Source organism: Microcaecilia unicolor, chromosome 1 (genome assembly GCF_901765095.1).
Source record: "Microcaecilia unicolor chromosome 1, aMicUni1.1, whole genome shotgun sequence".
Lineage (NCBI taxonomy): Eukaryota > Metazoa > Chordata > Amphibia > Gymnophiona > Siphonopidae > Microcaecilia > Microcaecilia unicolor.
Window position 1 is genome coordinate 731,355,570 of NC_044031.1, and position 123,864 is coordinate 731,479,433.

The 123,864-nt window shown below is 45.3% G+C and overlaps 1 protein-coding gene across 1 annotated transcript; it reads left to right on the plus strand.

Annotated features, from left to right (window-relative positions):
• The first annotated feature begins 11,439 nt into the window (after nucleotides 1–11,439).
• PDIA3 (protein disulfide isomerase family A member 3) lies at nucleotides 11,440–117,111 on the plus strand. Its single transcript, XM_030189641.1, has 13 exons — nucleotides 11,440–11,736; nucleotides 30,778–30,856; nucleotides 36,331–36,448; nucleotides 47,137–47,244; nucleotides 60,464–60,593; nucleotides 65,858–65,974; nucleotides 72,894–73,019; nucleotides 82,317–82,499; nucleotides 88,843–88,951; nucleotides 89,757–89,885; nucleotides 107,713–107,792; nucleotides 108,223–108,280; nucleotides 116,626–117,111. The coding sequence occupies exons 1-13, from the start codon at nucleotides 11,585–11,587 to the stop codon at nucleotides 116,734–116,736; spliced, it is 1,500 nt and encodes a 499-aa protein (XP_030045501.1). The 5' UTR covers nucleotides 11,440–11,584; the 3' UTR covers nucleotides 116,737–117,111.
• Nucleotides 117,112–123,864: the final 6,753 nt, after the last annotated feature.

The window sequence follows — 123,864 nt, forward strand, 5'->3', positions numbered from 1 at the left end:
TAAGTTTGTACCTGAGGCAATGGAGGGTTAAGTGACTTGCCCAAGATCACAAGGAACAACAGTGGGATTTGAACTGGCCACCTCTGGATTGCAAGACTGGTGCTCTAACCACTAGGCCACTCCTCCACTGAGCAGCATTCCATGTAGAATAACCAATAATAGCAACATTCCATGTAGAATGTCAAATAGTAGCATCAGAATCTCAATAGTAGCAACATTCCATGTAGAATCTCAACTGTTTATTTAGATTTTGCTCACATCTTTTTCAGTAGTAGCTCAAGGTGAGTTACATTCAGGTACTCTGGATATCTCTCTGTCCCCAGGAGGGCTCACAATCTAAGTTTGTACCTGAGGCAATGGAGGGTTAAGTGACTTGCCCAAGATCACAAGGAGCAGCAGTGGGATTTGAACCGGCCACCTCTGGATTGCAAGACTGGTGCTCTAACCACTAGGCCACTCCCAAAGGAGAGAAGGGGAGCTGACAACAACAACAACAACAACAACAACAACAACAACAACAACAACAACAACAACAACAACAACAACAACAACAACAACAACAACAACAACAACAACAACAACATTCAGCAGTTCCCTCAGTTCCATGTGAATTTTTAGGTGCATTTTGCTAAAGCAATAGGGCTAGGCTCTCCCCGGTAGTCATTATCCCTCTAATTCTATAAACTTGCATGCACACTTTGATGCTAATTGCACAAAGCTGCACATGCAAATTATAGAATAGTGCCAGTTACACACAGTGGCAATTAGCAGTTAATTAACAACTGATAATTGGCACTAATTTGCAGTTACATGTGTAACTGCCTTTGATAGCTATTGTACAAATTGAATGCACAAAATGCATAGCTCGCAACTGCAAGGGGGTGCAGACTTGGGAGGGGCATGGGCAGGTCAGAGGCATCTCCAATACTTACACACATATGTTGTAGAATACTAGCCATTACATGCCTGACAGCGGTTAGACACAAGCATTTACACGAGGAATTGAACTAGCCTAGTGCTTGAGCCTAACTTATGCTAGTATTCTAGCATAACATAATTACCAATATAGAATCCTTGCTTAGCGCACATCATCCTGGCACCTAACTCTAAGTGACCTGTAGAGAATTATCCCCTATTCTCCAGTTTCTGTATATGGCGCCAAATTGTGTACACAACTTAATTGATTAACAAGCTAATTAGCTCTGATAATTGGTACTCAACAACCAATTAGCAGCACTAATTGGCTTTAATTAGAATTTAAGTGCACTATCTAGGTGTGTCCTATAACGTGGTGCATATAAATTCTAATTTATTTATTTATTTATTGCATTTGTATCCCACATTTTCCCACCTCTTTGCAGGCTCAATGTGGCTTGCAATACATCATGGATAGTGGAAATAGAATAGAAAAATAGGCATTTAGTGTTACAGAAAATTCACACAAAAAGGAGGCAGGGCCATGGGCGGGTCCTCGGTGTTTAAAAAAAACTATGTGCAATATTATAGAATACGCCCAATCTGCACTTAACTTAGGTGCAGGTATTTAGGCCTGCTTTTAGGTGGCCTAAATGGGTGTGCCTAAATTTTAGGCATAAGAACAGCATGTGAGCATATTCTATAAACTACACCAAACTTTAGGTGTAGTTTATAGCAGTGGCGTCGCGAAGGCAGCTGACACCCGGGGCGGGTCGCCGCTGCGCACCCCCCCCCCGGGTGCAGCGCGACGCACCCTCCCCCCTCCGTAGCGCAACACCCCCCCCCCCCCGCCCCGCCCGCGAGAACAAACCTGGAAGGCGGTGAGGGGCGGGTGGGAGGGCCAATCCGCCGAGAGCACGCCGCTGGGGGGGTGTCGGCGCCTCGCTGGTTCCTTGCTCTCTCTGCCCCAGAACAGGAAGTAACCTGTTCTGGGGCAGAGAGAGCAAGGAACCAGCGAGGCGCCGACACCCCCCCCCCCCAGCGGCGTGCACCCGGGGCAGACCGCCCCACCGCCCCCACCCTTCCTACGCCACTGGTTTATAGAATCGCACTAACCACATGGTTTTATGGCACCTTTTTTTTAGGCACCATATATAGAATTTCCCCTTATGTGTCCATCTGGCCATATGCCTAGGTTGTATGTGCTTGTTCAAATTAACTTAAACATAGAGATAAGGAAGGAGGAGAGCAGAACAGAAAGTAGTATGATTGCAGTAGTGGCAGTCTGACCTCATATTGTCAGTGGCATTTGACCTTATTGACCATAACCTCCTGATAGAAAGGTTCTCAAGCAATGCATCGGGATACTTCCAGTCCTATCATACCTTTCACATTTCATCAGGGGTTGAATCATCTGCCCCAATTACCTTAACTGGGTGTAACCCAGGGGTCCCTCATTTCTCCCACAGCATCCATAATCTAGGGGGTATGGTGTCAATGTATATGTGAACACTAATGACATACAGCTGGTCTATCTGCATGACTCCCAAGAAGCAAGAATGCTGCAGAATCTTTGTCATTGTCTGGAGACAACTGTCTCCCAGCTTCTGACACACAAGCTTAAACTCAACCCACAAAAAACAAAGGTCACCTGGCTTTCCCAATAAGAACACACCCTCTTTGTTTATTCTTCTAACAGCTGGGACCAATACTTCAGTGAAAGATTCTATCATTACCCTAGATCTTATTCTTAACCATCAGCTCACCTTTAATTCTCCGGTTTCTTCTTTCACTAAGAAATTATCCAGTCCATAAATTTAACACTGTTCACTCCTTGATTCATGCCTTTGTCTTAGATTGGATTATTATAACACTTTCTAGGCTGGCTAGGGCTGTGCAGCCCCCCCTCCAAAAAAAAATTAATTTTGCTTAGTTTCCCTTGTTAAGGGAGTTTTTGTGACTGGATACACTTAGTCTGTCCTGCAAGAGCTCAGTTTAGACGTGTATGAGGGTCCACCAAAGCAGCCCACAATTTAATAGCTCTTACTTCTATGCGTAACCTGTCAACCAAGTCCCTGTGCAGCAGGATAATCCCTATGAGAAGTGTTGCCAACCTCTATCCCCTGTGTACTGTTACCCACTGGAAGGCTATGCAAGCCTTAATCAAGGGACACTGAACCCAACAATGGAGGAGAGGGACCCCTGCCTAGATGCTCAAAAATATTACTGTTCCATGCACCAGGGAGAGTATAAGATCCCTGGGCTTAAGCTTCCATCACAATAAACTCTGATGAACCATATGAAAAGCATCTGCAGTTTCACCAGCTCTCATATCATCTTGATACTGCCCAATTCCCTGCATGGATGTTCAGCGTCTCTTCTGTATCTTGAATCTGTAGGAACAGCACCCGTGGGAACCCCCTACCAGCCAGCCACACCTAGCCAGAGCATGTAGGCTGCAGCTTGGAACTTCAGAGTCAAAACCCCTCAAAGCTCAGGTCTTTGGACTGATCCCTTAGAGCCAACACCAACCACAGGACTCAACCAAGAGCTGCAAACTGTGGACTGCACCCTTGGGAGTTAGGCCTCTCAAAGAATCTGCTAGAGGCAGAGAAACACTGCAAGTTCCAGAGCTGCATCACACCATATACAGATTATGTTGGTACTAGCCGTTAAGGCTGTAAAAACGGGCGAGATTTCCAGCTACCCTCCTCGCCGCCGCTCCCTCCCCCCTTCCGAGCTGGGCCCCCTGCACTGACTTGACAGCGGCACCACCTCTCGCCTCCGTGTGAAAGCGCTGCAGACAGCAGCAGATCGGTCTGCTGCTGCCTGCAGCGCTTCCGCATGGAGGTGAGAGGTGCTGTCAAGTCAGTGCAGGGGGCCCGATGTGGAGGAGGGCGGGAGCGGCGGCGGGGATGGGGGGAGGGTGGAGGTTGGTGCGCGCGATGTTCGCTTCCAGGCGGCAGCGTCCGACAGTGCCTCCGACTCCGTTTCCCTCTCTGTTCCGCCCTCTGACGTCATCACGTCTTGACGCGAGGGCGGGACAGAGAGGGAAGTCTCTACTGCGCATTTGCAGACAAGTCGGTCACTTGCCGTTTATATGTTTGATTCTCTGCCTCCATCTGCTGATTGGGGGAGGGCACCACTCATCTGGGCTGGCCTAGGAAGATAAGGAAGTCTTGCTTGACATTAAGAATGACAGATGTTGCAATGTACTCTTAACATCTATCTATATCTATAATCTTCTATCTATTCTATATATATAAAAGGCAAGACCAACGTTCTGAAGCCTCCAGCTGGAAGTGTGAAGCGCCAGAGATATCCGGTTTCCCCATGAGTGAAGGAAAACAGCACAGCACGAAATCCCTCTCTCTGTAACAGTGAAGGACTCAGAGGGGGAGGGGAGAGAGATGCCCTCACTCTCTCTGTAACACAGAACAGCAGGAAACTTAACACTGAAGGACTGGACTCCAAGGGGGGAGGGGGAGGGAGAGAGGGCAGAGGGCAGGGACACACACTCCCACATGCACACTCTGAAGAAAACCTTGCTAGCCCCCGTTTCATTTGCATCAGAAACGGGGCTTTTTTACTAGTCACTTAATAAAAGATTGCTTTTCAAAAATTCAAAAGCAAACTCTGCAGGGATATTTTCATAGCATAGCATCTTGTAAGTATAATACATTCAAATAACTATATTTTCCAGATGCAGAAAGCATTGGTCCTTATCTTTACAACATGCCCAGAGCTGTAATGAACTCCCTTTGTGCACAATTTGCCTCCACTTCTCAAACAATGATGAAAGCCAGAGGAAGATATATGCCAGTGGGATATACAGAGGCATTTCAGTGCAGCCCTCTGGACATATTGTGAAGCTAAATGTAGTAAGTGGTCTGTGGTGGGGCCGAGTTTGTTGCTTGGCTTTTTATCTAGTTTCAATTACATGAATTTAGTTGGTCCTAGGTCCACATTTTAGAGGCAGGTGTTTGTAAAAAAAAAGGATATTTTATCTAAGGGGTAAATGTGCAACAAACATAGTAAAATAGTAGATGACGGCAGAAAAAGACCTGCACGGTCCATCCAGTCTGCCCAACAAGACAAACCCACATGTGCTACTTTTGTGTATACCCTACCTTGATCTGTACCTGTCCTCCTCAGGGCACAGACCATACAAGTCTGCCCAGCACTATCCCCGCCTCCCAACCACCAGCCCCGCCTCCCACCATCGGCTCTGGCACATGTTATGTTATTCATTTATTATATTCTACAAATACCATCTGCTGGTTCACTGCAGATAACAAAAAAAAAAAAAAAACTAAAATAAAGCCAGGAAACTGCAGTACAATAACATCCCAATAACATGATAAAATACTTAAAGCCATATGATTCACAACCTAATTATTTGAAGCAAAATACTTACCAAAAAGGAAGGTTTTGAAAGTTTTACGAAATAAATGATTAAGAATGCGAATGTCTAAAGAATTCCATATCAATACCACTTGATACTGAATGGAAGAATCGAAGATGTTTTGATTTTATCCGATTCGTGGAAGGAAAACGTAACAAACTGACTACAGGTTCTACCTACAACACTCTGCAAAGAATATATAGAGTGCTTGGTTTAGAGGAATGTTTGAGTGTAAAAATGGTGTGGATGTGTGTGTGTGAAAGAAGAATGAATACGATGGGAAAGCATCCTCCAGTGTAGCTTTGTGTGCAAGAGAGACACAGATACATAAAGCTACAAAATACTTGTGAGGCAGATGCTGAAATGATTTACTGCTCAGGTTTTGTCCTTGATGGTGTCCTTGAGTATGAAGAGAGTAGATGCTGATTATTTTGCAGGCTGATACAGGAATCTACCTCTGTACGGTCATTTGAATGCAAAATCATGCTCCTTGAAGGGCCAATGAAAGCTTGGAGACACTGAGTCTATTTCCACTGACATCACCTTATGGGTGAGACCAAAAGTCAAGCATCTAATTGCACAATACTTCCCGTAAGCCTTAGTCAGGCCTTTACTGAATAATACTATGTAATAGTGACATTCAGGACAATTGCTTTTTCTACATCTGGAAAATATATTCAAGTCAGAACGTATTATTATGCATTCAATATTAATATATTGAAAAAATGTCTTACTTCAAGAGGCACCTATAGTTGATGATACTGTTCTTAACTCAGTTCTGCCAAGTCCAACAGAAAGAGCATCAGCGTTAGGACATTTCTTGCAGAGATTAGGAAATGGGGCTAGTGGTGACAATTTGCTTACCAGCAGAATTGGTTATTCATGTTAATTTAAAAAAAATGAATGGAGGGGGGTGGGGAAGGGGCTGCACAGCTGAAGATTCACCTAGGGTGCAGGTGCCCTTGGGTCACACATCTCATGTCTACGTTCTATGTAAAATGGGGCTCCACACATGGTCCCCAAATAAAGTGTTACATTTGTGATAGTGTTATGCAGCGAACTAGGAAAACTGAGTCCTCTTGGGTAAAAAAAAAATAGGTAAGGTCTTCCAGATCTCATGATTTCCACCTTAAATAAGATATGCTGGATCAGCTAGTTTTTGCTTTGTGCAGACTAATTTTTTTACATTATCATAATTTTAAACATCTTTTAGACTGCACTAAATCTGTACACTGGTGGAACTTTTGACATATTTCCTCCATCTAACTGCCACTTCTGTCCCTCCTCCTTTTGCAGACACTACAACTTCTTACAGGAGTGGGGGAAAAAAATCATCCAACAGCTCTGATGGGAAACTGGAGGATCTGGCAGACCTGTATGTAGCCAGCCTCTCACTAAGGGATGAGGGTAGCCTCAAACCTCCTTGGCCTCAGAGCAGAGGTTATACAAAGAAGTAATTTCTAGTAGTGCCTGTTGCTTTAAATAGTGAGAAGTTAGTCAACCAGTGTACTACTACTACTACTACTATGTAACAAAGGATTCTGGCAGATGAGGAGAAACTGGAGATAAAAGGCAAAAAGAACACTACAGGATATTTTAAGTAAGATATCTTTATTAACTGATTCTCTAAAATATATATTTACAATCTCTCAAAATCAAACAAAGACAACACAGGTGCTAGAGGCTGTTAGTGCCATATTAGCACCTGTGTTTGCCATCGCCCCATGATCAGAGCCCCTGAGCGTGTGAAACAACACGCTCGCAGGCTCTGAGTGCAACTAGCATGCAAAATAGGGCTCTAAGCGCAAACAGCATGCAAATGCATGCTAGATGTATTCCTCCCCAATGATCAGCAAGCAGTGTGCCAAACACTGGCGAGCTGTCCACGGCAAACCCTATTCCAGCTAGGAGCTGGTGTTAGGGTTTGCAGACCATTGGGGAAGAATGGTGAGCCCTGTCCAGTATGCATTTGCATGCTAGCAGCACCCCCCCCCCCCCCCCCCGCAGGAGCAGCAACCCTGACCCAACCCCTCCCCCAGCGACACAGGGGCTGAAGGGCCATTTTCAAAGCGGCACCAATGGAAGAGGAGGGAAGCCACCTCCCTCCTCAAAGGTAGGGGGTGGGGAAGAGGGCTACTAGACCACCAGGTCGGAGGGGGGGTTGACTCGCAGCCCACTGGGACACCAGGGCTCTATTTGAGGGGATGCTAAGGGGGGTTGGAGACCCACCGAATCTCCAGCCCCCCCCCCCCCTGAACTTGTCCGGGAGGGGGGGGGGAGGTCAGGGGGACTGGAGGTCTGCAGGATCTCCAGCCCCCATGTCACTTGGCTCGGGGTGGGGTACTTGGCCTGTCAAACAAGTGCAGGAGGATTATGCCTGAGCGCATGGCACAATCCTCCCGCACCTTACCCTATGATCAGATATAATAGCACACATAAATTTGCATGCTATTATCTCTGATCAAAGGGGCGGTAAAGCCCCGTGCTGTTGCAGCGCTATTTTCAGAGTGCTGTTTGGAACAGCGCAGGGCTTTCGATCATCTGCCCATAAGTTCCCAGCATTCTGGATTCTCTTCTAGTAATGGTCCCTAAGTGGACACCTTCTTCCTCTCTCTCTCCAAAGCTGTAACTTCTTTAGGATGCTGTAGCTTCACCTTCAGATATTTAGGAGTACCTAGTTTAGCCACCATTAATGTATTTGTTCTCTGGACAGTAAAACAGCCAATTTTTTCTCAGCTCAATTGGCAAGAGGTATAGCCCCTAGGGGAGATATGGCTAAAGGGACTTGTATTCTCCTCCCCAAGACAGCAATAAATATCAAAATATTCAAAAGCAAACTGAGAAGTGAGGGTTGCATTTCAGAGACCGGTCCCTTTCTACTATCTACTATAACACTGAATCCTCATAGGTGTAAAGCAGGGATACTCGCCTCCACCTACCCTCCTCTCCTCCTTCCTGTACACATTGATTTGATTTGATTACTTTATTTTTGTCTATTAGATTGTAAGCTTTTGAGCAGGGACTGTCTTTCTTCTATGTTTGTGCAGCGCTGCATACGCCTTGTAGCGCTATAAAAATGCTAAATAGTAGTAGTAGTAGGATACACAGGTACTATGTTAGTAACACTCTTACAACCTTGACTCTATTCTCCTTTTTCTTTTCCCACTTGGCTCCTCTGTTGTTGGGTTTCTCCCATCACAGACCTTCCTTGATCGGTTTTCTCCTTCTCTTTTTGTCTCAGCTAGTTGCTAGGTCAAGCCTAGCTGGCTTGTAGATAAACTGCTTTCTTTGCTGAAGTAGCCGAGTGGGTCATATTACATGCAGGGCCCAAGCTCTACTGGGTTCCGGTAGTAGACAGCCTGACAGGCAAGTCTTCCCTTCATGAAAAGCTGAGTTTTAGGAGCACGGACTTCAGAATATTCCTCTTTGTGGATATATAGGTCACACTTCTGAGGCTCATGCTATATGTGTATTACTGCAAATTTATAGAGGCTTTTTTTTTTTTTTTAATCCCATCCTTTATAGGCCTCACTGCTACATGCTTCCAGAATGAATACAAATTGCTGATGCTGTGTTGGACACAATATTGGCAGGAGGCCCATGCATACAACTCATTTAAGGTGGAATAACTTGGATCCTTTTACCTAGCCCAGGCCCATGAAGAAAAAAAAAAGGGGGGGGGAGGGAGGGAGGGAGGGAGGCTAGCCAGGACAGACATTTAGGAGAAGACCAATTCAATGAAAAAGGAAAAAGTTGGATCTTTGCCTAATAGTGTTGGTTTGATACTTAATAAATGCATAGATGGGGTGGGGGAATACACCATCACCTAATTAATAAAGGTGTCTATAAGAAAAATCATCCCCAGAGCGGACTTTAGTTCTTTCTGGAGTATGGATTTTTTTTATTCCACAGGTGAGATAAGCAGCATTAAGCATCCCCCACCCAAACCCCTTTAAAGTTTCCTATCAAACATATAAACGGCGAGTGACCGAACTCACTCGCAAATGCGCAGTAAAGACCCTCTCTGTCCCGCCCCCGCGTCAATACTTGATGATGGGGGGCGGGACAGAGAGGGTCTCTACTGCGCAAGGGGAGGGATGCAACCGCCGTCGCTACAGCTTCCCCCCCCCACCCCAAGGTCGCCGCCACCACTCCCCCCACCCGGAGTCGCCACAGCGGTGACCTCGGAGGGGCAGCAGCGAGTAAAGGCTATGCCTACTTTACCTCTCCTTCCCCACTTTTCCCTGCAGCTACAAGTACAGATACTGTGAAACCTATACATATACTTTTTGCCAATGAGTGTAGGGCAATTTTCAGCCCTTAGAATTCTTCTAGATAACTACCTAGTTACAATGGCAAACTCATTTGAAGACTACCCTTATACTGTCTCCTTTGATAGGCAAAGCAAAGTAGATAAGTTGTGTTGCTTTTTTAATTTGCAAAAGCAATACAATACCTTAAAAGTTTGATCTAGATTTATACTGCAAACAGATCTCTCCCATCCTGGCACCCAGTGAGTTTTCCTTTATTTAATTTCCCCTCCAAAATGAAGTTAGATGTATGGGGAATTTTGTTTTCATGACTGTGTGTGTACATTAGTATCATCGTACACCATTTTGGACTGTCACCATTAGCCATGAAGATGGTTTGATTAAATAAATCAAGTAGCCCTGTCATCCTGACCAAGGACCTTAAGTTATTTTGCATTTAGGTGCACCTATAGCTGAGGAAACAACCTACTGCACTCACCATCACCTCCTACAAAGGGTTTCATCTCTGGAGCCCAATTACAATTAGGCAAAACTAGGCAGCACTGCAACTGGCTAGGGTAGCAAAGAGCAGCTGCAGTTAACAAGAGATCCCAACAGCTACACAAGTTCAAAGAATCATAAGCTTTCAAGCAACAAGGGTAGGAAATTCTTACACACAAAACAAAGTTTAGTATTTAAAAGCACGATGTCATAGGGGAATTAGGGAACCTGGAAGTTAAATGAAAAGGAAAGAAAACATAGGTTAAGTCAAAGATAGTTGCACTCCCAACCGTTATGGGAAGTGGGCTATATATATATATATATATATATATATATATATATATATATATATCAGGAGTATGCTCTAGTCTCATTTTTCTTAATTTTATAAGATTTGCTCTTTGCTTCGGGGTTCAATACCCTTGTGTAAGGGGGGGGGGGGCAGCTTGACTGTTTTGCTGAAACTGGAGTCAGTTTATACTAGAGTTAGATTTTGCTGTAAAGGACAATCTATTGTGCTTAGCTAAAAGAAGCTGTAACACTTGCACCTCGGCAGTATTGCTGTAGACTGCCTTCGAGTGCATACCAACCTACAGGACCTGAAATTTTCTTCTACTATAGTTATGTCAAAGTTTGAACCATTGCTACCCTCATACTTTAAAGTACCACCTATACGCCTGGATATCTCGCATTACACTACTTTTTAGCCTAGGAGGTCGAAGGTTAATTTACAACAGGTTTTTCTACGACATTGCAATCATATCTTAAACCTACCCACCAAGATTTACTATTCTCTGCTATAGACACACCCCCAGAAACGTGAACACCATTTTGCAAGATCTCCAACCCAAGCCCCGAAGGGTGAAAGCCCAACCGAAAATCGACCTCCCCCCCCCCCCCCATACAAAACTATTTTCTTAAAAAAATAATATGCGATTACAAATATAAACCCGTGTAAGCTCCTCAGAAATATACAAGACTGCTTCTGCTTTTGACCCTTTTTTACTTCTAAGACTTCACTAAACCTCAGCTCCCAACCCCCTAGCGAACACAATATATTAAAGAATAAAAACAGCAGCTACCATAAAGGCACAAAAGCTTGTACTACGATTCGTATAACCCCCGCCCCGCCGCCGAAAGGAAAACTATATCCAGCTCTTCTAAGTCCCATGCCGCCAGCGGAGTTGGGCAACCTATTTGGTTTTCCCTCGATTCCGATTGGCTGAGCAACTTTGCCTTCCACCCAACCTCCTTAAAGGAACGATTGCTCTGTCGCCCACACATTGGTTATTACGTTTTCGCTACGCCCCTATTTGTCCGTCCTGGCCAATGACTACCTGCCACACTGTGGCTCCGGATCTCTGCATAGATACTTCCGGCGTGGCGGAAGAAGCAACCCTATCCTTCCGCAGTGCATCTCGAACACAGCCCCCACTACTAAGTTACCACACGCGGCTCCAGCTACTCTCAGTTGTCCATTTGGTCGCGCGCTCTCACGCACCAGTCGCCCATCATGGCCTACCAGACTCTGCTGCTCTGCGGTTTGTTCCTACTGGCTGCTGGCTCGGCCTTCGCCTCTTCAGATGTTGTAGACTTAACGGACGACAACTTCGAGAGCATTACTAAGCAACACAGTCTCCTTCTGGTAGAATTTTTCGCGCCTTGGTGAGTGTGGGTGGGGGCTTGAGAGCTTGGATGCCGGTTGTTTCTGCCGCCGAATGGGAGGCCGTGGACTCCTATTATCATGGGGTTTGCTGGCTTTTCTTGGGGGTGGGGGGGGGGTTGGCTTCCTTGGCTTCTGCTGACTGTCTTGTCGGCCCTATGGAGGGGGAGTATTCTGAGCACTGAGACTCTAAAGGGAGGGATGGTCCTTGGCCTTTTTTGACTGGCTACGGCTTAGGCTCCACAGTAAAATGTGGAATTTGTTGCCGGAGAATGTGGTGAAGGCGGTTAGCTTAGCAGAGTTTAAAAAGGGGTTGGACGGTTTCCTAAAGGACAAGTCCATAAACCGCTACTAAATGGACTTGGGAAAAATCCACAATTCCGGGAATAACATGGATAGAATGTTTGTACGTTTGGGAGGCTTTCCAGGTGCCCTTGGCCTGGATTGGTCGCTGTCGTGGACAGGATGCTGGGCTCGATGGACCCTTGGTCTTTTCCCCAGTGTGGCATTACTTATGTACTTATGTTAGTCGGGTTCAGGTAAAACATGGATCCTGTGGATTCCGCGGATCCAAACTGTATGGTTTTAAATACCGGGAGATGTTTTTGTTGTGCCGGCAGCTCTTGCGACCAGGGTTTTGGTTTCGCTTGGCGGCTGCTGCAAACTTAAGGGGGAGGATTTGTGCGCACAGATGATAGCGTTTTAATTTCGGTTCTTTGTTCTGCTGCCTTCCTGAAGATTGGAGTTATTAGGATTGATTCCCCATGCCTTCAAAGAGGAGAACCTTGGTAAAACTTGCCCGGCGCAAGATGTAGTTGGGGGGGTGGGGGGGGGGGCGGGGGGAGGAGGATCAGAGATGCTCGGGTATTGAATGAGTAGATCTTTAGTTGGTTTTTAAGTTCAACTCTTCCTAAGTTATTTATTACTGGGCCGTGTGTAATTTCTGAACGGGTAAAAAAGTATATTTGTGGCTCACACAAAAACTCGCTATATTATCAAGCTACTCTTAAATCTTCTTTAGAAAACGAGATGTTCGGTTTCGAGACTTTATACGGCTTTTTGACACACATTTTGTGTCATCCTTGTAGTCAATAAAATAAAACAGAGAAAAGAAAATAAGATACCTTTTTTGTTGGACTAATTTAATACATTTTTTGATTAGCTTTCGAAGGTAGTAGCCATTCTTCGTCAGAACAGAAATCATCCTTAGAATTGGAAAATGGATAATTCTGTGTGGTGCAAGTCAGCGCAGTATGAATCGAGGCATTTTGGCATAATAGTAACACTTAAAGGCTAGTGAAAGTCTCAACTGTTGTTGGGAATTGGGGTGTATATCGGGAGTATGCTCTAGTCTCATTTTTCTTTTATATCGTATTCCCTTTGCGTTCAGGGATTTTCCTTGACCTCTTTCCTTATTGGGAAATTAATGGACGTGTATTTTGAAAGGGTTTTTTTTACCCGTTGCAACTATGCTTAGTTAAGCAAAAATAAAATTAAGCAATAGACACTAAAGCTTAACAGCTTTGAGCTACAATTACAAGCTAAAAACGCATGCGTTATCTCTAGTATTTTTATATAACATCGTCTTCCTAAAGACTTGAAAACAAGCTTGAAGTCGGGGTTATGTGAGATCCATATATCATTTAGTGAAGCAAAGGATGCTTCCGTTTGGCTGGGATTTGTAGTTCTAACTATCACCTTCTATCCTAACTCTGCAGTGTGGATATCTCATGCGCTACTGCTCCCATTGTACCTTGTGCTACAGTGGTCTCTTTAAAGAAGCCTTGGGTGGATCCTTGCTGTGGTGTCTGCTTCCAGTTGGTTGTAGATGTTTTGTGTCGCCCTCTTATTGGTTGTTGGGATGGGGGGTGCACTTAAGCAGTTTTTCTGTATCACTTGCTGTTATGCATCTACCAGTTTCTAGGTGGGTTTTTTGGCAGGTGTATTCATCTTTTACTTAGTGTTCTTTCTATGTGTAAAAAAAAGTATGACTAAAATGGGATTCCCAATGGAACTGAGTTTCTGTAACAAATTAAAATTACAGAAGCAGAAATAGCCCCTTTTAGTCAGTTTTCACTTAAACTGAGCACATATGATCCATGCTTTAGATTTGATTACAGTGCTGTAACTAGTGTCACCTTTCTAAGGTTCTGTCAATCTTCTTTCCTGTGGGGATGAACTATACCCTTTTGATGTATTTGAAAACATTTGAGAGGTGGCTTTTTGCTAACAAATTCTGTTTCAGTATGAAATAAGATTAAGATTACTTTTCTGGTTTGATCTTTATCAATGAAAAGGGGGCAGACCAGTGTGGTTCCAAAACAGGTGGTTTATTGAAGAAAAACAGTGACTCGACGCAGTCCTGCGTTTCAGCACCACATGTGCCTGCTTCAGGATTCAAATTATTTCAGCCACAGATGACAAAATGCAAATACGAGAGCAAAAACCTCCAAAGATACGCTTCCCTGCTTTGGCATTTCGGATGCTGTGTCAAGCATTGACATGCTTTTCTGCTTTGGCACTTCATTGGTCAGCACTTCGCATGCTGTATCTTTTTGCTCTTATGTTTGCATTTTGTCATCTGTGGCTGAAATAATTTGACTCCTGAAGCAGGCGCATGTGGTGCCGAAATGCAGGACAGTATCAAGTCATTTTATTGTTTTGCTTGGAACCACAGTGGTCTGCCCCTTTTTTTCTCATTTCCGTTGCTGTGCTGTGGACCATTGTTAGGCAGACACTTACGTTCTTTGGGTTCGATGTTCATCTTGTTTTTCTGATTGATAGATGAGGCTATAGGAAGAATAATTGTTGGAAATCTGGCTTTTACTGTAGATATTCAAATGTTGATAACTGGGACATGGTTTTCAGTCTTTAATTTCTCACCTAGACCATTGCAGTGGTGAGAATTAGGTGGGACTAATCATTGTGCCTACTAAACCCCCTTGCACTAGCTACTGATGTCATGATCATAAAATTAATTCATTATATTAGTGCACAGTTTTGTGTAATGAAGCCCTGTTGTCAGTCACGTATTGAAAAAGCTATCAACCATCAAGAGTTTTTAAGGTCCTGGATTTTAAGGTTTATATCTTGCTGGTAAGTCAAAGCAAGACAATGTTTTTTTTCCAGATGCTTCTTTGATACTGTGGAATAATTTACCTACTGAATTGCACATGCTGACTAATACTTCCTTTAGAAAAAAGCTTAAGCTTTTTTTAGCAGACATTTGTCACATGTTGGTTCATATGCTTAACTTAGTGTGCCCTTGATCTATGTGATATTTTTACATTTATATTTCCATTTTAGTTGTGATTTTATTTTTTGTTGTACTTCATAATTATACTAAAAGCATATGTTGTAACCTGCATTGATTTTCAGAAACTGCACGTAATATTTGAATCCATAGCATATTGGTTTGTTATAATGTGATATTTTGTTTAATACAAGTTATGGTACAGGAAGGTGTTCAGGTACACTGGGTATTACTGAGGGCTTACAGTTTAAGTTTGTATCTAAGACAGTGGCGGGTTAGGTGAATTGCCCAAGGTCACAAGGAGCAGCAGCAAGGTTTAAACTGACTTAACCTGGTCGCCAGCCCAGTGCTCCAACCACCAGGCTATTCCTCCACGTCTCCAAGGATCAGGGCCTCACAACTTAAACTCCATTCTTCCTCTTCCCCATTGAGTTCTAGGTACAGGTGTATACCTTTTCCCTGTGCCTTGGGTAAATATATATTTCTTGTGGTTCACAATTGGTGTGTTCCACGTATTCTGACTAACCTGAAAAACACACTGCTGTTTTACCCTCGGATTTCATTTCTCACCATGAAAGGCGAAAGTCACCCCAGTGTACACTTCCTGTGGTTTGATAAGGAAAATGACTGATGCTGTTCTCTTCATGCTAAAAATAGAGGAACAGCAGCCCAGGGTAGAATACTGGGTATTCTTGATCCTTTATCCCCCCACCCCAGGAGCTGACTGCATTCATTCATAGAATTCTGAAAGATGTACAGATCAATATGGGAATTCCTCTTTTCCCCTGTGTACTTATTGACTAAGAAAACAGTCTTCTGTGTTTAGAGGCTCGTGGGTTCAAGTAGCAATTCCTATGCCTGTGTCTGATAGCTGGGGCTCTTGGCTCTCCTAAGAGCAGATTCAAGTTGCCCCCCCCCCCCCCAACACCCCCAGAGAAGTATGCTAGGACTTAGGATTCTCTTGGGAGGAAGGATTTTCAGAATGCTATGTTCTGGATAAGGACTAGTGTAGGTAAAACATTCAATATAAGATTAAGTTTGTAGATTCCCTCAGGATAAATAGGCTCAACTCCAACCACTGGTGTACAAGGGGAGAGTGTGGTAAGCACATGCTCATGCTGTCCTTTAATTTCAAAATGGTATAAGTTGGAATGTTGGTAGCCAAAAAAGTTTTTCTGGATTTTTTTTTTTCATTCTGAAACGAATGTCAAGAAGGTGCACTTGTCCTAATAGTGCGCTCGTGCGCAAACCATTGTGCATCCCTAGTATCAAAGGCCTGTGTGCTGTGGAATGAGCAGCTCTCATTTGACACTTCATGTGTTTTGATCATTTTAGTGCTTTAGTCTGCAATACTTGACAGCCACATTGACTGGATAATGTAGAGGTGTCAAACTACAGTCCTGGAGGGCAACAAACCCATCTGTGTTTTCAGGATATCCTTAATATACATGAAGCAATTTGCATGCAGTGTATGAAAATCTCTTGAATGTTTAAGGATGTCCTGAAAACGTGACTGGTTTGTGACCCACTAGTCTGCAGAGATGTATGACTGCTTCGGGAAACTTTTGCTGACATGCTCTGTTGTGGAAAGTCTCTTTGGAGAAAACGGAAAGACATTTCTCTCAAGGAGCATCAGATCCCTCTCAAGTCTACCTCAGACCTAGCCTCTTCCAGGTTATTCAAAGGGAGGAGTAAAGGTGTAGGTATTCCTTCACATTCTCTGGCAGGGTTCTCTAGCTGTTATCTCAGAGCCCAACTTCCTCAGCCAAAGCTCAATATGGGGTTTTGACTGCTTCTAAGAAGACACAAGGATTCTAGAATTAGTAGTAGGAAGGCTTAAGATTTTATGTAAACTGTAGGCCACTTGTGTCCATAAGAATAGCCATATTGGGTCAGACCATGGTCTACCAAACCTAGATCTTATAACAGTGACCAGTGTCACAAGTACCTGGCAGAAACTCAGCAACATTCCATGTTATCAATCCAGGGGCACACAGTGGCTTCCCTCATATCCATCTCAATAACACTATGTACTTTTCATCCAGCTACTTGGCCAAACCTTTTTTTTTAAACTCGGATATTGTACCTGCTGTTACCACATACTTTGGCAGTGAGTTCCAGAGCTTAACTATTGTTTGAGTGAAAAATGATTTCCTTTTATTTGTTTTAAAAGTATTTCCATGGAATTTCATTTGTGTCCCCTGGTCTTTGTACTTTTTGAATGAGTGAAAAATCTGTTCTACACCACTCAGGATTTTGTAGACCTCAATCATATCCCTCTCAGCCATCTCTTTCCAAGCTGAAGAGTACATTTTTAGCCGTTCCTCATGTGGGTGGAGTTCTAGCCCCTTTTATTGTTTTGGTTGCTTTCCTTTGAACCTTTTCTAATTCTGTTTTTTTTTTTTTTTTTTGAGCTATGGCGACCAAAATTGAATGTAATACTTAGGTGAGGTTGCACCATGGAGGCATTGTAATAATCTTGGTCTTAGTTTTACATCCCTTTCCTAATCATTTCTAGCATTTTGTCTTTATTTTTTGGCTGCCCCGACACACTGGGTAGAAGATTTCAGCATATGGTCTACAACAACCCTAGCATCAGGTAACTGATTTGGATTATTCTTCCCAATGTGCTTTACTTTGCATTTGTCCACATTAAATTTCATCTGCAATTTGGATGCCCAGTCTTCCAGCTTACTGTGGTCTTCCTGTAATTTTTCACAATCCGCATGTGCTTTGACAACTTCGAATAGTTTTCTCATCTGCAAATTTAATCACCTCGCTCATTGTGATTTCCAACTCATTTATAAATGTTAAATAGCACCGGTCCCAGTACAGATCCTCGTGGCACTCCACTATTTAACCTCATCCAATGAGAAAAATGACCATTTAATCCTACCCTCTATCTTCTGTCCTATTACCAATTCTTTATCCACAGAAGGACATTGCCTCCTATCCCATGACTTTAATTTTCTCATGGATACAGACTATTTGATATTCCACTGTTTGCTGAGAATGTTACATCAAACTCAGCACCAGGAGATACAAAGAAATTCTTCCCTCTTAGAGACCAATGTGATAGAACCAGGTCCAAGGGAAAGAGGGCAGGAATCTTAATCCCAAGTATTTCCTGGTCACACAAAAATTCCTACCTATCCTATACCTAAGGGCCTTGAACAAATTATTAGGGAATAGTTCAAGGTGCCCAGGGAAAACATCTTGATTTCCCTACTTTTGAATGGGAGACTGTGGTGTTACGGTCTTTGGACATAAAGCATACACATTTCTCCATGGTTCTAGGAGGTTGTATTAAGTCGGAGAGCAGCATAAGTGGCATGTTAAGGTTGTTGGGCCATATAAACTTGATATTGCATGGAACTCCTTTTGGTATCGGAATGATGGGTCCATTGGACTTTATTGGTGGTCTCTAATGTAAGAGATCAATTTCTCAAAATTGGGACTTCTTAGCTACAGTCTGCCTTGAAAAAGGGAAAAAATACATGAATGACACTGCCAATAGACAAGCAGGCCCAAAAATTGGTTTTGGTGGCATTGAGCCTTTTCTAGAACTTGGCTTTTAAGGTAATCTGGAAATCAAATACATTGACCCTAGGCCAGGAGTTCTTAATATTTGGTTCCTGCACCTATGAAACCCTTGTTGCCCCTTCCTAAACCACATGTCCGTTTGTGACAACTGACAGCTACATGTACGCTGATAACGTTCTTTTGCTCTTTCTTTTCAACCAGGAGTGGCCTAGTGGTTAGGGTGGTGGACTTTGGTACTAAAGAACTGAGTTCGATTCCCACTTCAGGCACAGGCAGCTCCTTGTGACTCTGGGCAAGTCACTTAACCCTCCATTGCCCCATGTAAGCCGCATTGAGCCTGCCATGAGTGGGAAAGCGCGGGGTACAAAAGTAACAAAAAAAAAAATCTTGTCTTTCTGCATTTTCTCATTGGCTTTCAGATAATTGGCTTGTTCTCAACAAGTCCAACACTGTCATCTGTTGGATTTGTGGCCCCCTTTCTCAGCCTTCATTGGCTCCCTCATTGTTTGATTCTCCTGTACCTACTGTTAACTTCTTGGTGGTGGTATAGATTCTTCCCTCTTTTGCCCCCCAGATTTCTGCATACTTGTGTTTTGCTCTCTCTGTTGCCTCCAGTCCATTGCAAAATGCTTAACTTTCCTGCTCTGCAGAGATTTAATTCATTTCGTCATCTCCCAATTTGATTTATTCTAGTGTAATTTATTCAGGGTTGCCTGTTTCTCAGGTTCGCAGATCATAAACCCAGCAGAGTGCTGTGGCCCACTTCCTCTGCAAGGCCTGAAGAATGGACTGCTTCTCTTTTAGCCTCTCTTCAATGGCTTCCTGTTTATGCATTACCCATAAGACACTCCATTCTGGCTTCCCACTCTACCTTTCATCAAATTATTCCCTACACTCCTGCCAGTACCCTCCATTCCCTCAGTTCCAATCACTTAGTCCTACCTTTACCCAACTGGCTCACTATGAATCCGTCTGCCATTCTGTTTTTTTTTTTTGTTTTTGTTTTTTACCTAGCCCCAAAACTTTGGAATGCCCCCCCCCCCCCCAAGCTTGAAGTTCTGAACTCTCCTTTTTACCCTTGCCTTTGGTTTCAACCCTCAGGCAACTTAGTGCTGGGTTCTGGATCTCCTCTGCAGAGGCAGAGATATCTGTAGTCTCGTGTTATTCGTTGCTCCTGATAGAATGAGTCTTTCCTATCTGAATTTTGGAGTTCTATTCCTGTTATTTATAAATTTATTTTATTGTACATTGCTGTGACCTTTTTCTAGAAGCGATGGTATATTAAATCTCTCAAACATATGTTAAAATTACAGTAGTACAGCTGTATCTAAGTGACATTTTGGTAGTTTAGCACTACTGAAATTGTATATTAAGTTACCTGGACAAATTTCCTTGAGAAACTGTTTTAGTAACTGCCTTCATGCTGTCGAGAGAGTTTTTTTTAATTGCCTTATATTTCAAGACTGTTCTTCACACCCTGTTTGATCTCTTCCTGTCCTAGGTGAATGGATGGAGGTGTATTTTAAACATCAGATTCTGGAGGACAGATTGGCCAAACCTGTCATGAGAATCTCTTTCAGATATGTTTTGATTGTATGTACTGATGTCATACCCCAGCTCTGCAAATCTCCTCTGTAAGGTCTGGCCCCAAATAGGGCTATGGGTACTACTGTTGCTCAAGATGTTGAACTTTTACTGTTTGGAATTAGGCCTCCTTGGACATAAGTGAAGGAGATGCAGTCTGATAGCAAACATCTTTCACTTAAAAAGAAAAGCAAAAAGCAAAAAAAAAAAAAAACTACCTAGTGGAGTCTCCAACAGCTTTACAATCTGCTACAAGGCAGGTTCAGGCAGCCAAGGTTACTATCGAGAAAAAGTGAATTAGTAGAAGCCAGTGTTTGCAAAAAGAAAATGAATTCTTCACAACATCCAATTTAATTCTAGTCTTAACAACATGTAAGAACATAAGTGTTGCCATGCTGGGACAGACTGAAGGTCTGTCAAACCGAGCATCCTGTTTCTAACAGTGGTCAATCCAGGTTACAAGTGCCTGGCAAGATCCCAAAACAGTACAATACATTTTATGCTACTTATCCTAGAAATAAGCAGTGGAGTTTCCCTCAGTCCATCTTAACAATGGCCTATGGACTTTTTCTTTTAGGAAGCAATCCAAACCTTTAAACCCTGCTAAGCTAACTGCTTTTACTACATTCTCTGGCAACGAATTCCAGGTGCTGCTCTCGAGGATACATCTGGTGGGGCCAGGTTCCCCCCCACACACACTTCCTTTTAGACACCTTCAGTCATGATTCTTCTGTGTAAACCCCCCCCCACCCCCCCAACTCCAACGCTCTTGTCAGCAGGATTTCGTTCGCACCAGTGGTGGGGGTGAGTGTATGGGGAAAGGGTCTTATGGCGGCCCCCTCTGAGACAGTGAAGCGCTGCTTTCGTTGTGGGAGCTGGAGAGCAGCGTTGGGGGTTTATCTTGCCCTCATGGTTCCCTTGATGGGAAACATCCGGCCGATGTTGGGAGCAGCTCGGGGCTTGTGGGGCCTCAGGCTCCTCAAGCAATGCTGCTGTGATTTTTGGGGGAGGAGGTTTTTGGTGCCATTTCTTACAGGTCAGCTTTGGGGCTTTGTCGGCTGCCACTTCTCCCAGCTCTTTGGCACGTGCGTGGGCGGACACTGTCTTTTTGGCTAGGCAGGGTTCGGGAGAGTGCAGGGGAGCGCTGGCAACCAGGGCTTCGGCATGCCTTGCTTTGTGCCTTGTTCTTCCTGGGCAGTCCTCTCCCAGCGCCATTTTGGGTTCCTCTTCTCGTGCTGCGGTTGCAGCTGCAGGCCTTCCTGCAGTTTCAGCGCCTGACTGCTGTGGAGACAGAGGTTCTGCAGGCAGGGGAAAGGGATTTTGGAGCTGCTGAAGACCTTTTCCCTTGAATTTGTGCTTCTGATGCACAAAGCCTTACTCCTTAAGCGCTCGGGGGAGGGGTCCGCTAAGGTGGCTCTCGAGGCCCCCTCGAGGGAGGTGACCACTGCCCCCTCCCCTTACTGCCTAAGCGGCTACATCTGGAGCTACGGGACCTAGAAGAAGTTTCGGTGACCTCAGAGGCAGATGGTCAGTTGTTTTCTGTTTCTCAGTTGACCAGGTCTGATACGCTACAGGAGGGCGAGCTAACTCCAGAGAGTGGAGATGATCCTATGGCGGCAGGGCTTTTTCACCAGGAGGAGCTTCTGGCCCTTATTGTGCAGGCTTTGGAGATTTTGAATGTCTCTCCTCCGGACATCAGTCCCTTGGCCATGGTGGCTCCATCCATAATGTCGGGGACCCAGTGACCCCCCCCAAGAACCTTCTATATCCATGAGGCAATGAATGTCCTTATCGCTGCGCAATGGGACACACCGGAGGCAGGTTTGTGGGTGACGAAAGGGAAATTGGAGACTTTGCATCTTCCCACAGTGGATTCCTCAATTTCGGCAGTTACTAAGAAAACCATTTTGCCCATGGAGGGCGGTATAGCCCTCAAAGATCCTTGGGACAGGAAGTTGGAGTCTTCCCTAAAGATCTATCTATATATCTACTTATTTCTATAGCGCTACAAGGCATACGCAGTGCTGTACACCATACACAGAAGACAGTCCCTGCTCAAAGAGCTTACAATCTAGATGTCCTTTTGAGGTGGCCGCGTTGTCTTCAGGTGTCAGTTTGTGGTTCGTATGCGGCCAGAGCGTGTCTTGTGTGCGTGCAGAAGACTGCTCCCACAGAAGAACTGGTTGAGGCCTTGCCATCTCTCTAGGCAGGTCTTACTTGGCGGATCTCCTCTATGACCTGCTTCGAGCCTCAGCAAAGGAAGTCTCCTTTGCGGTCTCGGCACGCCATTGGTTATGGCTGCAGTCTTGGTCAGCTGATATGGCTTCGAAGTCAGTTTCAGAGATGGGTTTCTGTTTGGTGAAGAGTTGGACAAGATTGTCAATGACCTGTGGGACTCCAAGGGCTGTCGTTTGCCCGAAGATAAGCTGAAGTCCGGCCCTTGGGCGGGAGCTTCGCACTCCCGTTTTAGAGAGGCTCGCTGTTACCGGCAGGTCCGGTCCCTTTGGGAAACCGCATTTTTCCCAGAAGCAACAGCCATTTCGTGGGGACTGTCTCGTAGGCGGTGCTTCCTCGAGAGCAGCACCTGGAGCCCGTGTGCAATGATGGGCCCCCAGTCCATCTCCCTTCTGTGATAGGACGGCTATCCTTTTTTCTGGGAGAATGGACCAGGGTAACTTCAGACAAATGGGTGCTGGAAGTGGTCCGAGACGGATACAAGTTGGAATTTTTTCAACCGCTGGCAGTTTTTCGTGGAGTCTCCTTGCAAAGCACCGCACAAAGTAGCAACGGTCAAAGAGACTCCAAGTGTTGGTCAATCTTGGGGCGGTTGTTCCCATTTCAGTAGAGGAACGGTTTTTGGGTTGTTACTCCATTTACTTCGTGGTGCCCAAAAAAGGCGGGTCCTATCATCCTGTTCTCGATCTAAAGGGTGTAAACAGGACCCTGCGGATGTCACTTTCGCATGGAAACGCTCTGTTCAGTTATGGTCACGGTTCAGCCGGGGGAATTCTTGACCTCCCTAGATCTCAAGGAGGCTTACTTGCACGTTCCCATTTGGCTCCCTCATCACCAGTTTCTAACCCAGATGTTGGTTGTTTTCTGCGGGGAGTGAATCATCTGCGACTGCTGCTCAGGCCGGTCTTGTCCTCTTGGAACCTGAATTTGGTGCTGTGAGACTTTCGGCGTCCTCCCTTTGAGCCTTTGTCTCAATAATCGTTACAGGATCTCACGTTGAAGACCGTGTTCTTAGTAGCTGTAGCTTCAGTGCAGAGGGTCTCTGAGTTGCAGGCCCTGTCCTATAGGGATCCCTTCCTTCATTTTACTGAGGCGAGTGTTTCTCTGCGAACGGTGACTTCGTTCTTACCCAACATTGTGTCTCGCTTTCATGTGAATCAACAGATCCATCTTCTAGCCTTTCGTAGGGAAGATTATCCCACGAACTTCTGGGCTCTGGGGTGCTTGGATGTGAGTCGTGTCCTCATCCAATACTTGGAGGTGACAAATGATTTTGGCAGCTCTGATCATCTGTTTCTGTTCGCGGGGCGTAAGAAGGGTCAACCTGCTTCTAAGGCCACGGTGGCCCGTTGGTTGTGGGAAGCTATTGCTTCAGCTTACATCTCTGGGGAAAACCGCTTTACCTGTTGAGGGAGGTGCGGCACTCAGGGATCCGCAGGAGAAGAAGCTTGAGGCGTCGGTCAAGGCTTCGTTTGAAGTGGCTGCCTTGACTTCATCTCAAGGCGAAAGTGGTCAGGGACACTCTAAAAAGACTGATAGACCTTCAGGTGATTTGTCCAGTCACTCAGTCAGAAATCGAACCAGGTTGGTATTCAATTTATTTTGTCGTCCCAAAGAAAGAGTTCTTTCAGACCGATTCTAGATCTCAAAGCGGTCAGTCGAGCTCTCAAGACCGCTCCCTGACCACTTTCGCCTTGAGAGTGTTCTTTTTTTTTTTTTCTCGTAGAGTTTGCTAAGGATCGGATAGTGTTGCGCCCAGTTTATTCCTTTCTGCCTAAAGTGTTACCTAGGTTTAATTTGTCTCAGTTGGTGTTGCCCATTCTGAGTTCTTTCTCTGGGTCATTTGAAGTGGCTCGATGTCAGGAGGGTCCTGAAACACTATGTGAAGATTACGGAGGAATTCTGTCAGATCGTCTTTCTGCTAATTGGAGGGACTTGTAAAGGGCTTGCGGCTTCTAAGGCCATAATTTCTAGGTAGCTTAAAGAAATGATTGCTTCCACTTACCACTTACCTACTTTCCAGGAAGCAAATTTCTCGAGGAGTCAAGACGCATTCTACTAGAGATCAGGTGGTGTCGTGGGTGGAACGGTCTGGTGCCTCCTTTTTAATTTGTAGAGTGGAGACTTGGTCGTCGTCGCATTTCTTTTCCAAGCATTACAGAGTGGATGTGCAGAGTCGAGATATGGTTTTGGTGCGAGCATGCTTACGACTGGCCTGTTAGGATCCCTCACTTGAGTTTACTGCTTTGTTACTTCCCATCAGTCACATTCTGGGCCGGACTAGAGAGATGCTAAGGAAGGAGAAATTAGTTCTTACCTGCTAATTTGCTTTCCTTTAGTCCCTTTGGACCAGCTCAGATCCCCCCCCCCCCCCCCCCCCTTGTGCTATTTGACAGAAGTTTTTTTCCCCTTTTTTATGAGCTTCATTGTTTGCTGTTGCTTTGTTCTTGCAAAAAAAACAAATGAAAACAATTAAAAGCACACTGTGTTCTCCAAGTATGCTTGCCTTTCTTCAAGGGCATGTCAGACAAGCACTACTTCATAGTTAGTATGGTGCCTGTGGCTGCTCAGGCTTCAAAGATGCAGATTTTTTTTTTCCTTTTGCTGGTCTTTTCTGCTTTATGACAATACTGGATCTGGGGCTAGCTGGTCAGGGCTCTTATTGGCAGTCTCCACCTGCTGGAAGGCTTCACTGTCCTCAAAAACTGCTTGAATACCTGCTGCACCTCTCTGAGTCTTGATTGAAAACCAACTCTGTAAGGGTTCATCTTGGTACAATTAGTGCTTATCACCATGTGGGAGGTAAGCCTATCTCTGTACAGTCCCTAGTTGTTTGCTTCTTGTGTGGTTATTGCCAGAGCCCCCTGTCAAACCTCCAACTGTCATTGAATCTCAACATTGTCCTCACCTTTTGAGACGCACGATTCCTGTCATCTGAAGTATTTGACCTGGAAAATTATTTTTCTGGTGGTGGTCAGTGAGCTTCATGCCTTAGTAGCTGACCCACTTTACACTAAGTTTCACCACAGTACAGTAGTTCTCCGTACACATCCTAAATTGAATCTTGTCTTAAGCATCTGGCCTGTTTCTCCAATATAGCATCCTTCGTTACATTTTTTACACTGAATGATATATACCACATTGGAAGATGAGCAAGTGAATGATCCCTTTATGTTGAATATCTTTCCTTTATGGATGACTGTGGGGTCCTGTGAAATATTTTGGCATAGTTTGCAACTGGATAAATTTACAGGGAAGTGTAAGACAAGATTCAATTTACATAGACATCACATGAACAATACTGGTGCCAATAGGGCTCCCACGCCTGTTGGTCAGCATTTTACAGGACCAGGACACTGTACCAGTGACTTCACAGTGAGAATCCTGAAAGATAACTAAAACCATACAAGAACGCAAGACTTTTGAAGTCAGAATGTTTGAATATTTTAACACCCAACAGAAAGGACTTAACAAGGATCTGGGGTTCCTAGCCCATTATAAACCATAAAGCTGTGTGTCTCTGTTGATCACCCCACCCCTCACCTATCCACACCCATCCTGTTAGAATATCAATGATATGCTTTGATGTCCCCATGCATACCTCCTACCCACCCCCATCCTCCCACCCTGTCAGTCTGTCATAGTAATGCTTGAATGTTTTCACTTATATACACTGTCAGCTAGCACATTTGCTTATTTCTGATCTGAGGAAGAAGGGCAACCTTCGAAAGCTAATCAAGAAATGTATTAAGTTATGTCCAATAAAAAAGGTATCATCTTATTTTCTTTTCCATGTTTTATTTTGTTTGATTTCTATTGATAACCTTAAGAGTGGACTAACACGGCTACAACACTACTCTTCTTGGGCTGAAACTGGAGCACTCTCTCTTCAAGAGATTTGTAGTGCAGCAACATGGGCTTCTAAGCTCTCTTTTGCCCAACATTACAGGCTGGATGTGGCTGCCAGGAGGGACGCACATTTTGGAGCGCAAGTGCTGGCGCGTGGTGTGGCTTGTTCCCACCCTATCTAGGGATTGCTTTGATACATCCCATCTGTAACGGCTGCATCTGCTTGATGACAAGGAAGGGAAAATTAGGTTCTTACCGTGATAATTTTCTTTCCTTTAGTCATAGCAGATGCAGCCATGATCCCTCCCTGTCTGATGCTATCTGCTGTAAATCTATTTCAGGTTCTGTTCGTGTTTCCTGGAGATTCCGTCCTTGAGAGAAAGTCGGAAAACAGGATTCTTGTTCAATTAAAGGAGGATGACTTAATTCCCTCCAGTTTCATGTTTTGGAGGATGAGTTTATTCCCTCCAGTTATGTCTCAGTGGAGAATGAGTTTATGCCCTCCGGCAGTGGCGTAGCTACGTGGGGCCTGAGGGGCCCTGGGTCCCCGTAGATTTCAGTCGGGACCCCCCTCCCGGTGAACCTGCCCCCGCCTACCTTCGGTTTTGCTGGCGGGGGAGCCCAATCCCCGCCAGCCGACGTCCTCTCCGACCGTTCTGCTGCTCAGAAAAGTCTTCTTCCTTCAACATTTACATGCTTGCTGACTGACATCGTGCAGGACGTCAGCATGCAACTTGTTTTAATTCCCCCCCCTTATAGACCTCTTTCTGACTCCGTCACACGGGGGACTAAAGGTACTTAGTTCATATATCAGGTTCTGTATAGTTTCTCTAACCTCCATTGTCACCCAATCATAAGGGGGTCTGTTCTGGGGTGGCATTAGGAGCCGTAATTGAAAACTAATTCCCATAACTACAGCTTTCTGTTTTTCTGGGTCTAGATATACTCTGGGCCATTTATGTTCCCACATAAATCTTATTAAACATCTGTCTAAGTTTCTGCAAAGACTGAGTGTCACTTGTATATGATCTACCTTGTAGGCTAAATGTAAGGTAAAGAGAAGATAGAATCAATAAAAATAAAGACAGAGATAGGTTTAGATAGATAGATACATTTTATTTCTTACCCAAACACAGGTCTTCAAGTTGATACAAATACAGACATCAGATTCTGGTTTCATCCGCACAGGGCTTCGCCGTCTGACAGAAGCTTTGGAGAGGACTCTCAAACTAAGCCAAAATCTGCCATCTTTTATACTCTATCCTCTCCATAGAAGTGAATGGTGAGAAACCTTGCTCCTAATCTTTCTCACTTTCTGAGATCATACTTTCCCATGCGATCTGCTATCTGATGTGCCCACCTCCTTCCGTTCTCAGCTACTGCTAATTATCAACATGTTTTGGGAAGCGTTGAGATAACAGTTTCACATCTTCCGGCTGCAATACTTTTCATACTTTTCTCATGAACTCTGTATTACCTCTGTATCATTGTATACCAAAACTAATAAGCTCCATTTTATTCATCTGATCTTTCATTACAGATGCTATATTTGATATAAAAATTGTACCAAGTTTGTATCAGGACTCATTGTTCAGACCTGCTCTTTGCAGATTCTCAAATATTAAATCATTTACTTGTTGTTTGGCCTAATCAGTACTTTTTCAGTTGTTTTCGGTTGCATAGCTTTGGCCATCACTATTCCAGTGGTAGCCTTAAAGCTAGGCCATATATTAACATTCCCCTCTTCACCCTATCCCATAGGGTGACACCAGGGTTAACGTACCTTGGCACCATCCATTCCAGAAGGTATTCTATGAGGCCATCAAATTATCTGAGTCTTAAGATCAACTGGTACAATTTGTTTAGTTTTCGGTTGAGACTTACTCAAACCTGTAGCGAGAAATGTTTTTATGAATGGGACTAATCCATGAGCTCATTTACAAAATCCCATGAAATATAGGTATGCGGGTAATAGCAATTTCAGGTGGATCATACTAATAGGCTGTTTAAGGTTGCAGGTATTCAGAATCCTTAAACAGGTCGGGATTCCTGGACCTTACCAGTACTCATCATTGGCATCCAATCATGAGCACTAATAAGTGGATAGCAAGTATGAGGTTGCCTCATACAGCAAAAATGGTCAATCCTAGGAAAATTTATATTAACCAAGGTTATGCATGGATCTTGACATATGCATAATGACCTGGAAGTATGGGAAGCATTGTATATATCCGTTACCCCTCTTGGAGCTTAGTCAAACCTACAGAAAGACATGCAGCTCAAGTAAGCCTACACCAAAGTTAAACAATTGCATAACAGGTTGATACTAACAGAGTTTACATCTACATTATGATATCTTAGCCAGTATTAGGGTTTGATGTTACCCTTGTATCCGAGCAATATCGACTTCAATTTAAATTACATAAACAGAAATAACGGGGAAACTCGTGGAAAAACAATTAGAACAATTAAAGGAAATAATAGGAAAATAAAAATAAAACCTTTTCAATATCTAGACAGGATTATTGCTAAACTGAAAATAAAACATAATATGAATCTATAATGTCCATAAACAGCAACAGTAGTTCTCAAATTAAGTATCAGTTCAAAAGTTTCTTTCATCGAACATGGTCGAGGCGGTGGAAGCGTTGAAGAATCTGGACGGAGTTCTGGAAGATTCAACAGGGCTGGGTTTTCAGGCTGGCTTGCTGAAGGAAGTTGCCGGTCTTGAGATGGTTAGGCTCGTAACATCTGGTTCTGCGGCTGAGTAAACACCGGAAGGGTTCAATAATGAAAAGCCAATTTACATAAATAGCAATAGTATATATGAAATTATATCTCCTGATTGGTAGGGATTAGAGCTTCAACTGCAACCCTCTTAATACTAGGAATTGGGATTTGCATAATATATCCCCACTTCTGGCTTGCATAACGTGCAAGACAGATTGGTAATCTTTACGAAGACATGATCAAATAACAATGGTTAAGTATGTGGAACAAAAGAGATGATGGTAAATGTTCATTTATTGATGTATGGAGGGCAATGCATCGCAATCTATCGCCAATAGATATGGAATCTTCACCTACGATGACTACCATTCACCAAGGGTTGAGCCCTCAGCTGCAGGAGGCCAGCAGGACTTACGAGTTAGATGATTCAGAAAGAAGGGTAGAGGCCAAAGCTTTGTGTAACTCCAGCAAGTGGACCAATTGATGCATCTGTCGAAACTCACGCTGAATAATGTCTCGTTTCTCACACCAGGTAATGTTGGGGTTTGTGCATCTGTCTTTTAATTTAGCGATTCTTTGCTGCAACATAGCCTTCAGATCAGATACATTATCGGGTAGCTCTTGAAGGAAGAAGACTTTTCTGAGCAGCAGCACGGTTGGAGAGGACGTCAGCTAGCGGAGATTGGGCTCCCCCGCCAGCAAAACCGAAGGTAGGCGGGGGCGGGTTTGCGGCGGGAGGGGGGGTTGGCAGAAACAGGGGCGGCAATGGCGGCGGGGGTAAAATGTGCCCCCTCCCCTCGAGCTCTGGACCCCCCTCCCACGGAAGTCTGGCTACGCCCCTGCCCTCCGGGAGGATGTTTCATTCCCTCCATTCTGAGTTAATGCCCTTTGTTGTAGGGCCATCGTTCGCTGTGAGGAAAGCTAGTTATTCCCATTGCGATTTGCCATACTGCTTTGGAAGCTTCAAATACTGAAGAGAGGCAGTGGAGCAAGCTGGTATGAGGCACTGAAAAAAGTGTGCTCTCTATCTCCCTCTGCTGGTTGATGGACACAACCCATCTGTAATGGCTGCATCTGCTATGACTAAAGGAAAGAAAATTATCCCATCTTGGTAGTTGGATGACATTGCCCAGCTGTGAGAATAGTTGGCCTGCTGTCCTTGGAGAACATCTGCTACAGGTGAATAACTTTACTGCTATCTATAGAGAATTATCTTCATCCTATTATCTTGTCATTCGCTTCTTCAAAAAAGTGCACACCTAATGTCTATGTACCTGTTTCTTTAGAAAAGTGTGTATGCTTTGCAGTGGCTGCATGAGACTAGAGGAGCTGCATAGCAGCATTTTACTTAATTATATAGTGACAGAGGAATAGGAATCAGACTTTCCTCTCTTGCTTTGTGAAATATTTTCACTTTCAGCAGGACAAATGCATTTTTTTGTAATACCAGGACATTAACTGTGCAGTTGGATGCAGTACTTATTTGTTTTAGTATTGGGAGTCTGAGGATCTGACCTGTGGACAGGTCTTAAGGGCTTGTCATTTTGTAACTATCCTTTTGAAAGGGTGGCCGTCTTGTGCATTACTTTTTCACCATATTCTGTTTTTCTGTGATTATGAATCTTTCATTTTTTTTCCAAATCTAAGAAGACTTGTGATGCCTTATGTTTGTCTAACAAACTTTTTACCTAACTGTAATGGTGGTTGCTGTTTACCAGTATATTTTAAAGTAGCTTGTCTAAAATATTTATCTACCTAAAACATAGACGGGTTGATATTGTGTGTGTGTGTGCTCGAATTACAGCCAAATCCCATATAAAAGAAAAATGGTTGTGTTTTTTTTTTCTAGGTGTGGACACTGCAAGCGGCTTGCACCAGAGTATGAATCTGCTGCCACAAGACTGAAAGGAACAGTATCGCTTGCAAAGGTGAGTGTGAGATTTCAGTATAAGAAATATTTCAAACATCTTTATAAAAATTGCATTGTTGCATCTCTTCATTGGTTGTCAATTTGGCTTGTTTGAAAATTGCATTTTTAAGGATCTTTTATTTGAAATTACCAATAATCTTGAAATTTATCATTTGTTTCTTTTTAGTGTAATGGAAATGTTTTGCCTCTAAATTGCTTCTCAGGTTTAACACCGGCAATTTTTGAGTTGAGTGGTTAACTTTTTTTTTTTTTTCCTATTTTAATAAACTGAAAAACAAGACTTCCATTATGTCACCAAAGGATCAGTCCAGACTAATGAGGTGTCTGGACGTGAGACGGGCCCTCATCAAATATCTGGAGGTTACAAATGATTTTCGTTGCTGATTGCTCACTGGTTAAAGGAGGCTATTACTTTGGCTTGCATCTCTTCAGGGAAAGATTCACCTTCTCAGTTACGAGCTCATTCCACTAGACCACAAGCGACTTCTATGGCAGAGTCGAGGTTGGTTTCCTTAGAGGAGATTTGCATGTTGGCAACTTGGTCATCTGTGCATATCTTTTCAAAGCACTATCGAATGGACGTAGCAGCATGGGCTGACGCTGCGTTCGGGGCTTCGGTTCTGGAAACTGGGATATCTGTGTTTCACCCTACTTTTAAGAACTTCTTAGGTACATCCCACCAGTCTCTGGATTGATCTGTGGGATGCTATTGAAAGTAAAATTAGTTCTTACTCGATAATTTTCTTTCCATTAGTCCCGACAGATCAATCCAGAGGCTCGCCCTGGGATTTTCTGCTTGTCTCGTTTGTTTGTTTTTGGGTTTGCTGTTACAGTTTAGTTGTTGTTGGAGCGAATCTCTTGCTGTGAGCTGCACGAGTTCCTCCCGCATTAGCGGTTGCAGGGTATCTTTAATTTTTCTGGAGACAGGAGAATAAGACTTAAGTCCTGGTTTGAAGGTCCACATGGCTTTGATATTGAGGTTTGAGTGGCTACACGTTTCCACATATAGTGAACCTCGGAGGTTCTCTCTATATCCACTTGCTGGCAGAGGGACATAACCCAGCAGTCTCTGGGTTGATCTGTCGGGACTTAATGGAAAGAAAATGATCAGGTAAGAACTAATTTTACCTTTTCCTTAGCGTCCCTCCGGACTGGCCCAGGATTGGACTGATGGGTGGTGTACACCTTCCAGCAGGTGGAGACTGAGAAAAATTCTGACTAGAGAGCCAGTAAGAGCCCTGGCCATGTGACCCTAGCCTCAGTGTTTTCTCAGTCTCCAGCAGGCAGGAGGTGAGCCCATTAGTTAGTCTCTCTCGATCTCTCTCTCTCTCTCTCGACAATAATATTTTTTTGTCTGTGCCTGGCGAATCTGAGGCTTGGCAGTTAGGGATTTCTTTTCCTTTCCAGAATTTCTTCCTCCGTTTCCTCACGTTTTGGCAGCGGCGGTTTGTTTAAAAAAAAAAAAGGTGTGAAGCGTTGTTTCAAGGGCAGAGAGAGCTCCGCTATGGAGGGAAGGCTAAAGTCTGGTTTTGTCAGCGCCGGGATGCAAGTGCTCTCGGTTCGCAGTAGTTTCTACGGAATTAAGACGTTCGGTGCCTCTTCTTCTGTTGGAGTCACCGATTTCCCGGCTTTTTCGTTTGCCCGGTCTGTCACGTCTGCTTCAGTGTCCTCCATTTTTTCTCCTTCGGACCTCCCTCATTCTTTTAATTTTGGCACGGAAGACCGCCATTTTGCCCGCAGCTGCTGCAGCTTCTCCGCGGCATTGCTTCTCTCATACTCCGTTTTCTGGAGTGCAAAAGGGAACGGAGGCAGTGTAGTCTGGAAGACCTCAGGAGGGGGGATTTCCCCCTGAGTTTCTTCCAGCTGTAAAAATGTTGGCGCCATTAGTGTGTGTGGGGGGGGGAGGTCCCCCGATTCGGTAGTTTTAAGTGCGGTCGGGTCAGCCTCTCTGGCAGCGCTGATTTCGGTAAATGCTGCATTCCTGCCTACTTTACCGGCCTCTCTACCGGCTCTGTCTCAGACTCCTGTTTCTTCAGCGGGTGAAAGTGGCTTCCCGCCTGACTTTGTGGTATAAACGTACTAAACTTTTTTTTATTGCACAAAGCTGCTTCAGGAGAGGCTTCAGTGACGAGGTCTCAGGAAGGCCAAGCAGCGGCTGCTAAGTGGCTCAGGCAGTTTTGAGATTTAGAAGAGGATTTTCTTCTGATTTGGACCAGGAAATACCATCCTTGGAGGAGACATCGGTGTTTCCGGAAGGTCATTTTCCTGAGGACCTCGGTCAGCTGGAAGGTGGTGCGGGGCCTTTCTCTGCGGGGTAGGATCCTTCAGTGGTGAGAATTTTTCATAAAGATGATCTGCAGGAGCTTATTTCTCAGGTTTCCACTAACTTGCAATTTGAGGAGCAGGAGACCCCAGTGGCGGAGTCCAGAAAGGTGGATTTACTGGTGAAAAGTATTCATAGGCCAGGTAAGACTTTTCCAGTGCATCAGGATATTAGGGACATCATTCAGGCACAGTGGGAGGTTCTGGATTCTGCCTTTCGTCTTGCTAGATCCATGCTCAGGCTTATCTTGTTCCGGATTCAGACAAGGATCTTTTACGCCCTCCAGTGGTGGATGCCGTAGTGTCCGCAGTCATTAAACGAAATATGGTTCCCTTGGATGGCGGGACGACTTGGAGGGATGTCCAGGATTGCCATATAGAATCCTTGTTAAAGAATAGTTTTGATGTTTCTGCTCTGGCAGTGCAGGCTGCTATCTGTGCTTCTTAGTAGCGAGAGCCTCTTTTCTTTGGTCTGAAAAGGTCTTGGACCGTTCTGATGGTTTTTCAGCGATAGATGCCAAAGTGGTGAAGTTGGAAATTGGTTCGGCCTTTTTGGTGGATGCTCTTTATGGCTTGCTTCATGCCTCTTCTAAGTCTATGGCTCTTTGCGTGGCAGCCGTTGCTCTCTTTGGCTTTGTGGCTGGTCTGCGGATGTGGCCTCTATGTTCAAGCTTAGTAAATTTCCTTTTAAGGGTTCTTTTCTCTTTTGCGATGAGTTGGATAAGCTGCTGCATAGCCTGGGTGAGGTTAAAGTCCCGAGGCTTCCTGAGGATTGTCCCAGGGAGCCAGGATGTGGTGGTTTTTCCGGCCGTGGTAGAGACTGTGATTTTCGATATAGGCAGAGTAGTTCCATTTCAATGATCCAAGTTTTTTTCAGAGGACCTACTCCTTTTGGGGTGGTCGTAGAGGCGGTCGGGAAACGGGAAATTCTTTCTCGTCTTCCTCCCATCCTCAGCAATGAAGGTTTGTGGACCCAGCCTCTGGTTCAGGTAGGAGCTCGGTTGGCACAGTTTTATGGGAGGTGGGCCCAAATTACTTCAGACCAGTGAGTTCTAGAGGTTATTCGCGATGGGGTTCGCCTTAGAGTTTGCTCGTCCTTTGTCAGACGCTTTTGTGGAGTTTCCCTGCCGTTTTCTGCTCAAAGCCAAGGCAGGGCTGTCAGGGACACACTACACAGACTATGGTGACGATGAGGCATATTTTCAAAGCACTTAGCCTTCCAAAGTTCCATAGGTTTCTATGGAACTTTGGAAGGCTAAGTGCTTTGAAAATATGCTTCTTTGTGGTCGATCATTGTGGTGATGCAGACCGGGTAGTTTCTGACGTAGCTCGACCTCACAGAAACCTACTTGCATATCCCTATTTGACCGGCACACCGTTTCTTCTCCAAGGTGACGATCTTGAATATTCTCAAATTTCCCACTCATCCATTACAGTGGACTTAACTGTCCGGTTAAAAACTGCTACTATGAATTTAATTGAGCCATTTTAAATCAGCTGAAATTGGGGCAGATTTGTTACTACAGAAATACTAGGAAGCTTAGATTTTCAATCTGGAATGTGAGTGCATAAAATTAGGATTTTAAATTCTCCCCCTTTTTTCCATTACGAACTCAAGGTGAGTTACAAGTACACAACTTGTCCATGACTAGGTGAACTTGGTCTAAGTTGTATCTTAGACAATGGAGTGTTGGTGTTAATAGGTGGAGAAGGATTTGAACCCTGGCTTCCATGATTTTCAGTAAAAAAATATATGTGGGTTTCAATCAAATCAACCTGGTGTGGGTAAATCAATAATTTCCAACAATTCCACCAGCTTAAATGATATATAACTCAACTACAAAACTTTTTTTATATTTTTAATTTGCAGTGCTCAGTAGTGCTGTAGTGTCCTTTAAACCAACTGTCTGGTTCAGAACTGCAGCCGTCTCACATCATAGCACAAGCCCTCCCTACCTTCCAATTCTCACAGGGTTAAACAATAAACACTCCCTGACAAAAGAACAAAAGATGTAATACTATAAACATTTATCTTGGCTGTTTGTGGGCCAGTGCTCGGGTCTGCAGTGCTTCCAGAGCACCCGTGATTGCTGTTTGATGTGATTAAAACAACCGGCTCTCTGTCTCTATCCCCAACGTGGAGCCACGTTTCACATTTTCAAGCTTTTTCAAGAGGATGTATGTACAATCTGTTGAATAAAATGGGAGAGTTGAATAAAACGGGAGGAGCGTGCAGAGTAATCTCTCCCGTTTTATTCAACAGATTGTACATACATCCCCTTGAAAAAGCTTGAAAATGTGAAACGTGGCTCCACATTGGGGATAGAGACAGAGAGCCGGTTGTTTTAATCACATCAAACACCAATCACGGGTGCTCTGGAAGCACTGCAGACCCGAGCACTGGCCCACAAACAGCCAAGATAAATGTTTATAGTATTACATCTTTTGTTCTTTTGTCAGGGAGTGTTTATTGTTTAACCCTGTGAGAATTGGAAGGTAGGGAGGGCTTGTGCTTTGATGTGAGACGGCTGCAGTTCTGAACCAGAGACAGTTGGTTTAAAGGACACTACAGCACTGCAAATTAAAAATATAAAAAAAGTTTTGTAGTTGTTATATATCATTTAAGCTGGTGGAATTGTTGGGAAATTTCATGATTTTCAGCAGCTGCTTTTTCCACTAGGTTACACTTTCTTTTTGTTTCAAGTATTTGCTAATTCTGTAACTGTTTGACAGAACATTTGAATGCTGTGTACTGAAGCTGTAACTGTGTAGAGATGAAAGATGTCTTGTTATCCTGATCCTTCAAATTTCCAAGAAAGTCACTATTTTTGTGATTCATTTTGAATAGGATGATGGTTCACATTTCTGCCATGCCCTCTGATGAGAGCTAACTTGTCATCTTGGTGTCGGGAATTATTTTGCCTGCCATTAAAATCAAGCCAGTGCTTTAAACACTAAATGTTTACCCGTAACAGAGGCAGTTAACGACCAGACCAGAGGAAATGCTCAACACACTTCTTTTATGCTGCTAGGAAATATAAGAAATATTTTATATTAACACCAGACTATGAAAATGATTCTCTCAAATGGTAAAATTTTGCATTTGATAGCTCCACCTAAGTAAGATTTGAATGAATTTTCACTTCCCAGGTTGACTGTACAGCAAATTCAAACACGTGTAACAAATACGGAGTCAGTGGCTATCCCACTTTGAAAATTTTCCGAGATGGCGAGGAGTCGGGTGCTTATGATGGGCCAAGAACAGCAGGTATGATGATTTGTCATTTAATTAATGGTATAAGGGTGCTAGCTGTTCACCAACTGAGGCTTATTTCATCACAGTAGTACTTTGTGTTCTTGTTAGGAATGTATTTTAACTGCTGCATACTGTGACATTACCAGGCCTCTAAGTTTATTTTTTCCTGCATTTTCATAATTTAGTGCCTTAGTCTGTAGCACTTTACAGACAAATTGACATTCCTGCATTAACCATTCAAACTGCAATCCTGGAGGGCCTGCAAACCAAGCCAGTCTTTCACGATATTAATATGCATGAAATATTTGCATGCAGTTCATGCAAATCTAATGAATATTCTTTAGGGGTATTCTGAAAGTCTGACTAGTTTGTAGCTAACTAAGATTGTAGCTTTATTCCTCAGGGATAGTGAAAGCTTACACTAAAGTTCTTGAATTCTAAGACTGTTTTCACTGCAGTGCTTTGCAGTCCTTCAAATGAGATGATAAAAATGCATTATACTACTACTACTTACTTCTATAGCGCTACTAGATGTACGCAGTGCTGTACACTTGAACATGAAGAGACAGTCCCTGCTCGACAGAGCTTTCAATCTAATTAGGACAGACAGGACAAATAAGAGAGAAGCAAATTACTGAGGTGGGGATGATAAAATAAGGGTACTGAACAAGGGAGTAAGGGTTAGAAGTTAAAAGCAGCATCAAAAAGGTGGGCTTTTAGCCTAGATTTGAAGACGGCCATAGATGAAGCTTGACGGACCGGATCAGGAAGTTTATTCCAGGCATATGGTGCAGCAAGATAAAAGGAACGGAGTCTGGAGTTAGCAGTGGAGGAGAAGGGTGCAGATAAGAGAGATTTACCCAGTGAACGGAGTTCCCGGGCAGGAATGTAGGGAGAGATGAGAGTGGAGAGGTACTGAGGAGCTGCAGAGTGAATGCACTTATAAGTCAATAAGAGGAGTTTGAACAGTATGCGGAAATGGATAGGGAGCCAGTGACGTGACTTGAGGAGAGGGCTAATATGAGCCTAGTGACACTGGCAAAATACAAGTCGTGCGGCAGAATTTTGAACAGATTCGAGGGATGGCTAAATGGGAGACCTGTGATAAGCAAGTTGCAATAGTTTAAGCGAGAGGTGATAAGAGTGTGGATAAGGTTTCTGGTAGTGTGCTTAGAAAGGAAAGGGCAAATTTTGGTGATATTATAGAGAAAGAAACGACAGGTTTTAGCTGTCTGCTGAGTATGTGCAGAGAAGGAGAGGAGTTGAAGATGACCCCAAGGTTACGAGCTGATGAGACAGGGAGGATGATGAGAGTGTTATCCACAGAAATAGAGAATGGGGGAAGAGGAGAGGTTGGTTTAGGGGGAAAGATAAGAAGCTCAGTCTTGGTCATGCTTAGTTTCAGATGGCAGTGAGAAATCCAGGCGGCAATGTCAAACAGGAAGGCTGATACTTGGGCCTGGATTCCTGCTGAGATTTCTGGTGCGGAGAGGTAGATCTGGGAGTCATCAGCGTAAAGATGGTACTGAAAACCATGGGATGAGATCAGAGTACCAAGGGAAGAAGTATAGATAAAAAAAGAAGAGGTCCCAGGACAGATCCCTGAGGATTATAGCATTATACATTAGATACTGAATAAGCACTCACTTCTTATCTTGGTATATTAAAAATCTTCTCTAGTTTTGCTGTCTGTTTTATGTGGCCTGAGGAGCAGTAACTTCTGCATTGTATGGTTCAAGCTTTCAGAGAGCTGAATGGTGTTGGAGAAATAGGAAATGTGCAGTTTTTTTTGTTTTGTTTTTCTGTAGCTGCAGTCAGTTAGGGTACAGACATAGTGAAAGCTAGTGTGGTATATATGAAACAGGGTAAAGGCTAGAGGGTATATGAAACGGAGCCAATTGCCTCTCTCCATAGCGTCCCACAGATCAATCCAGAGATGAGCGACTTATGTCCCTCTACCAGCAGGTGGAGATAACAGCAAACCTCAAAGGTTTGCCATATGGACCTTAGCTTCAGTATTCTCTCTATCTCAGCAGGTGGATGGACATATACTGTGCTGCTCTCTGATTGAGCTAGCTCCTGGCTTGTTCCCTCAGGTTTAGTTGAGCTGGGGGTCTTGGGCTGGAGTCTGCCTTTTTGGGATACACCTGGTGGTACCAGGTCCCTCCGTCCCTCCTTTCCTGCCAGCATGTGCTTCTTATGCTCCTGCTTGAAAAAAGAAAAAAGAAAACACTCTTCAGACAGGCCGTTTGTTAATCTGCCACTCAGATGCTGAGAAGTCCACAGAGAGTATTTAGTCTTTTATTTGTGCCGGTATTCCGTTCTCCTTCAGTCACAGTTCGAAGGGGGAGCACGGGCTTGGCGGGTGTTTGTTCGCCGGCAGCTGCCATTTTGTGGATTCCCTTTGGTGGTGGCAACAGGCACGAGAGAGTTTTTTTTTTTTTTTTTTTTTTGACAGGGCGCCTTTCTCTTCCCAGTTTGCCGACGCTCCTCTCCAGCTCGTATCCTTTGCAGGGGCTTTTTTTTTTTGGGGGGGGGGGGGGGGGCGTTTTTTCGCAGGCAGCCTCCATTTGGAAGAGTCACTTCGGCGGTGCCGGTAGGCAGGAGAGCTTTCCTCTTGTTTTCCGGTTTGTCCAACGCTGCGCTTCGGCTTTTGCAGGGGCACTGTTGTGGCGCCAGTTTCCTGGGCTGTGGCGGTTTGCTTCCTCGGTCCTCCTTGAATTTTTGGGGAGGTTCAAGCTAACCCGCTTCGTGCACGGTTTAATTTTCTAGCGCCGCTGCCCAGTTAGAGGAGCCGTTGGTTCGGACGGTCTTTTTTTTTTTTCCTCTGGCCCAGTGCCTCCTTATTTTCTTCAGTGCAGCACGCGTCCTCGGCTGAGCGGTTTTCGCAGTCGTTTCTTCTAGCGCTGTAGTTTCCTCGGCTTCCTTGTTTGTTCTGCCTCTTGGCCTGAGTATACTCAGTTCCGCTTTCCTTTGCGCTGCTATTGTACGCGGAGCTGTACACTCTTATTTGCAGGTACTTTCTCTGGTGCTTGAGGGCTTAATTTCTAAGTTTTGTTTTCTAAGGCAGTGGAGGATTGTGTGACGGGATCATGGGAACCTGCAATGGGAGTCGGATCAGTGTCTGCTGCACTGACCTCTGGCCTACTCCTCCACTTCTCCTGTGGTGGGTGGCCCTTCGGAATTATTTTTCTAGGGGCCCATGATATCAGAGTTTCTGGGTAAGATGTCAGCAGATAGGACCTATGCTATCCATCAAGTCTGCTATACAGTTCAGCTCCTTGTTTAAGGTGCTGTATTTCCTTGTTTGACTTGCTTTGTCGGGGTGCAGACTGACCTGAGGAAGAAAGTTCTGCTATTCAAAAGCTACTGAAAAACTGTATTATCCTTTTTTGTTGGACTGACAACTTTTTTGTGCACTTTCTATTACTTCATGTATGTAGTTTGTCTTACTATTTCAGCTTTTCACAAGGAGCTATTATATGTTTTCATCTTCTCTACTGCTGTGTGCTTGTGAGAAGTCACTGGAACAGGATTTCCCTTTTCTCCATGGACAAGAGCAATTTGCAGCCACACAGTTGAATTATGTCATAGTGACTGAATCGATCTGGCTAATGTTACAGCTATGAAAGCTCTACAGAACTTTTATACACATGTGTGGGAATTCTTGCCTCAATGTACATATTATAAATACAGTAAACCCCACCCTCCATCACTTTTTCCACGGTATGCGGTAAGACCCTAGCACCAGTTTCACCTGTCAGAATTTCACTTTATTTCAAGATTACCACCTCAACTTAATTAATCTGACTTGGCTTCTTTATTTTCAATGTCATCGAAAAAACAAGGTTTCAAGCGATGTACTTCTTGTTTGTTAAAATGTTGATATACTGCCTTCTTACAGAAGGTTGAGTGGTTTACAATACAAATTTGAATATCAGATACAAAAAATAGAAAATCCATGAAAATAGTATAGTGTAGGGCATCATTCACATACAGTAAAGTTAAAAGTAAAGGGGTAAAAGAGAGGGAAAGGAACAGGGAGGGGAAACCTTTGTGTCGTAATTCACACCGAAGCACTCACATCTGGACATAGAGCAAAACCAAAAGCAGTCTGAAAGAAAGATTTAAGTTTGGTCATAAACTTGGCACAGATCTGGTGGTAAGCTGTTCCATAAGTGTGGTGCTAGGGAAAAGAAAGCAGAGTGATGGGTAGACTTCTAGTGGGCTTGTTTAGGAGAGGGTAATACTAGCCGATTGGTATCCAGGGATCGTAGACAGCGTGAGGAGGTATATAGTACGTCCAGGGAAGCAAGTGGGCTGTTAAAGTGAAGATTGTAAGGAGAAGGACCTTAAATTGAATATGGTAGGGGGGTGGGGAAAGAAGGGGTAATTGGTTCGAAGCAGGGATCTTTAAATAACAAAATGTATTCAGTGTCTTCGCAAGGACCACCTTGACAAAAACTGTCTGGACTATGTAAGCATGCTGCCACGCACCATAAAACAAAATCACAAAATGAGGAATTATTTACATACCTGAGTTCTAATGTCACTGCAGCAGGCAAAAAAGCTGTTTCAAAGACAAAAACACTGCTTCTCAAATGTCAGCAGCTTTTATTCCTGTTCTCTCCATTGCAGACATGCACTGAGATCGGACAATTCAATCTCTTCTTCAATGTTGAAAGTTGCCTTTCATAGTGTACTGCCCAGCTCTGACTGGCATCAAGACGTTATGCCTCCCTACCACCTGAAAAGCCTCTGAACAGCACGTTGGAGCTTTTCTCCCTCGACCCTGACATGTAGGCACCAACACAGTTCCACAGCTCCTTCCAGCCAGCATTGGAGGCACTCGCATAAGCACCACAACCATGCTTCCTTCTGTCGGCACTGATCTTCTACGCAAACAAGTGAGAACCTTCCAGTCTCATTCTACCTCTCCACTGAGCTCTGCAGGAGCCCTAGTTTCTGATACTGATCTTTTACAACTCCAGCACTATCAGGAACAGGTACCACCAACAAAGTCAGCCCTGCACTAGATCCCCTTCTTAAACATCCTCTACCACACAGGAAATGCTCGTGGTGCATGTTGACATCTGAATCTGTGGAGATGGAGCTGCCTTTGGAGTATGACTCCACACCACTGCATTCACACTAGTCCTGATACCTCATCACTACGTGCAGATGCTGATTTGAGCAGAGGAACTCCGGGACTCCCTTCAGACCATCACCTCTGCCTTCAAAAACGTCACAACCTGAGGATTCTTTGTACCCCAAGTTCCTTTTGAAGTTGGTGACACCTCTCAACCTGATCCAGGAATGAAAAAATTTCAAACTCTGCATTACCTCAAAGCACCTAAAGAAATCATCACTCTTCCTTTCCATGAGATTCTTGTGCACCAACACAATCTCGTTTGGAATAATCCTTATACTTCAGACACACCAAGAAAAATCTAGATACAAAGTATAAAGTGGAAAACATGAGATTTGGTAAACCCCAGTTGTCACACCAGTCAATTGTCCGTTCAGATATGAGGAAACATATAAAAGTTCCAGAGATCGTTCAAACCTTCCTGCAATCAAAGATATGAATGTGATGGACCAGATGGGTAAACAAACCTATCAAAATGCCATATTTAAATAGCCAAATTGGGATGCATATGTTCCATTGTATAGAGTACCAATTTACTATTAAGGATAAACTTAATAGAACAATAGATTCTTTGCCTGCTTCCTCAAAGACTACACTCCATTCCCTTATGCAAGACCTTGAGGAGTGTGCAAGAAGCATGATTAGAGCGACACAATTCCTATGATACTTCAGTGCATGGAGTAGCAGTGGACATATTTACATGACTGCTAGTCTGGTTTATTTTATTTTATTTGCTGCATTTATATCCCACATTTCCCCACCTATTTGCAGGCTCAATGTGGCTTACAATATAATAGAACGACAATCATATTGATGGAATAAGAAAATCAGAATATAGATAAAAGGTGCATAGGAATATCATGGTTGAAAGCTTCTGCCCTAAGGGACGACATACACAAATGTTGCCAGTGCATCCTGTACATGGGAGACTCTGACAACAGTGTCAAGGAAATTGATGATGGAGGACAGCACAGCACTGGACATCCTCAAAGATGACAACATTGAAACAACCATGTGGGTCTTATAAGAAAGCATCTTATTACACCTCCAAGAAAAAATGATACCCCTCGAGGGCAGTATCCTTATAATAAACCTTACAAACAATATAAGGGTAATAAGCAAGAGAGGTTGCAACAGCAGAACAGGACATTCCGCGACAAGAAAACAGTCTGCATCATTTCAGCCTGACTATAGAAAAAAATGCAAGTTACAGTATCTGGCTCTGGATCAGCTGATGTTCCAGATTCTTTCAATGGATGGTATTGAGATTGCTTTCAGTGAGAAAATTCGATCATTGAATGTTTTTGATTCATCATTTAATGTTTCATTTTGTTTTATTTCTATTGATTATCATTTAATATGAAATGACAAGTAGCTAAGGTGATTAGTACTGTATTTTTTTTAATTAAGGCTTGTTAGATTGAAGGATTATTTATCCTTTGAAAATTTTCATTGGATTCCAGGCATAGTAATGCCTCACTTTGATTACAGTAATCTGTTCTTAGGTTTGCCAAAATTTGCTTTACAGTCTTTACAGATAGCACAAAATGCCGCAGCCTATGTGCTTTTGGGAATGAATTGTTTTGAACATTATACGTGCTCTTGTTTCTTTACATTGGCTACCCATTAATGTATAGAGTGCAATATAAGATTCTATTGATGCTATTTAAAGTGATAACTAAAAATCTCTACAGTCAGCAAGTTTGCATTTACATCAGCATATTTCTTCTTGTTTCAGCGAGCATTTGATATTTCTTCTTAAAACCAAGTTGCAATACGGTAAAGTTAGATTTTGCTGTTTAAGAAGAAAACATGGTTATGTTGTGTTTTGTGAAATGTGTATTATTAATGTGGATTGTTCCCTGTTCAGGGTTGTAGATGTGTGGGATATAAATCTTAAATAAAAAGTAAATAAAAATCATCTCAGCCAAAGAATACTGATTAGTTTTTGACTGTCCCAAACATTACGGTCAGTTTTTTTTTTTTTTGCACACGTTTGGATAAGAATAACATTGGATTCTTTGCTACTTTCGATGTTCATTAAGGATCTCTCTCTTATCCGTCGCCTGCCATTCAGACATTTAGTATGGCCCATAGTTCCAGATCTAACCAATCAATTGCAAGAAGTAGTAGGTTGATGAAATGTGATAGAACTGTTGCAGCCCTTACATCGGAATATCAGGCTCTTTTCCCAATGTTTTCTCACCAAAAAAAAGGGCGGGGTTTGACAATTTCTCGACTTGCGGCCATTGAACACATCCATTAAAAAGGAGACGTATAGAAAGCAAGACTTCCCATGATCCTGCCACTATTAGACTGACATTTGTTATCTCTGGACTTGAAAGATGCATACTCACACATTCCAGTCCATCCTTCTTTGTCAGTATCTCCATTTTCAATTAGGAGAGCAACGTTACCAGTACAAAGCACACCACACATTGGCCCCAAGAGTTTTCACCAAATGTCATTACAGTAGTGGTTTACCTGCAACGACAAGGTATTGCGGTGTTTCCGTATCTAGATGACTGGTTAATATCAGCATCGACATCAACCAACACCCACCAAGCATTGCTGTACATCTTCTTTCAGAACTGGGATTTTTGATCAATGTAAAGTCTCAGATGATCTCCCCCTGTCCAATAACTCAAATTCATTGGAGTGTTTCTCCAAACTCCTCAGGCATTGCTATGTCCAGAACAGAAATAATTGGGCGCTGGTGCTCCAACTACAATTGGTAACATTCATGACTGCCAGATCTTTGTCTTGTTGGGATACATGGTATTTAATGGCTTCCATGGTGCCATTAGCATGACTCAACATGAGTACTTCAATGGCATCTAAGAGATCGCTGGATTCAGGCCACATAATCGCTGTCAATGAAAGTCAGCTTGGCACAACAAATCAAGGGCTCCCTCGTGGTGGACACATACAACTGATCAGGGAGTATTGTTCCATCCTCTGCCATCAACCATCTATTTGACAACAGATGCATCAAAGCAAGGATGTGGAGCGCATCTCAAAATAGGACTTGTCTCATGGACTCTGGCAGAGCATAAGCACAGTATTAATTTCTTAGAATTGCGAGTGATCAAACTAGCTATCCGTGTTCCAACAGTTTACCAATCATGTAATCCATGTGCTCACGGACATTCAAGTGGCATCAACAAGCAAGGGGGAACAGGATACTGCACTGTATACAGAGAAGTGATAGAGATATGGCAGTCTGTACTAGATATTTATTCCACTCTTATGGCATCATATCTTCAGGAAAGCTGAATACAGTCAGACTTGCTCAGCAGGAAACTGGAACCTCAAAATCACTGTTACTCGTTCACTCTTCGAGATGGGAGGAGCCACTTATTGACCTGTTCACATCCCCACTGAATGCCAAATGTCTAAGATAAAACTGCTCAAAGTATCAGTCTGAAAAGAGAAGCAGAGGATGCCTTCCAGCTGAACTGGACAAATGGTCTCCCCTATGCTTATCCTCCAATCCCACTAACTTCAAAAATACAAAAGGCGAGGTCGAAGGAGCAACTCTCCTCCTACTAGCTCCATATTGGCCCAGACAGACCTGGTTCTTGTTACTCCTGCACATAAATACACAGCCACCAGAACCAGACCTAATTACACAGCATCAAGGATATCTTTTCATCCAAACCTCAGCTCTCTTCACCTCACAGCATGGACAGCATGGTTTCTCTGCCTATGGAATTCACATTAATAGACTTCTCTCAAGAAGTGTTGGATGTTCTTGCATCCAGGAAAGAATCAACCAGGAAGTCCATGGTGCAAAATGATACCGCTTTTCTCAGTGATAAGATCAAAGGCACCTGGAGCTGAACACTTTTCTACTTGGGTTTTGGATTACCTCCTCTATTTGTCTCGGGCTGGCTTATCATATAACTCCAAGGTTATCTTGAAGTGTTGTCCATATTTCATACCTGCTGAACAAGATGAATCTTGTCAAACACCTTGTTAATAAAAGATTTTATGTAGGGTTTGTTACATCTACATCCTCTATTTTGACTACCTTCGTCGGCATGAGAGATAAATTTGGTGTATCAATATAATATCACAAAGAGCTTATTCAGATATCGCTAATAATCAATGTCCACGTCACAGCCAATAAAGATATCCTTACTAATCCTGAAAAATTAATAAATATTAGGAGGAAAAAACCTCAAATTATAAAGGCACACTCCTATTGTTAACACCAACCATCGGGAGGTCCTTTAAATCATCACGGGTAAAAAAAAACCTCCTTATTTTCTGTTATCTTGCAAATACTGTAATATCTTTTTACTCTATTTTAAACCAAAATAACAAAACCCATCTATATATATCTAGTACGGGAAAGTGGCACTTACCTTATTCAATTACAGTCAACTCGACACCTTCCACGGCCTGACTTGGTGCTCAGTGCACTCACCTTCGCACCCTTTGAGCGCCTGGGTCTCACAGAGAAAACGTTCTTGGCATGGCAGACATTTTTAGTCACATTAATGTCAGCAAGATGCATCGATGAAATACAAGCATTTGTTCATTACCCAACATTTTGTGTTGGTTCATTACCCAACATTTACTCAAGTACTTCATGACAAAATTACTATCCTAAATTCTTGCCAAAAGTCTCCTTTTCAGCTTCCTGTCTTTTATCCACTGCCTCATATGGATGACACACAACACAGACTACACACCTTGGACTGTGTGTAAGAGCACTTACCATTTATCTTCACAGAACAGCCTGGGCAGACAGACCATCTCAACTATCTCTATCTGTTTGGATATTTGACCATAACCTGTTAAAAAGGGAACTCTGTCTCACTGGATTGTGGCATGCATTTGTTGCTATCAGCATGTGGCCACTACAGCATTCTTCGTACCGTATGTAACAGTTCATTGCTTTAGTGCCAAGGCGGCAACAAGCGCCCCAATCTACTTCATCTCAAGATATCCGCAGAGTGGCTACTTGGTCAACAGCACATACATTTAACAAACATTACTGTATTGACATTGCATCCTCTGCAGACTCTCTTTGGCAAGTGGCTCTCTCCTTTGGAATATGAGGCATCAACTCTCCTCCTCCTACATCAGGTACCAGACATTCTCGCAAATAATTATTACATATATGCACCATGAGTAATTTGTCTGTTATCTGTGAAACTTGAGTTTTCAATTGTATGGCTGCAAGATTACTCTGTCCAGGGAGAAATAAGTTGTTTACCTGTAAAAGTAGTTCTCTTTGGACAGATCTTGCAGTCACACAAACCCACCCTACCGTTCTGGAGTTGCTGCCAGCTTTCAGACATAAGTGATGGAGGGTGGGGTTTACAGTATTTTTATAGTATGTACAGTAAGGCTGGAATTCCTGCACATGCATATGTTTTCTAGAGCTTTCACAGCTGCGACATTGGCCACATCGATTCAGTCACAGTAATGTAATTGTGTGGTTTAAGATCTGTCCAAGGAGAACTACCATTAAAGGTAAGTAACTTTTTTTATTTTGGCTTTGGTATGTAATTAAATCAACTGATTTCCTTTTCCTAAGATGGTATCGTCAGTCACCTGAAGAAACAAGCAGGCCCTGCTTCAGTGACACTCAGATCTGTTGAAGAGTTTGAGCAGTTCATTGGCGACAAGGATCCTTCAGTTGTAGGTGAGTAGAAATTAAACTGACCATGAATGGAGCCAGATTCTGACTATCAGTTAGTGTTGACATTACAGGCAGTGAAAGTTGTATGGAATTGTCAAGTACTTTCTGATAACTGCTGTAGAGTATTGATCCTTACAAAATACAATAACGTTTGTTTTTGTTAATCTTTTTGACTTGATATAGTGATCAGTTACTCATTGTACTGTGTAAATCCATGGGCATGAGCCATGGAGCAGGGGATGTAATTCTTTATCACTACATTTCATACAATATTCACTCACAAAGAAGATGGGCTAGATACAAACCTACAACTATCGGCTATAATACTAGCCAATAAATATGTATAAACTACATAATCAGCAAAGGATTTCTTATACCATAAATTTAAGTATAGATTAAAAGGGAAGGGGAAAAGCCTCAAAACTTGGGTAGCTCCTATACAAGTTGTTTTTTTTTTTTTTTTTTTTTTTTAATGCTCCTGTGTCTCAATTATTGGCAAAAAACCTTCCCAAAAGTTCTAGTTTTCAAAATTAAGTCAATATTTTCAAAGCAGAGTTGTCCCACATTGCATCCAACCTATGAGATCTGGAGGGTGGTGAGCCATGGGTTTACCCTGGAATTTGTGGAGCCAGTTTCCTACACCTCTGTGTCGTTCCCTGCACCTCTGCTGCCAGAAGGCAGTCAAGGTTATCCTTCAGTACCTATTAAAGTTGAGGACAATGGAGCCAGTCTCCCAGCAGGAAAAAGGCAGAAGATACAACTTTATTTTGTGGTCCTCAAGAAAAGCGGATCCTTCAAACCAGTCCTGAATCTCAAGGGGAGTCACGTTACAACATTTAAATTGATGACACAGCAAAATACAGATATCCAACATTTGAGAGATACAGAAAAAATTAAAGTAAAAATTAGAGGCAATACAAAACCAAGCTGAAAACTTGTCATCAAATTAAGAATAATTATCTCCCCATACCAACAAAAACTCCACCCCGCCTCTTCAAATGTATAAAACTGAGTTGGTGGGTGGGGGAAAGCAGAGAAATGAAAATTAGAACAGGGCCATAGCCCCCAAGAGACCATATTCCTTGTAGTCTCTCGGAGCCTCCAAAAACAAAAGGGGGGGCCCCAACTGAAGTACCCGTAGCTCCCACCCTAGGGCACCCCTTCGCAGCCCACACCCATTAGACTACTTTCACTAATCTATTAGATAACATATTCAGCAAGAAACTATGTCCTAATGATGTCAGTATTTGAAGATGAGTCCCAAATAAGCAAGAATCTCTGCATGCATTTATGAGAAGAGGCAGGGCATGCACCTGATTCCTCCAGCCCCAAAATGGTGGAACATCTACAACAATCCAGGCCTGCAATACACATTTAAGGGCCACCAACCTTGACTTTTGGAATAAAAGGAATGTCCCTTTCCCTCCCAGGGTCCTAGCATCCACAGCCCCCAACTAGTAGGTCTGTGGGGCCAGAGGAGCTGACACATGCAGGTCAGAACCAAGAAAATGACTTAGGTCTCTCCAAAAAGTCTGAACCTTCAGACAGCTCCAGGAAGATGAAAAAATTAATTTTCCTCTAGAATATTTAAGGCACCGTGCAGTAGACAAAAGCCCCGCACGAGAAAGCTGCATCTGGGAAATATAAGCCCTGTGTAGGAATCAAAAATGTTTTTCCTGCAGGACAGTTGTCACCACCATCCTTAGGTTGTTTTTAAGGCTAAGAGCAGATCCAAATTCCACCGGGGGGGGGGGGGGGGTGCTGATGTCCTGTTCCCATCTATCTTGCAACCACCCAAACTCCTTCCCCCTCACTCACTCACTAATCACCCTATGAAGGCCAGCAATGGACAGCTTCTCCTCAAGAGTTAGAGGCAAAGCCCTTAAACCTTCCCCCATTTGTGCTCCCAAAGCTACCCTTGGTAGACTAGAGTAAGGGTTTTAGCTGACAGTAAGCAAAGCAGTCTCCACTCCCTAGAGTCCAAAGCTATAAGGTAGTCCAATGTTTTCAGTGCTTCCTCTGGGGTAAGTACAGGCTCCAAGAGGGTCAAACCCCTAGCTTCCCATCTGGTGAATATTCGATTTTTCTCTCCCGGGCAGAAAAGCAATATTACAATAAATAGGCAATTGATCTGTTACCAACAGCCCCCCCCCCCCCCCCCCCCCCCCAGTGAAGCTAATTCAAAATTTCCAAGCACCCCATAAAGGATGGAAAATTACACTTCCGCCCCCAAGGGCATGGAAGTACCTGGCATGGAACCTGCAGCAGCAAGAGAAAATAAGGCAAAAATAAAGCTCTCATAAAAGATGGGTGTATAATCCTGGCCTCTAGTAAACCAATCAAAGATGATGTAACAAGACAGGCCAGATTGTAAAGCCTCATGTTGGGAAGACCCAGGTGCCCATCAACCAGTGAAATTGGGTTTTAACTTTCTTTCCCACCCAACAGTCTGGAAAACAACCTATTCAAAGGGTACGATCTGCTTTCAGTAATCTCAAAGGGAGATTCCATATCATCAAGCTGATCAATCCGTAGACTGGTGGGTTGTGTCCATCTACCAGCAGGTGGAGATAGAGAGCAAACTTTTGCCTCCCTATATGTGGTCATGTGCTGCCGGAAACTCCCCAGTATGTTCTCTATCTCAGCAGGTGGTGGTCACACACAGCAGCAGCTCTGGCTAGGCCTTCAAGCCTAATTTTTAGGTTTTGTTGAGTGCCTGGGGTTGAGGGCTCTTTTGAGCAAGTGCAAACCTGGTGGTGCCAGGTCCCTCCTTTTCTCCCCCCTCCCGCTGGCTCCGTTTAAAAAAAAAAAAAAAATTTTTAAACGTCCTTAAAGGCGTTTATTTCGACGTTTATTTAAACGTTCATTGCAGCTACTCACTGGGACACCAGTTCGTTACAGCTCGGAGCGGACAGCAGGTAATTTTTACCTTTTTATAGCGGGCAGGGGGTTCCCCGATTCTTCTCCTCGTGGCATATGGCGTCGGAGGGCGAGGGCGCAAAGGGTCGCTCCCCGGATCGCTTGAGCGCTTCTAGAGGGGATGCGGGGGTCTTACAGCCTGATTCGCCCTTGTTGGGTGACAGTTTCGTGACCGATGAATGTCCCAGTCCTTCCTCCGGCATGGCGGTTTTTCCCGCCATAAGCGCCCATCCCCCGCTCCTCGCCTCCGCCATCTTGGCCGGCCACGCGGCTCGGCCGGCTCCTTCGTGGGCCGCCCTTGAGGTTGGAGACATTAATGCCATGAACGCCCTTAATTTGGGCGACGGCACAAAAGCGGCTAAAGTTAAGCGCCGTTCTTCCCGCGCGGCTCCTTCGCGGAGTGTCGCGCCGGACGCCATTTTGGATGCGCAGCATGTCTCTCCCCCGCTCTTGCGAGCGCCGGTTGAGGGTGCGTCTAGGGCTGTTGCCCAGGCTGCGGAAGTGCACAGTCTGGGGGGTTTCTCCCCCGTGTTTGTTTTGCTGCTGCATCAGGCTTTCCTCATGCAAAACGCTGCCCCTGCTCCCTCGTCTGGTAAAGAGGTTGAGGTTCCCAGAGGTAAACGCCCTCGGGTTGATTCCCAGGCCTTGGAGGACTTTGTCTCCTCCGATGTAGATGAGGGCAGCGTGTCTGAGGTCTCCCAACGGTCCTTTGCGGATTCCTTGGAGGAGACGGATCCCCGCTCGGATGGAGCGGATGACCCCTCTGCAGCGGCTGTTTAGCTCAGAGGTTTTGCCCAACCTGTTAGTGCAGGCCATGGGCATTTTGAAGATTTCCTCTCCGGAGGACGTCTCTCCCTCAGCCCCTGTTGGCTCTGCCATTATGCTGGGGACGAAGCGCCCGCCTAGAACCTTCCACATGCATGATGCCATGCACTCTTTAATTTCGGCTCAATGGGATGTCCCGGAAGCGAGCCTTAAAGTGGCTAGGGCTATGTCCCGCCGCTATCCTTTGCCTGAAGGTGAACGTGAGGCCTTTCTGTGGCCTACCGTGGATTCTTTAATCACTGCGGTGACTAAGAAAACGGCGTTACCAGTGGAAGGTGGCATGGCCCTAAAGGACGCCCAAGACAGAGGATTGGAGGCGGCCTTAAGGTCGTCCTTTGAGGCGGCTGCTTTAAGTTTGCAGGCCTCAGTTTGCGGCTCCTATGTGGCCAGGGCGTGCCTGACTATGGTGCAGCGGGCTTCCCCCTCGGATCATTCCTTGAGGGCTGTTTGGCCGGCCCTGGAATCGGGCTTAGCCTATTTGGCAGACTTGCTGTATGATGTCTTGAGAGCCTCAGCTAAAGGCATGGCTCAGACAATCTCTGCGCGGCGGTGGCTTTGGCTGAAACATTGGTCTGCTGACCATGCCTCTAAATCCTGCCTGGCTAGATTGCCTTTTAAAGGCAAGCTGCTCTTTGGGGTCGAGCTGGACAAAATCGTGTCCGATCTCGGCACGTCTAAGGGCAAGAAGTTACCAGAGGTCAGGGCTCGGGCTAGTACTCGCCCTGGTACCTCCAGAGGACGGGCTCAGGAAGCCCGTCGGTACCGCCCGGGCAGGTCTGGCTCCTCTGCCCTCTCTTCCTTTAAGAGGAACTTCTCCCCCAAGCAGCATTCCTTTCGCAGAGACCGCCGTCCCGGAGGTGCTCCCTCCGGTCCTCCCCCAGGGTCTCGTACCCAATGACGGGGCCTTGGTCCACGCCTCAGTGCAGATTGGAGGACGGCTGTCCTCGTTTATGGGCGAGTGGACCACAATAACTTCAGACGCTTGAGTGCTGGAAGTCATCAGAGACGGCTACAAGCTAGAGTTCTGCCGACCCTTAAAAGACGGGTTTGTACTCTCTCCCTGCAAGTCTCCGGTCAAAGCTGTGGCAGTGCAGCAGACCTTGGACAATCTGTTCCGCCTGGGGGCGGTCGTTCCGGTGCCAGAGAATCAGCCTGGCAAGGGACGTTACTCCTTTTTCTTTGTGATTCCAAAGAAAGGAGGTTCTGTACGGCCTATCCTCGACCTCAAGGGGTCCATTGGGCCTTGAAAGTTCGGCACTTTCGCATGGAGACCCTCCGCTCTGTTATAGCGGCAGTGAAGGCAGGAGAGTTCCTGGCATCCTTGGACTTCAAGGACGCGTACTTGCATATTCCCATCTGGCCTCCTCATCAACGCTTTTTGCGTTTTGCAGTACTGGTCGACACTTCCAGTTCAGAGCCCTCCCGTTCGGGTTGGCTACTGCTCCGCGGACCTTCTCCAAAGTAATGGTGGTCATCGCGGCCTTCCTGTGGAAGGAAGGAGTTCAAGTCCATTCTTATCTGGACGACTGGTTGATCCAAGCCCCTCTTATGCAGAGTGCGGCAAAGCTGTGAACCGGGTGGTTGCTCTTTCGAGCTCCCTGAGGTGGATCATCAACTGGGAGAAAAGCCAGCTGCGCCCGACTCAGTCCCTGGAGCATCTGGGAGTTCGATTCGACACCCAAGTGGGCAGAGTGTTCCTGCCAGACAATTGGATTGTCAAGCTTCAGGCTCAGGTGGACTAGTTCCTAGTAGCCTCTCCTATTCGGACTTGGGACTATGTGCAGCTGTTGGGCTCTATGTCGGCCACAATGGATGTAGTGCCCTGGGCCAGGGCTCATATGAGACCACTTCGACAATCTCTGCTGCTGCGCTGGACTCCGATGTCGGAGGATTATGCTGTGCGCCTTCCCTTGGACCCAGCAGTGCGCAAGGCGCTGAGCTGGTGGACGCAGACAGACAAGTTGTCTGCAGGAATGCCTCTGGTGACCCCGGAGTGGATTGTCGTCACGACGGACGCCTCTTTGTCGGGCTGGGGAGCCCTCTTCTTGGGAAGGACAGCGCAGGGGCTCTGGTCTCCTGCAGAGGCAAGTGGTCTATCAACCTCCTGGAACTCAGAGCCATTCGGTTGGCGTTTTTGGAGTTCATCCCGGTACTGGCGTTGAAGCCAGTACGGGTCCTGTTGGACAATGCCACGGCTGTGGTCTGTCAACCGCCAGGGAGGTACCAAGAGCGCCCCTTTAGCCAAGGCAGCCGTGAATCTATGCCAGTGGGCGGTAGCGAGCCTGGAGCAGCTGTCAGCAGCCCACATTGCCGGAGTCATGAATGTCAAGGCGGATTTTCTCAGTCGCCATACCTTGGATCCCGGAGAGTGGCAGTTATCGGCTCAGGCGTTCTTGGATATCACGAAGCGCTGGGGCCAGCCGAGCCTAGATCTATTGGCGTCATCGGCCAGTTGCCAAGTGCCGCGTTTTTTCAGCAGAGGACGGGACCCTCGATCTCTGGGAGTTGATGCTCTCCTCTAACAGTGGCCAACACAAGAGCTTCTCTATGTGTTCCCGCCCTGGCCCATGTTGGGCAGGGTGCTAGACCGATTGGCAAAGCATCCGGGCTGGATAATCCTGGTGGGGCTGCCAGTGGAGCAGGGTCTGTTACATCAGGGTCCCGTGGTGATGGAGGATCCCTCCCCCTTTGGGCTTACGGCCTGGCTATTGAGCGGCAGCGTCTGAGGAAGAAGGACTTCTCAGACAAGGTCATCGCCACTATGCTGAGAGCGAGGAAGCGCTCTACTTTTACTGCTTACGCCAGGGTTTGGCGTACCTTTGCAGCGTGGCGAAGCAGGCTCATTTTCTTCATTCACTGCTCCAATTTCTTCAGTGTTGGCATTCCTGCAAGAAGGTCTGGAGAAAGGCCTGTCGCTCAGTTCCCTTTAAGTCCAGGTAGCGGCCCTGGCTTGCTTCAGGGACCGCCTGAAGGGTGCTTCCCTGGCTTCGTAGCCAGATGTGGTGCGTTTTCTCAAGGGAGTTAAGCACCTGCGCCCTCCTCTGCACTCAATGGTGCCTGCGTGGAATTTTAACCTGGTGCTCAGAGCATTACAGAAGCCGCCTTTTGAACCCTTGTTGAGGGCATCTCTGAAAGACCTGACGTTGAAAGCAGTCTTTTTGGTGGCTATCCTTCAGCCAGAAGAGTTTCCGAGCTCCAGGCACTCTCATGTCGAGAGTCTTTTCTGCAGTTCACTGAGGCAGGAGTGACTATTCGCACAGTGCCTTCCTTCCTGCCCAAGATTGTTTCTCGCTTCCATGTGAATCAGCAGCTCTGTCTCCCTTCCTTTCGTAGGGAGGACTACCCAGAGGAGTACTCTGCTCTTAAATATCTGGATGTGAGACGAGTCATCATCAGATACTTGGAAGTGACCAATGATTTCCGGAAATCGGATCATCTGTTTGTCCTGTTGGCAGGTCCTCGTAAGGGTCTGCAGGCTGCTAAGCCTCCAGTGGCAAGATGGGTCAAGGAAGTCATTGCCGCGGCTTATGTGGCCGCGGGGAAGGTGCCGCCTATCCAGCTGAAGGCTCACTCCACTAGAGCTCAGGCGGCCTCGAGGGCAGAGGCCGGGTCCGTCTCCTTGGAAGAGATATGCAAGGCGGCAACTTGGGCATCGGCCCATACATTCTCCAAGCATTACCGCTTGACTGTGGCGGCACGGGCGGAGGCCTGGTGTGGAGCTTCAGTGTTGAGTTCAGGGATTTCTATGTCCCGCCCTGGGTGAGTACTGCTTCGGTACATCCCACCAGTCTATGGATTGATCAGCTTGATGATATGGAAGGTAAAATTATGTATAATCATACCTGATAATTTTCTTTCCATTAATCATAGCTGATCAATCCATAGCCCCGCCCAGATATCTGTATGGTTTCTATTCTGGTTGCATTTCAGGTTCAAGTTTAGTCTTCAGTTACTTCAGGAAGACTTCGGGTTCAAGTTTTTTCACTTGGATTCTTCAAGAGTTGAGACGAGTTTGTGTTACAGTGAGCTGCTGCATTCCTCTCCCCTCCGTTTTACGGGGCTGGATTGAGACATAAATTCTGCCGGCACTCCCTCCCGCTTCGTGCGGTTGTAGGGCAGTTTTGTACCCCTCCCGCTTCGGCGGTGCTAGGGTCAGTCAGCTCCTCTTGCGGTTGCAGGATAAGCCAGATCCCCCCGCATCGGTGGGTGTGGTGTCCCTCCCCCGCTCCACGGGGATGAGCTGGACGGATTCCCCTCCCCCACTTGTGTGGGGATGAGCTGGGTTAATTCCCTTCCCCCGTTTCGGCGGTGGTGAGCTGGGCAGAGTGTCCCTTTGTGGGTGTAATTCTCTAAGTGCTGAGTCCTGCAGATGGAGCTTTGATATCGACATACTGAGGAGTTTCCGGCAGCACATGACCACATATAGGGAGGCAAAAGTTTGCTCTCTATCTCCACCTGCTGGTAGATGGACACAACCCACCAGTCTATGGATTGATCAGCTATGATTAATGGAAAGAAAATTATCAGGTATGATTATACATAATTTTACCATTTGAAGCAGAGAGCGCCATTTAGGGAACAAACCATCTTAATCAAATTTATCCTGCCCATTGAGGACAAAGGCAGATGATGCCAGACCTCCAACTGGCCCCTTGTCTCCTCCAAAGGTTTAGAGATGCTTATGGAACTAATCCCCAACTGTATGCCAAGAGAGCGAAATGTGACCGTTGCCCACTGAAGAGGAATATTCTTCCCCAAAATCTGTGTCGTCCGAGGGTAGCAGTAATGATTTTTGGAAATTAAGAAGCTTAAAACCAGCAAAATCGCCATATTCAGAAAAACTCACCAGCAAGGCAGTAGAGGAATTATATGGATGTAGTAAATGGACTAACAAGTCATCTCCAAAGGCAGCAACTCTGGGTTAGTGTAGACATCTCAAATCAAAGGATCCAAAGTTGGTATGAATAACGGGGAGAGTGGGCGGGCTACCCCGACAAGTGCCTTAGAAAATAGGGGAAGCCTCTGACGAAAACCCCATTAACCACTACCTTAGCCCTGGGTTCAGTATACAAAATTCTTATAAAACAGATTGTGATCCCCAAATCCATATTTCTACATAACTGAACATAAATTCCCAGTTGATCTTGTCGAAGGCTTTCTCTGCATCGAAACTCACTATTAGAGAAGGTAGAGCCGCCCATTCCTGATGTTGCAGGGAAGCAAGAATTCTGCAGACATTTTTGACAACAGAACACCCCTTAACACACCCCACCTGAAGTTCATGTAAGAGGGTAGGCAAGAGTTACGCCATCCTATTTGCCAGGACCTTGGCCAAGAGCTTTATCTCCGCATTCAAAAGAGAAATCAGTTGATAGGAATCCAGCAGCAATAGGTCTTTCCTTGGCTTCAAAAGGACAATATGTGTGGAGGCAGTGATGTCACGCAGAGAGATGGCAGCTTGAAAATCAGGCTACATCAGGGCAGGAGAATAATAGTCGGTGGGGTCTGAGAGAAGCTCTGCAAAAATGGAAGCGCCGTCGTCCATGCGACGTGAGGAGAACGTGGGCGAGACTGCTTTTGAGGAGACCCCGGAAGAGGTAGCAGAGGCTCCAGCGGCGATGCCAAGTCGTTCGGAGGAATAGCAGGGTTCGGGATGGGGGGGGGGGGGGGGTGGAAAGTCAGCGGCGTCTTTACCTCGGAGGGGAGAGTCGCATGTTCCAGAGAACACTCAGGAGTCAGCTGTGGCAGGAGATATGGTGACTTCGGAGGAGCAGCTCAAAGATCAGGTTGAACGGAGAGTTCTGGAGTCCTGTGTGGATGTGGAGGAGGTTGAGGGCTGATGGGGGAGAGAAGGAGGCAGCAGCAGCTAGAAGTGAGCTTTCTGAGGAGCTTGGAATCAATCAGCAGCGGGGCCCAAAGAAAGGTGTGACCAAGATGGTGGGGGCAGAAGGCCCAAGGAGAGCTGATTTATTGGAGGTGAGAGATCCTGAAAGGGGGGAGTCTGTGAGTAGTGTGGTAAAAGCATGGTTCAAGGATCTGAAGGAGGATTTTGCGGGAGTGCGGAAGGATATTCATATGGCGATGAGAGACATCCATGCAGAATTAAGGGACTTGGGGTCTAGGGTTGAAGAGGTTAAGGAGGAGGAGGAGGTCGAGACCCTCAAGACTGAGGTGTGTTTGCTGAGGCAGGCGCTCACAGATGGGCATGAGGATTTCCAAAGTGTTAAAGAGCAGTTGGAAGACCTGGAAAACAGGTCTCGAAAAAATAATCTGTGCTTCAAGGGAGTCCCAGAGTCTGATCTCTTTAACTGTCCGGCTGTGATTCAGGAGATATGTGAGTTTATTTTATATCCAGAGGGGAGGGGTGAGAGGACTGAATTGAAGATCCAGAGGGGCCACAGAGAGACTTTGTTCCAAGGGACATTGTGGTCTGTTTTGCGGATTTCCCTTTAAAGGAGAAGATTTTGGCTAAAGCGAAACAGCAAGGAGAAATTAAGTGGAAAACTGCAAGATCGGGGTTTATCAAGATTTGACGTGGAGCACTTTGTAGAAATGCAGATCCTTTAGGGAAGTTACTGTGTTTGAGAGCTAAAGGGATATGTTATAGGTGGCTGTTTCCCTGCTATGTGGCTAACGGTGGAAGGCAAGTCACGCAAGATCAATACCCCGGAGGAGGTGTGGTCAGCTCTGAGGTCCTTGGGATGCAAGGGAATTTCCGAATCGAGCGGAGATGGATGAGCGGGTCCCTGAGTCTGTTCTGGTCACGAAATGGCAGAAGGTGGTGGTGAAAGGGAAGACAACAGCGAAATCCACTAGTTGAAGTGCAGAGAAGTGGGGATAAGCTGCATATGTTGCAAATGATGCTGTATATGATGGATATCCAGACAAGAGGACTGGCGTAGTTTTAAGGGGCTGGTTGGGGGGGGAGGGGGGTTCTACGGGAAAAATGTGAAGGAGGATAGGAGTGGGAGGGGTGGCTTTGGAGGGGGAGGAGAGGGGGGATAGAAGGTGGTAGGGGATTGGGTTATAGGTAAGAGGAGTCTGTGGGTCATTTCCTTAGTGATTGGTTTGCGGGTGGGCAAGTCCGGCACTAATGGGGGGAGGGAGGGGGGATGGGGAGGGCAGTGGGATGTTGGGGGCAAGGGAAGAGGGGGCAGGGTGGTTAGGAAGGGAAGGGGGAGGGGAAAGAGGAGAAGGGAACATCTTTGGTAGTAGGTACTTGGAACGTGAATGGACTAAATAATCATGGGAAGCGCAGTAGTTTTTAGGGAACTGGCGAGACTGAATTGGGAGATTACATTTCTGCAAGAAACCCATCTGAGACCAAGAGAGACACACATGTTACATTGTAAGTAGTACCAAGAAGTGGTCGCACATCATGGGGGTGGCGGCGAAGAGGGTGGGGGGGATAGCAATATTAGTTCGACAAAACTGTGGGTTTGTAACTACACAGGTGTTTAAGGATAAAGAAGGGAGGTGTGTGGCCCTTAGAGGTTGGTTAGGGGGTAAGGAACTCAAGTTGATATTTATGCGCCAAATGGGAAACGGAGAATTTTTTCGAAAGTTAGAGGAGTTATTGGGCTTTGTGGGGGGACACAGTGGTGGGGGGGGGGGCTATTTTAATTTGGGCCCAGATGGCAGGATATATCACTGAAAAGATGGAGGTTATCATAGTGGGTATGGGAGAAAAGCCTTGTTGCAATTCATGAAAGGGTTAGAGGTGGTTGGTTGCTGGAGACTGATACATGGAGCTCAGCGAGATTATACCTTTTACTCCCATGCTGCGCAGTCATATTCTAGGCTGGATGGGATATGGATCCACCGCAATGTGTGGCATATGGTGGAGGGGGCGGAAATAGAAACAATTAGAGGCATATTTTCAAAGCACTTAGCCTTCCAAAGTTTCATAGAAACCTATGGAACTTTGGAAGGCTAAGTGCTTTGAAAATATGCCTCTGTGTCTCAGATCATGTGCCAACCTGGGTTAAGTTGCAGGGTCAGGGTTGGGAGGATCGTCGGGGGGGGGGGGGGGGGGGGGGGGGGGGGTTGGAGATTGAATGAGACTCTTTTTGGGAGATAAAGATATTAGAGAGGATATCAGACAGGCTATTCAGGAATTTAGGCACTTTAATGATGATGGAGAGGTGTCAGATGCAACTTTATGGGATGCTTTAAAGGTGGTGGTGTGGGGGTTTTTGATAAAATGGGGTGCCCATCGGAAACGAGAACGGGGGAAGCGTTCTTTGGAAGTGTGGATGCGGTTGCTACATCTGGAACAACTGCATAAGAGGAATCCTGATACACGAGTCTGGAAGGAGTTAAGGGAGGTGAGAGGAGAATTGATGCAGATGGAGGAGGTGGAGTTTATGCGCTGTAAATTAAAGCAACAATTTTTTGAGTTTGCAAATAAATCAAGCAAAATGTTAGCCAGATATCTGAGGGCAAGAAAGGGACGTTCCAACACCCAAAAGATTCAAAGGGGGGGGGGGGGTGGAAGTATACGGATTGGGAAATAGGGGAATGTTTCTTGAAATATTATAGACAATAGGGCTGAGGAGGGTGATAGAGAGGAGGGCTGGACGCAGTATTTGGATAAGATCCCACTGCAGCAGTTGGACGAGGAGGAGATGGCTAGGATTGGGGAGCCTATTAGATTGGGAGAAATATAGGGAGTGATCAAGAGGTTGCCAAATGGGAAAGCCCCTGGTTTGGACGGCTATTCTGGGAAATTTTATAAATATTTGTTTATTGATAGCATTTATATCCCACATTTCCCCACCAATGGGCAGGCTCAATATGGCTTACATCAGTTTAAAAAGGCTTACATCAATCTAGTAACAAACAATCAGATACATTAATGTTATATAGATGAGGTGAGCAATTTAATAGTGAGGGTGGGAAATGGGGTCCGGGAGGGGATTGATTTTCTGATGGTTTCCTTCTTCCCCAGATTATTTGGAGATACTTGTTCTCTACCATGCTTATTTTGCTAATAGAAATACTGGTGGGCTCTGAGCTGCATAGATGTCTATATTACATCACACAGTAATTCAGTCTCGCATCTGCTGGTAGGAAGACACATACCCACTTATTGGGAATGGGAGACTTAAGGAACAAAGATTTAACAGGCAAGGTCTACTACTTTCTCCTTTCACTGTTGTAACTCTTAATTGTAGTGTAAGTAAATGCAAGGCTTATTCTAGGGGAAAGTCATAAAAGTGGTCCTGTTGAAGAGGTCCTCACCACACCATGGAACTCGTGTGAAATGACAGCTAAAAAAATAAACATAAAAATCAAATACTCCCAACAATTCAAGGTTAGCATAACAATCTCCAAACCCACTTTTTTCACACAGCTGATATTAGAAACTTGTATTAAATACTGTATAAATAGAATCTGCAAATCGTCATTTAGTCAGAGGTTTTTAGCATCTTATTAAAAACTTGTTGCATAGAAAATGAGAACTTCTTCCTTGTAGGTTTCTTCCGGGATATGTATGGTCCTGCTCACTCGGAATTCTTGAAAGCAGCCAGCAATCTGAGAGAGAAGTACCGTTTTGCCCACACCAGTGAGGATGCACTATTGCAGAAATATGAATCAGATGGCGAGTAAGTGAACGCGAAGTGCTTGAGACCACTACCATTCTTATTTGAGCAGAATTTTTATTTTATGCAGTGAAGCTAGGTCTTTTTCAAAGAGGAGAGACCACGACAAACATTTTTTCAGAGAGATGGGGGAATTCCAGCACAGGGCTTTCACAGACAATGGCTTTCACTCTTATCACAGTAGGTAAGAACTTGGCATTAATTGAGCCAGCCTACAAAGTAAATAGTTTTGAGTGACTTCTGTTTGAAATTTTTGAGAATTAACCTACTGTTTTAAAATCCTGCATACTTTTTTTGTATTTTCTTTTGTGCAGAATTCCTCCTAACTCTTTTTTTTTTTTTTTTTTTTTTGGCCTCAGGCCTGAGATGCCTTGATACTACCCTAGGTTCCTGTGCCCCCCTCCTTAGCTTTGTCTGCTCCGTATACTTACAATCTGATTTCTCACCCAGTCCCCCACCTCAGCACATTTCAACCCTGAGCTTTGTTTCCCTCTTCTGGGTGGATACCTCCTCAGCTTTTTCTTCCCCCAAGTTCCCATTTTTTTTTCTCTGCTCCCCACTCCAGTTCTCTATCCCTACCTTGCAGCAAGATCTTTCTCATCCTTCACTTGCTTGAGTTCTCATTTTCCTTGCCATATGCTACTTCATTTAATCAGTGTTTGAACTCTCCAAATGTATGATGTCCCTTATGGTTCAAGGGCAGCAGATGATGATCGTGAATCCATGTTCCTCTTAACTGTGATAAGCATTGCGGTGGAGGGAGTAGAACCATGTGAGCTGCTGCTGTTTCCTGCTAGTCACAATGCAGGATTCTGCACAGGAGGGGGGCAGTAGAAGTGACCAGGTTCTGTTTCTCATAATCTTGGCTCTGAAAATAGTGTGTTTTATTCTGCTCTGCTGTTTCATTCTGCTCTGCATATAGTATGCTGTGTTTAATCTGCTCTGCCTGTTGTGATTTGATTGTTGTTTCTAACTGGTTTATTGATATCTGTAAATCTGAAAAGGAGATTTCAAAACTGCTAGCAAGTATTAGAACTTTTTTCCTTTCCTGGAGATTGTTTTAAAACCTAACATATTGCACAGGTTTGAAACTTTAAGCCCCCCCCCCCCCCCCCACCCCAAGACTGACACTTCTTAAATAAATTTCCTAACTATTCTACTTATTACAAATTAACTCCACCCAAATTACAACTGCATTTGGTTGTCTATGTATGGCTGAGGAGTAAAGTTAATCTTGCACAGTATTAACCCCATCATACCTGTTCATTCCCATTCCAACAAACAGGATGACTTTTATTCTCTGTAATAATTGTGGTGTTTCAGTTTCAAGACCAATTATCTGGAGACTTAAGGCTTGTCCTGTCTGTCATCAGCTTGCTAGTTTAAAACAGGAGCTCAGTAAGATAAAACAGGAATTAGATGCACTTAAAGCAGCTTCTAAGACTACACAAAACCATGCAGCACAGAATGAAGCCAAATTCACACTACTACCTCCAAGGATAAAACCACCTAGGAATAGATGGTTCACAGTAGGCTCAGGCAGACTTCGTTATGTGCACCAGAGGCATCCGCCCTCACAAGTGTTGCCCCTACAGAATTCTTTTGCTCCGTTACAGCATGGTGGTGATCCTGAAAATAGAACTGAGGCAGAAGAGAAAGAAATGAAGTTGGAACAAAAGGATATGAAGGTACCCAAAGACAAAAGACAACTCCAAATCACAAATGTTGAAGCACATACCAGGAAATGTACATGGAAAGCGATGGCCCAGGAAATGTACATGGAAAGCGATGGCCACAAATGCTCGCAGTCTAAGCAATAAAGTTCATGACCTTCAAGCCCTGATGTTGGAGGCAGACTTAGACATTGTTGCAATCACGGAGACGTGGCTAAATGGTTCCCATGAATGGGATGCAAACATACCAGGCTATAATCTGTTTAGGAAGGATAGAGAGAGTCGTAAACGTGGAGGAGTAGCTCTATATGTGAGAAATGATATCACGGCGACCGAAATGATAGGGACCTGGGGAAAGGAAGAAGCTATATGAATCACCTTAAAAAGAGAGGATAGAACCTCTATACACGTGGGTGTTGTCTACAGACCTCCGAAACAATTGGAGGAATTAGATAAAGACCTGATCGCAGATGTTCAAAAGTTGGGAAACAAGAGAGAGGTGCTGTTGCTGGGAGATTTTAATCTGCCGGATGTAGGTTGGAAGGTTCCGTCTGCAGAATCAGAAAGAAGTAGAGAGATCGTGGATGCTTTACAAAGCGGTTTGCTCAGACAAATGGTGACTGAACCCACGAGGGAGGGAGCGACACTGGATCTGGTGCTCACAAATGGGGATAGCGTGTCAAATATCCGAGTGGGTGCCCACCTGGGCAGCAGTGACCATCAAACGGTTTGGTTTGATATTACAGCTAAAGTGGAGAGCGGCCACTCAAAGTACTGGATTTCAAGCGTGCTGGCTTTAGTAAAATGGGGGAATACCTGAGGAAGGAGATGATGGGCTGGGAGGAAATACGAGAAGTGGAAGGACAGTGGTCCAGGCTGAAAGAAGCTATAAATAGGGCCACGAACCTTTATGTAAGGAAAGTAAATAAAAGCAAGAGAAAAAGGAAACCGATATGGTTCTCCAAGCAAGTGGCTGAGAAAATAAAGGCTAAAGAGTTAGCGTTCCAGAAATACACAAAAACTCAAGAAAAGGAACACGAGGAGGAATACAGGTTGAAACTGAAAGAAGCCAAGAGACGTCTGGCGAAAACGGAAGAACAAATGGCTACAAAATGTAAGGAGGGGTGACAAACATTTCTTCAGGTATATAAGTGAAACGAGAATGACTAAAAAGGGAATTGAGACTAAAAGATACTGCGAACCGCTATGTGGATAATGATGAAGAAAAAGCAAATTTGCTAAACAGATACTTTTGTTCTGTTTTCACAGAAGAAAATCCTGGAGAAGGACCGCGATGGACTGCAAAAAGTACAAATGAGATTGAAGTGGATAGAGCACCGTTCACGGAGAAGCTAAAGGTGGACAAAGCCATGGGACCGGATGGGATCCACCCCAGGATATTGAGGGAGCTCAGAGAGGTTCTGGTGGGTCCTCTTAAAGATTTTTTTAATATATCCTTGCAGACGGGAGAGGTTCCGAGGGATTGGAGAACGGCGGAGGTGGTCCTTCACAAGAGTGGTGAAAGGGAAGAAGCTGGAAACTACAGGCTGGTAAGCCTCACTTCGATTATTGGAAAAGTAATGGAAGCGATGCTGAAGGAAAGGATAGTGAATTTCCTGGAAGCCAATAAGTTGCAAGATCCGAGACAACATGGTTTTACCAAAGGGAAATCGTGCCAAACGAATCTCATTGAGTTCTTTGGGTGACAGGAGAATTGAATCAGGGACGAGCTATGGACGTAATCTACTTAGATTTCAGCAAAGCTTTTGACACGGTTCCCCACAGGAGGCTCTTAAATAAACTGGATGGGCTGAAGATAGGACCCGAAGTGGTGAACTGGATTAGGAACTGGTTGACAGACAGAAGCCAGAGGGTGGTGGTGAATGGAATTCGCTCGGAGGAGGGAAAGGTGAGTAGTGGTGTGCCTCAAGGATCGGTGCTGGGACCGATTCTGTTCAATATATTTGTGAGTGACATTGCCGAAGGGTTAGAAGGTAAAGTTTGCCTATTTGCGGATGATACTAAGATCTGTAACAGAGTGGACACCCGGGAGGGAGTGGAAAACATGAAAAAGGATCTGAGGAAGCTAGAAGAATGGTCTAAGGTTTGGCAATTAAAATTCAATGCGAAGAAATGCAAAGTGATGCACTTAGGGAATAGAAATCCTCGGGAGACGTATGTGTTAGGCGGGGAGAATCTGATAGGTACGGACGGGGAGAGGGATCTTGGGGTGATAGTATCTGAGGACCTGATCCACCTACCCTCCTCTCTTCCTTCCCGTTCACATTAATTGATTTGATTTGCTTACTTTATTTATTTTTTGTCTATTAGATTGTAAGCTCTTTGAGCAGGGACTGTCTTTCTTCTATGTTTGTACAGCGCTGCGTATGCCTTGTAGCGCTATAGAAATGCTAAATAGTAGTAGTAGTAGTGAAGGCGACGAAACAGTGTGACAAGGCGGTGGCCGTAGCTAGAAGGTTGTTAGGCTGTATAGAGAGAGGTGTGACCAGCAGAAGAAAGGAGGTGTTGATGCCCCTGTATAAGTCGTTGGTGAGGCCCCACCTTGAGTATTGTTCAGTTTTGGAGGCCGTACCTTGCGAAGGATGTAAAAAGAATTGAAGCGGTGCAAAGAAAAGCTACGAGAATGGTAAGGGATTTGTGTTACAAGACGTATGAGCAGAGACTTGCTGACCTGAACATGTATACTCTGGAGGAAAGGAGAAACAGGGGTGATATGATACAGACGTTCAAATATTTGTAAAGTATTAATCCGCAAACAAACCTTTTCCGGAGGTGCGAAGGTGGTAGAACGAGAGGACATGAAATTAGATTGAAGGGGGGCAGACTCAAGAAAAATGTCAGGAAGTATTTTTTCACGGAGAGAGTAGTGGATGCTTGGAATGCCCTCCCGCGGGAGGTGGTGGAAATGAAAACGGTAACAAAATTCAAACACGCATGGGATAAACATAAAGGAATCCTGTTCAGAAGGAATGGATCCTAAGGAGCTTAGCCGAGATTGGGTGCCAGAGCCGGTGGTGGGAGGTGGGGATAGTGCTGGGCAGACTTACATGGTCTGTGCCCTGAAAAGGACAGGCACAAATCAAGGTAAGGTATACGCAAAAAGTAGCACATATGAGTTTATCTTGTAGGGCAGACTGGATGGACCATGCAGGTCTTTTTCTGCCGTCATTTACTATGTATAATCGGAACCTGGTTACTTCTGCTACCACCTCCTGGGTAGAGTCCGGCATCTTGACCAGAAGGCGGCAGCAGCAGCTCCACATGGTTCTACTCCCTCCACCTCAATGCTTCACAGTTAAGAGGAACATGGCTGCACAATCATCTTCTGTTGCCTTTGAACCACTGTAAAACTATGCCATGCTAGCTAAAAATATTGGCAATCATCATTAAGTATCGAAACAATTGTAATGTTTAATACATGATCATGGTAACCTACTCTACAGTTACATACCCTCAACCCAGAAACAGAGGTAAGAGTATGGATACTTTTTACCTCCAGACATCGACTACTTATCTGTGTTGTGGGTTAATGTAAAAATGGGAAGTGTTGATCTCATTTTTGCTTTTCTGCAGAGATATCATTCTGTTCCGTCCTTCACATTTGGCTAACAAATTTGAAGATAGCACTGTCTCATATAATGATGGCAAAATGAGCAATAACAAGATTAAAAACTTCATTCAAGAGAACATGTAAGTATGGTTTCACCAGGCCATCTGTGATATATTTCATTTAATATCATAATTATGAGGAACATACAAATGTAATTCTGGTTATTTGGAGATAAAAATTTTATCCTGCATTCAGACATACAAAATAATGGATACTTATTTCTGGTTTCACCCTGTCTTCAACCAGTCCCCCCCTCCTTCTCCCCCCAATGTGTCCTATCTGGGAGTGCCCAGAACGTGGAAAGTTATCTTTAACCAGGGGTCTCTCTTGTAGTTGTGGTTGCCCTCTGTTGCTCTCTGTGGATGCATCTGTTTCCAAGTTCAACCTTCCTAAGTGTAAATGAGAATATAGCCCCACATTTTGCCTGATAAATTATTCCCTTCATAATGGAATGAATATCACAATTTTTTCCTTGCTTATGCCACAGTGTTATGAGAGACCATTTTCTAAGGTGTTATATGTTAATCTCAAAGAAAACCAAGTTTGGAAGTTGTGGGATTCTGATACTTAGACCTTTTCATGAGCATAGTGTATAAAGAAATCAAACCACTTGCCATATCCCAGAAGAGTCTAATATACTAATAGTTCATGTACAGTCAGTAGGGTACAACCGACTTGTCAGTTCCTTGGGCTTTGATGGTCATAGGTGCAAACAGTAAAAGCACTGAAAGGTAAACTGCAGTGGAATTAGTTGCAAAGGTTGAAGTTAATGCTAGTATACTTGATTCCACATGAGGCCTTGTTTCCTGTTTTGAAGGATGCATATAATGGTAAATGATCTTTTTCTATATACCTTTACTTCATTGAATATACATGTATGTAAATAGTCTACTAGAACATGCAGAGTTAACACACACCTGTTATATTTGTTCTCCGAGGACAAGCAGACTGTTTATTGTCACAATTGGGTCGTTGTCTGCGACGGCCCAGGAGACTGACAAAAATTAAAAAGCAAGCAGAGAAGTCTCTCGAACGCTCTGCGCATGAGAATGCATGCGTGAACAGCTTCCCGCCCGCAACACGAGCATGAGTCCCCCAGTTTCCTTTTATCTGCGTCTTGAGCAACACGTCTTTTTTTTTTTTTCCTTGTGCTCAGTTTTCGCCCAGAAGACTTAGGCTAGCGTTCACCGCTTTCCCTTTTTTTTATTTTTTCTTCAAATAAAAAAAAAAAAAAAAGTTACCCTTATTTTCTGTTTTTTTTTTCCACCTATTTAAGTTTCCTTCTTTTTCCGTTGCGGCTGCCTTTTAGGCTGCTCGGTCGGGTTTTCTTTTCTTTGTGCTTTATTTGGCACAATCGACTCCTTTAATTTCGCAGCCACCGTTTTTCCGTCCATGTCATCGAGGACTCCCAGCAGCTTCAAGCGTTGTACTCAGTGCAACCGGACCATCTCGAGTACCGAACCCCACGCGTGGTGTCTCCAGTACCTTAGGCCTGATCAGCTGCCTGTAAGCTGTGTCTTGATGAAGAAACGGACCCAAGTTGCTCGGGATGCTGAGTGTGAAAAACGTTTTGCTGATCGGTCCAGTCCTTCGACGTCTGCTTCGATATCAGTACCGAGGTCGTCGTCGTCAAGGGAAGCATCAACTTCGAGAGCGCAGGTAAGGCTGCTGAATGACCACATTGTGCTGGGAACAGCGAGGCATCGAGTGGCTCTCTACCTGTCTCGAGGCCTACTGCTATGCAGGCCCTCTAGGACTGACCTTCGTCGGACCCGGCCCCGAGGAGGCATGAGGATTCCATGTCCTCGGTACCGAGGAGTCTCAATGACAGGCGTCAAGCGAAGGCTAAGAAGCACTGTCATCGTTCTCCTTCCAGACATGGTACCGAGAGCTAGGGTGAGCCAAGGTATTCGGCACTCGAGAAGCGTCGGCACCGAGAGGACCGCTCACCCTCTATACAGGAGGTGCCGATGCGTCGGTCTTCAGGCAGCTTGGTACTGGCTCTCGAGCCCCCTCAGATTCTTACACCGGCCCCGCAGCCTTTTCCGATGGAGGCTCTCGACGAGCGCATCAGGGCCCTTCCAGAGCTTCTGGAGGGATTACTGCCCCAGTCTGCGTCGGTTCCAGGGGTGCTTGCGCCTCCTGCATCGACTGTATCCATGCCTCCAAATTGTCCACCGGGAGCTCAGTCCTTCAGCTCCCAGCACAAGCAGGTACTTACAGAGGATTCTTCGCCCTTCTAAAGGCCAATGCGGTCGAACCCGTTTCACCAGGGGAAGAAGGGCTGGGATTCTATTCCAGGTACTTCTTTGTGCAAAAGAAAACAGGGCGGATTCGTCCCATCCTAAGGTCCCTGAACAAATTCCTAGTCGGAGAAAAGTTCAAGATGGTTTCCCTGGGCACCCTTCTTCCCATGATTCAGGAGAACAATTGGCTGTGCTCTCTGGACTTAAAAGATGTCTATACTCGCATCTTCCCAGCTCACAGGAAGTATCTTTGATTTCGGTTGGGAACTCGGCACTTTCAGTACTATGTACTGCCCTTTGGCCTTGCGTCTGCGCCCAGGGTCTTCACAAAGTGCCTGGCAGTTGTCGCAGCATCGCTACGCAGACTGGGAGTGCATGTGTTCCCTTATCTCGGCGATTGGCTGGTGAAGAGCACCTCGGAGGCAGGCGCTCTACAGTCCATGCGGATGACTGTTCAAGTGGGGTTTGTAATCAATTATCCCAAGTCCCACCTTGTTCTGGTTCAGAAATTGGAGTTCATTAGAGCTCTGTTGGAAACACGGACGTCTCAAGCTTATCTCCCCCATGCAAGGGCAGACAATCTCTTGGCCCTAGTCCCCCTTAGCGCGAGCGTCTTAACAGATCACAGCTCGACAGATGTTGAGACTTCTAGGACACATGGCTTCCACAGTTCATGTGACTCCATGACACGCCTACATATGAGATCAGTTCAGTGGACCCTAGCTTCCCAGTGGTGCCAGGCCACAGGGGATCTAGAGGATGTGATCCATTTTTCCACCGACTTTTGCAGTTCCCTTCAGTGGTGGACCATTCGATCCGTTCTGACCTTGGGACGTCCATTCCAAATTCCTCAGCCACAAAAAGTGCTGACAGATGCATCCCTCCTGGGGTGGGGAGCTCATGTAGATGGACTTCACACTCGGGGAACTTGGTCCTTTCAGGAAAAGGATCTTCAGATCAACCTGGAATTTGGAGCAGTCTGGAACGCTCTCAAGGCTTTCAGAGACCAGCTGTCCAATCAAATTATTTTAATTCAGACAGACAATCAGGTTGCTATGTATTACACCATCAAGCAGGGGGGCACGGGATCTCACCCTCTGTGTCAGGAAGCCGTCCAGATGTAGCTTTGGGCGTGCCGTCACAGCATGTTTTTCCAGGCCACGTATCTGGCAAGCGTAAACAACTGTCTGGCCGACAGGTTGAGTAGGATCATTCAACCTCACAAGTTGTCACTGAACATGGATGTTGTCCAGAAGATCTTCCGAGAGTGGACCTTTTTGCCACTCAGTTCAATCACAGTTACTCAATTCTGTTCCAGACTTTAGGCTCACGACAGACTAGTGTCAGATGCCTTTCTCCTACATTGGGGGACAGGCCTTCTGTATGCGTATCCTCCCATACCTCTAGTAGGGAAGACTTCGCTGAAACTCAAGCAAGACCGCGGAACCATGATTCTGATTGTGCCTTTCTGGCCTTGTCAGATCTGGTGCCCTCTTCTTCTGGAGTTGTCCTTCGATGAACCGTGGAGATTGGAGTGTTTTCCGACCCTCATCTCCCAGAACGAGGGGTTGCTTCTACATCCCAACCTCCAGTCTCTGGCTCTCACGGCCTGGATGTTGAGAGCTTTGCCTCTTTAGGTCTTTCAGAGGGTGTCTCCCGAGTCTTGCTTCCAGGAAAGATTCCACGAAAAAGTGTTATTCTTTCAAATGGAGGAAGTTTGCCATCTGGTGTGACAGCAAGGCCCTTGATCCTTTTTCTTGTCCTACACGGTCCCTGCTTGAATACCTTCTACACTTATCAGAGTCTGGTCTTAAAACTAACTCCATTAGAGTTCACCTTAGTGCAATTAGTGCTTATCGTCGTGTAGAGGGTAAGCCTATCTCTGGACAGCCTTTAGTTGTTCACTTTATGAGAGGTTTGCTTTTGTCAAAGCCCCCTGTCAAACCTCCACCAGTGTCATGGGATCTCAACGTTGTTCTCACCCAGCTGATGAAACCTCCTTTTGAGCCACTGAATTCCTGCCATCTGAAGTACTTGACCTGGAAGGTCATTTTCTTGGTGGCTGTTACTTCAGCTCGTAGAGTCAGTGAGCTTCAGGCCCTGGTAGTCCACGCATCTTATATCAAGTTTTATCATAACAGAGTAGTCCTCCACACTCACCCTAAGTTCTTGCCGAAGGTGGTGTCGGAGTTCCATCTGAACCAGTCAGTTGTCTTGTCAACATTTTTCCCTGTCCTCATACCTGCCCTGGTGAAGACAAGTTGCACACCTCGTACTGTAAGAGAGCATTGGCCTTTTTACGTGGAATGGACAAAGCCCTATAGACAGTCCGCCCAGCTGTTTGTTTCTTTTAACCCCAAAGGAGGAGAGTCGCCATCAGAAAACACACCATCTCTAATTGGCTAGTGGATTGCATTTCCTTCACTTGCACCTAAGCTGGGCTAACTCTGGAGGGCCATATCACAGCTCATAATGTGTTAGAGCCATGGCAGCGTCAGTGGCTCACTTGAAGTCAGCCTCCATTGAAGAGATTTGCAAGGCTGCAACGTGGTCATCTGTCCACACATTCACATCTCACTACTGCCTTCAGCAGGATAGCCGATGAGGCAGGCGGTGCTGCAGAATCTGTTCAGGGTTTAGAATCCAACTCCACTCTCCTAGGCCCATTTCTGTTCTGTTCCAGGCTGCACTCTCACGTAGTTGTGGAGGAGTGGCCTAGTGGTTAGGGTGGTGGACTTTGGTCCTGGGGAACTGAGGAACTGAGTTTGATTCCCGGCACAGGCAGCTCCTTGTGACTCTGGGCAAGTCACTTAACCCTCCATTGCCCGCTGCATTGAGCCTGCCATGAGTGGGAAAGCGCGGGGTACAAATGTAACAAAAAAAAAAAAAAAAATTATTTTCAGGTCAGTCTGTTATGTCCTCGCCGTTGTGAAGCCCAATTGACCATTGTTTGTTGTTTTGAGTGAGCCTGGGAGCTCACTCCCAATTGTGACAATAATCAGCCTGCTTGTCCTTGGAGAAAATGAAGATACATACCTGTAGCAGGTATTCTCAGAGGCCAGCAGGCTGATTATTCTCACAAACCCCCCCTCCTCCCCTTGTTCTACTTTCTGTTTTGCTTTTTATTAAACTGGGGGACTCACGCTCATGTCAGGCGGGAAGCCGTTCGCTCACGCGCAGTGTGCTCTCCCGCGCAACGGAGCATTCGAGAGACTGCTTGCTTTTTAATGTTTGCCGGTCTCCTGGGCCGTCGCGGACGATGACCCAATTTTGAGAATAATCAGCCTGCTGTCCTCTGAGAATACCTGCTACAGGTATGTATCTTCATTTTCTAGGTCTGACCTAGAAGCTGGTATCTACTGTACACTACCTTGGGTGAATCTCTTCATAAAGGTGTATAATAAAATACTATAGTGTGAAGTGACTTAAAGTAGACTTCATAAGTTATTGGAAACTACTATTTAATAGTAAATCTTTGCATGTCAGTGTGAGAGTATATGTAAATTCAGTGTTGGTGAACATATAAAGGTGCAGTTATCTTTCCAGCATACTCTCTTCCCATCTCCTCCCCCCACCCCAACTCCCCCACCAAAGAAAAGGCTGGCTTCCTACAGTGACTTAAAGGGGATGGAATTTGATATACTGCCTTTCTGTGGTTATAGTCAAAGCGGTTTACATATTATATACAGGTACTTAATTTGTACTTGGGGCGATGGAGGGTTGTGACTTGCCCAGTCGCAAGAAGCTGCAGTGGGAATTAAATCAGTTTTGCCTGGTTCTCAGGTTGCTGCATTAACATTAGGCTACTCCTCCACTCCAGTGGCTAAAATATGTTGGTTCAGTGTCAGGGCTTGGCTCCTCCCATTACCAGGTGGGATTTTTAGACCTCTGGTGGATCAGTGCCCACTTAAAGCCTGCCCCTTCTCCTCCCCCCTCCCCCAAACAAAGGCCAGGGACCAAAGTTTAAAATCCAGGTCATGTGATAAGTCCCATCCTTTCCCCTCTCACCTTGCCTCTACTTCAAAATGATCAATCCAGTAGGAAGAGGAACAAGTTGGGATTGCTCATATCGCCTGTTGGGTTGACCACGCTTAGGGGTAAGGCAGAGCTGGGGTGTACAGTGTCTAAAGTGGGTATGGCTTGCAGCAAGGTGGGGACAGGGCTTAATAGGTAACTGGATTTTTTTTTCCAAATTTTAAGCCATAGGTTGGGGAAGTGAATGTTGTGACCCCCCCCCCCCCCCCACCCCCCAACCTCTGAAGCAAGGGTTTTTAATTCAGTTCTCAGGACATAGCCAGTCAGGTTTTTGGGATATCCAGAAAGAATATGTTTGAGAGAAACTTGCCTCATATGCAGATTCTCATGCATATTCATTATGGGTATTCTGAAAAGCTGACTGAGTAGGTGTGTCCTGAGGACTGGGTTGAGAACCACTTTCCTGGAGATGGGAGGATCTGACATGGAGCCAGCAGCTTCTCTAAAGCCATGTACACAGGGGATAACATTTTAAATTTTATTTACATGCCTTCCCAACAGTGCTATAATTCATTTACCTCAACTAAATGCTGCAGAAACTTGTTAACTTTCAACATTTAATGGGTTAGTACATTGATCTACCAGTGTTTCTCAAGTAGAGTCAGCATATAAGTTAAGCTCAATATTTTTACAGCATGTTAGAAAAATCAACATTTGCCATATCCCAGAAGAGTCAAATCAGTGGTGGTAACTTCATTCAGTTCATGTTCTCTTTCAGTTTTGGGATCTGCCCACACCTAACAGAGGATAATAAAGATTTGATCCAAGGGAAAGACATTCTTGTGGCTTACTATGATGTGGACTATGAGAAGAATCCTAAAGGCTCTAACTACTGGCGGAACAGGTGAGAGTTGTGAAGGCAGATTCTGATGTGCTCCGAGTAAAACCAATTTTTTGCTGTTAGAGTAGAAGTGTTGTGTAGTTCTGGAGTTTACCCAAGTACATTAGGAGGGACGAGCACACTCTTAAAAATTAAAAATTTGTTCTTGCTAGCCTGCATATTTAAAAAAAATTGTAAACAATTTTTATAACCTTTTTAGCAAGGCATTAGCATTTCTATGGCAGTGCCAAAAGAATTGGCGCAGATGAAGTGCTTGCTTATTTTGTCTCCAGCAGATAGTGGCAAGTGCTGGACTGATGTAGCATGATTTCTAGGCTGCCAGGCAGTGCTCTCATAGCCCTCCTTTCTGAGAGTAGAGTCCTGTTTAAGCTTCCAGGATGGCAAGTTGTCTTGCTATTTTCACGAATAAAGTATGATCCTGGCTCCCCAGGACAACCAGCTTAGGCTGTCCCTTCTGGACTCCTGGCTTCAGTCCTGCTTGTGACCTGATTGAGCAGGTATCAGTGGGCTCCCAGATCTTATTTTCTAGCAAAGAATGGGGGCTGGTTCAGGAGAGAATCTGTTTAGCTTGGTCTTAGTCTAACCAGCACTTCAAACCTCCTTCTGTCCTCTCCTCCCTTGAGGAGGCTGAGAAAAATAGCAGTAGTTGATGCTGCTTTAAAACAAACAAACAAAAAAAAAAAAGGCCTGACTGTCTTAAGTGGCAACAAGAGAGCTGTGACATTGCCAGAATGGGGGAGTCTGCAACCTGTCTGCAGGCCTATAGGGGATGTGGAAGCTGATAACTTGCAGCATTTTTGCATCACTTGGCCTGTTTGCGATGATGTCAGACCTGACTGTGGAGATCTGATTGCAGCTAGCTTACACTGTGGAGGGGAAGGACAGGCCTATGGGATGCCTGCTACTATGGCAGATTGTGTACCAATGAGAACAGTTATTATCCTCAGTGATCCACGAGTCCTGCCACCTTTTTGTTGCTTGGCTCTTCATTCCCTCTACATGTCTGTCAGCTAGTGCTCCTTGTGGAGCAGCAGCCGCCTCATCAGCAACTTGATATTCTTAGGTTATGCACTGACTTTGTACATTAAGCAGAATTATTGGGGTATAGGGAAAGTTGGATACTCTCTGGGATGGGGCATGCCCAACATGCCCTCCACAAATAGATGTACTCTCCTTATAGCTCTGAAATTGCTATAGATAAGGAACCTTCCATTTCCCTTAGGTCCTTTGGGAAGCGAAGGCCATTTCTCCCCTGATAAACATTGAAGAGTTCTCCTTCACAAACTTCCCACAGTGGAGCTGACCCTGTTCTTGTGGAGGGCATTTTATTCCACTCCAGAAAGAACCCAGAAACCGCTTACGGCCTTTCCATTCCACAGGGCTGTCAAATGTAAGGTCTTAGTGATTTGCCCTAGCCAGGAACATACATCAAGGGAGGAAACGTTGGAAAACTGTATCTTTTTATTTATTTATTGGTTGAGAACAGGGAGATCTTCAGATCCCAAATGTATGCCTTAATAGCTGCTGTGACCTGCAAAGCAGCTATCCTATTTCTAGGGGTGTATGGTCTGTAAGTCTACAGATCAAAAAGATTCAAGTCCTTTTGAAGCAGGCCTCCTTGGCTTCAACCTTGGCTGTTTAGTCCTGTTTTTGTGGAGTTTTATTGGGCACGTATTTTTCATGGCATTTCCCAGCTCCTAAATTTCAGAAGCAGCCTTTTTGAGAATATAGGGTGAGATTGTCTGCTAGAGCTGTAGCTCTTGTAGTAACACCATAAAAGCTGTTGGCATAACTGGACAGCAGATCATCCTGAAAATTCAGCGTGGCAATCTCCCCCTTTGAAGACATTCATTGTGGGTGAAAAACTTTGCTACGGGTTCCCCCCCCCCCCAATCATCTCAGCTGTAAGGTCCAACCCAACTCTGTCTAGCTCCTTTGCTTTGAAAGAAACTAGTCAGATTCCTTAAAGCTAATTTAGATAACTCACTATAGACTCATTGAACTTACATTTGTTTAAATCACTTGAAGATCTGACTTGTTGGTAAGACAAACATCCCTTATATGGTAGGCAGTCTGGCTTCTGCTACTCATAGTACATAAATGGCCTTGCTTGCCTTGATCAGTGAGCCATCAACCTCAATAGCATTAAGATGGCTGGTGGCTTTGGACATGTTGCTTTTGAATTGGTTGACCTGCTTTCTTATCTACAGCCTGCAAGTGTAGCTGAGAATCTAGGAGATGATTGGCAACCTGATAGGTGATCCAATGAAGTAAAATGAGAATACTTCCTGGCCCCACTGTCTTGTGTATACGTTCAAAGTTCAATTCTGACTCAATCCTCATCTCCCTTAGCCCTCTGGCTACATTGAACTCTAGATCAATGGTATCTGTGGCTATTTCTATGAATATCCAGCTGGTCACTTTAATAGATATTCCCCTTTATCTTATCTCAATACTTGTGTGGCTACTATTGATGATCTGGCTTTTTTTTCATGAACAAAAATTAAGTCTGCAAAATTTGGAAGTTCTGTGGCTTGGTAGGTCCCAGTGATTTCATGGAGTTCCCATGATTTCAGGAGTTTATATCTCTTCAAAGCAATCACTCTTGTGAGCATCATCCTGGGCTTCTATCTGTTTCTATCCATGTGTATTATCAGCCAGGTCTTTCCTTAGCATCCTTACCAGACCATCCAGGATCTGTGGACTGTGCCCATTGACCAGCAGATGGAGGCAGGCGAAAGCTGTACCCTGTGAATGCAACATCAGGTGTTTAGCATTTCTCCAGTAAATGGTCGAAGGTGAATCAAGCAGGTCTCGGTGAAGCTCCTGAACTGGTCAGTGGACCAGGTTTCAATTGAGTTGTGGGGAGGGTACAGATTTATCTGGTGGTGCTTTATTGAAAGGAAGAAAGTTGAAGTGGAGCCTTGGGGAATCTCCAGACTGAGATAAGAACCTAAGCCTTATCATACTGGAACAGGCCCAGTATCATGTTTCTGCCAGTGGCCAATCCTGGTCTCAATATACCAAAAGAGTATACCTGACAATATACCAAAAGAGTAAAACAGATTTTTATGCTGCTTATCCTAGAGAATAGTGGATTTCCCCAAGTTCATCTTAATGGCTTTTCTATTAGGAAATTATCCAAACCTTTTTTAAACCCTGCTAAGCTACCTGCTTTTACCACATTCTCTGGCAAATGAATTCCAGGGTTTAATTACACATTCAGTGGGGAGATTTTCTCTGTTCTAAATTTACTGCTTAGGAGCTTCATTGCATGCACCCTAGTCCTTCTATTTTTGGAAAGAGTAAACCAGTGATGTCTTACCATTCCCACTCCATTCGGTATTTTATAGACATATCTCCTCTCAGCTGTCTCTTCTCCAAGCTAAAGAGTCCTAGGCTCTTTAACCTTTCATCATAGGGAAGTCATTCCATCCCCTTTCATTTTCATCGCCCTTCTCTGTATCTTTTCGAATTCTGCTATATCTTTTTCGAGATATGACCAAAATTGCATGCAGTATTGAGGTGCAGTTGCATTATGGAGTGAGCAGTACAACGGCAGCATTATCTGTGGTGTTCTCCATTCCTTTCCTAATACATAGTAACATAGTAAATGATGGCAGATAAAGACCTGTATGGTCCATCCAGTCTGCCCAACAAGATACACATTTTACATGGTATGTGTACTTTATATGTTTACCTGAGTTTGATTTGTCCTTGCCATTCTCAGGGCATAGACAGTAGAAATCTGCCCAGCAGTACTGTTGTACTAAAAGTTCTGAAGCTAACGTTGAAGCCCCTTAAAATTTAACTCTAGCCCATCCATATCTATTCAGTCCCAATCAGGGCATAGACCGTAGAAGTCTGCCCAGTTTAATAGTTCTTAACATTCTTTTTTTAAATTGAATTTCAAAATAGCACAATACAGTACTTACAGGAAATTATTTAGGCCACATCTTGGTAAACAGACAAAATATAGGAAATTATACAAAGGAAATAGGTTCCTAACATTGTTTGCTTTCTTAGCTGCTGTTGCTGCACACCGAGCAGAGGGTTTCAATGTGTCAACAATGACACATTGATTCTTTTCTTAGTTGGTGACTCCTAATGTGGAATCTTGCATCATGTAGCTATAGTTTGGGTTCCTCTACATGCATCACTTTGCACTCGTTCACATTAAATGTCATATGCCATTTGGATGCCCAATCTTATAAGGTCCTCTTGCAATGTTTCACAGTTGTCTTGTGATTTAACAACTTTTAACTTTTGTCATCACCAAATTTAATTACCTCACTAGTTATTCCAATCTCTAGATAATTTATAAATGTTAAAAAGCAGCGGTCCCAGCACAGACCCCTAGGGAACCCTACTACCTACCCTTCTCCATTGAGAATACTGTCCATTTAGCCCTACTGTTTTCCATCTTTTAACCAGTTCTTAATCCACAGTAGGACATTACCTCCTATCCCATACATTTCTACAGGGGTATTTCATGAGGTACTTGGTGTATTTGAATTTTCAAAAGGCATTTGACAATCAGCTCACCTTTATATACTTACTAGTAAAAAAGGCCCGTTTCTGACACAAATGAAACGGGCGCTAGCAAGGTTTTCCTCGGAGTGTGTGTGTTTGGGAGAGTGTATGTGAGAGTGAGTGTTTGAGAGTCAGAGTGAAAGTGTGAGTCCAATCCATGCTCCTCTGTCACCTGGCCCCTCCATTCATCCCTATCCAGCAATTCCGCTGTCTCCCTGAGGCCTGCCCTGCAATCCATATGCATCCATGGCCATCTGTCCCTTCCATTCATCCCTATCCAGCAATTCCCCTCTCCATGAGTCCTGCCCTTCCAATCCATGCTCCTTTGTCACCTGGCCCCTCCATTTTTCCCTATCCAGCATTTCCCCTCTCTGCCTGAGGCCTGCCCTGCAATCCATATCCATCCATGGCCATCTGTCCCCTCCATTCATCCCTATCCAGCAATTCCCCTCTCCCTGAGTCCTGCCCTTCCAATCCATGCTCCTCTTTCACCTGGCCCCTCCATTCATCCCTATCCAGCAATTCCCCTCTCTGCCTGAGCCCTGCCCTGCAATCCATATGCATCCATGCCCATCTGTGCCCTCCATTCATCCCTATCCAGCAATTCCCCTCTCCCTGAGTCCTGCCCTTCCAATCCATGCCCATCCATGCTCATCTGTCACCTGGCCCCTCCATTTTTCCCTATCCAGCATTTCCCCTCTCTGCCTGAGGCCTCCCCTGCAATCCATATCCATCCATGGCCATCTGTCCCCTCCATTCATCCCTATCAGCAATTCCCGTCTCCCTGAGTCCTGCCCTTCCAATCCATGCCCATCCATGCCCATCTGTCCCCTCTATTCATCCCTATCCAGCAATTTCCCTCTCTCCCTGAGTCCTGCCCTCCCAATCCATGCTCCTCTGTCCCCTGCCCCCTCCATTCATCCCTTTCCAGCAATTGCCCTCTCTCCCTGAGTCCTGCCCTCCCAATCCATGCTCCTCTGTCCCCTGCCGCCTCCATTCATCCTTTTCCAGCAAGTCCCCTGTCTCCCTTCCATGACCCCCCCTTGCATCCATGCTCCTCTCTCTCCCATGTCCCAGCCTGGGCCGCCCTCTTCTCCCCCCCCCCCCCCCCCCCCCCCCCCCTTCGCATCCATGGTGTCGTTTCTCCCCTGCCCTCCCGCTCCCATTGTTTTTCTTTTGTGGCCACCCTCTTCGCTCCCCCCAACATGGTTTTTATTTTTTTTTCTTGTTTTTAAATGTACCTCCGTGGTTCCGGCAGCGAAGCGTCAGGGAAGGAGGCGGTGCTCCCGACGTCTAGGTTTCCCTTCGCTGTGTTCCGCCTTCTTTTGACGTCATCCTTGACGTCAGAAGAAGGCGGAACACAGCGAAGGGAAGGCTAGACGTTGAGAGCGCCGCCTCCTTCCCTGACGCTTCGCTGCCGAGCGTTGCGATTGGATGAGTGTCATTGCTCCGCCCTCGACGTCATCACGTTTGACGCGTGGGCGGGGCAGACACAATGCGATCTCACCCCCTTCACTTTTGGCTAACAGAGGCTTCATTCGAACGTTGGAGGTGCGTTTTATATAGAGAGATTTGTTCACCCCTTTAAAAAAATGTAGCAGATTCGTGAGACAAGATTTCCTTTTGACTAAATTCATGTTGGCTTTGTGTCATCAATCCATACCTATGTATATGTTCAGTAATTTTGTTCTTTATAATAGTCTGCTATTTTTGTCTGGCATCAGCGATAAATTGCATATTACTAACAGTAGCTCTGTAAGTTAATTATTCAGTTTTATCAGTACTCTGGGAATGTGTACCGTCTGGTCTGGTCCAGGGGATTTGCTACTATTTAATCATCAATTGCACCATTATATCTTCCAGGTATGTAGACTTGTTTCAGTTATTCCAATTTACCATTGAATACCATTTTTGGTAGCAGTATCACCCTCGCATATTCTTTAGTGAAGACTGAAACACTGAATTCATTTATTCTCTCCACTATGGCCTCTTCCCCGAGTGCTCCTTTTACCCCCAGTCATCTAGCAGTCTCACTGATTCCTTTGCCAGATTCTTGCTGCTTATATACCTAAAGTTCTTATTGTGTATGTATTGCCTTCAACGCAATCTCCTTTTTATAGTCTCTTTGCCTTCCTTATCAGCACTTTGCTTTTGACTTTCCATGCTTTATGCTGTTTCCTATCATCTTCAGTCTGTTCCTTCTCCCGTTATCTGAAGAATGTTTTTAGCTCTAATAGCTTCCTTTATCTCTCTTTTTAACCGCGTTTAAGATCTGCACGATTGTCCATAAAATCATCTATGGAGATGCCCCGACCTACATGACAGATCTCGTGGACCTGCCACCAAGAAATGCTAAACTATCTTCCCGCACCTTTCTGAACCTACACTTCCCCAGCTGCAAAGGATTAAAATACAAACTAACACACGCGACCAGGTTTTCTTACATGAGTACGCAGATGTGGAATGCACTACCAACTCACTTAAAAACGATAAATGAAATAAATAGCTTCCGCAAAGCCCTGAAAACTTCTCTTTAACAAGGCCTACCACAAGAACCCATAACTAACTACAACACAACACCTAAACAGACTGTCTTACTCTATAACTCCTTGACCAGATCCTCTTGCTCTCTCTAATTTCTTTTAACACCAATTGTATTATTGACCCTGTTATGGCGATGCCATAACAGATCTTTGTAAGCCACATTGACCCTGCAAATAGGTGGGAAAATGTGGGATACAAGTGCAATAAATAAAATAATTGTCATTTGGCCCGTCTTCCTCCTTTTTTTAAATAGATGGAATATATGTGGTCTGGGCTTCCAGGTGACCTTTGTAGTTGCTCCTTTAAGTTTTTTTTTTTTTTTTTTGTTTTTTTTTAACATCGGTCTCATTTTATCAGTGTTTCCTTTTTGAAAATTAAATGTTAACATACTGGACTTCCTGTGTGTACTTATCAAGTCTGATCATGTAATGATCACCGTTATCAAGTGGCCCCAGCACAGTTCTCCCCCCTCCCTTTCTCGAAGGCTGCTGGAGTGTTTAATCTTAGCCTCCTGCAGAAGACACATGGAATGCACAAGATAAAGTGCAGATTGGATTTCCTGTGTGTACTTATCAAATCTGATCATTTTATGATCACTGTTATGTTATCAAGTGGGCCCAGTACAGTTAACTCCACCTCCCTTTTCTCAACTTGAAGGCTCCTGGAGTTTTCAATCTTAGCTGCCTGCAGAAGACACATGGAATGCACAAGATAGACTGCAGAGTGCATGTCACCTCTTTATTTCTCTTTTTCTATCTTGCTGGATTATGGGAGTCCATTAAGCAAGCTGTGGCAGCCTGCTAGTGCAGCTCCTGTTTTCAGCCAGCACGTTCTCTGCTAGAAAGGCCACAGCACCGCACATTGTGTTAAACATTGCTCCTGGTGCACAGCTGGATATTCTTGGTCAAGGGATTGTTCTTTGTGTTGTGCTGCTTCCCTTGAGCCCACCAGGCCTCGGATAGCCTGACCAATAAGAGGAGTGACTGCAGTCAGTGCTTCAGGGGGTGGTTCCCCCCTCCCCCCAGCCATCTTTCCAGTGGGGATAGTGTGAGGGGAGCCACTATTTTTTACCACAAGTCCCCTTGGGAGCAGGAGCCAGAACGTTTTGGTTCTGCTTTAGCATTTCCCTCCTTGCCCAGTACTTGTGAGGCCTTGTTTTTTCAGTTGCTCATAATTTTTTTTTACCAGTTTGTCCTACACAGCCTTTTTATTCATATCAGGCAGGTAGTTTATCCAGACAGGAGCTCTCAAGTCTTACCATCCTTCACAGTATTTGACCTATCATGGGCCAGGGCAGGGAGATATCTGTTCCTGACAGTTCTGATGGCACTGGACTGACTGAGATGTCTGTGGCACATAGTCTTGATTTGGCTGCTTGTAGGCAGCCCTCTCCTCCCCAGGGTTCAAGGTGTTCTCCATCAAGGACTAGTCATGCAAGATCTGGATTCGTTTTGGCTTGGCCCTTGAGAGGTATACTGACTGAATCCAGATTGCACCTTCGCTTAATCCTGATGATGTCACCAGAAATGTCCTCTTCCTCCATCTGCTGGTTGAGAGAGAGAACCCACTGGTTTGGACTGGAAAGGAAATTAACAGGTAAGGTTAAATTTCACCATCCCAGACCCTTTTGTTGGGAAGTGTTTTGATACGGGAATATTGGCTGACTGAGGGCTGCATTGGATCCTATATAGGGTGGTGTCCTCAAACCAGTTCCCCATCTTATCTGCTAGTGGAAGAGCTTAAACTCATAGATAGACCTGGAAGGACTCTAAATTAGCAGGTAAGGTCTAATTTCTCCCTTTTTCTGTGTAAATTTTGAAGAAAAGGAGAACTTTTTGGTGGTAAAGTGCCTAAATTAGGGAATGAAATTTTGAACACTTTCAGCAGAAGGCCAAGGCTGCAGGGGTCCTGCAGTTAAGTACAACACGCGCTTAAGCAGCTTTTAGAAAGACATGGACCTCTGTCATTTATGCACATTAATGAGCTCAGACATTGAGCCACATTGAACAAGACTACCTGATTGGAAAATGTGGGGTACAAATGCAGAAATAAAAATTAAAGATGGGCACGTGCTCAACCATCTATATTCAAATGGAGAAGACAGCAAATATAGCTGAGATGTTTTTTTGTTTTTTTTTTTAAGCATTTACTAACTTCTGGAAATTGAGCTTTTCTCGCAACCTGCTGTTTCATATCTTTTTAGATCTGTTTTATCTTCTGCAGGCTGATGAAGGTGGCAAAAAGTTTTCTGGATGCTGGAAAGAAACTCGATTTTGCTGTTGCTAGCCGAAAAACCTTTGGTCATGAACTTTCTGATTTTGGTTTGGATGGAAGCACTGGTGATGTTCCTGTTGTTGCAATTCGGACTGCTAAAGGAGAAAAGTTTGTCATGCAGGAGGAATTCTCGTGAGTTTTGAACCTTTTCTCTACTTTGCTTCTAACACGAATGTTCAGAAATGGCATTTCTACCACCTTTTGTAGCTGGAAACAAGGGACCTGCATCAGTACTTTGCATATTGTTGTTCAATATGGCCCGGTTATAATGGTTAATCGTACGAATGTTCAGAAATGGCATTTCTACCACCTGTTGTAGCTGGAAACAAGGGACCTGCATCAGTACTTTGCATATTGTTGTTCAATATGGCCCGGTTATAATGGTTAATCACACAACACTATATAACAGATTGCCACTGCCTCACCTATTACTTGCCCAAAGCAGCTACAGCAGGAGTTGATGGCATTGGCCTTCTGTACAGGTTTCCAGTTTTAACAAAAAGTCTGTGCAGAAAGGGGGCAAGATCTGTGAATCTCTGCAGGCATTCACTGATCCCACACTGGCAGTCACTGGCATTGTCAGAGGGAGTTCTAGAGGTCCATGGGGAGGGAGTATGACTGTTTTGTATAGTCAACCCACAACTAGATTTATTCAAAGGTGGTTTTAGTGGAGGTGGAGACAGCATTTCTGTGGAAAGTTAGGGGTCATGAGGCAGAAAGGGAATAGACTCGGGAGTAACCCCCTGTATTTATCAGAAATAGTGATGAATGCATGCAACAGCCTTCCAGTGGATATGACAGGTACAAACTATCAGTTTGAGTGGGAAATTGAAGGAGAAAAGGATAAACTCAGGCCAAGCTTTCCTGTATGGCACTAGCCAAAGAAAGTGAGCAAGATTAGGTGGACCTTGCACTCTTATTTTGCCAGACTGGCTTTTGGTTTTTGTGCCCTTTTAAAAATGTCATTCCATTACGTTCATTCCCACTATTCCAGGACGAGTGGGTAGTTATGTCCATCGACCAGCAGGTGGAGATAGAAAATACAGAACTGAGCACCGCTACATATCTCCCTGCTAGCAGCTCAGCTCCTCAGTATCTTCTGTCTCCAGCAGGCAGATGGACAGACTTCCTCTTGTCTCTGGTTCTGAGGCCTTGCTCCTGGTCCAGTTGGTCAACTGGTTCCCAGTTGAGCAGAGTGAGCAGTTGAGCAGACATACCTGGTGGTTATGGTTCCCTGTCATGCCTTCCCCCTGGAGTGTTCGGCACCTTTTCCCTGTTTTCCCTCTGTGTGTGAGCTTGCTCAGCAACCAGTCTGCTCAGAAGATGAGGAGTTGCAGGCAACACAGTGAGTCTGGCAGGCCAGTGCTGCTGCCGTGCCATGTTCTGAAAGGGGGGGAGGGTGACTGTGTCCCTGGGTAGCGTGGACCCAGGGTGGTGGGCCCTTTCTGCTGTGCTTCAGGCCTTCGGACATCGATGGGAGCACTGTGTCGGTGCTCCAAAAATAAATAAATAAAACCATGGAGGGAGTGGAGGAGCAGTTTAATGATTAGATCAGTGGAGTGGGCATTCGTAGTGCACTGGTCCCCTTGACATGCCAAGACACCAACTGGGCACTCTAGGGGGCACTGCAGTGGACTTCATAAATTGCTCCTTACCTTGGGTGCTGAGCCCCCCAAAACCCACTCCCCACAACTGTACACCACTATCATAGCCCTAAGGGGGTGAAATGGGACACCTACGTGTGGGTACAGTGGGTTTGTGGTGGGTTTTGAAGGGCTCACGTTTACCACCACAAGTGTAACAGGTAGGGGGGGGGGGGGTGGGCCTGGGTCTGCCTGCCTGAAGTGTACTGCACCCACTAAAACTGCTCCACGGATTTGCATACTGTTGTCAGGCAGCTGGGTATGACATTTGAGGCTGGCATAGAGGCTGGCAAAAAATATTTTTAAAGTGTTTTGTGGGAGGGGGTTAGTGACCACTGTGGGAGTAAGGGGAGGTCATCTGGTCAGTTCGGGCACCTTTTTGAGGCTTGGTCACAAGAAAAAATGGACCAAGTAAAGTCGGCCAAGTGCTCGTCAGGGACACCCTTTTTTCCATTATCGGCCGAGGACGCCCATGTGTTAAGCACGCCCCAGTCCCGCCTTTGCTATGCTTCTGACACGCCCCTGTGAACTTTGTTTGTCCCCGTGACGGAAAGCAGTTGAGGATGCCCAAAATCGGCTTTTGATTATGCCGATTTGGGCGACCCTGAGAGAAGGACGCCCATCTTCCGATTTGTGTCGAAAAATGGGTGCCCTTCTCTTTCGAAAATAAGCCTGTTAGTCACAGATTTCGCTGCAGTTGGGCTGCTAGGAGGCGGCCCCCTGATTTCAGAGGCACTTGCAGCGCTCCCTTGGGGAGTTTCCGGAAGGTAGTCGGGCGGCTAGCCTTATGAAGAGCCTCAGGGGACCGTCCAGGGTATTTCTCCATTCAGCTGGACATTTGGGTCCTGCTTGCTGCAAGGTGGACTGCATCTGACACAGGCCTACAGGTCATTTTAACTTCAAAGGCTTTATGTTCCTGGATGGTTTTGAAATTTCCTTGTATAAGTCATTAGTGCAGTGCTCTGGTCTAGCAAAATGTTATCCTACAGAGGTGTCATCTTGGTTGGCACTATAGTTTCTAATATGGTGTCTATCTGTGTAGATTCAGTCTCATCTTAAGCATTTGGCCTGTTTCAACATAGCATCCTTTTTCACATTTTTTTTTTTGCATTGAATAATATGCACTACATTTGAAGAACATGTGTAGGATCCCTGTATGCTGAATTTTTTTTCCCATGTGAGTAATACTGGGGGTCCTGTAATATGTTGGTATAGTTTGCAGCTTGATATCTTACAGGCACACATGAAATTCTCATTATTTTTACTGAGCGTCTTCACTAATTTTTGTTTCATATTTAGTGGTTGTCAGAAGGCCAGCATGGGTGAAGTTGGGAATATCTTTTAGTAATTCATCTTCCTGGAGTAGTGGCTGTAGATCTGTTTTTCTAGCTCTGGAAAGGGGTACTCTGATTTTATTTTGTTTGTACTGCAGTAAGTTTTCTCTGGATGTTTTAAGGGAAGAGGGTTGGAGATTATTTTGGGGTTGTATCCTTTTTGTACAAAGGATTCAGTCAGTAGTTTGAGGTTTCTCTGTCTTTAGGGTCAGAACAGATTCAGTGGTATCTTGTGGCTTGTAGGATTTTTTTTTTTTTTTTTTTGTATGTGGAGTGTGGAAGTTAGAATTGTGGAGGTATTTGCATCTGTCGGTTTCTTATACATGTTTTGATACAGCTATTAGAGATTGTGGTGTCTAGAAAGTTGACTTTTTCTGTGGAGTAATCAATTTTGACTGAGGGTATGCATTGAAAGAAGTATAAAATTGTTTCTCTTCTCCCTCAGTCCAAATCATAAAAATGTCAATATACTGGTAATATTTTAGAAGTTTAATTGGATATGTGTTTAAGAATGTCTCTTCCAGTGCACAAAACAGCTTCATACAGGACACCACAGACTTTGTGAACTAATTGAAAAACATCAGACAGGTGCTTTCCTGGTCACAATGGATGTAGAATCTCCTATACAGCAGCATTCCCCATCCAGATGGCATAGCTGCATGTGATTAAATTCCTAAAACCATCTGGACCGGATCATCAATACACACCAGAAACTGTTTATAAAATTAATCAAATTCATTCTAACTCGTAGCTATTTCCGTTTCAGTGATGATTATTTGCAAATCATGAGCACTGCTATGGGCATCAGGATGGCACAACAATATGCAAATCATTTCATGGCAGAACTGGAGGAGACAGTGCATAGAGGGGGTAACCTGCACAAGAGGGCAGGTGAAATCCTGGCTATTTTTCTGGGCAGACTGGGTGGACCATTCTAGTCTTATCTGCTGTTATTTACAAGCTGGTTGACACTCAAAACATTAACTGGCCATAAATATCCACTGGTCATTTAAATCACTTGTTGGGAGCTATCTGCTAATTTTCAGTGCAACTTAACCGGTTATTGCCACTGAAAATTAGTGATTAGCGCTTAAGTGAAAACCAGCTATTTTCAGGGTAGTTAGCATTGGCCGATTAAGTGCCAATATTCAGCACTTAACCGTCCAGGGTAACCACTTAAATGGACAATATAAAACAGCTCTATATGTAGTAACGGATAGCAGTTTGTGCTGAATATCGACTTCTGGCTATGTTGTCCATCTCTGCAAAAACTGGATATTCAGTGCCGAATCCCAGACATGGCCCAGCATTGAATATCCGATAGTAACACCACCAGCAGTGGTCAGCAAAATGCTCACTACTGGTGTCTGAATATTGACCTTTATATTACTAGGTATATATCTTTTTGGGGGGGGATGATTAGTTTGGGGGTAGAGCAGTTTGAAGTTTGGAAGAGTGGGGAAACTTTACCTCATTTTCTATGCTTTAGAAGCTGGACCTCTTCCAACAGAAAAGCACTGGACCATTTAGTGGGGGCGATGGGGGGACAAGCTTTTTCTCTGGAATCCCTGGTCTGATTTGGCCCATTTTCAAACTTGTATTTTACTTGTTTCTCTCATAAGTTATCCCATTGTTATTTTTGGAGAGATTTTGCAGATATGTAGACATTCTAGACGACTTCTGTAGAATTCTTTACAATTTCTTTTGGATTGGTAAGAATAAAGTACGTTTGTTCCAGTTTTCAAAAAGGAAGCAATACAGGTATGTTTTTTTTGCATCAAACTACCAATGTATGCAAGAGGACATTAAAATGAAGTGAGGTTAGCATTATCCAAAGTTTTGTGCTCATAACTTGCCTCTGCTGGTCTAATTATGCAATACCTGAGGTCACTACATGAGCCTAAGGCATCATTAAAAGCAGCAAAAAACCTGTATAGTTTCCCTGAAGAGCAAAGTAGGTGGTCACTTTAATGTCCTCTTGCATACATAGGTAGTTTGATGAAAAAACCATACCTGTATTGCTTCCTTTTTGAAAACTGGAACAAACGTACTTTATTCTTACCAATCCAACAGAAATTGTAAAGAATTCTACAGAAGTAGTCTAGAATCTAATATAATAATTTGCTCTGCAATGTTTCAATGTCTCTGCCTGCGTTTGTAACCATCTCCTGACGTCACTCTCCCGCAGTAGAAGCTTGCTTGCCTGACGTCAGGAGATGTTACTACTTGAAGCAGGGAGCCACGATGCGTCTCAGGTGACTACAGAATCGCCCCCCCCCCCCCCCTCCTCCAACTTCCATCTCTCTCTCTCTCTCTCTCTCTCTCTCTCTCTCTCCATGACCTGTGCTCCGGCAGCCCCTCGCCTTCCTAAGTGCTGGCTGTAGTTTAAAAATTCTTACCTTGGGGTGTGGCGTCCACAGTGAAGGCGAGCGGCACTTCACACTGCCTTCGCATGTGTCTGAGCTCTGCCTCTGGTCCTGACCTTCCGGAAACAGGAAATGAAGGCGGGACCAGAGGCAGAGCTCAGACACATGCGAAGGCAGTGTGAAGAGCCGCTAGCCTTCACTGTGGACACCACACCCCAAGGTAAGAATTTTTAAAATACAGCCAGCACTTAGGAAGGCGAGGGGTTGCTGGAGGGCAGAGAGAGGGGGGTTGAAGGGAAGGGGGCGTCCTGCAAGTCGGAGGGGAGGGGGGTCCTGGAACTCGAAGGGGAGGGAGGGAAGGAGGCGCGAGGGTGTGGAACTCGAACGAGAATGGGGGGCATGAAACTCGGAGGGGAGGGGGTCCCAGAACGCGGAGGGGAGGGAGGGGGTCCCGGAACTCTGAGGGCACACAGAGAGAGAGGTGGGGGGGGGGGGCATGGAACTCTGAGGGGAGATGGGGGGGGGGGCCCTGGATATGGGTGGATGGAGGAGAGGCCAGGGGAGAATGTAGAGTTGATGCAAATGTAGGGGGGGGGGGGGGGCAAGGTTCAGAAGAGAAGTGCTGCACCACGATGGATGGAGGGGGCAGGGGAGAGATGCTGCACATGGATGGATGAAGGGGGCAGGGCACAGAGGACGTTTGTTGCATATGGATGAATGCAGGGAAGGAAAGCATAATTGGTGCACACGGGACACACTCTCATTCATGACAGACACAGACATTCTCTCCCTCACCCCCCCCCCCCCTCCCCCCATTTCATTTGTTTCAGAAACTGGCCTTTTTTACTAGTGTCTACATATCTGCAAAATCTCTCTCCAAAAATAACATAATGGGATAACTTAATATGAGAGAAACTAGTAAAATTCAAGTTTGAAAATGGCCCAAATTTTAACATGTTCTGATTTCTCAACAACTTACGTGTTTTCCTGATTGATGTTTGATTGTAAAGGTGGTTATTAGTCATTACCTGTTAGAAATTACAGGCAAAATAGTATGTGTGGTTGATTCTGGTGTTGAGATTGGGGACTTTGCTTGCCCTCCCATTTTTAATTGTACTTGTTTGGAATGCAGCCGCGATGGAAAGGCTATAGAGAGATTCCTTCAAGATTATTTTGATGGCAAATTGAAGAGATACCTGAAATCTGAGCCAATCCCAGAGAGTAACGATGGGCTAGTCAAGGTAAGATTACAGCTGTCTCCAGCATTTAGCCAGGTGGTCCAAAATGGTGACCTTCCTGATTAAACGGGGTGGGAGTGCATTCAGCTTTACATCCCACCACTGTGCCAGCAGGGACAGTAAGTTCTTGTATACTTCTGCAGCTGGCCAGTCACGTCACTGAAAAGGAACCAGATTTCCCCTTCCCATTATGGGGGGATGGACTGGGAGCCATGCATTTCCTTTCAGCTCCCCCTCCACTGAGCATGCACAGGGAGTGCTGATGTCATTGACTGGAAGCACACCACCTGTTTTCCCCACTGCTTACGTGGGGGAGGCGGGGCTCAGGCAGTGGACCTTTATGGCTGGCAGAGCTTGGTTATGCCACTGTTTTCTCTAATCAAATAGTTTGATAGCCCTGAACCTGGAACTTGATTTCTCTTGCCCTTAAGGATCAACAAGGGGTATGTCCAGCACCTGAAATGGCCTACCAGTGGTGAAGGCCAACATTTTGGCAGAGTTTGGATGCTCGAAACAAATTTGATTGGGGGGGGGGGGGGAGGAGGTATTGAAAGGTCAGATGAACATCTTGGAAATGGGAAGAGCTGCTGTTTTGCATATGGTACTTCAAGTGCTTAATGTCCCCCAGTGGTTAAAGACTGTAGAAAGAACCTCAGCTGGGAAGACTAGATGGGCCAGTTAAGTTACCATAATCTACTGTGTGAACAGTAATCTAATTACTCCAGTTCTGGCTTGTGTTCACAGGAGAAGTGAGGTTAAAATTGTTTTGTTTAGATCTGGTATGTTTTTACCTTTTCTTTACGCTTAGACTGTTGTAGCTGAGAACTTTGAAGAAATTGTCAATGATGAGAGCAAAGATGTACTGATTGAGTTCTATGCTCCCTGGTGTGGCCACTGCAAGAATCTTGAACCAAAGTATAAAGAACTTGCAGAGAAGGTAAATCACATTTCTTTTTTTAATGTACTTTGGTAAAACCTTTTTGCTCTCTGCCTCCCAGTTTTGGCTTCTTAAATTCACGGGTTCACTGCTGTGCAATTAAATAACTGTTCCGTGTCCCAGGAGTAACCGTTAATACAATCTGCACAATGATCACATGGCAAGAGGGAAGTGGCAAATGGGTACACATTGAGCTGTGTTTTTCTTTGCTGTCCTGGGTCCAACTGCTCATTTGAATAACAGTACAGAGTCCCAGTTGGTTCAAATGAGCAGTTGGGCCCAGGATGGCAGAGGATGTTTGGTGGCTCAGCCTGTTTGCTGCTGCTGCCTCTTGTGGGCCTGGGTGAGTAGAGGAAAGCTTGTGTGTCTACTGCACAGTTGGGAGGAGCTGGAGTAAGTTGGGGTGTTTTGCCTGGGAGGAGGGGCAAGACTGGATTGACAAGAACAAAGGATCTTGCTTTGAGTTAAGGAAAGCAGCAGAGAAAGTGGAGAAGTGATGAAAAACTGGAGGGTAAAGAAAATGCTGGAGGGCTAACAGAGGGAGAGAGAAGCCAGCAGAGGGGAGAAATTAGAAGGTAGAGAACCTGGAGGTATCCATCCTGGAAAAGGGGTAGAGAACTGGGAAGCAGAAGGGGGTCCAAGCTGCTGGGGCAGCAGAAATGGGGAGGATGGAACCTGAAGTGATACTGCTTGGAAGGTTGAGCCTGAGGGAAAATGCAGTGGGAGGAGTTGGGCCTTATGATAGAATTCTGCACAAAAAAAATTAGTATGTGGAATTTTGCAGAATTTCAAAATGGTGTGCAAAATCTTCGAAAGTTTTGTGCTGAATTCACCTAGGCGTATAAACTTAGGAACCTGCTCTATATGTTCGTTCTTTCTCTGTAAAATTTTAAACTTAAGTTGTGCCATATTATACTGCAGGTCTTTGAGTCCAGTAAAATATGTACAGTGATAGGTTGTTTTTTTGTTTTTATTTTTGCTCCCTCCTGATTTCCCCAATTGTATATGTAACACCAAATGGGTTCTCATCTTTAGACAAATAGTATTAGGCAAAGGAAACCTGAGTTAAACACAAGTTTTTGCATTGTCATTTAAGGAACAAAGCTATCCAACACCCATGTGAAAAAGTAACTGCCCTCTTAACCAATTGACTACATTTAATTTAAATTACATTCAGCTGATTATACACAGCCATGCTTATATATTGAGTCTTACATGAGTGAAGTATTCACCATAAAAGTTTCTATAAAAACACTATGCTGCAATCAAAGGAAGCAGAAAGCTATCCACCGGGGTGGATGAACACGATGATCAAAGGAAGCTCCAGAAAGATGAGAAAAAGTTGAAATATCGGTCTGGAAAGGGTTACAAAGCCATTCTCCGAGGACAAGCAGGCTCCATTATTCTCACAGATGGGCTGACGATCTGCGTCGGCCCGGGAATCAGCATAATGCATAGCAAAACGAAAAAGTTTTGCTAAAGTCTTCTGCTGTGCGTGCAGAACCTTGCATGTGCAAAGTGCCTTCCCGCCCGTTGCACGACCGCGCTCCTCGGTTCTTCTTCTTCTACGTCAGGACTGGTAGGTTCCACTGTTGCTCCTCGTTCGCCCGGGAAGAGCCATTTTGTGGCTCTTTTCGGCTTTTTCGTCTTCCTTTTACTACTTCTGCTTCTTTGTTTAAAAAAAAAAAATGAATCCAGGAACTGGTGGTTTAAGTCCGTCTACCAGCAGGTGGAGATAGAGATAAACTGAAAGCACTGATGCCAGATGGCCAGCCCTTTCTCAGTTAGTATATCTTTATTTCCAGCAGGTGGTGGACGGCTTCTTTCGAGCTACTGGATCCAAGGCTCCTGAGGATGCTCCTGGGCCAGTTTGAACCGGGGGTGACTGACTGAAGGTATCAACTTTGGGAACATACCCAGGTTCTGGGTCCCTGCTTCACACCAAAATTCCCTCTTAACAGGGTTTCTGCCATTTCTTCCTTTTGTTTCTACCTCCTCACTTAAAAAAAAAAAAAAGAGAGAGAGAGAGAACCGTAAGTTTTATATAAAAAAAGAAATGGAGGGAAAGTATTTTAGTGACAGCAGAGCTGTGTTCCTGCCTGTCTTAGCCCTGTCTGACTTCGGAGTTGGAGTGTCCCTCCTCAACTAGTTCCGCGTGGTTTTTTTTTACAGGGATAGATGGCAGCAAAGGCTGTAAAGAGATGTTCCCGATGTGGGAAACGGCGGTTGGCAGTGTGCGAAGGAAGAGCGGGACTTGGGGGTGATTGTGTCTGACGACCTTAAAGCTTTCAAACAGGTAGAAAAAGCGACGGCCAAAGCCAGAAGGATGCTTGGGTGCATAAAGAGAGACATGACCAGCAGAAAAAAAGGAGGTGATAGTGCCATTGTATAAGGCCTCATCTGGAGTACTGCGTGCAGTTCTGGAGACCGCACTTAACAGAAAGATATAAACAGGATGGAGTTGGTCCAGAGGGTGGCTACGAAATCAGTAAGTGGTCTTGAATGCAAAAAATTATAGGGACAGGCTTATGAGCCTCAACATGTATACGCTGGAAGAGAGGCGGGAGAGAGGAGACATGATAGAAACGTTTAAATATCTCAAGGGCATTTATGTACAGGAAGAGAGCCTTTTTCAAATGAAGGAGAGCTCTGGAATGAGGGGGCATACGACAAAGTTAAGAGGGAATAGGCTTAGGAGTAACCTAAGGAAGTATCATTTCACAGAAAGGGTGGTGGAGGCGTGGAGTAGCTTCCTGGTGGAGGTGATGGAGTTGAGGACTGTTCCAGAATTTAAAAAGGCATGGGATAAGCATGTGGGATCGCTTAGGAACAGGAAGAATTAGGGGTTACAGAGGATGGGCAGACTGGATGGGTCATGTGACCTTTATCTTCCTTCATGTTTCTATGGTTGCGCTGACATGGTGGGGCTTGAGGGACCTTTAGCTCCCCCCAAGAGCACGCTTTACTGCCCTGAGCCTTGCAACTCGCGTGCCATTTTGCGAACCGCCGCAGTGTCGGCTCTAGTAGCAGTTTTAGACGGCATTACTTCTGTGTTAGGAGAGTCTTTAGGGGTGCCAGGCACTACTACCTATGGTTCAGGGACCATGACTGCAGGCTTCTCTTCAGGGGAGGGTTTTTCTCCCGAGTTTTTTGCTCCTCCATCAGGCTTATCTGCTGAAGAGGACTTCTTCCCCCTGCAGCTTCTGTAATTGAACCTCTTGGGATAGCCAGGGGATTTGGGGCTTTTCTCCAGATGAAATTCCTCCCTTAAGAAACGGAGAATTTCTGAGGAGGGGTCCTTATTACAATTGCCTGCAGCCCCCTCCTTTGTGGCTCTTTCTGAGCAGACGGGGCTGGATGAGGTAGAGGAGAGTGTCCTTACCGACCAGGCAGAGGACTCTTCGACTGTGAGGATTTTCCGTAAGGAGGAGTTGTCCTCCTTTATTTCTCAGGCGTTGGAAGCCTTGAATATCGAGGACCCTGAGGAGACTGCCTCTCAGATGGTCAACCCCAAAATGGCCAGTACCAGATGGCCTTCTAAGGCCTTTCTGGTGCACGATCTTTGCAATACAAAGGCATTATAACAAAAATGAGGATGTTATAATGTCATTGTATCGCTCCATGGTGCGACCGCACCTTGAATATTGTGTTCAATTCTGGTCGCCGCATCTCAAAAAAAGATATAGTGGAAATAGAAAAGGTGCAGAGAAGGGCGACGAAAATGATAAAGGGGATGGGACGACTTCCCTATGTGGAAAGGCTAAAGCGGCTAGGGCTCTTCAGCTTGGTGAAAAGGCAGCTGAGGGGAGATATGATAGAAGTCTATAAAATAATGAGTGGAGTTGAATGGGTAGATGTGAAGCATCTGTTTACGTTTTCCAAAAATACTAGGACTAGGGGGCATGCGATGAAGCTACAATGTAGTAAATTTAAAATGAATCTGAGCAAAGTTTTCTTCACTCAACGTGAAATTAAACTCTAGAATTCGTTGCCAGAGAATGTGGTAAAGGCAGTTAGCTTAGCAGAGTTAAAAAGGTTTGGACAGCTTCCTAAAGGAAAAGTCCATAGACCATTATTAAATGGACTTTGGGAAAATCCACTATTTCTGGCATAAGCAATATAAAATGTTTTGTACTTTTTTGGGATCTTGCCAGGTATTTGTGACCTGGATTGGCCACTGTTGGAAACAGGATGCTGGGCTTGATGGACCTTTGGTCTTTCCCAGTATGGCAATACTTATGAAGCTATAGAATTGATTTCGGCTCAGTGGGCAGACCCGGATGGGGGAGGGGGGCTGAAGGTGGCCAAGGCTATGTACAGACTGTATCCGGTTTCAGCAGACCGAGCGGAACAGTTTGCTCTGCCTAAGGTGGATGCCCTAGTGACGGCTGTCACTAAGAAAACTACTCTTCTGGTGGAGGGTGGTGTGGCACTCAAGGATATGCAGGACAGGCGATTAGAAGCCTCCTTGAAACGTGCCTTTGAGGTGGCCGCTTTGACTCTTCAGGCTTTTGCTTGTAGTTCGTATGCGGCTAGGGCCTGTCTCAGTTGGCTCCACTCAATAATGGATTTGGAGTCCGATCTGTCTAGGACTCCCCAGTTGTCGCGGATGCCTTGTATGATTTGGTTCGCGCTTTGGCCAAGCTTATGGACTTGGCTGTTTCCTCCCGGCGCCTTTTGTGGCTTCGTCTTTGGGCTGCAGATATGGCCTCTAAGCAGCGTCTCATTATATTGCCTTTCCGGGGGAAATTGCTTTTTAGTGAGGATTTGGAGAAGATAGTTAAAGATTTAGGGGATTCCAAATCTCAGCATCTCCCGGGGGATAAACCCAGGCCTAGTTTCAGGCAGGGAGCTTTGAAGACTCGTTTCCGAGAGGCACGACTGTATCGACCAGGGCGTTCAACCTATGCTTTTCAGCGTCCTTGCTTTGTTCAGCGTTCTTCCTTTCGCAACGACAAGCATCCAGCCGGGACCTCCTGCTCATCAGGGAGTTCTTCTCGAACCCCCCAATGATGGGGCGCAGGCCAACTCTGTAGAAGAACAGATCAGGGGCGGCTCTCACTATTTATTCCAGAGTGGGCCAAAATTACTTAAGACCAGTGGGTCCTCAATGTGATGCAGGAGGGCTACAAGCTAGAATTCACCTCTCCTGTCACAGACTTTTTTTTCTGGGAGTCCCGCTGTATCACACTTGCTAAGAGGACTGCTGTTCTGCAATGTTTGCGAGACCTTCTGCGGATAGGAGCTATTGTGCCTGTCCCCTCTCTCAAGCGGCGCACAGGCCATTCCATTTTCTTTGTGGTTCCAAAGAAAGGAGGGGCCTTTCGGCATATTCTTGATCTAAGAAAAGTGAACAAGTTTTTACGAGTTCACCACTTCTGCATGGAAATGTTGGGGGCAGTTATTGCTGCTGTTCAGCCGGTCAAGTTTTTGACGGCTCTCTGTGTGAGAGGCTTACCTGCACATTCCCATTTGGCAAGCCTCATAAGCGATTTTCTCAGATTTGCTGTGCTGGGATAGCACTTCCAGTTTCGAGCCCTTCCTTTTGGAATGGCCACAGCCCCACACACCTTCTCCAAGGTCATGGTGGTGGTGGCGGCCTTTTTGCGGAAGGAAGGGATTCGGGTGCATCCCTATCTTGATGACTGGCTAATTTGGGCAGCTACAGTGGAAGAGAGTCAAGTAGTCACCGACCGGGTGATTGCACTTCTGCAATCCTTAGGTTGAGTCGTCAACAGGGACAAGAGTCATCTAGTTTCTACTCAGAGCCTGGAGTACCTTGTAGTGCGATTCGATACAAAGCAGGGGAAGGTGTTTCTGCCCGAAGGTTGCCTTCCCAAGTCAGGTCCTTGATGAGTCGCCTCTCTCCTCGAGTGTGGGACTATGTTCAGCTCGTCGGTTCCATGATGGCGACCTTGAAAGTCATCCCGTGGGCAAGGGATCGCATGCAACCTCTTCAGATCTTCCTTTTGAACAGATGGTCGCAGGCGTCGATGGATTATCAGCGGTGCCTCCCTTGGTCGAGCCGGGCCAAGGACAGTCTAGCGTGGTGGCTCCTTCCTTCCAATTTATGGAAGGGCATGCCTTTGGCCTCTCCCAATTGGGTGGTGGTTGTGACAGATGCCAGTCTTTCAGGGTGGGGAGCCCATTGTCTAGACACAAAGAATTTATACAAACTAATAACACCAAAACGGTAAGTACACCGAATGCAAACCTCCCACATGCAAACAATCTTGCCAAATACTTTGAAGAAAATAATTACCAGTCTATGCAAGAATCTGCATCAGGGAAATATTAATTCAGAAACCTTCATAAACGAACTAGAGCCGAACCCAAGCGAATACCCGACAGACCGTATTTGGAATAACTTCACTCATCTAAGCACCGAAATAGCTCACACACTCAGAAAATTCTCCTCTGCCCACTGCCAGCTAGACACCTGCCCCAACTCTATAATGAAACCCCCACCCCCCCCAATCAATACATCGCAGAACTCACAGACCACCTTAATTATCTATTAAAAAAAGGCCTATTCCCACAGGACAGAGGAAATATCCTACTAACTCCCATCCCAAAAGACACCAAAAAAAAAAGCAGAAGACACCTCGAATTATAGCATTCATACCCTAACAACCAAATTGACAGAAGGCATAGTCGCCAAACAACTAACAGAATACCTCACTGATTTCAACGAATCATCTGGCTTCAGACCTCAGCACAGTACAGAAACAATACTTCTTGTTCCAGAAATGGCGATCGCCATTACGGCATAATGTAAGCCACATTGATCCTGCAAAGAGGTGGGAAAATGTGGGATACAAATGCAGCAAATAAATAAAATAACCACACTCCTGACCAGATTCAACCAGGAAATAGCAAGGGGTAAAAACATCCTCCTACTCCAATTTGACCTATCAAGTGCATTCGATATGGTCGACCACTACATATTACTGAGAATCCTCGACAAGATAGGAATTACAAGAAAAGTACTCTCCTGGATCAAGGGATTTCTGACATCCAGAACATACCAAGTCAAATCAAACTCGGTTATATCTCCACCTTGGAAAGCGGAATGTGGAGTACCACAGGGATCACCGCTCTCACTTATATTATTCAACCTAATGATGACACCACTGGCTAAATCTCTATCCAAACAAGGCCTCAATCCATTTCTCTACGCAGATGACATCACCATCTATATTCCCTTCAAACAGAACTCACAGAAATCACCAAGGAAATATTAACAGCATGAGCATCATGAAATCTTGGGCATCGGCATTCAAGTTAAAACTCAATGGAGATAAAACCCAATGTCTCATTCTCTTGTCCCAATACAATAATGTTCCCCCCTTGGCAATTATTGCACAGGGTTCATCCCTCCCAATCTCAGACCACTTGAAAATCTTAGGCATAACAATTGACCGCAACCTAACGCTAGAAAGCCAAGCTAACAAGACCAAGAAAATGTTCCACACTATGTGGAAGCTTAAACGTATAAAACCTTAGTTTTCCAGGGATTCATTCCGCAACATGATCCAAACCAGGGTGCTAACCCATGTATACTACTACAATAGTATTTACGTAGGCTGCAAAGGTCAAATCATAAGAAAACTACAGCCAGCACAAAACACGGCTGCCAGATTAATCTTCGGAAAAACACACTTCAAAAGTGGGAAACCCCTCTAACGCTCACATAACATTCAAAATATGCACAATAGTCCACAGAATCATCTACAGACTCTCACCAGGTTACATGATGGAACTTATCGATCTACCATTAAGAAACATGATGAGAACAGCAAGAGCCTACCTAACCCTTCAGTACCCCAATTGCAAAGGTATAAAATACAGATCTTCACATGGCACCAGCCTGTCCTTTATAGGCACACAACTTTGGAACTCACTACCCAAAGACCTGAAACTCGCAAAATTTACCTACCATTTAGAAAAAAACTGAAAACACATCTTTTCAAGAAGTCTTCCCCCCTGGATCTGCCTAATTCCACACCACCATACGTCACAAAGTTCAGAAATGGAAAACAATATAACCTCTCACAATATGTTAAAATATCAACCAAAGCCGTTTATTGTACTTCTGTATTATGTACTAGACTTCTAAAAATCTAAATTTTGTAACTGCCTTTTTAGCAATATTAAGCCACATTGAACCTACCATACTGTGGGATACCAGTGCAGTAAATAAAAACTGCCTTGACCTTACCTGCCGAATAATGTGGTATATCAAGTACTGATGATAAACATATTCTATGGTTGTCAATTTGGCTCTTAAAAAAGCCAAAAGCTCCAAATCTCTCTTCTCAGTGCCCCCCGTGAAGGGATGCTAGGGTTTTAGAATGAAAATGTTTCAAAGCGCTATGCTAGCCTCCTGCATACATTCTTACCCAGCTCTTCATGAGCATGCACTTTAAGTACTTAGTGAAAAGTGTGGCAGAATTTGCAGGCTGTACCAACTGAGAAGGCAGCAGAGGTCTGCCAGTTGGTTGTCAAACAGAGGGAGTGCTGCAAGCCACAAGGCTAGAGCCAGCCTTGGATGCTTTAGCATCTAGGGCCTCAGCTACAGGTATTGGGAGTTCAGGAGAAGCTGGCAGATATCCTCTGCTGAAGCAATGATCTCTTTGGTGACCAGGTGAAGGTAATAAACCTTATCAAGAAGAGAACAGATACCATCAAGTCACTTACGTAAGTACATAAGTATTGCCATACTGGGAAAGACCAAAGGTCCATCAAGCCCAGCATCCTGTTTCCAACAGTGGGCAACCCAGGTCACAAATACCTGGCAAGATCCCAAAAAAGTACAAAACATTCTATACTGCTTATCCCAGAAATAGTGGATTTTCCCAAATTCCATTTAATAATGGTCTATGGACTTTTTCTTTAGGAAGCCATCCAAACCTTTTTTAAACTTCTCAAAGCTAACTGCCTTTACCACATTCTCTGGCAACGAATTCCAGAGTTTAATTACACGTTGAGTGAAGAAACATTTTCTCTGATTCATTTTAAATTTACTACATTGTAGCTTCATCGCATGCCCCCTAGTCCTAGTATTTTTGGAAAGCGTAAACAGACACTTCACATCTACCCACTCATTTTATAGACCTCTATCGTATCTCCCCTCAGCTGCCTTTTCTCCAAGCTGAAGAGCCCTAGCCGCTTTAGCCTTTCCTCATAGGAAAGTTGTCCCATTCCCTTTATCATTTTCGTACCTTTTCTAATTCCACTATATCTTTATTGAGATGCGGCGACCAGAATTGAACACAATATTCGAGGTGTGGTTGCACCATGGAGCGATACAAAGGCATTATAACATCCTCATTTTTGTTTTCCATTCCTTTCCTAATAATATCTAACATTCTATTTGCTTTCTTAGCCGCAGCAGCACACTGAGCAGAAGGTTTCAACGTATCGTCAACGACGACACCTAGATCCCTTTCTTGGTCCGTGACTCCTAACGTGGAACCTTGCATGATGTAGCTATAATTCAGGTTCCTCTTTCCCACATGCATCACTTTGCACTTGCTCACATTAAACGTCATCTGCCATTTAGACGCCCAGTCTCGTAAGGTCCTCTTGTAATTGTTCACAATCCTCCCGCGATTTAATGACTTTGAATAACTTTGTGTCATCAGCAAATTTAATTACCTCACTAGTTACATCTCTAGGTCATTTACAAATATGTTAAAAAGCAGCAGTCCCAGCACAGACCCCTGGGAATCCCCACTAACTACCCTTCTCCATTGAGAATACTGACCGTTTAACCCTACTCTGTTTTCTTACCTTTTAACCAGTTTTTTTAATCCACAATAGAACACTACTTCCTATCCCATGACTCTCCAATTTCCTCTGGAGTCTTTCATGAGGTACTTTGTCAAATGCCTTCTGAAAATCCAGATGCACAATATCAACTGGCTCACCTTTATCCATATGTTTGTTCACCCCTTCAAAGAAATGTAGTAGATTAGTGAGGCAAGATTTCCTTTCACTAAATCCATGTTAACTTTTTCTCATTAATCCATGCTTTTGAATATGCTCTGTAATTTTGTTCTTTATAATAGTCTCTACCATTTTGTCCGGCACCGAAGTCAGACTCACCGGTCTGTAATTTCCCAGATCTCCTGTGGAACCTTTTTTAAAAATTGGCGTTACATTGGCCACCCTCCAATCTTCCGGTACCACGTTCGATTTTAAGGATAAATGACATATTGCTAACAGTAGCTCCGTGAGTTCATTTTTCAGTTCTATCAGTATTCTGGGATGAATACCATCTGGTCCAGTAGGTTTGCTACTCTTCAATTTGTAGAACTACCCCATTACATCCTCCAGGTTTACAGAGAATTCATTAAGGTTCTCCGACTCGTCAGCTTCGAATACCATTTCTGGCACGGGTATCCCACCCAAATCTTCCTCGGTGAAGACCGCAGCAAAGAATTCATTTAATCTTTCTGCTACGGCTTTGTCTTCCCTGATTGCCCCTTTTATTCCTCGTCATCAAGCGGTCCAACCGATCCTTTTGCCGGCTTCCTGCTTTTAATATACCTTTGAAATTTTTTACTGTGTGTTTTGGCCTCCAACGCAATCTTTTTTTCAAAGTCCCTCTTAGCCTTCCTTATCAGTACTTTGCATTTGACTTGACATTCCTTATGCTGTTTCTTATTATTTTCCCAGCCCACTTCCTCTGACATCTTCAGGAGGTACTTGGGCACAGGACAAAGAAAACTACTACTACTCAAAGGCAAAGGGAGCCTCCTTTCTGCCTTCCCAGTTGGCCCAGAGCTCTCAATCCCACCCAAGGCAGCAGAGATTATGAGGAGCCAACATAGACTTCATTCTAGTGTCCAAAAATGACAACAAATATGATTGTTCTCAAAATATATACTTTTTAGAGCAATAGTGTATTATACATTTACTTATAAGGAAACTTCAGATTAAAAGGAGGCTCCCATTTGAATAACCCCTGGACATAATAGCAAAAATTCTTATATTGTTTGAGTCTTGCTTGATGCATCTGGGAAAATTTCGCCCATATAGCTTCTTCTCTTTAGATTTTAAATACTGTTGAAGCAAAACATCTGTATCGGAGCTTGTAATGAAAACCACAACTAATATTGGCCAAGGAGTCTCTTGTCATTTCCTCCAGCTTCCAAAGAATTTGTCAATTCTCCATTTCTAAACCCTCCACTATGTGTCTCTGTGTAGGCAGAAAGTAAGACCATGCTAGGCTGCCTGGGCCCGTCTTTCATTTTTTTCTGATATATGGAAGACTTGACCAGATGTAATCCAAGATGATGATTTTAAATGTCATGCCTGATTTAAACCCCTAATTTTGGCAGCTGTGTTTTTTTTTTTTTTTTAAGCTTTAGCCGTTTTCCTCACTTTATATCATAGTGCCTTTATGATAGTTAAATGTTAATCTCAATACAACTGATTCTGTTAGATGACTAACATTCATATGGATGATATTTAAAGTATCCTTTATTAGAGGTTGTTTCCTCAGCGACCCTCCAGACCTTTCAAGACGCGTGGGTTATGTCCTCCTACCAGCAGAGGGAGACTGAGAAAACACTAAGCTTTTGAAGCCTGTATATATAACCTGTGCAGAACCTCCACTAGCCAGTATTTTCTCAGTCTCAGCAGAGGTAGCAGTTGACAACCTGTGCAGTCTCCAATAATCTGGTGAGGTAGTTTGTCATTGGGTCGTAGGATTTTTTCCTTCCAAACTTTATTCTGTTGCAGTACCCTGTACGTGTGTGTGTAAAAAAAAAAAAAAAAAAAAAAAAAAAGTGCTTTGGGGCCCTGGGTCTGGTGGGGCCCAGTTTTTCCCCCTGGGGTGTTACACCTATGTTTGGGTCCCTCCCCCTGTGCTGCTCTCTATTTCTGTTTGCTTGGCAGCTTTGTGCCTCGGCTGCTTTCTCAGTATTGTAGCCTTGAGTGCCTTACAATTTCCAGATGCCAGAATTAGAGTACTGTGCCTTTAAGGTCAGTTATTCTATTTCGTTTTGCTTGGCAGCTTTGTGCCTCGGCTGTTTTCTCAGTATTGTAGCCTTGAGTGCCTTACAATTTCCAGCTGCCAGAGTTAGAGTACTGTGCCTTTAAGGGCATTTATTTCTTTATTTTCAGCGGACCGAACGGGGGTTTTTATTCCTTGCTGGAACGAGAGAGCAGCGCTTTCTCCAGTGCTTTTGCAGTGTGAGTGAGTTTTTGGTTTGGGGCGTTTGCGGAACAGCTTTTCCCTTCCCTCGTGGTTTATGGCGGCCCAGCTCCTCCGATGTCGCGCGTGCTCGTGGCGAGGGGTAGAAGCGCCAGGCGCTCAGTGTAGCTTTGCGGTGCACCTATAAAGGTGGCTGCGGCACCCCCCGACTTGACCGCGGAGGGATCGATGGTGTCGGGAGTCTCCGGGTCAGCGGGAGCGTAGGCAGGGCCGCTGTCAGCGGGAACAGCCGCCATCTTGAGTCTGACGCGGCCCGTGGAGCCGGCTGGTTTTGGGCCTGCGGCCTCCGTTTTTGGCACAAAAGGGCCTAATGACGGTCCAGGAATGGTGGGCTTTCCTCCAGATTTTGTCTGGACGCGGTATCAGGCCTGGAGATCGGGACCCCCCCCCCTCCCCCCCCCAATTGGAAGAGGGGGCTATTTCCGTCTTGGCTGAGAGACCACGGTTAGAGTGGTCAGAGGACAGGCAATGTTTTTCTCCTGTAGCTGCAGAAGCTGCGCTTAGTGATCTGGGGGAGTCAGATGGAATTGACGGCTCTCAGGAGCAGGATTGTTGGATTCCTGGAGAGGATCCTTCAGTAGTGCGGATTTTCCATAGAGATGAGTTTGGTCCTGAGGTGGCTTTGGGGGAAACTGTCCAGGATCCGTTGGTGAAGGGCATTCAGCGTCAGGCGTGATCCTTCCCTATGAACAAGGATCTCCGGGAGATGATTTGTCAGGAATGGGATTTGCCGTGTAAGGTGGCAAAGGCAATGGCGAGGCTTTATCCCCTCCCTCAGGACGATAGGGATTCCTTTAAGGCTCCCACGGTAGATGCAGTAGTGACGGCAGTAATTATAGCTACGGCTATCCCGGTTGATGGAGGAACGGCCCTCCGTGATCCTCAGGATAGGAAGTTGGGATCTTTTCTCAAGCGTAGTTTTGTTTTGTCGGCTCTAGCCCTGCAGGCCTCGGTTTGTGGGGGTCTGGTAGCTCGGGCATGTTTTCGTTGGGCCGAGAAGCTCCTGGATGATTCGGTAGATGTTGGTTCTTCTGGGGGTCAGGAGTTAGCCGACTTGGACATGGGTTCATCCTTTTTGTCTGAGGCTTTTATGATTTGTTGCCTACTTCAGACAAAAAATATGGCTATGGTTGTGGGTCTCTGCCACTTAAGGGAGCTATGCTCTTTGGAGAAGATTTGGACAAGTTAGTGTGAGGTCTTAGTGATACCAAGGTTCTATGGCTTCCAGATTTTCGGCTCAAGGCAGGGGCCAGAACTAGTTCCTCTCTGGGACGGTTTAGGGAGGCTCAGCGGTATAGGCCGGGCAGATCGAGTGGGACCTACCCCTAGCTGTCTGTTTGTCCAATTTAGATTGTAAGCTCTGTTGAGCAGGGACTGTCTTTTCATGTTAATTTGTACAGCGCTGCATAAGTCTAGTAGTGCTATAGAAATGTTTAATAGTAGTAGGACCTCTAGGGGTCGTTTTTTCCAGCGCACACAGTTCTTTCGTGAGAGTCGTCGCGGAGGGCGTGGCTTTTCCGCGGGAGGTTAGTATTCAGGCCACAATTCCCAATGAAGGTGTGCGGGCTCAGGCTCTGGTGCATGTTGGGGCTCGGCTGAGTCTGTTTTACCAGAGTTGGGCCCAAATCAGGTCAGATCAGTGGGTTCTCAAGGTGTTTCGAGGCGGATGTGCGCTGGAATTCGAAAGCTGTTCTCCCGAAGTGTTTCTGGAATGCCTCTGTCGGTCTTGGAGCAAGAGGGCAGCAGTGAGGGACACTCTGCGGTGGCTGCTCGCGTTGGGAGCCGTGGTTCCTGTTCCTTCAGATCAGCAACGCTCAGGGTGCTATTTGATCTATTTTGTGGTCCACAAGAAAGAGGACACTTTTCGTCCCATTTTAGATCTCAAAAGGGTCAATGCGGCACTCAAGGTGCCCTCTTTCCGGATGGAGACGTTGCGGTCGGTCACTGGTGCGGTCAGGAAAGGAGAGTTTCTCACTTCCCTGGATTTGACGGAAGCTTATCTTCACTTTCCTTTGTGCAGCCTTTTGGTTCCAAGTTACAGGGTCCGATTCGTCGGTTCCTTGCAGAGAAGGCGCCGACGGCCCGTACTTATCGTCAGGTCCTGGGCCTGATGGCGGCGACCATAGAGGTAGTTCCGTGGGCCAGGGCGCACATGCGTCAGGTACAGTCAGCTCTGCTCAGTCGTTGGTCCCCTCTGTCGCAGGACTTGGAAATGTGTTGTCCACTGTCGGTGGCCCCTCGTCTCAGTCTCCGCTGGTGGCTCAGTCTGCACAATTTGGGAAAGGAATGCCGTTGGAGTCCCCACGGGGGCTGGTAATGGTCACGGATGCCAGTCTGCAAGGTTGGGGGGCACATTGTCTCAGTCAGGTAGCTCAAGGCCGGTGGTCTCGGGCAGAAGCAGAGTGGTCCATCAACCGGCTGGAAACTCGGGCCATTCGGGTGGCGCGCCAGGCCTTGACGTCGGTGGTTCGCCACAAGGCAGTCCGAGTGCTCTGTGACAATGCCATGGCAGTAGCATATGTCAACCGTCAAGGGGGGAACAAAGAGCCTTGGCGGCGCAGTTGAACTCATCTTCAGGCTCTCTTGGCAGCGCATGTGGCCGGGGTAGGTCACATAGATGCAGATTATCTCAGCAGGCACACTCTAGATCCCAGAGAGTGGTCTTTTCTTCGGTCAGTGTTCCAGTGAGTTGTGTCGGTCTGGGGACTTTCGGTGATCTTAGCGCAACGGCTCGCTATGCGCAAGTTCAGAGATTTTTTTTTTTCAGTCGCTGAAGAGACCCTTGAGCGGAGGAAATCGACACTCTTCTGTTGCCTTGGCTTCGGGAGTGACTGTATGTGTTTCCTCTGTGGCTGTTAGTCGGTCGAGTAATATAGCGCATCGAACATCACTCCGGTCGGGTGATTCTGGTAGCTTCGGATTGGCAGCGTCGACCATGGTATGGAGACCTGGTGCGGTTGGCAGGGGCGGCGGCCCTGCCTTTGTTGGGATCAGTTCTGTGTCAAGGCCCGATAATCATGCCGGATCCGGCTCGGTTTTCGCTTATGGTTTGGCTCTTGAGCGGCACAAGTTGAAGAAGGGGCTTTCGTCCAGTGGCTTTGCTACGATGTTGAGTTGCCGTAGACGATCCACTTCCTTGGTGTATGTCCGGGTTTGGAGAATCTTTGAGCAGTGGTGTGAAGACCATCGAGTTCGGCCGTTTCACTCTTCGGTGGCGGAAGTTTTGGAATTTTTGCACGATGGTGTTGATAGAGGTCTGGCCTTGTCTACACTGAAGGTTCAGGTGGCAGCTTTGTCATGTTTTCGTGGGAAGCTTCAGTGAAAGTCCTTCGCGTCTGTGCCTGAGGTAGTGCGTTTTTTGAAGGGTGTTAAGTTGCTGCGTCCGCCTCAGTGACGGATGGTGCCTCCGTGGGATTTGAAGCTAGTTTTGGATGCTTTGATCAGGCCTCCGTTTGTGCCTCTGGTATCGGCATCTTGTAAGGATTTATCTTTAAAAGCGGTCTTGTTGGTGGCGATTACTTCAGCATGGAGTGTTTCAGAGCTTCAGGCTTTGTCTTTTAGGGAACCATTTTTGTCCTTTTTGAGGGAAAGGTTTCGTTGCGGACGGTGCTTTCCTTTTTTGCCCAAGGTGGTTTCCGAGTTCCATGTTAATCAGGTCATCTCTCTGCCAGTGTTGGGTGATATGGCTGGAGATTCGGAGCAGCGTGGTATTGCCAAGCTGGATGTCAGGAGAGTTTTGAGTTGTTATCTCTCTGGAACTCAGGACTTCAGAGCCTCTGACCGTTTGTTCGTTCTTCATGGTGGCCCAAAGAAGGGTGCAGCGGCTCCTAAGGTGACCATAGCACGGTGGTTGAAGGAGGCGGTTGCATCTGCTTACTTGGTGAAGGGTCCTGTGGTGCCTAGGGGCTGGTCTGCTCATTCCACTAGGGGAATGGCAGCCTCGTGGGCGGAGAATAGTATGATTTCTCTGTTAGATATTTGTCGGGCTGCGGTTTGGTTTTCGTTGCATTCCTTTGTGAAGCATTATAGGATTCCTGTGCATGCAAAGGACGAGGTGCGCTTTGGGGCAGCAGTTTTGACCTCTGGCCTTAGTAGGTCCCTCCATAAGTTAGTTACTGCTCTGGTACGTCCCACGCGTCTTGACCGGTCTGGAGGGTCGCTGAGGAAGGTGAAATTAGATCTTACCTGCTAATTTTCTTTCCTCTAGACCCTCCAGACCGGTCAAGAGCCCGCCCTGTCTGTATTGGAGGCCAGGAGGTGTATTTGTTGGATAATTCTTGGCTGCTGTAAATTGTTGTTTCTCTAATTGCAGACTGTTTATTTCTGTTTTGTGATAGGAGTCCGGGACAGGTGGGGCTCTTCTTTGATAGTCCACCTGTAGAAGCCCAACTGTTTTATCAAAGGCAAAGGAACATGTTTCCGTAAGAGCAAGCGGAAGATGTTTCTTGTTTTTGCAGTTTACTGTGACCACGTACAGGGTTGCTAGTTGTTGTTAGTGTTTTTTGTTTCTCTGCTTTGTCAGGGGTATACTGGCTAGTGGAGGTTCTGCACAGGTTATATATACAGGCTTCAAAAGCTTAGTGTTTTCTCAGTCTCCCTCTGCTGGTAGGAGGACATAACCCACGCGTCTTGACCGGTCTGGAGGGTCTAGAGGAAAGAAAATTAGCAGGTAAGATCTAATTTCACCTTTTTACTCAAAGATCTTGATCTTCTGCATTTTGAATTAGCTTTTACTGTGTAACAAATCTAGCATTGTCCACATCTTTGAGACACTTTTATATGATTACTACACTGCCATGATCTGATTATTCTCAAATCAAATGTTACCAAAGTTGGTGAAAAACACCTAGGACCCTTTCACTATGCTTTCCTTAAATTGCTTTAAGAAAGTTAAACAGAAAACAACCTGAAAAATGTTTTCAAGCTTTCTAAATTTAAGCAAAAGGAGTAGTCATCAGCCCTAAAAGAAGTTTGACTGCATTATCCTGCTTATTGATGGATGACAGATTCTCTGTAGGTAAGATAATGCAACCATACAGTTCTTCCCACCATCCCCTTCTACATTTAAGAAATGTAGCTTTGTAAGTAAGGAATTGCAGGGACAGTGCTCTCGTACATACCCACAACTTTCTAGAGGTTTGTGGGATAAGGGAGACCAAAACCTGTCCTAGATATATTGGTCATTAGCAGTTTAGCTACTTATTTCTGCAGAGAACCCCTGCTACAGGTAAGCTTTATTGCCTTCTAAGTCCCTAGACTTCTCAGAAGTTGTGTTGATGAGGAATTTTTCTGTAATATTAACTTTTTTTTCTCCTTTCACAATATTAGATTTTTTTTCTGAAAATTAATCTGAATCTTGTTTGTCAAAATATTTTGCAAAAAGTTCAGAAAGTTAGATGTCCACATTGTTGGTCAGGTTTTGAACAGAAGCTAAATCAGGGTAAGTAGGAGTGTGGCATGTCTCTGGCACATTTTTAGAGAATCGGTTTGGTGAGAAAGTAAAACTGCTTCCTAAAAAATGTAGCCCGCTAATAACCTAGAGAAATGGAGAGCATTTACCTTAAGTAGGTTAATCTGAAGATCTGCATTCTACACCAACAGGTTGCCTCAGATCCAAACATTGTTATTGCAAAGATGGATGCCACAGCCAACGATGTGCCTTCTCAATATGAGGTCCGAGGGTAAGTGCAGCTTTATCAGAAGATTGGATGACCTAAGATTTTACATCATATGTAAAACACTGAAGGCTTTTTTTTTTGGGGGGGGGGGGGGGGGGGGACCAAAAGAATATGACTTCTGCCTGAATAGGGGCGGCGTTCTTGGGTTATCATCAATGTAATCTGGTTGTAATGCCTGAATCAGCAGCTGTGCTCTATTATTGCATAGCCCATATTTTCAACTTAAATTCTGGCAAACCTTTTACTAGATTTGGTAATTCACAACTGTGTAGATGTTTTACATGCTTGGCTCCTTAACATGATGGACACTTGTCAAATGTACAGTATAATTTAAATGCCTATGGTATGCATTTGCCTATGGTAAAGAGTAAGGAACCCTACCTGTAGGCTCCTAGCTTAGAAAAAGCATTAAACCTATTCTGTTTTGTTACAGGTTTCCCACAATTTACTTTGCTCCAGCAGGTAGTAAGCAGGATCCGAAGAAATATGAGGTAAATTTCAGGAGTTAGTCTCGGTTCATAATATAGCAGGATTTAGAAGTGCTGCTTACAGCATTAAAAAAGTGTCAGAACTAATGGGACTTGAACATTCTCACTAATCAAACCTAGGTAAACTCAGCAGGGCTGAGACTGCACATACAGTGGGGGAAATAAGTATTTGATCCCTTGCTGATTTTGTAAGTTTGCCCACTGACAAAGACATGAGCAGCCCATAATTGAAGGGTAGGTTATTGGTAACAGTGAGAGATAGCACATCACAAATTAAATCCGGAAAATCACATTGTGGAAAGTATATGAATTTATTTGCATTCTGCAGAGGGAAATAAGTATTTAATCCCTCTGGCAAACAAGACCTAATACTTGGTGGCAAAACCCTTGTTGGCAAGCACAGCGGTCAGACGTCTTCTGTAGTTGATGATGAGGTTTGCACACATGTCAGGAGGAATTTTGGTCCACTCCTCTTTGCAGATCATCTCTAAATCATTAAGAGTTCTGGGCTGTCGCTTGGCAACTCGCAGCTTCAGCTCCCTCCATAAGTTTTCAATGGGATTAAGGTCTGGTGACTGGCTAGGCCACTCCATGACCCTAATGTGCTTCTTCCTGAGCCACTCCTTTGTTGCCTTGGCTGTATGTTTTGGGTCATTGTCGTGCTGGAAGACCCAGCCACGACCCATTTTTAAGGCCCTGGCGGAGGGAAGGAGGTTGTCACTCAGAATTGTACGGTACATGGCCCCATCCATTCTCCCATTGATGCGGTGAAGTAGTCCTGTGCCCTTAGCAGAGAAACACCCCCAAAACATAACATTTCCACCTCCATGCTTGACAGTGGGGACGGTGTTCTTTGGGTCATAGGCAGCATTTCTCTTCCTCCAAACATGGCGAGTTGAGTTCATGCCAAAGAGCTCAATTTTTGTCTCATCTGACCACAGCACCTTCTCCCAATCACTCTCGGCATCATACAGGTGTTCACTGGCAAACTTCAGACGGGCCGTCACATGTGCCTTCCGGAGCAGGGGGACCTTGCGGGCACTGCAGGATTGCAATCCGTTATGTCGTAATGTGTTACCAATGGTTTTCGTGGTGACAGTGGTCCCAGCTGCCTTGAGATCATTGACAAGTTCCCCCCTTGTAGTTGTAGGCTGATTTCTAACCTTCCTCATGATCAAGGATACCCCACGAGGTGAGATTTTGCGTGGAGCCCCAGATCTTTGTCGATTGACAGTCATTTTGTACTTCTTCCATTTTCTTACTATGGCACCAACAGTTGTCTCCTTCTCGCCCAGCGTCTTACTGATGGTTTTGTAGCCCATTCCAGCCTTGTGCAGGTGTATGATCTTGTCCCTGACATCCTTAGACAGCTCCTTGCTCTTGGCCATTTTGTAGAGGTTAGAGTCTGACTGATTCACTGAGTCTGTGGACAGGTGTCTTTCATACAGGTGACCATTGCCGACAGCTGTCTGTCATGCAGGTAACGAGTTGATTTGGAGCATCTACCTGGTCTGTAGGGGCCAGATCTCTTACTGGTTGGTGGGGGATCAAATACTTATTTCCCTCTGCAGAATGCAAATAAATTCATATACTTTCCACAATGTGATTTTCCGGATTTAATTTGTGATGTGCTATCTCTCACTGTTACCAATAACCTACCCTTCAATTATGGGCTGCTCATGTCTTTGTCAGTGGGCAAACTTACAAAATCAGCAAGGGATCAAATACTTATTTCCCCCACTGTATCATGCACTTTGGCTTCATATTTGCTTTATAGTAGCTTTAATAAAAAATGTTTCTCTAAAAACAGTCATGTGAAAATGTTCAGGTATCCCTGGTCAAGTTGTATATTTCAGTGGCACAACTTCTGCAGCTGTAATACATAAGCACATAGTGATACAAGAGGAAGAGCCAAAAAGCAAAACATTTATACGTAGCAGTTTTTGTCATTTTGTTTAAAAAGTTAAATATTGCTTTAGTTGCATAGTTACTGTGGCAACTGTGTGTGTGTTACAGGTTCAAAATAATGGCTATGGTGGGTGCAAAAGTTGGGACATACCTTCTAACTCTTTCCTATCACAAATACTCTTTGGTCTCCCTTATATGCATTACATTTTTTAAAATCACACAAACTTTCAGTAATCAGGTCTAGAGACAATTATGGCTATTCTCAAACCTTCATCTTTTTCCTGTAAATTCTTCCTGGGTGATTAAGTATATTTTGGATTGTTTTGCTGAGAGCTTCAGCCTTTTTCCAGCTTGTTCGCTTATTTAGTTGTTCATTCTTCCAACTGTACAGTACATGCATAGGAGCCAACTTTTCTAAATTATTTGGGGTGCTAAGCCCAGTACAAATACCCCTCCCTGGACAAATGCAATGAATTTTCTCAACATTGGGTGTGCTCAAGCACCCACAGATCCAATGACTGCATGTACCATTGGCTGTATGTACCATTGGCTGCCACACAACTGAAAAGCAGAATGGTGGTTTCTTTAAATGCTTATTTGGTTCCTCCAGATGTGTGTTGGCAAATTATTTCGTGGGTGAAAGCACTTAGAATTCCAGACTTATGTATTTTAAATGAGCATAAGAATGTAAGAACATAAGAATAGCTATATTGGGTCAGACCAGTGGTCCATCTAGCCCAGTATCCTTTTTCCAACAGTGGCCAATCCAGGTCACAAGTGCATGGCAGAAATCCAAATAGTAGCAACATTCCAAGCTACTAATCTCGGGATAAGCAGTGGCTTCCCCATGTCTGTCTCGATAGCAGACTGTGGACTTTTCCTCCAGGAACTTGTCCAAACCCCCTTTTTTTTTTTTTTTTGAACTCTGATATGCTAGCTGCAGTTACCACATCCTCCAGCAATGAGTTCATAGCTGAAATATTCATTGAGTGAAAAAAATATTTCCTCCTATTTGTTTTAAAAGTATTTCCATGTACTACTACTATTTAGCATTTCTATAGCGCTACAAGGCGTACGCAGCGCTGCACAAACATAGAAGAAAGACAGTCCCTGCTCAAAGAGCTTACAATCTAATAGACAAAAAAAATAAAGTAAGCAAATCAATTAATGTGAACGGGAAGGAAGAGAGGAGGGTAGGTGGAGGCGAGTGGTTACAAGTGGTTACGAGTCAAAAGCAACGTTAAAGAGGTGGGCTTTCAGTCTAGATTTAAAGGTGGCCAAGGATGGGGCAAGACGTAAGGACTCAGGAAGTTTATTCCAGGCGTAGGGTGCAGCGAGACAAAAGGCGCGAAGTCTGGGGTTGGCAGTAGTGGAGAAGGGAACAGATAAGGATTTATCCATGGAGCGGAGTGCACGGGAAGGGGTGTAGGGAAGGACGAGTGTGGAGAGATACTGGGGAGCAGCAGAGTGAGTACATTTATAGGTTAGTAGAAGAAGTTTGAACAGGATGCGAAAACAGGGAGCCAGTGAAGGGTCTTGAGAGGGGTAGTATGAGTAAAGCGACCCTGGCGGAAGATGAGACGGGCAGCAGAGTTTTGAACAGACTGGAGAGGTGAGAGGTGACTAAGTGGGAGGCCAGCAAGAAGCAGATTGCAGTAGTCTAAATGAGGTGACAAGGGTGTGGATGAGGGTTTTGGTAGAGTGCTCGGAAAGAATGGGGCAGATTTTACGGATGTTGTAAAGAAAGAAACGACAGGTCTTGGCAATCTGCTGGATATGAGCAGAGAAGGAGAGAGAAGAGTCAAAGATGACCCCAAGGTTTCGAGCTGAGGAGACAGGGAGAATGAGAGAGGCATCAACAGAAATAGAAAACGGGGGGAGCGGGGAGGTGGGTTTGGGGGGGAAAATGAGAAGCTCGGTTTTGGTCATATTTAATTTCAGGTGGCTTTGAGACATCCAGACAGCAGTGTCAGACAAGCACGCTGAAACTTTGGTTTGGATGCAAGGTGAGATATCAGGAGTAGAAAGGTAGATTTGGGAGTCATCAGCATAGAGATGGTAGGAAAAGCCATGGGATGAGATTAATGAACCAAGGGAAGAAGTGTAGATAGAAAAGAGGTGGGGACCAAGAACAGAACCCTGAGGTACGCCGACAGGCAGAGGGATAGAAGTAGAAGAGGATCCACCAGAGTGAACACTAAAGGTGCGGAGGGAGAGGTAGGAAGAGAACCAGGAAAGGACAGAGCCCTGGAATCCAAGTGAGGACAGCGTATCGAGAAGTATGCTGTGATAGACAGTGTCAAAAGCAGCGGAAAGATCAAGAAGAATGAGGATGGAATATTGACCTCTGGATTTAGCCAGTAATAGGTCATTGGAGACTTTAGTAAGCGCAGTTTCGGTTGAGTGGAGAGGGCGAAAACCAGATTGTAGTGGGTCAAGAATAGCATGTGAGGAGAGAAAATCAAGGCAGCGGCAGTGAACAGCACGCTCAAGTAATTTGGAGAGAAAAGGAAGGAGGGAGATGGGTCGGTAATTAGAGGGACAAGTAGGGTCGAGTGAAGGCTTCTTAAGGAGAGGTGTGACCACAGCATGTTTAAAAGCAGCAGGGACAGTCGCAGTGGAAAGTGAGAGGTTGAGAATGTGACAGATAAAAGGAGTAAGAGCAGGAGAGATGGCATTAAGAAGGTGGGTGGGAATGGGAACAGGTGGTACATTTTGAGGAAGAAAGGAGAAGTGTAGTTTCCTCAATAGTAACTTCAGGAAAGGAGGAAAGGGAATGAGGGGAAGGAGAGAGAGATGGGAACGGACTAGTGGAGGGAGAGGTGGTGAGGTAACTTCATTGCCGGTGCTGGGAGGCGGGGCTGGTGGTTGGGAGGCAGGGCTAGTGCTGGGCAGACTTATACGGTCTGTGCCCTGAAAAAAACAGATACAAATCAAGGTAAGGTATACACAAAACGTAGCACATATGAGTTAACTTGTTGGGCAGACTGGATGGACCGTACAGGTCTTTTTCTGCTGTCATCTACTATGTTACTATCCACCTTATAATCGAAAGAGAAAAACGCCCATATTCCGACCTAAATCGGGAGATGGACATTTTTCTCTCGCGGGCGCCCAAATCAGTATAATCGAAAGCCAATTTTGGGCGTCTTCAACTGCACTTCGTCGCAGCAACGAATAAAGTTGACGGAGGCGTGGCGAAGGCGGAACTGGCGTGGTTATCGGCCGAGGAGAGATGGGCGTCTTTAGCTGATGATCGAAAAAAAAAGGCATTTTTACCGCGATTTTGGGTCACTTTTTTTGGACCCTTTTTTTTTTTCACGAACAAGTCCCAAAAAAATGCCCCAACTGACCAGATGACCACTGGAGGGAATCGGGGATCACCTGCCCTGACTCTCCCAGTGGTCACTAACCCCCTTCCACCAAAAGAAACCCACTTTACAAACTCTTTTTGCCAGCCTGTATGCCAGCCTCAAATTCCATACCCACCTCCATGACAGCAGAATGTGTTCTATCCTCTGACAGCCTTTCCCTGGTTCTGATGTGGGTCGCTGGTGAGTGTGACACCTTTTCTGTTAAGGGCACTGCAGAGTCACATCAGCAATGCATTGTGGTGGGTGTAGGGTATTGGGCTCCGTGATTCCACTAGCTTGTGTTAAATGCTCATGATGTTGGTAGTTGGTAGGCTCTACTCCCATGGTGCTTTTCCCTCTGCTTACTGGGTCAGAGTGTGCCCTGTTTTGTTTCCGGTAGTCCATGAGGTAGTGGCCATTTTTGTAAGCCAGTTTTAGATCCTGTTCATGTGCTAGCCACGTTATAGCACTTAGTTCTTACCTTGAATGTTGCTGAAAGAGGGCATTGTACACCATTCTGCCAGCTCAGACCTACTGCGAGACTCGTTGCCAGTGGGGCACAACCTCTGATCTGCAGTTAACTGTGAGTAAACGTGCTTATATTCAAATAAAGGACATTTTCAGCTAGATTAGTTTTCAGGTGTCAACTGCTATGGTAAGGTTATACACCAGCAACAAGCCCTGTCCCTGGAGCACTTTTAGTGGGTACTGCAGTGCACTTCAGGCTGGCAGACCCAGGCCCATCCCCCCCCCCCCCCCCCCCCCCCACACCTGTAACACTTGTGGTGGTAAATGGGAGGCCTCTGAAACCCACTGTACCCACATGTAGTTGACCCCTTCACCCCTAAGAGCTATGGCAGTGTTGTACATTTGTCCCTCCCACGACCAAATGGCTTGGATTAGGACGTTTCTGAGCTGGACGTTTTTATTTTCCATTGTCGCAAAAAAAAAAAAAAAAATGCCCAGCTCAGAAAGGACCAAATCCATGGCATTTGGTCCATCCAAAACGTATTTTCGAAACAAGATGCCCATTTTTTTCGAAAATACGGTCTGTCCCGCTTCTTCACGTACCCATTTTCGGACATAGACGCCCATGGAGATGGACATTCGATTATGCCCCTCCACGTCTTCATACTTTTTGAAATAATGAAAAATCGAATCACTTTTACCTGTTCTACACCACTCGGGATTTTGTAGACCTCAGCCATCTCTCTTCTTTTTTTTTTTTTATAATTATATTTTTTATTTTATATTTACATATTTAACATAAATGTTACAGCAATATCTCTACTTAAGATTACAAGAAAAAAATAAAAATTATTCAGAAAAGTACTTCAGCTTTGTCCACATAATTTGGATCCAAGAACAAGGAAAAGAACATACAAAGTAAAGAAATCATCAATAGAGCAGTGGGCAGATTGACACAGCCAATGTACAGCTAATCAATTATTGGGTGTGACCAGGGCATCCCTAGTGTCTTCTTTAGAATTAACAAATTCTATCAGTTTTTTAGGGTCAAAGAAAACATAATGAGTTGAATTCAAAGTCACTAAACACCTGCAAGGAAATTTCAAAACAAAAGAACCATCAACATTAAGAACTCTGGATTTAATAGCCAGAAAGTCAGATCTTCTTTTCTGTTTCCCTTGCTAAATCTGGGAAAACCTGTATTTTAGCCCCTAAAAAAACTGCATTCATATGACGAAAGTACATGCGGAAAATATTATTTCTGTCCGGCTCTAAGGCAAATGTCACTAGAAGGCTTGTCCTTTTCGTTATTACTTCCAGAGAGCTTTCTAGGAATTCAGTCAGATTTAAATCAGGTTGAGACCTCTCAAACACTGATCTTTCCTCTAGATCCTCCAGACCGCTTAAGAGCCCACCCAGTGTATCGGACAGTTCAGTATGATATTTTCTTTAGACTTCAGTTGCTGATATTTCTAGTAGCTACTGTGATTTGGGTCCTGGAGTTTTACTAACGGCAGTTTGTAGTACCGTTTGTGCCCATCTGCAGTTGAATTCCCCCGTCTTAAGGAGAGGAGATCCGAGTGTGGATTCAGTGGTTTTGTTTAGGTGGAGGTGTTTTGTTCCTCTGCTTTGTTACTGTTTTACTGGTTAGTAGAAGGTCTGCACAGGCTACTTGTATAAGAAGTTTGTGTTCTCAGTCTCCCTCTACTGGTAGGCGTGCATAACCAAAGCGTCTTGAACTGTCTGGAGGATCTAGAGGAAAGAAAATTAGCAGGTAAGGCCTAATTTCACCTTTGTAACCCACATAGCTGCTGTTGTAGCTCTAGGTGGGATATAACAAAATCAAAGGTTATAAAAAAAAACACTAACAGCTCAAAATTCTTTGCCTTACAAATAGCCTGTAACTATCATGGTTCTTAGATGGTCTCTGATGTTCTATAGGTGGTCATTTCTTAATCATGCCTTCAAATCTTGCTAAAATTTTACACATCTGCTGAGTGTTGGTATAAAGGTAAATAATTCTATAATTGATGTCTGATAACCTCCAAGATATGAAGTTGAATTTCTTAACTGGTGGGACTGTGACTTTCCACTGATTCTCAGAATGTAAACTTGATTCAGCTATATTCTAGGACAGCTGAGAGCCCATTAAACTGCAAAAATGTGTTTAATTTTGTACCCTGTGGAGATCTGCTTCACATACAGACTGACTGAATTAATTTGATGAGGGTGTCTAAATGTTTATATACAACTGTTTTTGATCTTCTCAGATCCATGGTTTAGGGATATCTATACTTATGGCTTTCCTTTTTCACTAGATGTCTCAATGCTGTAACATAAAATACTTTGTCCCGTACGTGAAGGTGTTTCATATCAATCTGAAATAAGTCACTAAGGGAGTCCTTTATTAACAGGGAATAAAACATCTCTATTGTGTGATTTGCTGTAGGGTCTATTTTATTCGTATGAGTCCTGCAGCAAATAACACTAGGTAACATCACATATATTGGTAAACACTTTAAATGGTGAGCACTGTTCATGAAGTGTATGCTGTCAAGAAAGAGGGGAAAGAAATAGTCAGGCTTGTATGTTCACTTTTTTACCATTCTTTTACCTAAGGGTGGTCGTGAGGTCAGTGATTTTATCAGCTACTTGAAGAAAGAATCCACAGTCCCACTCAACATTGTGGAAGAAGAAAAATCCAAGAAGAAGAAGAAACAGGAATTGTAAATCCTAGCAAGAAACCAAAAGCACTGTTTTTTTTTGTTTTGTTTTTACAACAGCCAGAAATTGAATGTGAGGGAGCACTTTGGGAGTATCTGTGACATATAGGAGATGTGGGCAAGAAGGGGGGGATGCATTCCATCCAGAACCAGTCTCTTAAAATAAGACTTCAGCAGGAGACTCGTGTGATTAGATATTTGTCTCATTTACTTTCTGTATATGAAATTCCTTAGAGATGCACTGTTGGAGATTGTCAAGGACCAGTTTTTGTGGTTTTGGGAATTTGCTTTTTCCATCAGAGATGGGTAGGGTGGTTATTTTCTATTTTTGTTTTTGTACATTTGGAACAATTAAAATAAATGAATCCCCTTTAAACCCAAACACATTCTTGTTATGTGCTTGAAATATTACGTTATTGGATACTGCCTAAGGCAAGGTGTCTTTTCCATACCTGTTTTGATGTCTTTGGGTATTTTCATTCTGGTACTGTTTCCCAGGATATTTTCTCCACATATGAGCAGCAAAAGCTGATTTAGGCATTGTGATCGTCATAGGGAAGCATTTGAGTGCTGCTTTCATTCAGTTGGTAAGTGTAGAGCAGCTATGGGTGAGCTGCTGAACTCTCACACACTTGAAATTTTGGCAGCAAAACTCTCTATAAAATGTAACTAAACTTGAAAATTTCCGTCCAAGCCTTTAAATGGTCTGACAACAGAAGACAACTTGAAGTATTAACCTTCCTTTGGCATGAAGGGGGAAACGTGCTTTTGGCAGTTAGTCTGCGGTGTCTTGTATTGATGTTAGAGGTGGTATCTTAATCACACTAAGCAGTTAAAAATATTTTTATACTTGGAGGGATGTTTGTCCAAGTTAAAGCAGTCTGTCAAGATTTTGAGCAATTGACTGGAAAAAAGCACTGAATATGATATCTAGTAGAACACAGCACCTGATCCTTGAGGTTGAATTTGTTTTCAGGTTATTGTGGAAACTATAGTACCATTGTTGAAGCCAATATTAAGTATGTCAAGTCTTCATGCCTTTGTACACTTTTCACTCTGTTTAAAAAAAAAAAAGTTTAAAATGCATAAGTAGTTTTTCACTTATCTACACAATATATTCTATACTTAGTGTTTTAATTGCATGAGTCTCGACCTGCTTTGTAAAAGCAGACTTAATTTAGCTCTTTCTGATTAGAGCCTAGATGTGTCTACTCACAGTTAATCCATATACTGGATAAAAACTCAAGCTATTTATTCTATGAAAAGAATTTGAAGCAAAGGTCTAAACATGCTGAACACAAGAGCTGTTCAGAGGTTCAAATTGGAGGAAGGCTATAAGAGGAGAGGTGTAGCCTAATGGTTAGAGCAGTGGGCTGAGAACTAGGGGCACCCAGTTCAAATCCTACTGCAACTCTGTGATCTTGGGCAAGACACTTTATCCTCCATTGTCTCAGGTATGCTCTGAGCCTTCCAGGTACAGAAAAGCTACTGAACCTGAATGTACACAGCTTTGAAAGCTTTTGGGCTTGTAGGCAGTATATAAAGAATAAGAAATTTTTGAATGTTTAAATATCCCTTGGGGCAATTTTGGGTCCATTATTAACAGTTTGACACCACAAAGATACTATCTCAATCTTTCCAAAGTCAGCCATGGGTTAAAAAAAAAAAAACAGCTGAGGAAAATCACACTGAGGCTTAAGAATACTTTAAAAACCTTTAGGTGTCTCCTGGCTGAGACAGAAGGAAATGATAGGCCTAACCATTTCCAAATTCTTATCCAATAATTTAAGTCCTGGCTAAGCAAAAAAAAAGCACAATAGGCCACGAGTGGATTGGCATCTAAACTTTAATGAAGGGCACAATATGGGTGTGTTTGTGGAATACCTGTCAGGTGTCAGTCATACAGTCTGTTCTTAAAATATCAGCAGGAATTGCCAATACACAAAGGTAAGAGCAAATTGTCTCAAATAAGAAAAAATACTGCCAAGGCTGTAGAGTGTCAGGTTGATTGTCTCAAGTTGTGCCCATCTCAGGTCTTCTGTATTTCAAATGATAAAGCAATGGTGGACAAGGAAATCCCATATGCATCTGATCTGTAAGATTAGGAAAATATATTTTTATCCAAACTTGGATAATCATAATTACCAAATACAAGCATAACTATGAAACATGAGAAGAAACTTTTACTTTAAACATGGAAGTATGCATCGAATCATTGTGCTTTCATATTGACTAAACTTTCAGGTGAGACTCTAGAATGGTCTAGTAGGACTAAATGAAAGAATTATCAGTTAAGACAATTTCTCCAAGAAAAGAGAATATGGGGCTATAAGTAAAATGTCCAGCTATCTCTGAGGAATGGACCCACAGACTTTCATTGGGTGGAACAGGAGGCTTCATAAGTTAAGGCTCCTTGCTGGGTCCCTTATCTAGATGAAAGGAAGCCTGATATGATTGTAACCTATAAAGACAAGAGATAATCCACACTACTGGAAGACAAGCAAAACAGGCAAAAAGGTAGGGATGGACCATGGTTTTCCAGCAAAAAGAAGTGGCTCAAAGCATAGTGTCAAGATATCTTTAATCACAGTAGTCAAACGTTTCTTTCATTCTCCGAGGACAAGCAGGCTGCTTGTTCTCACTGATGGGTGACGTCCACGGCAGCCCCTCCAATCGGAAACTTCTCTAGCAAAGTCCTTTGCTAGTCCCCGCGCGCACCGCGCATGCGCGGCCGTCTTCCCGCCCGAAACCGGCTCGAGTCTTCTTTTGTCCGCACTCGGTACGGTCGTGTTTCGCCGTGTCGAGCCCCGGAAAGTCGACCTCGCGCGTCCAAATTTATTTTGACGTGTTCTTTTTCTTCGGAAAAGTCTTTAAAAGTGTCGGGAAGTGCTCCGGAAACCCCCCCCCCCCCCCCCCCCCCCCCCCCCCCCGGGTTTCGGGCCAACCCCTTCCCATACTTCCAGCTTTTTGCCCCGATAAGTTTTCTTTCGTCGTCGGGGTAGGCCTCGGTCGAGATTTTCTCCCTAAAAAATTTTTTGGTGCTCTTTTTCCGTCATTTCGGATTTTGATTTCGCCGGCGTGATTTTTCCGCCCATGACATCGAAGCCTTCCAGCGGCTTCAAGAAGTGCACCCAGTGCGCCCGGGTAATCTCGCTCACTGATAGACACTCGTCGTGTCTTCAGTGTCTGGGGGCCGAGCACCGCCCTCAGAACTGTAGTCTGTGTTCCCTGCTTCAAAGGCGGACTCAGGTAGCGAGATTAGCCCAGTGGAACGTGTTGTTCTCGGGCTCTTCGTCGGCATCGGCACCGGGATCTTCGAGTGCATCGACGTCGTCAGCGTCCAGACCATCTTCCTCGGCCGCCACTGCATCGAGTGCATCGAGGCATTGGGCCTCTGCATTGGCGCCAAGGTATCGGGCGACTGCATCGACGTCGGTGGTACCGGGACCTCGTCTGCTGATGTCGTCGGACGGTGGTGCATCGTCAGCAGTGCAGGTGAGGGCTGTCCATTCCCCTGCTGGTGGCGGTGAGCCTTCGGGTGGGTCTCCTCCTACCCTGAGGGCTCCTGCGGTACAGCCCCCCCCGAGACCGACCTCCTTCGGCCTCGGCCCCGAGGAAGCGACGGCTGGATTCTACGTCCTCCTCGTCGGTGCCGGGGAGCTCCGGTGACATGCTTCGGAAGAAGTCGAAGAAGCATCGACACCGGTCGCCTCCCCGCGTCGGCACCGAGAGCTCTGGGTCGCCGAGGGAGTCGGCACCCAGCAGGCATCGGCACCGAGAGGACCGCTCACCCTCTGTTCAGGAGGTGTCGATGCGCTCCACTCTGGACAGCCCGGAACAGCCTCCTCGCCCGGAACAGGTTCTGACGTCTACGCCTGCATCGACCTCTTTGCCTTTCTCTGCAGCCGCTCTGAACGAGAGCCTCCGGGCCGTTCTCCCAGAGATTCTGGGAGAGCTGTTGCGCCCTACCCCTCCGGTACCGGCGGTGCTTGCGCCTCCGGTACCGTCGAGCGTGGCGCCGGCTGGCCCATCGCCCGGGGTGAGGTCCCCGACGTCAGTACCGCGTGCGGTGCCGACTGCGGCCACCTCCCAGGAGGGCTCCCCGACTACGTCGGCGGAGGGAGCTTCGCCGATGCGGGCGAGGGAGTCTACCTCTCGACGCCCCCATCGTGGACGTGGCTCCACGGAGTCGAGCCGGGCGAGGTTGCAGACACAGGTTCGTGAACTTGTGTCTGACACCGAGGGTGAGGCCTCGTGGGAGGAAGAGGAGGACCTCAGATATTTCTCGGACGAGGAGTCTGAGGGTCTTCCTTCTGATCCTACTCCCTCTCCTGAAAGGCAGCTTTCTCCTCCTGAGAGTCTGTCTTTCGCTTCCTTTGTCCGGGTGATGTCTACGGCCATCCCCTTCCCGGTGGTTGTGGAGGACGAGCCCAGGGCTGAAATGTTTGAGCTCCTGGACTATCCTTCTCCACCTAAGGAAGCGTCCACTGTTCCCTTGCACCATGTCCTAAAAAAGACATTGCTTGCGAACTGGACCAAGCCACTAAGTAATCCCCACATTCCCAAGAAGATCGAGTCCCAGTACCGGATCCATGGGGACCCAGAGCTGATGCGCACCCAGTTGCCTCATGACTCTGGAGTTGTGGATTTGGCCCTAAAGAAGGCTAAGAGTTCTAGGGAGCATGCTTCGGCGCCCCCGGGCAAAGACCCTAGAACCTTAGACTCCTTTGGGAGGAAGGCCTACCATTCTTCTATGCTCGTGGCCAAAATTCAGTCGTACCAGCTCTACACGAGCATACATATGCGGAACAATGTGCGGCAGTTGGCGGGCTTGGTTGATGCTCTTCCCCCTGAGCAGGCCAAGCCTTTTCAGGAGGTGGTCAGGCAGCTGAAGGCGTGCAGAAAATTCCTGGCCAGAGGGGTATATGACACCTTTGATGTTGCGTCCAGGGCCGCTGCTCAAGGTGTGGTGATGCGCAGGCTCTCATGGCTGCGTGCCGCCGACCTGGAGAATAGACTCCAGCAGCGGATTGCGGACTCGCCTTGCCGTGCGGATAACATTTTTGGAGAGAAGGTCGAACAGGTGGTAGAGCATCTCCACCAGCAGGACACCGCATTCGACAAGTTCTCCCGCCGGCAGCCTTCAGCATCTACCTCTACAGGTAGAAGATTTTTTGGGGGAAGGAAGACTGTTCCCTATGCTTCTGGTAAGCGTAGATACAATCCTCCTCCTCGACAGCCTGCGGCCCAGGCTAAGCCCCAGCGCGCTCGCTCTCGTCAGCAGCGTGCGCCTCAGCAAGGCCCCGCGGCTCCCCAGCAAAAGCAAGGGGCGAGCTTTTGACTGGCTCCAGCAGAGCATAGCTGACATCCAAGTGTCAGTGCCGGGCGACCTGCCAGTCGGGGGGAGGTTGAAAGCTTTTCACCAAAGGTGGCCTCTCATAACCTCCGACCAGTGGGTTCTTCAAATAGTCCGGCAAGGATACACCCTCAATTTGGCCTCAAAATCTCCAAATTGTCCACCGGGAGCTCAGTCTTACAGCTTCCAGCACAAGCAGGTACTTCAGAGGAACTCTCCGCCCTTCTCAGCGCCAATGCGGTCGAGCCCGTGCCATCCGGGCAAGAAGGGCTGGGATTCTATTCCAGGTACTTCCTTGTGGAAAAGAAAACAGGGGGGATGCGTCCCATCCTAGACCTAAGGGCCCTGAACAAATATCTCGTAAAAGAAAAGTTCAGGATGCTTTCCCTGGGCACCCTTCTCCCCATGATTCAGCAAAACGATTGGCTATGCTCTCTGGACTTGAAGGATGCCTATACACACATCCCGATACTGCCAGCTCACAGACAGTATCTGCGATTTCAGTTGGGCACACGCCACTTCCAGTACTGTGTGCTACCCTTTGGGCTCGCCTCTGCGCCCAGGGTGTTCACAAAGTGCCTAGCTGTGGTAGCAGCGGCACTTCGCAGGCTGGGGGTGCACGTGTTCCCATATCTCGACGATTGGCTGGTGAAGAACACATCCGAGGCAGGAGCCCTGCAGTCCATGCAGATGACTATTCGCCTCCTGGAGCTACTGGGGTTTGTGATAAATTATCCAAAGTCCCATCTTCTCCCAGTGCAGAAACTCGAATTCATAGGAGCTCTGCTGGATTCTCGGATGGCTCGCGCCTACCTCCCAGAGACGAGAGCCAACAACTTGTTGTCCCTCGTCTCGCGGGTGCGAGCGTCTCAGCAGATCACAGCTCGGCAGATGTTGAGATTGCTGGGCCACATGGCCTCCACAGTTCATGTGACTCCCATGGCCCGCCTTCACATGAGATCTGCTCAATGGACCCTAGCTTCCCAGTGGTTTCAGGCTGCGGGGGGTCTAGAAGACGTGATCCACCTGTCCACGAGTTTTCTCGAATCCCTGTATTGGTGGACAATCTGGTCCAATTTGACTCTGGGACGTCCTTTCCAAATCCCTCAGCCACAAAAAGTGCTGACAACGGATGCGTCTCTCCTGGGGTGGGGAGCTCATGTGGATGGGCTTCACACCCAAGGAAGTTGGTTCCTCCAGGAACGCGATCTGCAGATCAATATTCTGGAGTTGCGAGCGATCTGGAACGCTCTGAAGGCTTTCAGAGATCGGCTGTCCCACCAAATTATCCAAATTCAGACAGACAACCAGGTTGCCATGTATTACGTCAACAAGCAGGGGGGCACCGGATCTCGCCCCCTGTGTCAGGAAGCCGTCAGCATGTGGCTCTGGGCTCGCCGTCACGGCATGGTGCTCCAAGCCACATACCTGGCAGGCGTAAACAACAGTCTGGCCGACAGGTTGAGCAGGATTATGCAACCTCACGAGTGGTCGCTCAATTCTCGCGTGGTGCGACAGATCTTCCAGGTGTGGGGCACCCCCTTGGTGGATCTCTTCGCAACTAGAGTGAACCACAAAGTCCCTCAGTTCTGTTCCAGGCTTCAGGCCCACGGCAGACTGGCATCGGATGCCTTCCTCCTGCACTGGGGGGAGGGTCTGCTGTATGCTTATCCTCCCATACCTCTGGTGGGGAAGACTTTGTTGAAACTCAAGCAAGACCGAGGCACCATGATTCTGATTGCTCCCTTTTGGCCGCGTCAGATCTGGTTCCCTCTTCTT

Bases quoted from the DNA above. Each gene is read 5' to 3' on its own strand.
- PDIA3 (XM_030189641.1), top strand. From the start codon at position 11,585: ATGGCCTACCAGACTCTGCTGCTCTGCGGTTTGTTCCTACTGGCTGCT. The intron at 65,975-72,893 runs GTAAGTATGGTT...GTTCTCTTTCAG, and splicing joins AACTTCATTCAAGAGAACAT to TTTTGGGATCTGCCCACACC. The intron at 73,020-82,316 runs GTGAGAGTTGTG...TATCTTCTGCAG, and splicing joins TCTAACTACTGGCGGAACAG to GCTGATGAAGGTGGCAAAAA.